This window comes from Camellia sinensis, chromosome 4 (assembly GCF_055761805.1).
Source record: "Camellia sinensis isolate YWXY chromosome 4, ASM5576180v1, whole genome shotgun sequence".
NCBI classification, from domain to species: domain Eukaryota; kingdom Viridiplantae; phylum Streptophyta; class Magnoliopsida; order Ericales; family Theaceae; genus Camellia; species Camellia sinensis.
This window is the reverse complement of record NC_138964.1, coordinates 2,202,208-2,346,386: the sequence shown is the minus strand read 5'-3', so window position 1 is coordinate 2,346,386 and position 144,179 is coordinate 2,202,208.

The following is a 144,179-nucleotide window of genomic DNA, read 5'->3' as shown; positions in this document are numbered from 1 at the left end:
GGGTTTACATACCATTTCTTGCGCATTACGGTTCGAACACTCTAACACCTATGCGGATTCTCCTGCACAGTGGCAGATATGTAAATACGGGGTTTCCGTACCATTTCTTGCGCATTACGGTTCGAACACTCGAACACCTATCCGGATTCTCCTGCACAGTGGCAGATATGTAAATACGGGGTTTCGGTACCATTTCTTGCGCATTACGGTTGGAACACTCGAACACCTATACGGATTCTCCGGCACAGTGGCAGATATGTAAATACGGGGTTTACATACCATTCCTTGCGCATTACGGTTCGAACACTCGAACACCTATACGGATTCTCCTGCACAGTGGCAGATATGTAAATACGGGGTTTACATACCATTTCTTGCGCATTACGGTTCGAACACTCGAACACCTATGCGGATTCTCCTGCACAGTGGCAGATATGTAAATACGGGGTTTCGGCACCATTTCTTGCGCATTACGGTTCGAACACTCGAACACCTATACGGATTATCCTGCACAGTGGCAGATATGTAAATACGGGGTTTTCGTACCATTTCTTGCGCATTACGGTTCGAACACTCGAACACCTATACGGATTCTCCTGCACAGTGGCAGATATGTAAATACGGGGTTTCCATACCATTTCTTGCGCATTACGGTTCGAACACTCGAACACCTATACGGATTCTCCTGCACAGTGGCAGATATGTAAACACGGGGTTTACATACCATTTCTTGCGCATTACGGTTCGAACACTCGAACACCTATGCGGATTCTCCTGCACAGTGGCAGATATGTAAATACGGGGTTTCGGCACCATTTCTTGCGCATTACGGTTCGAACACTCGAACACCTATACGGATTATCCTGCACAGTGGCAGATATGTAAATACGGGGTTTCCGAACCATTTCTTGCGCATTACGGTTCGAACACTCGAACACCTATACGGATTCTCCTGCACAGTGGCAGATATGTAAATACGGGGTTTCCATACCATTTCTTGCGCATTACGGTTCGAACACTCGAACACCTATACGGATTCTCCTGCACAGTGGCAGATATGTAAATACGGGGTTTACATACCATTTCTTGTGCAATACGGTTCGAACACTCGAACACCTATGCGGATTCTCCTGCACAGTGGCAGATATGTAAATACGGGGTTTCGGTACCATTTCTTGCGCATTACGGTTCGAACACTCAAACACCTATCCGGATTCTCCTGCACAGTGGCAGATATGTAAATACGGGGTTTCGGTACCATTTCTTGCGCATTACGGTTCGAACACTCGAACACCTATACGGATTCTCCTGCACAGTGGCAGATTTGTAAATACGGGGTTTCGGTACCATTTCTTGCTCATTACGGTTCGAACACTCGAACACCTATACGGATTCTCCTGCACAATGGCAGATATGTAAATACGGGGTTTACATACCATTTCTTGCGCATTACGGTTCGAACACTCAAACACCTATGCGGATTCTCCTGCACAGTGGCAGATATGTAAATACGGGGTTTACATACCATTTCTTGCGCATTATGGTTCGAACACTCGAACACCTATGCGGATTCTCCTGCACAGTGGCAGATATGTAAATACGGGGTTTCCGTACCATTTCTTGCGCATTACGGTTCGAACACTCGAACACCCACACGGATTCTCCTGCACAGTGGCAGATATGTAAATACGGGGTTTACATACCATTTCTTGCGCATTACGGTTCGAACACTCGAACACCTATGCGGATTCTCCTGCACAGTGGCAGATATGTAAATACGGGGTTTCGGTACCGTTTCTTGCGCATTACGGTTCGAACACTCGAACACCTATCCGGATTCTCCTGCACAGTGGCAGATATGTAAATACGGGGTTTCGGTAGCATTTCTTGCGCATTACGGTTCGAACACTCGAACACCTATACGGATTCTCCTGCACAGTGGCAGATATGTAAATACGGGGTTTCGGTATCATTTCTTGCGCATTACGGTTGGAACACTCGAACACCTATACGGATTCTCCTGCACAGTGGCAGATATGTAAATACGGGGTTTACATACCATTTCTTGCGCATTACGGTTCGAACACTCGAACACCTATGCGGATTCTCCTACACGGTGGCAGATATGTAAATACGGGGTTTACATACCATTTCTTGCGCATTACGGTTCGAACACTCGAACACTTATGCGGATTTTCCTGCACAGTGGCAGATATGTAAATACGGGGTTTCCGTACCATTTCTTGCGCATTACGGTTCGAACACTCGAACACCTATTCGGATTCTCCTGCACAGTGGCAGATATGTAAATACGGGGTTTCAGTACCATTTCTTGCTCATTACGGTTCGAACACTCGAACACCTATACGGATTCTCCTAAACAGTGGCAGATATGTAAATACGGGGTTTCGGTACCATTTCTTGCGCATTACGGTTCGAACACTCGAACACCTATGCGGATTCTCCTGCACAGTGGCAGATATGTAAATACGGGGTTTACATACCATTTCTTGCGCATTACGGTTCGAACACTCGAACACCTATGCGGATTCTCCTGCACAGTGGCAGATATGTAAATACGGGGTTTCGGTTCCATTTCTTGCGCATTACGGTTCGAACACTCGAACACCTATCCGGATTGTCCTGCACAGTGGCAGATATGTAAATATGGGGTTTCGGTACCATTTCTTGCGCATTACGGTTCGAACACTCGAACTCCTATACGGATTCTCCTGCACAGTGGCAGATATGTAAATACGGGGTTTTCGTACCATTTCTTGCGCATTACGGTTCGAACACTCGAACACTTGTACGGATTCTCCTGCACAGTGGCAGATATGTAAATACGGGGTTTCGGTACCATTTCTTGCGCATTACGGTTCGAACACTCGAACACCTATAAGGATTCCCCTGCACAGTGGCAGATATGTAAATACGGGGTTTCGGTACCATTTCTTGCTCATTACGGTTCGAACACTCGAACACCTATACGGATTCTCCTGTACAGTGGCAGATATGTAAATACGGGGTTTACATACCATTTCTTGCGCATTACGGTTCGAACACTCGAACACCTATGCGGATTCTCCTGCACAGTGGCAGATATGTAAATACGGGGTTTACATACCATTTCTTGCGCATTACGGTTCGAACACTCTAACACCTATGCGGATTCTCCTGCACAGTGGCAGATATGTAAATACGGGGTTTCCGTACCATTTCTTGCGCATTACGGTTCGAACACTCGAACACCTATCCGGATTCTCCTGCACAGTGGCAGATATGTAAATACGGGGTTTCGGTACCATTTCTTGCGCATTACGGTTGGAACACTCGAACACCTATACGGATTCTCCGGCACAGTGGCAGATATGTAAATACGGGGTTTACCTACCATTTCTTGCGCATTACGGTTCGAACACTCGAACACCTATACGGATTCTCCTGCACAGTGGCAGATATGTAAATACGGGGTTTACATACCATTTCTTGCGCATTACGGTTCGAACACTCGAACACCTATGCGGATTCTCCTGCACAGTGGCAGATATGTAAATACGGGGTTTCGGCACCATTTCTTGCGCATTACGGTTCGAACACTCGAACACCTATACGGATTATCCTGCACAGTGGCAGATATGTAAATACGGGGTTTTCGTACCATTTCTTGCGCATTACGGTTCGAACACTCGAACACCTATACGGATTCTCCTGCACAGTGGCAGATATGTAAATACGGGGTTTCCATACCGTTTCTTGCGCATTACGGTTCGAACACTCGAACACCTATACGGATTCTCCTGCACAGTGGCAGATATGTAAATACGGGGTTTACATACCATTTCTTGCGCATTACGGTTCGAACACTCGAACACCTATCCGGATTCTCCTGCACAGTGGCAGATATGTAAATACGGGGTTTCGGTACCATTTCTTGCGCATTACGGTTCGAACACTCGAACTCCTATACGGATTCTCCTGCACAGTGGCAGATATGTAAATACGGGGTTTTCGTACCATTTCTTGCGCATTACGGTTCGAACACTCGAACACCTGTACGGATTCTCCTGCACAGTGGCAGATATGTAAATACGGGGTTTCGGTACCATTTCTTGCGCATTACGGTTCGAACACTCGAACACCTATAAGGATTCCCCTGCACAGTGGCAGATATGTAAATACGGGGTTTCGGTACCATTTCTTGCTCATTACGGTTCGAACACTCGAACACCTATACGGATTCTCCTGTACAGTGGCAGATATGTAAATACGGGGTTTACATACCATTTCTTGCGCATTACGGTTCGAACACTCGAACACCTATGCGGATTCTCCTGCACAGTGGCAGATATGTAAATACGGGGTTTACATACCATTTCTTGCGCATTACGGTTCGAACACTCGAACACCTATGCGGATTCTCCTGCACAGTGGCAGATATGTAAATACGGGGTTTCGGTTCCATTTCTTGCGCATTACGGTTCGAACACTCGAACACCTATCCGGATTGTCCTGCACAGTGGCAGATATGTAAATACGGGGTTTCGGTACCATTTCTTGCGCATTACGGTTCGAACACTCGAACTCCTATACGGATTCTCCTGCACAGTGGCAGATATGTAAATACGGGGTTTTCGTACCATTTCTTGCGCATTACGGTTCGAACACTCGAACACCTGTACGGATTCTCCTGCACAGTGGCAGATATGTAAATACGGGGTTTCGGTACCATTTCTTGCGCATTACGGTTCGAACACTCGAACACCTATAAGGATTCCCCTGCACAGTGGCAGATATGTAAATACGGGGTTTCGGTACCATTTCTTGCTCATTACGGTTCGAACACTCGAACACCTATACGGATTCTCCTGTACAGTGGCAGATATGTAAATACGGGGTTTACATACCATTTCTTGCGCATTACGGTTCGAACACTCGAACACCTATGCGGATTCTCCTGCACAGTGGCAGATATGTAAATACGGGGTTTACATACCATTTCTTGCGCATTACGGTTCGAACACTCTAACACCTATGCGGATTCTCCTGCACAGTGGCAGATATGTAAATACGGGGTTTCCGTACCATTTCTTGCGCATTACGGTTCGAACACTCGAACACCTATCCGGATTCTCCTGCACAGTGGCAGATATGTAAATACGGGGTTTCGGTACCATTTCTTGCGCATTACGGTTGGAACACTCGAACACCTATACGGATTCTCCGGCACAGTGGCAGATATGTAAATACGGGGTTTACCTACCATTTCTTGCGCATTACGGTTCGAACACTCGAACACCTATACGGATTCTCCTGCACAGTGGCAGATATGTAAATACGGGGTTTACATACCATTTCTTGCGCATTACGGTTCGAACACTCGAACACCTATGCGGATTCTCCTGCACAGTGGCAGATATGTAAATACGGGGTTTCGGCACCATTTCTTGCGCATTACGGTTCGAACACTCGAACACCTATACGGATTATCCTGCACAGTGGCAGATATGTAAATACGGGGTTTTCGTACCATTTCTTGCGCATTACGGTTCGAACACTCGAACACCTATACGGATTCTCCTGCACAGTGGCAGATATGTAAATACGGGGTTTCCATACCGTTTCTTGCGCATTACGGTTCGAACACTCGAACACCTATACGGATTCTCCTGCACAGTGGCAGATATGTAAATACGGGGTTTACATACCATTTCTTGCGCATTACGGTTCGAACACTCGAACACCTATCCGGATTCTCCTGCACAGTGGCAGATATGTAAATACGGGGTTTCGGTACCATTTCTTGCGCATTACGGTTCGAACACTCGAACTCCTATACGGATTCTCCTGCACAGTGGCAGATATGTAAATACGGGGTTTTCGTACCATTTCTTGCGCATTACGGTTCGAACACTCGAACACCTGTACGGATTCTCCTGCACAGTGGCAGATATGTAAATACGGGGTTTCGGTACCATTTCTTGCGCATTACGGTTCGAACACTCGAACACCTATAAGGATTCCCCTGCACAGTGGCAGATATGTAAATACGGGGTTTCGGTACCATTTCTTGCTCATTACGGTTCGAACACTCGAACACCTATCCGGATTCTCCTGTACAGTGGCAGATATGTAAATACGGGGTTTACATACCATTTCTTGCGCATTACGGTTCGAACACTCGAACACCTATGCGGATTCTCCTGCACAGTGGCAGATATGTAAATACGGGGTTTACATACCATTTCTTGCGCATTACGGTTCGAACACTCTAACACCTATGCGGATTCTCCTGCACAGTGGCAGATATGTAAATACGGGGTTTCCGTACCATTTCTTGCGCATTACGGTTCGAACACTCGAACACCTATCCGGATTCTCCTGCACAGTGGCAGATATGTAAATACGGGGTTTCGGTACCATTTCTTGCGCATTACGGTTGGAACACTCGAACACCTATACGGATTCTCCGGCACAGTGGCAGATATGTAAATACGGGGTTTACATACCATTTCTTGCGCATTACGGTTCGAACACTCGAACACCTATACGGATTCTCCTGCACAGTGGCAGATATGTAAATACGGGGTTTACATACCATTTCTTGCGCATTACGGTTCGAACACTCGAGCACCTATGCGGATTCTCCTGCACAGTGGCAGATATGTAAATACGGGGTTTCGGCACCATTTCTTGCGCATTACGGTTCGAACACTCGAACACCTATACGGATTATCCTGCACAGTGGCAGATATGTAAATACGGGGTTTTCGTACCATTTCTTGCGCATTACGGTTCGAACACTAGAACACCTATACGGATTCTCCTGCACAGTGGCAGATATGTAAATACGGGGTTTCCATACCATTTCCTGCGCATTACGGTTCGAACACTCGAACACCTATACGGATTCTCCTGCACAGTGGCAGATATGTAAATACGGGGTTTACATACCATTTCTTGCGCATTACGGTTCGAACACTCGAACACCTATGCGGATTCTCCTGCACAGTGGCAGATATCTAAATACGGGGTTTCGGCACCATTTCTTGCCCATTACGGTTCGAACACTCGAACACCTATACGGATTATCCTGCACAGTGGCAGATATGTAAATACGGGGTTTCCGTACCATTTCTTGCGCATTACGGTTCGAACACTCGAACACCTATACGGATTCTCCTGCACAGTGGCAGATATGTAAATACGGGGTTTCCATACCATTTCTTGCGCATTACGGTTCGAACACTCGAACACCTATACGGATTCTCCTGCACAGTGGCAGATATGTAAATACGGGGTTTAAATACCATTTCTTGTGCAATACGGTTCGAACACTCGAACACCTATGCGGATTCTCCTGCACAGTGGCAGATATGTAAATACGGGGTTTCGGTACCATTTCTTGCGCACTACGGTTCGAACAATCAAACACCTATCCGGATTCTCCTGCACAGTGGCAGATATGTAAATACGGGGTTTCGGTACCATTTCTTGCGCATTACGGTTCGAACACTCGAACACCTATACGGATTCTCCTGCACAGTGGCAGATTTGTAAATACGGGGTTTCGGTACCATTTCTTGCTCATTACGGTTCGAACACTCGAACACCTATACGGATTCTCCTGCACAATGGCAGATATGTAAATACGGGGTTTACATACCATTTCTTGCGCATTACGGTTCGAACACTCGAACACCTATGCGGATTCTCCTGCACAGTGGCAGATATGTAAATACGGGGTTTACATACCATTTCTTGCGCATTACGGTTCGAACACTCGAACACCTATGCGGATTCTCCTGCACAGTGGCAGATATGTAAATACGGGGTTTCCGTACCATTTCTTGCGCATTACGGTTCGAACACTCGAACACCCATACGGATTCTCCTGCACAGTGGCAGATATGTAAATACGGGGTTTACATACCATTTCTTGCGCATTACGGTTCGAACACTCGAACACCTATGCGGATTCTCCTGCACAGTGGCAGATATGTAAATACGGGGTTTCGGTACCGTTTCTTGCGCATTACGGTTCGAACACTCGAACACCTATCCGGATTCTCCTGCACAGTGGCAGATATGTAAATACGGGGTTTCGGTACCATTTCTTGCGCATTACGGTTCGAACACTCGAACACCTATACGGATTCTCCTGCACAGTGGCAGATATGTAAATACGGGGTTTCGGTACCATTTCTTGCGTATTACGGTTGGAACACTCGAACACCTATACGGATTCTCCTGCACAGTGGCAGATATGTAAATACGGGGTTTACATACCATTTCTTGCGCATTACGGTTCGAACACTCGAACACCTATGCGGATTCTCCTACACGGTGGCAGATATGTAAATACGGGGTTTACATACCATTTCTTGCGCATTACGGTTCGAACACTCGAACACCTATGCGGATTCTCCTGCACAGTGGCAGATATGTAAATACGGGGTTTCCGTACCATTTCTTGCGCATTACGGTTCGAACACTCGAACACCTATCCGGATTCTCCTGCACAGTGGCAGATATGTAAATACGGGGTTTCGGTACCATTTCTTGCTCATTACGGTTCGAACACTCGAACACCTATACGGATTCTCCTAAACAGTGGCAGATATGTAAATACGGGGTTTCGGTACCATTTCTTGCGCATTACGGTTCGAACACTCGAACACCTATGCGGATTCTCCTGCACAGTGGCAGATATGTAAATACGGGGTTTACATACCATTTCTTGCGCATTACGGTTCGAACACTCGAACACCTATGCGGATTCTCCTGCACAGTGGCAGATATGTAAATACGGGGTTTCGGTTCCATTTCTTGCGCATTACGGTTCGAACACTCGAACACCTATCCGGATTCTCCTGCACAGCGGCAGATATGTAAATACGGGGTTTCGGTACCATTTCTTGCGCATTACGGTTCGAACACTCGAACACCTATACGGATTCTCCTGCACAGTGGCAGATATGTAAATACGGGGTTTTCGTACCATTTCTTGCGCATTACGGTTCGAACACTCGAACACCTATACGGATTCTCCTGCACAGTGGCAGATATGTAAATACGGGGTTTCGGTACCATTTCTTGCGCATTACGGTTGGAACACTCGAACACCTATACGGATTCTCCTGCACAGTGGCAGATATGTAAATACGGGGTTTACATACCATTTCTTGCGCATTACGGTTCGAACACTCGAACACCTATGCGGATTCTCCTACACGGTGGCAGATATGTAAATACGGGGTTTACATACCATTTCTTGCGCATTACGGTTCGAACACTCGAACACCTATGCGGATTCTCCTGCACAGTGGCAGATATGTAAATACGGGGTTTCCGTACCATTTCTTGCGCATTACGGTTCGAACACTCGAACACCTATCCGGATTCTCCTGCACAGTGGCAGATATGTAAATACGGGGTTTCGGTACCATTTCTTGCTCATTACGGTTCGAACACTCGAACACCTATACGGATTCTCCTAAACAGTGGCAGATATGTAAATACGGGGTTTCGGTACCATTTCTTGCGCATTGCGGTTCGAACACTCGAACACCTATGCGGATTCTCCTGCACAGTGGCAGATATGTAAATACGGGGTTTACATACCATTTCTTGCGCATTACGGTTCGAACACTCGAACACCTATGCGGATTCTCCTGCACAGTGGCAGATATGTAAATACGGGGTTTCGGTTCCATTTCTTGCGCATTACGGTTCGAACACTCGAACACCTATCCGGATTCTCCTGCACAGTGGCAGATATGTAAATACGGGATTTCGGTACCATTTCTTGCGCATTACGGTTCGAACACTCGAACACCTATACGGATTCTCCTGCACAGTGGCAAATATGTAAATACGGGGTTTTCGTACCATTTCTTGCGCATTACGGTTCGAACACTCGAACACCTATACGGATTCTCCTGCACAGTGGCAGATATGTAAATACGGGGTTTCGGTACCATTTCTTGCGCATTACGGTTCGAACACTCGAACACCTATACGGATTCCCCTGCACAGTGGCAGATATGTAAATACGGGGTTTCGGTACCATTTCTTGCTCATTACGGTTCGAACACTCGAACACCTATACGGATTCTCCTGTACAGTGGCAGATATGTAAATACGGGGTTTACATACCATTTCTTGCGGATTACGGTTCGAACACTCGAACACCTATGCGGATTCTCCTGCACAGTGGCAGATATGTAAATACGGGGTTTACATACCATTTCTTGCGCATTACGGTTCGAACACTCAAACACCTATGCGGATTCTCCTGCACAGTGGCAGATATGTAAATACGGGGTTTCCGTACCATTTCTTGCGCATTACGGTTCGAACACTCGAACACCTATCCGGATTCTCCTGCACAGTGGCAGATATGTAAATACGGGGTTTCGGTACCATTTCTTGCGCATTACGGTTGGAACACTCGAACACCTATACGGATTCTCCGGCACAGTGGCAGATATGTAAATACGGGGTTTACATACCATTTCTTGCGCATTACGGTTCGAACACTCGAACACCTATACGGATTCTCCTGCACAGTGGCAGATATGTAAATAAGGGGTTTACATACCATTTCTTGCGCATTACGGTTCGAACACTCGAACACCTATGCGGATTCTCCTGCACAGTGGCAGATATGTAAATACGGGGTTTCGGCACCATTTCTTGCGCATTACGGTTCGAACACTCGAACACCTATACGGATTATCCTGCACAGTGGCAGATATGTAAATACGGGGTTTTCGTACCATTTCTTGCGCATTACGGTTCGAACACTCGAACACCTATACGGATTCTCCTGCACAGTGGCAGATATGTAAATACGGGGTTTCCATACCATTTCTTGCGCATTACGGTTCGAACACTCGAACACCTATACGGATTCTCCTGCACAGTGGCAGATATGTAAATACGGGGTTTACATACCATTTCTTGCGCATTACGGTTCGAACACTCGAACACCTATGCGGATTCTCCTGCACAGTGGCAGATATGTAAATACGGGGTTTCGACACCATTTCTTGCGCATTACGGTTCGAACACTGGAACACCTATACGGATTATCCTGCACAGTGGCAGATATGTAAATACGGGGTTTCCGTACCATTTCTTGCGCATTACGGTTCGAACACTCGAACACCTATACGGATTCTCCTGCACAGTGGCAGATATGTAAATACGGGGTTTCCATACCATTTCTTGCGCATTACGGTTCGAACACTCGAACACCTATACGGATTCTCCTGCACAGTGGCAGATATGTAAATACGGGGTTTACATACCATTTCTTGTGCAATACGGTTCGAACACTCGAACACCTATGCGGATTCTCCTGCACAGTGGCAGATATTTAAATACGGGGTTTCGGTACCATTTCTTGCGCATTACGGTTCGAACACTCAAACACCTATCCGGATTCTCCTGCACAGTGGCAGATATGTAAATACGGGGTTTCGGTACCATTTCTTGCGCATTACGGTTCGAACACTCGAACACCTATACGGATTCTCCTGCACAGTGGCAGATTTGTAAATACGGGGTTTCGGTACCATTTCTTGCTCATTACGGTTCGAACACTCGAACACCTATACGGATTCTCCTGCACAATGGCAGATATGTAAATACGGGGTTTACATACCATTTCTTGCGCATTACGGTTCGAACACTCGAACACCTATGCGGATTCTCCTGCACAATGGCAGATATGTAAATACGGGGTTTACATACCATTTCTTGCGCATTACGGTTCGAACACTCGAACACCTATGCGGATTCTCCTGCACAGTGGCAGATATGTAAATACGGGGTTTCGGTTCCATTTCTTGCGCATTACGGTTCGAACACTCGAACACCTATCCGGATTCTCCTGCACAGTGGCAGATATGTAAATACGGGATTTCGGTACCATTTCTTGCGCATTACGGTTCGAACACTCGAACACCTATACGGATTCTCCTGCACAGTGGCAAATATGTAAATACGGGGTTTTCGTACCATTTCTTGCGCATTACGGTTCGAACACTCGAACACCTATACGGATTCTCCTGCACAGTGGCAGATATGTAAATACGGGGTTTCGGTACCATTTCTTGCGCATTACGGTTCGAACACTCGAACACCTATACGGATTCCCCTGCACAGTGGCAGATATGTAAATACGGGGTTTCGGTACCATTTCTTGCTCATTACGGTTCGAACACTCGAACACCTATACGGATTCTCCTGTACAGTGGCAGATATGTAAATACGGGGTTTACATACCATTTCTTGCGCATTACGGTTCGAACACTCGAACACCTATGCGGATTCTCCTGCACAGTGGCAGATATGTAAATACGGGGTTTACATACCATTTCTTGCGCATTACGGTTCGAACACTCAAACACCTATGCGGATTCTCCTGCACAGTGGCAGATATGTAAATACGGGGTTTCCGTACCATTTCTTGCGCATTACGGTTCGAACACTCGAACACCTATCCGGATTCTCCTGCACAGTGGCAGATATGTAAATACGGGGTTTCGGTACCATTTCTTGCGCATTACGGTTCGAACACTCAAACACCTATCCGGATTCTCCTGCACAGTGGCAGATATGTAAATACGGGGTTTCGGTACCATTTCTTGCGCATTACGGTTCGAACACTCGAACACCTATACGGATTCTCCTGCACAGTGGCAGATTTGTAAATACGGGGTTTCGGTACCATTTCTTGCTCATTACGGTTCGAACACTCGAACACCTATACGGATTCTCCTGCACAATGGCAGATATGTAAATACGGGGTTTACATACCATTTCTTGCGCATTACGGTTCGAACACTCGAACACCTATGCGGATTCTCCTGCACAATGGCAGATATGTAAATACGGGGTTTACATACCATTTCTTGCGCATTACGGTTCGAACACTCGAACACCTATGCGGATTCTCCTGCACAGTGGCAGATATGTAAATACGGGGTTTCGGTTCCATTTCTTGCGCATTACGGTTCGAACACTCGAACACCTATCCGGATTCTCCTGCACAGTGGCAGATATGTAAATACGGGGTTTACATACCATTTCTTGCGCATTACGGTTCGAACACTCGAACACCTATGCGGATTCTCCTGCACAGTGGCAGATATGTAAATACGGGGTTTCGACACCATTTCTTGCGCATTACGGTTCGAACACTCGAACACCTATACGGATTATCCTGCACAGTGGCAGATATGTAAATACGGGGTTTCCGTACCATTTCTTGCGCATTACGGTTCGAACACTCGAACACCTATACGGATTCTCCTGCACAGTGGCAGATATGTAAATACGGGGTTTCCATACCATTTCTTGCGCATTACGGTTCGAACACTCGAACACCTATACGGATTCTCCTGCACAGTGGCAGATATGTAAATACGGGGTTTACATACCATTTCTTGTGCAATACGGTTCGAACACTCGAACACCTATGCGGATTCTCCTGCACAGTGGCAGATATGTAAATACGGGGTTTCGGTACCATTTCTTGCGCATTACGGTTCGAACACTCAAACACCTATCCGGATTCTCCTGCACAGTGGCAGATATGTAAATACGGGGTTTCGGTACCATTTCTTGCGCATTACGGTTCGAACACTCGAACACCTATACGGATTCTCCTGCACAGTGGCAGATTTGTAAATACGGGGTTTCGGTACCATTTCTTGCTCATTACGGTTCGAACACTCGAACACCTATACGGATTCTCCTGCACAATGGCAGATATGTAAATACGGGGTTTACATACCATTTCTTGCGCATTACGGTTCGAACACTCGAACACCTATGCGGATTCTCCTGCACAGTGGCAGATATGTAAATACGGGGTTTACATACCATTTCTTGCGCATTACGGTTCGAACACTCGAACACCTATGCGGATTCTCCTGCACAGTGGCAGATATGTAAATACGGGGTTTCCGTACCATTTCTTGCGCATTACGGTTCGAACACTCGAACACCCATACGAATTCTCCTGCACAGTGGCAGATATGTAAATACGGGGTTTACATACCATTTCTTGCGCATTACGGTTCGAACACTCGAACACCTATGCGGATTCTCCTGCATAGTGGCAGATATGTAAATACGGGGTTTCGGTACCGTTTCTTGCGCATTACGGTTCGAACACTCGAACACCTATCCGGATTCTCCTGCACAGTGGCAGATATGTAAATACGGGGTTTCGGTACCATTTCATGCGCATTACGGTTCGAACACTCGAACACCTATACGGATTCTCCTGCACAGTGGCAGATATGTAAATACGGGGTTTCGGTACCATTTCTTGCGCATTACGGTTGGAACACTCGAACACCTATACGGATTCTCCTGCACAGTGGCAGATATGTAAATACGGGGTTTACATACCATTTCTTGCGCATTACGGTTCGAACACTCGAACACCTATGCGGATTCTCCTACACGGTGGCAGATATGTAAATACGGGGTTTACATACCATTTCTTGCGCATTACGGTTCGAACACTCGAACACCTATGCGGATTCTCCTGCACAGTGGCAGATATGTAAATACGGGGTTTCCGTACTATTTCTTGCGCATTACGGTTCGAACACTCGAACACCTATCCGGATTCTCCTGCACAGTGGCAGATATGTAAATACGGGGTTTCGGTACCATTTCTTGCTCATTACGGTTCGAACACTCGAACACCTATACGGATTCTCCTAAACAGTGGCAGATATGTAAATACGGGGTTTCGGTACCATTTCTTGCGCATTACGGTTCGAACACTCGAACACCTATGCGGATTCTCCTGCACAGTGGCAGATATGTAAATACGGGGTTTACATACCATTTCTTGCGCATTACGGTTCGAACACTCGAACACCTATGCGGATTCTCCTGCACAGTGGCAGATATGTAAATACGGGGTTTCGGTTCCATTTCTTGCGCATTACGGTTCGAACACTCGAACACCTATCCGGATTCTCCTGCACAGTGGCAGATATGTAAATACGGGGTTTCGGTACCATTTCTTGCGCATTACGGTTCGAACACTCGAACACCTATACGGATTCTCCTGCACAGTGGCAGATATGTAAATACGGGGTTTTCGTACCATTTCTTGCGCATTACGGTTCGAACACTCGAACACCTATACGGATTCTCCTGCACAGTGGCAGATATGTAAATACGGGGTTTCCATACCGTTTCTTGCGCATTACGGTTCGAACACTCGAACACCTATCCGGATTCTCCTGCACAGTGACAGATATGTAAATACGGGGTTTCGGTACCATTTCTTGCGCATTACGGTTCGAACACTCGAACACCTATACGGATTCTCCTGCACAGTGGCAGATATGTAAATACGGGGTTTCGGTACCATTTCTTGCGCATTACGGTTGGAACACTCGAACACCTATACGGATTCTCCGGCACAGTGGCAGATATGTAAATACGGGGTTTACATAGCATTTCTTGCGCATTACGGTTCGAACACTCGAACATCTATGCGGATTCTCCTACACAGTGGCAGATATGTAAATACGGGGTTTACATACCATTTCTTGCGCATTACGGTTCGAACACTCGAACACCTATGCGGATTCTCCTGCACAGTGGCAGATATGTAAATACGGGGTTTCCGTACCATTTCTTGCGCATTACGGTTCGAACACTCGAACACCTATACGGATTCTCCTGCACAGTGGCAGATATGTAAATACGGGGTTTACATACCATTTCTTGCGCATTACGGTTCGAACACTCGAACACCTATCCGGATTCTCCTGCACAGTGGCAGATATGTAAATACGGGGTTTCGGCACCATTTCTTGCGCATTACGGTTCGAACACTCGAACACCTATACGGATTATCCTGCACAGTGGCAGATATGTAAACACGGGGTTTCCGTACCATTTCTTGCGCATTACGGTTCGAACACTCAAACACCTATACGGATTCTCCTGCACAGTGGCAGATATGTAAATACGGGGTTTCCATACCATTTCTTGCGCATTACGGTTCGAACACTCGAACACCTATACGGATTCTCCTGCACAGTGGCAGATATGTAAATACGGGGTTTACATACCATTTCTTGCGCATTACGGTTCGAACACTCGAACACCTATGCGGATTCTCCTGCACAGTGGCAGATATGTAAACACGGGGTTTCGGCACCATTTCTTGCGCATTACGGTTCGAACACTCGAACACCTATACGGATTATCCTGCACAGTGGCAGATATGTAAATACGGGGTTTCCGTACCATTTCTTGCGCATTACGGTTCGAACACTCGAACACCTATACGGATTCTCCTGCACAGTGGCAGATTTGTAAATACGGGGTTTCCATACCATTTCTTGCGCATTACGGTTCGAACACTCGAACACCTATACGGATTCTCCTGCACAGTGGCAGATATGTAAATACGGAGTTTACATACCATTTCTTGTGCAATACGGTTCGAACACTCGAACACCTATGCGGATTCTCCTGCACAGTGGCAGATTTGTAAATACGGGGTTTCGGTACCATTTCTTGCGCATTACGGTTCGAACACTCAAACACCTATCCGGATTCTCCTGCACAGTGGCAGATATGTAAATACGGGGTTTCGGTACAATTTCTTGCGCATTACGGTTCGAACACTCGAACACCTATACGGATTCTCCTGCACAGTGGCAGATATGTAAATACGGGGTTTCGGTACCATTTCTTGCTCATTACGGTTCGAACACTCGAACACCTATACGGATTCTCCTGCACAATGGCAGATATGTAAATACGGGGTTTACATACCATTTCTTGCGCATTACGGTTCGAACACTCGAACACCTATGCGGATTCTCCTGCACAGTGCCAGATATGTAAATACGGGGTTTACATACCATTTCTTGCGCATTACGGTTCGAACACTCGAACACCTATGCGGATTCTCCTGCACAGTGGCAGATATGTAAATACGGGGTTTCCGTACCATTTCTTGCGCATTACGTTTCGAACACTCGAACACCTATACGGATTCTCCTGCACAGTGGCAGATATGTAAATACGGGGTTTACATACCATTTCTTGCGCATTACGGTTCGAACACTCGAACACCTATACGGATTCTCCTGCACAGTGGCAGATATGTAAATACGGGGTTTTCGTACCATTTCTTGCGCATTACGGTTCGAACACTCGAACACCTATACGGATTCTCCTGCACAGTGGCAGATATGTAAATACGGGGTTTCCATACCATTTCTTGCGCATTACGGTTCGAACACTCGAACACCTATACGGATTCTCCTGCACAGTGGCAGATATGTAAATACGGGGTTTACATACCATTTCTGGCGCAATACGGTTCGAACACTCGAACACCTATGCGGATTCTCCTGCACAGTGGCAGATATGTAAATACGGGGTTTCGGTACCATTTCTTGCGCATTATGGTTCGAACACTCAAACACCTATCCGGATTCTCCTGCACAGTGGCAGATATGTAAATACGGGGTTTCGGTACCATTTCTTGCGCATTACGGTTCGAACACTCGAACACCTATACGGATTCTCCTGCACAGTGGCAGATATGTAAATACGGGGTTTCGGTACCATTTCTTGCGCATTACGGTTCGAACACTCGAACTCCTATACGGATTCTCCTGCACAGTGGCAGATATGTAAATACGGGGTTTCGGTACCATTTCTTGCTCATTACGGTTCGAACACTCGAACACCTATACGGATTCTCCTGCACAGTGGCAGATATGTAAATACGGGGTTTACATACCATTTCTTGCGCATTACGGTTCGAACACTCGAACACCTATGCGGATTCTCCTGCGCAGTGGCAGATATGTAAATACGGGGTTTACATACCATTTCTTGCTCATTACGGTTCGAACACTCTAACACCTATGCGGATTCTCCTGCACAGTGGCAGATATGTAAATACGGGGTTTCCGTACCATTTCTTGCGCATTACGGTTCGAACACTCGAACACCTATACGGATTCTCCTGCACAGTGGCAGATATGTAAATACGGGGTTTACATACCATTTCTTGCGCATTACGGTTCGAACACTCGAACACCTATGCGGATTCTCCTGCACAGTGGCAGATATGTAAACACGGGGTTTCGGCACCATTTCTTGCGCATTACGGTTCGAACACTCGAACACCTATACGGATTATCCTGCACAGTGGCAGATATGTAAATACGGGGTTTCCGTACCATTTCTTGCGCATTACGGTTCGAACACTCGAACACCTATACGGATTCTCCTGCACAGTGGCAGATTTGTAAATACGGGGTTTCCATACCATTTCTTGCGCATTACGGTTCGAACACTCGAACACCTATACGGATTCTCCTGCACAGTGGCAGATATGTAAATACGGAGTTTACATACCATTTCTTGTGCAATACGGTTCGAACACTCGAACACCTATGCGGATTCTCCTGCACAGTGGCAGATTTGTAAATACGGGGTTTCGGTACCATTTCTTGCGCATTACGGTTCGAACACTCAAACACCTATCCGGATTCTCCTGCACAGTGGCAGATATGTAAATACGGGGTTTCGGTACCATTTCTTGCGCATTACGGTTCGAACACTCGAACACCTATACGGATTCTCCTGCACAGTGGCAGATATGTAAATACGGGGTTTCGGTACCATTTCTTGCTCATTACGGTTCGAACACTCGAACACCTATACGGATTCTCCTGCACAATGGCAGATATGTAAATACGGGGTTTACATACCATTTCTTGCGCATTACGGTTCGAACACTCGAACACCTATGCGGATTCTCCTGCACAGTGCCAGATATGTAAATACGGGGTTTACATACCATTTCTTGCGCATTACGGTTCGAACACTCGAACACCTATGCGGATTCTCCTGCACAGTGGCAGATATGTAAATACGGGGTTTCCGTACCATTTCTTGCGCATTACGTTTCGAACACTCGAACACCTATACGGATTCTCCTGCACAGTGGCAGATATGTAAATACGGGGTTTACATACCATTTCTTGCGCATTACGGTTCGAACACTCGAACACCTATACGGATTCTCCTGCACAGTGGCAGATATGTAAATACGGGGATTTCGTACCATTTCTTGCGCATTACGGTTCGAACACTCGAACACCTATACGGATTCTCCTGCACAGTGGCAGATATGTAAATACGGGGTTTCCATACCATTTCTTGCGCATTACGGTTCGAACACTCGAACACCTATACGGATTCTCCTGCACAGTGGCAGATATGTAAATACGGGGTTTACATACCATTTCTGGCGCAATACGGTTCGAACACTCGAACACCTATGCGGATTCTCCTGCACAGTGGCAGATATGTAAATACGGGGTTTCGGTACCATTTCTTGCGCATTATGGTTCGAACACTCAAACACCTATCCGGATTCTCCTGCACAGTGGCAGATATGTAAATACGGGGTTTCGGTACCATTTCTTGCGCATTACGGTTCGAACACTCGAACACCTATACGGATTCTCCTGCACAGTGGCAGATATGTAAATACGGGGTTTCGGTACCATTTCTTGCGCATTACGGTTCGAACACTCGAACTCCTATACGGATTCTCCTGCACAGTGGCAGATATGTAAATACGGGGTTTCGGTACCATTTCTTGCTCATTACGGTTCGAACACTCGAACACCTATACGGATTCTCCTGCACAGTGGCAGATATGTAAATACGGGGTTTACATACCATTTCTTGCGCATTACGGTTCGAACACTCGAACACCTATGCGGATTCTCCTGCACAGTGGCAGATATGTAAATACGGGGTTTACATACCATTTCTTGCGCATTACGGTTCGAACACTCTAACACCTATGCGGATTCTCCTGCACAGTGGCAGATATGTAAATACGGGGTTTCCGTACCATTTCTTGCGCATTACGGTTCGAACACTCGAACACCTATACGGATTCTCCTGCACAGTGGCAGATATGTAAATACGGGATTTCGGTACCATTTCTTGCGCATTACGGTTCGAACACTCGAACTCCTATACGGATTCTCCTGCACAGTGGCAGATATGTAAATACGGGGTTTCAGTACCATTTCTTGCTCATTACGGTTCGAACACTCGAACACCTATACGGATTCTCCTGCACAGTGGCAGATATGTAAATACGGGGTTTACATACCATTTCTTGCGCATTACGGTTCGAACACTCGAACACCTATACGGATTCTCCTGCACAGTGGCAGATATGTAAATACGGGGTTTTCGTACCATTTCTTGCGCATTACGGTTCGAACACTCGAACACCTATACGGATTCTCCTGCACAGTGGCAGATATGTAAATACGGGGTTTACATACCATTTCTTGCGCATTACGGTTCGAACACTCGAACACCTATGCGGATTCTCCTGCACAGTGGCAGATATGTAAATACGGGGTTTACATACCATTTCTTGCGCATTACGGTTCGAACACTCTAACACCTATGCGGATTCTCCTGCACAGTGGCAGATATGTAAATACGGGGTTTCCGTACCATTTCTTGCGCATTACGGTTCGAACACTCGAACACCTATACGGATTCTCCTGCACAGTGGCAGATATGTAAATACGGGATTTCGGTACCATTTCTTGCGCATTACGGTTCGAACACTCGAACTCCTATACGGATTCTCCTGCACAGTGGCAGATATGTAAATACGGGGTTTCAGTACCATTTCTTGCTCATTACGGTTCGAACACTCGAACACCTATACGGATTCTCCTGCACAGTGGCAGATATGTAAATACGGGGTTTACATACCATTTCTTGCGCATTACGGTTCGAACACTCGAACACCTATACGGATTCTCCTGCACTGTGGCAGATATGTAAATACGGGGTTTTCGTACCATTTCTTGCGCATTACGGTTCGAACACTCGAACACCTATACGGATTCTCCTACACAGTGGCAGATATGTAAATACGGGGTTTCCATACCATTTCTTGCGCATTACGGTTCGAACACTCGAACACCTATACGGATTCTCCTGCACAGTAGCAGATATGTAAAAACGGGGTTTACATACCATTTCTTGCGCAATACGGTTCGAACACTCGAACACCTATGCGGATTCTCCTGCACAGTGGCAGATATGTAAATACGGGGTTTCAGTACCATTACTTGCGCATTACGGTTCGAACACTCAAACACCTATCCGGATTCTCCTGCACAGTGGCAGATATGTAAATACGGGGTTTCGGTACCATTTCTTGCGCATTACGGTTCGAACACTCGAACACCTATACGGATTCTCCTGCACAGTGGCAGATATGTAAATACGGGGTTTCGGTACCATTTCTTGCGCATTACGGTTCGAACACTCGAACACCTATGCGGATTCTCCTGCACAGTGGTAGATATGTAAATACGGGGTTTCCGTACCATTTCTTGCGCATTACGGTTCGAACACTCGAACACCTATACGGATTCTCCTGCACAGTGGCAGATATGTAAATACGGGGTTTACATACCATTTCTTGCGCATTACGGTTCGAACACTCGAACACCTATACGGATTCTCCTGCACAGTGGCAGATATGTAAATACGGGGTTTTCGTACCATTTCTTGCGCATTACGGTTCGAACACTCGAACACCTATACGGATTCTCCTGCACAGTGGCAGATATGTAAATACGGGGTTTCCATACCATTTCTTGCGCATTACGGTTCGAACACTCGAACACCTATACGGATTCTCCTGCACAGTGGCAGATATGTAAATACGGGGTTTACATACCATTTATTGCGCAATACGGTTCGAACACTCGAACAGCTATGCGGATTCTCCTGCACAGTGGCAGATATGTAAATACGGGGTTTCGGTACCATTTCTTGCGCATTACGGTTCGAACACTCAAACACCTATCCGGATTCTCCTGCACAGTGGCAGATATGTAAATACGGGGTTTCGGTACCATTTCTTGCGCATTACGGTTCGAACACTCGAACACCTATACGGATTCTCCTGCACAGTGGCAGATATGTAAATACGGGGTTTCGGTACCATTTCTTGCGCATTACGGTTCGAACACTCGAACTCCTATACAGATTCTCCGGCACAGTGGCAGATATGTAAATACGGGGTTTCGGTACCATTTCTTGCTCATTACGGTTCGAACACTCGAACACCTATACGGATTCTCCTGCACAGTGGCAGATATGTAAATACGGGGTTTACATACCATTTCTTGCGCATTACGGTTCGAACACTCGAACACCTATGCGGATTCTCCTGCACAGTGGCAGATATGTAAATACGGGGTTTACATACCATTTCTTGCGCATTACGGTTCGAACACTCTAACACCTATGCGGATTCTTCTGCACAGTGGCAGATATGTAAATACGGGGTTTCAGTACCATTACTTGCGCATTACGGTTCGAACACTCAAACACCTATCCGGATTCTCCTGCACAGTGGCAGATATGTAAATACGGGGTTTCGGTACCATTTCTTGCGCATTACGGTTCGAACACTCGAACTCCTATACAGATTCTCCTGCACAGTGGCAGATATGTAAATACGGGGTTTCGGTACCATTTCTTGCTCATTACGGTTCGAACACTCGAACACCTATACGGATTCTCCTGCACAGTGGCAGATATGTAAATACGGGGTTTACATACCATTTCTTGCGCATTACGGTTCGAACACTCGAACACCTATGCGGATTCTCCTGCACAGTGGCAGATATGTAAATACGGGGTTTACATACCATTTCTTGTGCAATACGGTTCGAACACTCTAACACCTATGCGGATTCTCCTGCACAGTGGCAGATATGTAAATACGGGGTTTCAGTACCATTACTTGCGCATTACGGTTCGAACACTCAAACACCTATCCGGATTCTCCTGCACAGTGGCAGATATGTAAATACGGGGTTTCGGTACCATTTCTTGCGCATTACGGTTCGAACACTCGAACACCTATACGGATTCTCCTGCACAGTGGCAGATATGTAAATACGGGGTTTCGGTACCATTTCTTGCTCATTACGGTTCGAACACTCGAACACCTATACGGATTCTCCTGCACAATGGCAGATATGTAAATACGGGGTTTACATACCATTTCTTGCGCATTACGGTTCGAACACTCGAACACCTATGCGGATTCTCCTGCACAGTGCCAGATATGTAAATACGGGGTTTACATACCATTTCTTGCGCATTACGGTTCGAACACTCGAACACCTATGCGGATTCTCCTGCACAGTGGCAGATATGTAAATACGGGGTTTCCGTACCATTTCTTGCGCATTACGTTTCGAACACTCGAACACCTATACGGATTCTCCTGCACAGTGGCAGATATGTAAATACGGGGTTTACATACCATTTCTTGCGCATTACGGTTCGAACACTCGAACACCTATACGGATTCTCCTGCACAGTGGCAGATATGTAAATACGGGGATTTCGTACCATTTCTTGCGCATTACGGTTCGAACACTCGAACACCTATACGGATTCTCCTGCACAGTGGCAGATATGTAAATACGGGGTTTCCATACCATTTCTTGCGCATTACGGTTCGAACACTCGAACACCTATACGGATTCTCCTGCACAGTGGCAGATATGTAAATACGGGGTTTACATACCATTTCTGGCGCAATACGGTTCGAACACTCGAACACCTATGCGGATTCTCCTGCACAGTGGCAGATATGTAAATACGGGGTTTCGGTACCATTTCTTGCGCATTATGGTTCGAACACTCAAACACCTATCCGGATTCTCCTGCACAGTGGCAGATATGTAAATACGGGGTTTCGGTACCATTTCTTGCGCATTACGGTTCGAACACTCGAACACCTATACGGATTCTCCTGCACAGTGGCAGATATGTAAATACGGGGTTTCGGTACCATTTCTTGCGCATTACGGTTCGAACACTCGAACTCCTATACGGATTCTCCTGCACAGTGGCAGATATGTAAATACGGGGTTTCGGTACCATTTCTTGCTCATTACGGTTCGAACACTCGAACACCTATACGGATTCTCCTGCACAGTGGCAGATATGTAAATACGGGGTTTACATACCATTTCTTGCGCATTACGGTTCGAACACTCGAACACCTATGCGGATTCTCCTGCACAGTGGCAGATATGTAAATACGGGGTTTACATACCATTTCTTGCGCATTACGGTTCGAACACTCTAACACCTATGCGGATTCTCCTGCACAGTGGCAGATATGTAAATACGGGGTTTCCGTACCATTTCTTGCGCATTACGGTTCGAACACTCGAACACCTATACGGATTCTCCTGCACAGTGGCAGATATGTAAATACGGGATTTCGGTACCATTTCTTGCGCATTACGGTTCGAACACTCGAACTCCTATACGGATTCTCCTGCACAGTGGCAGATATGTAAATACGGGGTTTCAGTACCATTTCTTGCTCATTACGGTTCGAACACTCGAACACCTATACGGATTCTCCTGCACAGTGGCAGATATGTAAATACGGGGTTTACATACCATTTCTTGCGCATTACGGTTCGAACACTCGAACACCTATACGGATTCTCCTGCACAGTGGCAGATATGTAAATACGGGGTTTTCGTACCATTTCTTGCGCATTACGGTTCGAACACTCGAACACCTATACGGATTCTCCTGCACAGTGGCAGATATGTAAATACGGGGTTTACATACCATTTCTTGCGCATTACGGTTCGAACACTCGAACACCTATGCGGATTCTCCTGCACAGTGGCAGATATGTAAATACGGGGTTTACATACCATTTCTTGCGCATTACGGTTCGAACACTCTAACACCTATGCGGATTCTCCTGCACAGTGGCAGATATGTAAATACGGGGTTTCCGTACCATTTCTTGCGCATTACGGTTCGAACACTCGAACACCTATACGGATTCTCCTGCACAGTGGCAGATATGTAAATACGGGATTTCGGTACCATTTCTTGCGCATTACGGTTCGAACACTCGAACTCCTATACGGATTCTCCTGCACAGTGGCAGATATGTAAATACGGGGTTTCAGTACCATTTCTTGCTCATTACGGTTCGAACACTCGAACACCTATACGGATTCTCCTGCACAGTGGCAGATATGTAAATACGGGGTTTACATACCATTTCTTGCGCATTACGGTTCGAACACTCGAACACCTATACGGATTCTCCTGCACAGTGGCAGATATGTAAATACGGGGTTTTCGTACCATTTCTTGCGCATTACGGTTCGAACACTCGAACACCTATACGGATTCTCCTGCACAGTGGCAGATATGTAAATACGGGGTTTCCATACCATTTCTTGCGCATTACGGTTCGAACACTCGAACACCTATACGGATTCTCCTGCACAGTAGCAGATATGTAAAAACGGGGTTTACATACCATTTCTTGCGCAATACGGTTCGAACACTCGAACACCTATGCGGATTCTCCTGCACAGTGGCAGATATGTAAATACGGGGTTTCAGTACCATTACTTGCGCATTACGGTTCGAACACTCAAACACCTATCCGGATTCTCCTGCACAGTGGCAGATATGTAAATACGGGGTTTCGGTACCATTTCTTGCGCATTACGGTTCGAACACTCGAACACCTATACGGATTCTCCTGCACAGTGGCAGATATGTAAATACGGGGTTTCGGTACCATTTCTTGCGCATTACGGTTCGAACACTCGAACACCTATGCGGATTCTCCTGCACAGTGGCAGATATGTAAATACGGGGTTTCCGTACCATTTCTTGCGCATTACGGTTCGAACACTCGAACACCTATACGGATTCTCCTGCACAGTGGCAGATATGTAAATACGGGGCTTACATACCATTTCTTGCGCATTACGGTTCGAACACTCGAACACCTATACGGATTCTCCTGCACAGTGGCAGATATGTAAATACGGGGTTTTCGTACCATTTCTTGCGCATTACGGTTCGAACACTCGAACACCTATACGGATTCTCCTGCACAGTGGCAGATATGTAAATACGGGGTTTCCATACCATTTCTTGCGCATTACGGTTCGAACACTCGAACACCTATACGGATTCTCCTGCACAGTGGCAGATATGTAAATACGGGGTTTACATACCATTTATTGCGCAATACGGTTCGAACACTCGAACAGCTATGCGGATTCTCCTACACAGTGGCAGATATGTAAATACGGGGTTTCGGTACCATTTCTTGCGCATTACGGTTCGAACACTCAAACACCTATCCGGATTCTCCTGCACAGTGGCAGATATGTAAATACGGGGTTTCGGTACCATTTCTTGCGCATTACGGTTCGAACACTCGAACACCTATACGGATTCTCCTGCACAGTGGCAGATATGTAAATACGGGGTTTCGGTACCATTTCTTGCGCATTACGGTTCGAACACTCGAACTCCTATACAGATTCTCCTGCACAGTGGCAGATATGTAAATACGGGGTTTCGGTACCATTTCTTGCTCATTACGGTTCGAACACTCGAACACCTATACGGATTCTCCTGCACAGTGGCAGATATGTAAATACGGGGTTTACATACCATTTCTTGCGCATTACGGTTCGAACACTCGAACACCTATGCGGATTCTCCTGCACAGTGGCAGATATGTAAATACGGGGTTTACATACCATTTCTTGCGCATTACGGTTCGAACACTCTAACACCTATGCGGATTCTCCTGCACAGTGGCAGATATGTAAATACGGGGTTTCCGTACCATTTCTTGCGCATTACGGTTCGAACACTCGAACACCTATACGGATTCTCCTGCACAGTGGCAGATATGTAAATACGGGGTTTCGGTACCATTTCTTGCGCATTACGGTTCGAACACTCGAACTCCTATACGGATTCTCCTGCACAGTGGCAGATATGTAAATACGGGGTTTCGGTACCATTTCTTGCTCATTACGGTTCGAACACTCGAACACCTATACGGATTCTCCTGCACAGTGGCAGATATATAAATACGGGGTTTACATACCATTTCTTGCGCATTACGGTTCGAACACTCGAACACCTATGCGGATTCTCCTGCACAGTGGCAGATATGTAAATACGGGGTTTCCGTACCATTTCTTGCGCATTACGGTTCGAACACTCGAACACCTATACGGATTCTCCTGCACAGTGGCAGATATGTAAATACGGGGTTTCGGTACCATTTCTTGCGCATTACGGTTGGAACACTCGAACACCTATACGGATTCTCCTGCACAATGGCAGATATGTAAATACGGGGTTTACATACCATTTCTTGCGCATTACGGTTCGAACACTCGAACACCTATGCGGATTCTCTTACACGGTGGCAGATATGTAAATACGGGGTTTACATACCATTTCTTGCGCATTACGGTTCGAACACTCGAACACCTATGCGGATTCTCCTGCACAGTGGCAGATATGTAAATACGGGGTTTCCGTACCATTTCTTGCGCATTACGGTTCGAACACTCGAACACCTATCCGGATTCTCCTGCACAGTGGCAGATATGAAAATACGGGGTTTCGGTACCATTTCTTGCTCATTACGGTTCGAACACTCGAACACCTATACGGATTCTCCTAAACAGTGGCAGATATGTAAATACGGGGTTTCGGTACCATTTCTTGCGCATTACGGTTCGAACACTCGAACACCTATGCGGATTCTCCTGCACAGTGGCAGATATGTAAATACGGGGTTTCGGTTCCATTTCTTGCGCATTACGGTTCGAACACTCGAACACCTATCCGGATTCTCCTGCAGAGTGGCAGATATGTAAATACGGGGTTTCGGTACCATTTCTTGCGCATTACGGTTCGAACACTCGAACACCTATACGGATTCTCCTGCACAGTGGCAGATATGTAAATACGGGGTTTTCGTACCATTTCTTGCGCATTACGGTTCGAACACTCGAACACCTATACGGATTCTCCTGCACAGTGGCAGATATGTAAATACGGGGTTTCCATACCGTTTCTTGCGCATTACGGTTCGAACACTCGAACACCTATACGGATTCTCCTGCACAGTAGCAGATATGTAAATACGGGGTTTACATACCATTTCTTGCGCAATACGGATCGAACACTCGAACACCTATGCGGATTCTCCTGCACAGTGGCAGATATGTAAATACGGGGTTTCGGTACCATTTCTTGCGCATTACGGTTCGAACACTCAAACACCTATCCGGATTCTCCTGCACAGTGGCAGATATGTAAATACGGGGTTTCGGTACCATTTCTTGCGCATTACGGTTCGAACACTCGAACACCTATACGGATTCTCCTGCACAGTGGCAGATATGTAAATACGGGGTTTCGGTACCATTTCTTGCGCATTACGGTTCGAACACTCGAACACCTATGCGGATTCTCCTGCACAGTGGCAGATATGTAAATACGGGGTTTCGGTACCATTTCTTGCGCATTCCGGTTCGAACACTCGAACTCCTATACGGATTCTCCTGCACAGTGGCAGATATGTAAATACGGGGTTTCGGTACCATTTCTTGCTCATTACGGTTCGAACACTCGAACACCTATACGGATTCTCCTGCACAGTGGCAGATATGTAAATACGGGGTTTACATACCATTTCTTGCGCATTACGGTTCGAACACTCGAACACCTATGCGGATTCTCCTGCACAGTGGCAGATATGTAAATACGGGGTTTACATACCATTTCTTGCGCATTACGGTTCGAACACTCTAACACCTATGCGGATTCTACTGCACAGTGGCAGATATGTAAATACGGGGTTTCCGTACCATTTCTTGCGCATTACGGTTCGAACACTCGAACACCTATACGGATTCTCCTGCACAGTGGCAGATATGTAAATACGGGGTTTCGGTACCATTTCTTGCGCATTACGGTTCGAACACTCGAACTCCTATACGGATTCTCCTGCACAGTGGCAGATATGTAAATACGGGGTTTCGGTACCATTTCTTGCTCATTACGGTTCGAACACTCGAACACCTATACGGATTCTCCTGCACAGTGGCAGATATATAAATACGGGGTTTACATACCATTTCTTGCGCATTACGGTTCGAACACTCGAACACCTATGCGGATTCTCCTGCACAGTGGCAGATATGTAAATACGGGGTTTCCGTACCATTTCTTGCGCATTACGGTTCGAACACTCGAACACCTATACGGATTCTCCTGCACAGTGGCAGATATGTAAATACGGGGTTTCGGTACCATTTCTTGCGCATTACGGTTGGAACACTCGAACACCTATACGGATTCTCCTGCACAATGGCAGATATGTAAATACGGGGTTTACATACCATTTCTTGCGCATTACGGTTCGAACACTCGAACACCTATGCGGATTCTCCTACACGGTGGCAGATATGTAAATACGGGGTTTACATACCATTTCTTGCGCATTACGGTTCGAACACTCGAACACCTATGCGGATTCTCCTGCACAGTGGCAGATATGTAAATACGGGGTTTACATACCATTTCTTGCGCATTACGGTTCGAACACTCTAACACCTATGCGGATTCTCCTGCACAGTGGCAGATATGTAAATACGGGGTTTCCGTACCATTTCTTGCGCATTACGGTTCGAACACTCGAACACCTATACGGATTCTCCTGCACAGTGGCAGATATGTAAATACGGGGTTTTCGTACCATTTCTTGCGCATTACGGTTCGAACACTCGAACACCTATACGGATTCTCCTGCACAGTGGCAGATATGTAAATACGGGGTTTCCATACCGTTTCTTGCGCATTACGGTTCGAACACTCGAACACCTATACGGATTCTCCTGCACAGTAGCAGATATGTAAATACGGGGTTTACATACCATTTCTTGCGCAATACGGATCGAACACTCGAACACCTATGCGGATTCTCCTGCACAGTGGCAGATATGTAAATACGGGGTTTCGGTACCATTTCTTCGCATTACGGTTCGAACACTCAAACACCTATCCGGATTCTCCTGCACAGTGGCAGATATGTAAATACGGGGTTTCGGTACCATTTCTTGCGCATTACGGTTCGAACACTCGAACACCTATACGGATTCTCCTGCACAGTGGCAGATATGTAAATACGGGGTTTCGGTACCATTTCTTGCGCATTACGGTTCGAACACTCGAACACCTATGCGGATTCTCCTGCACAGTGGCAGATATGTAAATACGGGGTTTCGGTACCATTTCTTGCGCATTCCGGTTCGAACACTCGAACTCCTATACGGATTCTCCTGCACAGTGGCAGATATGTAAATACGGGGTTTCGGTACCATTTCTTGCTCATTACGGTTCGAACACTCGAACACCTATACGGATTCTCCTGCACAGTGGCAGATATGTAAATACGGGGTTTACATACCATTTCTTGCGCATTACGGTTCGAACACTCGAACACCTATGCGGATTCTCCTGCACAGTGGCAGATATGTAAATACGGGGTTTACATACCATTTCTTGCGCATTACGGTTCGAACACTCTAACACCTATGCGGATTCTCCTGCACAGTGGCAGATATGTAAATACGGGGTTTCCGTACCATTTCTTGCGCATTACGGTTCGAACACTCGAACACCTATACGGATTCTCCTGCACAGTGGCAGATATGTAAATACGGGGTTTCGGTACCATTTCTTGCGTATTACGGTTCGAACACTCGAACTCCTATACGGATTCTCCTGCACAGTGGCAGATATGTAAATACGGGGTTTCGGTACCATTTCTTGCTCATTACGGTTCGAACACTCGAACACCTATACGGATTCTCCTGCACAGTGGCAGATATATAAATACGGGGTTTACATACCATTTCTTGCGCATTACGGTTCGAACACTCGAACACCTATGCGGATTCTCCTGCACAGTGGCAGATATGTAAATACGGGGTTTCCGTACCATTTCTTGCGCATTACGGTTCGAACACTCGAACACCTATACGGATTCTCCTGCACAGTGGCAGATATGTAAATACGGGGTTTCGGTACCATTTCTTGCGCATTACGGTTGGAACACTCGAACACCTATACGGATTCTCCTGCACAATGGCAGATATGTAAATACGGGGTTTACATACCATTTCTTGCGCATTACGGTTCGAACACTCGAACACCTATGCGGATTCTCCTACACGGTGGCAGATATGTAAATACGGGGTTTACATACCATTTCTTGCGCATTACGGTTCGAACACTCGAACACCTATGCGGATTCTCCTGCACAGTGGCAGATATGTAAATACGGGGTTTCCGTACCATTTCTTGCGCATTACGGTTCGAACACTCGAACACCTATCCGGATTCTCCTGCACAGTGGCAGATATGAAAATACGGGGTTTCGGTACCATTTCTTACTCATTACGGTTCGAACACTCGAACACCTATACGGATTCTCCTAAACAGTGGCAGATATGTAAATACGGGGTTTCGGTACCATTTCTTGCGCATTACGGTTCGAACACTCGAACACCTATGCGGATTCTCCTGCACAGTGGCAGATATGTAAATACGGGGTTTCGGTTCCATTTCTTGCGCATTACGGTTCGAACACTCGAACACCTATCCGGATTCTCCTGCAGAGTGGCAGATATGTAAATACGGGGTTTCGGTACCATTTCTTGCGCATTACGGTTCGAACACTCGAACACCTATACGGATTCTCCTGCACAGTGGCAGATATGTAAATACGGGGTTTTCGTACCATTTCTTGCGCATTACGGTTCGAACACTCGAACACCTATACGGATTCTCCTGCATAGTGGCAGATATGTAAATACGGGGTTTCCATACCGTTTCTTGCGCATTACGGTTCGAACACTCGAACACCTATACGGATTCTCCTGCACAGTAGCAGATATGTAAATACGGGGTTTACATACCATTTCTTGCGCAATACGGTTCGAACACTCGAACACCTATGCGGATTCTCCTGCACAGTGGCAGATATGTAAATACGGGGTTTCGGTACCATTTCTTGCGCATTACGGTTCGAACACTCAAACACCTATCCGGATTCTCCTGCACAGTGGCAGATATGTAAATACGGGGTTTTGGTACCATTTCTTGCGCATTACGGTTCGAACACTCGAACACCTATACGGATTCTCCTGCACAGTGGCAGATATGTAAATACGGGGTTTCGGTACCATTTCTTGCGCATTACGGTTCGAACACTCGAACACCTACGCGGATTCTCCTGCACAGTGGCAGATATGTAAATACGGGGTTTCCGTACCATTTCTTGCGCATTACGGTTCGAACACTCGAACACCTATACGGATTCTCCTGCACAGTGGCAGATATGTAAATACGGGGTTTACATACCATTTCTTGCGCATTACGGTTCGAACACTCGAACACCTATACGGATTCTCCTGCACAGTGGCAGATATGTAAATACGGGGTTTTCGTACCATTTCTTGCGCATTACGGTTCGAACACTCGAACACCTATGCGGATTCTCCTGCACAGTGGCAGATATGTAAATACGGGGTTTCCATACCATTTCTTGCGCATTACGGTTCGAACACTCGAACACCTATACGGATTCTCCTGCACAGTGGCAGATATGTAAATACGGGGTTTACATACCATTTCTTGCGCAATACGGTTCGAACACTCGAACAGCTATGCGGATTCTCCTGCACAGTGGCAGATATGTAAATACGGGGTTTCGGTACCATTTCTTGCGCATTACGGTTCGAACACTCAAACACCTATCCGGATTCTCCTGCACAGTGGCAGATATGTAAATACGGGGTTTCGGTACCATTTCTTGCGCATTACGGTTCGAACACTCGAACACCTATACGGATTCTCCTGCACAGTGGCAGATATGTAAATACGGGGTTTCGGTACCATTTCTTGCGCATTACGGTTCGAACACTCGAACTCCTATACGGATTCTCCTGCACAGTGGCAGATATGTAAATACGGGGTTTCGGTACCATTTCTTGCTCATTACGGTTCGAACACTCGAACACCTATACGGATTCTCCTGCACAGTGGCAGATATGTAAATACGGGGTTTACATACCATTTCTTGCGCATTACGGTTCGAACACTCGAACACCTATGCGGATTCTCCTGCACAGTGGCAGATATGTAAATACGGGGTTTACATACCATTTCTTGCGCATTACGGTTCGAACACTCTAACACCTATGCGGATTCTCCTGCACAGTGGCAGATATGTAAATACGGGGTTTCCGTACCATTTCTTGCGCATTACGGTTCGAACACTCGAACACCTATACGGATTCTCCTGCACAGTGGCAGATATGTAAATACGGGGTTTCGGTACCATTTCTTGCGCATTACGGTTCGAACACTCGAACTCCTATACGGATTCTCCTGCACAGTGGCAGATATGTAAATACGGGGTTTCGGTACCATTTCTTGCTCATTACGGTTCGAACACTCGAACACCTATACGGATTCTCCTGCACAGTGGCAGATATATAAATACGGGGTTTACATACCATTTCTTGCGCATTACGGTTCGAACACTCGAACACCTATGCGGATTCTCCTGCACAGTGGCAGATATGTAAATACGGGGTTTCCGTACCATTTCTTGCGCATTACGGTTCGAACACTCGAACACCTATACGGATTATCCTGCACAGTGACAGATATGTAAATACGGGGTTTCGGTACCATTTCTTGCGCATTACGGTTGGAACACTCGAACACCTATACGGATTCTCCTGCACAATGGCAGATATGTAAATACGGGGTTTACATACCATTTCTTGCGCATTACGGTTCGAACACTCGAACACCTATGCGGATTCTCCTACACGGTGGCAGATATGTAAATACGGGGTTTACATACCATTTCTTGCGCATTACGGTTCGAACACTCGAACACCTATGCGGATTCTCCTGCACAGTGGCAGATATGTAAATACGGGGTTTCCGTACCATTTCTTGCGCATTACGGTTCGAACACTCGAACACCTATCCGGATTCTCCTGCACAGTGGCAGATATGAAAATACGGGGTTTCGGTACCATTTCTTGCTCATTACGGTTCGAACACTCGAACACCTATACGGATTCTCCTAAACAGTGGCAGATATGTAAATACGGGGTTTCGGTACCATTTCTTGCGCATTACGGTTCGAACACTCGAACACCTATGCGGATTCTCCTGCACAGTGGCAGATATGTAAATACGGGGTTTCGGTTCCATTTCTTGCGCATTACGGTTCGAACACTCGAACACCTATCCGGATTCTCCTGCAGAGTGGCAGATATGTAAATACGGGGTTTCGGTACCATTTCTTGCGCATTACGGTTCGAACACTCGAACACCTATACGGATTCTCCTGCACAGTGGCAGATATGTAAATACGGGGTTTTCGTACCATTTCTTGCGCATTACGGTTCGAACACTCGAACACCTATACGGATTCTCCTGCACAGTGGCAGATATGTAAATACGGGGTTTCCATACCGTTTCTTGCGCATTACGGTTCGAACACTCGAACACCTATCCGGATTCTCCTGCACAGTGACAGATATGTAAATACGGGGTTTCGGTACCATTTCTTGCGCATTACGGTTCGAACACTCGAACACCTATACGGATTCTCCTGCACAGTGGCAGATATGTAAATACGGGGTTTCGGTACCATTTCTTGCGCATTACGGTTGGAACACTCGAACACCTATACGGATTCTCCTGCACAGTGGCAGATATGTAAATACGGGGTTTCGGTACCATTTCTTGCGCATTACGGTTGGAACACTCGAACACCTATACGGATTCTCCTGCACAGTGGCAGATATGTAAATACGGGGTTTACATACCATTTCTTGCGCATTACGGTTCGAACACTCGAACACCTATGCGGATTCTCCTACACGGTGGCAGATATGTAAATACGGGGTTTACATACCATTTCTTGCGCATTACGGTTCGAACACTCGAACACCTATGCGGATTCTCCTGCACAGTGGCAGATATGTAAATACGGGGTTTCCGTACCATTTCTTGCGCATTACGGTTCGAACACTCGAACACCTATCCGGATTCTCCTGCACAGTGGCAGATATGTAAATACGGGGTTTCGGTACCATTTCTTGCTCATTACGGTTCGAACACTCGAACACCTATACGGATTCTCCTAAACAGTGGCAGATATGTAAATACGGGGTTTCGGTACCATTTCTTGCGCATTACGGTTCGAACACTCGAACACCTATGCGGATTCTCCAGCACAGTGGCAGATATGTAAATACGGGGTTTACATACCATTTCTTGCGCATTACGGTTCGAACACTCGAACACCTATGCGGATTCTCCTGCACAGTGGCAGATATGTAAATACGGGGTTTCGGTTCCATTTCTTGCGCATTACGGTTCGAACACTCGAACACCTATCCGGATTCTCCTGCACAGTGGCAGATATGTAAATACGGGGTTTCGGTACCATTTCTTGCGCATTACGGTTCGAACACTCGAACACCTATACGGATTCTCCTGCACAGTGGCAGATATGTAAATACGGGGTTTTCGTACCATTTCTTGCGCATTACGGTTCGAACACTCGAACACCTATACGGATTCTCCTGCACAGTGGCAGATATGTAAATACGGGGTTTCCATACCGTTTCTTGCGCATTACGGTTCGAACACTCGAACACCTATCCGGATTCTCCTGCACAGTGACAGATATGTAAATACGGGGTTTCGGTACCATTTCTTGCGCATTACGGTTCGAACACTCGAACACCTATACGGATTCTCCTGCACAGTGGCAGATATGTAAATACGGGGTTTCGGTACCATTTCTTGCGCATTACGGATGGAACACTCGAACACCTATACGGATTCTCTGGCACAGTGGCAGATATGTAAATACGGGGTTTACATAGCATTTCTTGCGCATTACGGTTCGAACACTCGAACATCTATGCGGATTCTCCTACACAGTGGCAGATATGTAAATACGGGGTTTACATACCATTTCTTGCGCATTACGGTTCGAACACTCGAACACCTATGCGGATTCTCCTGCACAGTGGCAGATATGTAAATACGGGGTTTCCGTACCATTTCTTGCGCATTACGGTTCGAACACTCGAACACCTATACGGATTCTCTTGCACAGTGGCAGATATGTAAATACGGGGTTTACATACCATTTCTTGCGCATTACGGTTCGAACACTCGAACAGCTATCCGGATTCTCCTGCAGAGTGGCAGATATGTAAATACGGGGTTTCGGCACCATTTCTTGCGCATTACGGTTCGAACACTCGAACACCTATACGGATTATCCTGCACAGTGGCAGATATGTAAATACGGGGTTTCCGTACCATTTCTTGCGCATTACGGTTCGAACACTCGAACACCTATACGGATTCTCCTGCACAGTGGCAGATATGTAAATACGGGGTTTGCATACCATTTCTTGCGCATTACGGTTCGAACACTCGAACACCTATACGGATTCTCCTGCACAGTGGCAGATATGTAAATACGGGGTTTACATACCATTTCTTGCGCATTACGGTTCGAACACTCGAACACCTATGCGGATTCTCCTGCACAGTGGCAGATATGTAAATACGGGGTTTCGGCACCATTTCTTGCGCATTACGGTTCGAACACTCGAACACCTATACGGATTATCCTGCACAGTGGCAGATATGTAAATACGGGGTTTCCGTACCATTTCTTGCGCATTACGGTTCGAACACTCGAACACCTATCCGGATTCTCCTGCACAGTGGCAGATATGTAAATACGGGGTTTCGGTACCATTTCTTGCTCATTACGGTTCGAACACTCGAACACCTATACGGATTCTCCTAAACAGTGGCAGATATGTAAATACGGGGTTTCGGTACCATTTCTTGCGCATTACGGTTCGAACACTCGAACACCTATGCGGATTCTCCTGCACAGTGGCAGATATGTAAATACGGGGTTTACATACCATTTCTTGCGCATTACGGTTCGAACACTCGAACACCTATGCGGATTCTCCTGCACAGTGGCAGATATGTAAATACGGGGTTTCGGTTCCATTTCTTGCGCATTACGGTTCGAACACTCGAACACCTATCCGGATTCTCCTGCACAGTGGCAGATATGTAAATACGGGGTTTCGGTACCATTTCTTGCGCATTACGGTTCGAACACTCGAAGACCTATACGGATTCTCCTGCACAGTGGCAGATATGTAAATACGGGGTTTTCGTACCATTTCTTGCGCATTACGGTTCGAACACTCGAACACCTATACGGATTCTCCTGCACAGTGGCAGATATGTAAATACGGGGTTTCCATACCGTTTCTTGCGCATTACGGTTCGAACACTCGAACACCTATCCGGATTCTCCTGCACAGTGACAGATATGTAAATACGGGGTTTCGGTACCATTTCTTGCGCATTACGGTTCGAACACTCGAACACCTATACGGATTCTCCTGCACAGTGGCAGATATGTAAATACGGGGTTTCGGTACCATTTCTTGCGCATTACGGATGGAACACTCGAACACCTATACGGATTCTCCGGCACAGTGGCAGATATGTAAATACGGGGTTTACATAGCATTTCTTGCGCATTACGGTTCGAACACTCGAACATCTATGCGGATTCTTCTACACAGTGGCAGATATGTAAATACGGGGTTTACATACCATTTCTTGCGCATTACGGTTCGAACACTCGAACACCTATGCGGATTCTCCTGCACAGTGGCAGATATGTAAATACGGGGTTTCCGTACCATTTCTTGCGCATTACGGTTCGAACACTCGAACACCTATACGGATTCTCTTGCACAGTGGCAGATATGTAAATACGGGGTTTACATACCATTTCTTGCGCATTACGGTTCGAACACTCGAACAGCTATCCGGATTCTCCTGCAGAGTGGCAGATATGTAAATACGGGGTTTCGGCACCATTTCTTGCGCATTACGGTTCGAACACTCGAACACCTATACGGATTATCCTGCACAGTGGCAGATATGTAAATACGGGGTTTCCGTACCATTTCTTGCGCATTACGGTTCGAACACTCGAACACCTATACGGATTCTCCTGCACAGTGGCAGATATGTAAATACGGGGTTTGCATACCATTTCTTGCGCATTACGGTTCGAACACTCGAACACCTATACGGATTCTCCTGCACAGTGGCAGATATGTAAATACGGGGTTTACATACCATTTCTTGCGCATTACGGTTCGAACACTCGAACACCTATGCGGATTCTCCTGCACAGTGGCAGATATGTAAATACGGGGTTTCGGCACCATTTCTTGCGCATTACGGTTCGAACACTCGAACACCTATACGGATTATCCTGCACAGTGGCAGATATGTAAATACGGGGTTTCCGTACCATTTCTTGCGCATTACGGTTCGAACACTCGAACACCTATCCGGATTCTCCTGCACAGTGGCAGATATGTAAATACGGGGTTTCGGTACCATTTCTTGCTCATTACGGTTCGAACACTCGAACACCTATACGGATTCTCCTAAACAGTGGCAGATATGTAAATACGGGGTTTCGGTACCATTTCTTGCGCATTACGGTTCGAACACTCGAACACCTATGCGGATTCTCCTGCACAGTGGCAGATATGTAAATACGGGGTTTACATACCATTTCTTGCGCATTACGGTTCGAACACTCGAACACCTATGCGGATTCTCCTGCACAGTGGCAGATATGTAAATACGGGGTTTCGGTTCCATTTCTTGCGCATTACGGTTCGAACACTCGAACACCTATCCGGATTCTCCTGCACAGTGGCAGATATGTAAATACGGGGTTTCGGTACCATTTCTTGCGCATTACGGTTCGAACACTCGAACACCTATACGGATTCTCCTGCACAGTGGCAGATATGTAAATACGGGGTTTTCGTACCATTTCTTGCGCATTACGGTTCGAACACTCGAACACCTATACGGATTCTCCTGTACAGTGGCAGATATGTAAATACGGGGTTTCCATACCGTTTCTTGCGCATTACGGTTCGAACACTCGAACACCTATCCGGATTCTCCTGCACAGTGACAGATATGTAAATACGGGGTTTCGGTACCATTTCTTGCGCATTACGGTTCGAACACTCGAACACCTATACGGATTCTCCTGCACAGTGGCAGATATGTAAATACGGGGTTTCGGTACCATTTCTTGCGCATTACGGATGGAACACTCGAACACCTATACGGATTCTCCGGCACAGTGGCAGATATGTAAATACGGGGTTTACATAGCATTTCTTGCGCATTACGGTTCGAACACTCGAACATCTATGCGGATTCTCCTACACAGTGGCAGATATGTAAATACGGGGTTTACATACCATTTCTTGCGCATTACGGTTCGAACACTCGAACACCTATGCGGATTCTCCTGCACAGTGGCAGATATGTAAATACGGGGTTTCCGTACCATTTCTTGCGCATTACGGTTCGAACACTCGAACACCTATACGGATTCTCTTGCACAGTGGCAGATATGTAAATACGGGGTTTACATACCATTTCTTGCGCATTACGGTTCGAACACTCGAACAGCTATCCGGATTCTCCTGCAGAGTGGCAGATATGTAAATACGGGGTTTCGGCACCATTTCTTGCGCATTACGGTTCGAACACTCGAACACCTATACGGATTATCCTGCACAGTGGCAGATATGTAAATACGGGGTTTCCGTACCATTTCTTGCGCATTACGGTTCGAACACTCGAACACCTATACGGATTCTCCTGCACAGTGGCAGATATGTAAATACGGGGTTTGCATACCATTTCTTGCGCATTACGGTTCGAACACTCGAACACCTATACGGATTCTCCTGCACAGTGGCAGATATGTAAATACGGGGTTTACATACCATTTCTTGCGCATTACGGTTCGAACACTCGAACACCTATGCGGATTCTCCTGCACAGTGGCAGATATGTAAATACGGGGTTTCGGCACCATTTCTTGCGCATTACGGTTCGAACACTCGAACACCTATACGGATTATCCTGCACAGTGGCAGATATGTAAATACGGGGTTTCCGTACCATTTCTTGCGCATTACGGTTCGAACACTCGAACACCTATCCGGATTCTCCTGCACAGTGGCAGATATGTAAATACGGGGTTTCGGTACCATTTCTTGCTCATTACGGTTCGAACACTCGAACACCTATACGGATTCTCCTAAACAGTGGCAGATATGTAAATACGGGGTTTCGGTACCATTTCTTGCGCATTACGGTTCGAACACTCGAACACCTATGCGGATTCTCCTGCACAGTGGCAGATATGTAAATACGGGGTTTACATACCATTTCTTGCGCATTACGGTTCGAACACTCGAACACCTATGCGGATTCTCCTGCACAGTGGCAGATATGTAAATACGGGGTTTCGGTTCCATTTCTTGCGCATTACGGTTCGAACACTCGAACACCTATCCGGATTCTCCTGCACAGTGGCAGATATGTAAATACGGGGTTTCGGTACCATTTCTTACGCATTACGGTTCGAACACTCGAACACCTATACGGATTCTCCTGCACAGTGGCAGATATGTAAATACGGGGTTTTCGTACCATTTCTTGCGCATTACGGTTCGAACACTCGAACACCTATACGGATTCTCCTTCACAGTGGCAGATATGTAAATACGGGGTTTTCGTACCATTTCTTGCGCATTACGGTTCGAACACTCGAACACCTATCCGGATTCTCCTGCACAGTGACAGATATGTAAATACGGGGTTTCGGTACCATTTCTTGCGCATTACGGTTCGAACACTCGAACACCTATACGGATTCTCCTGCACAGTGGCAGATATGTAAATACGGGGTTTCGGTACCATTTCTTGCGCATTACGGATGGAACACTCGAACACCTATACGGATTCTCCGGCACAGTGGCAGATATGTAAATACGGGGTTTACATAGCATTTCTTGCGCATTACGGTTCGAACACTCGAACATCTATGCGGATTCTCCTACACAGTGGCAGATATGTAAATACGGGGTTTACATACCATTTCTTGCGCATTACGGTTCGAACACTCGAACACCTATGCGGATTCTCCTGCACAGTGGCAGATATGTAAATACGGGGTTTCCGTACCATTTCTTGCGCATTACGGTTCGAACACTCGAACACCTATACGGATTCTCTTGCACAGTGGCAGATATGTAAATACGGGGTTTACATACCATTTCTTGCGCATTACGGTTCGAACACTCGAACACCTATCCGGATTCTCCTGCACAGTGGCAGATATGTAAATACGGGGTTTCGGCACCATTTCTTGCGCATTACGGTTCGAACACTCGAACACCTATGCGGATTCTCCTGCACAGTGGCAGATATGTAAATACGGGGTTTCGGCACCATTTCTTGCGGATTACGGTTCGAACACTCGAACACCTATACGGATTATCCTGCACAGTGGCAGATATGTAAATACGGGGTTTCCGTACCATTTCTTGCGCATTACGGTTCGAACACTCGAACACCTATACGGATTCTCCTGCACAGTGGCAGATTTGTAAATACGGGGTTTCCATACCATTTCTTGCGCATTACGGTTCGAACACTCGAACACCTATACGGATTCTCCTGCACAGTGGCAGATATGTAAATACGGAGTTTACATACCATTTCTTGTCCAATACGGTTCGAACACTCGAACACCTATGCGGATTCTCCTGCACAGTGGCAGATTTGTAAATACGGGGTTTCGGTACCATTTCTTGCGCATTACGGTTCGAACACTCAAACACCTATCCGGATTCTCCTGCACAGTGGCAGATATGTAAATACGGGGTTTCGGTACCATTTCTTGCGCATTACGGTTCGAACACTCGAACACCTATACGGATTCTCCTGCACAGTGGCAGATATGTAAATACGGGGTTTCGGTACCATTTCTTGCTCATTACGGTTCGAACACTCGAACACCTATACGGATTCTCCTGCACAATGGCAGATATGTAAATACGGGGTTTACATACCATTTCTTGCGCATTACGGTTCGAACACTCGAACACCTATGCGGATTCTCCTGCACAGTGCCAGATATGTAAATACGGGGTTTACATACCATTTCTTGCGCATTACGGTTCGAACACTCGAACACCTATGCGGATTCTCCTGCACAGTGGCAGATATGTAAATACGGGGTTTCCGTACCATTTCTTGCGCATTACGTTTCGAACACTCGAACACCTATACGGATTCTCCTGCACAGTGGCAGATATGTAAATACGGGGTTTACATACCATTTCTTGCGCATTACGGTTCGAACACTCGAACACCTATACGGATTCTCCTGCACAGTGGCAGATATGTAAATACGGGGTTTTCGTACCATTTCTTGCGCATTACGGTTCGAACACTCGAACACCTATACGGATTCTCCTGCACAGTGGCAGATATGTAAATACGGGGTTTCCATACCATTTCTTGCGCATTACGGTTCGAACACTCGAACACCTATACAGATTCTCCTACACAGTGGCAGATATGTAAATACGGGGTTTACATACCATTTCTGGCGCAATACGGTTCGAACACTCGAACACCTATGCGGATTCTCCTGCATAGTGGCAGATATGTAAATACGGGGTTTCGGTACCATTTCTTGCGCATTATGGTTCGAACACTCAAACACCTATCCGGATTCTCCTGCACAGTGGCAGATATGTAAATACGGGGTTTCGGTACCATTTCTTGCGCATTACGGTTCGAACACTCGAACACCTATACGGATTCTCCTGCACAGTGGCAGATATGTAAATACGGGGTTTCGGTACCATTTCTTGCGCATTACGGTTCGAACACTCGAACTCCTATACGGATTCTCCTGCACAGTGGCAGATATGTAAATACGGGGTTTCGGTACCATTTCTTGCTCATTACGGTTCGAACACTCGAACACCTATACGGATTCTCCTGCACAGTGGCAGATATGTAAATACGGGGTTTACATACCATTTCTTGCGCATTACGGTTCGAACACTCGAACACCTATGCGGATTCTCCTGCACAGTGGCAGATATGTAAATACGGGGTTTACATACCATTTCTTGCGCATTACGGTTCGAACACTCTAACACCTATGCGGATTCTCCTGCACAGTGGCAGATATGTAAATACGGGGTTTCCGTATCATTTCTTGCGCATTACGGTTCGAACACTCGAACACCTATACGGATTCTCCTGCACAGTGGCAGATATGTAAATACGGGGTTTCGGTACCATTTCTTGCGCATTACGGTTCGAACACTCGAACTCCTATACGGATTCTCCTGCACAGTGGCAGATATGTAAATACGGGGTTTCAGTACCATTTCTTGCTCATTACGGTTCGAACACTCGAACACCTATACGGATTCTCCTGCACAGTGGCAGATATGTAAATACGGGGTTTACATACCATTTCTTGCGCATTACGGTTCGAACACTCGAACACCTATACGGATTCTCCTGCACAGTGGCAGATATGTAAATACGGGGTTTTCGTACCATTTCTTGCGCATTACGGTTCGAACACTCGAACACCTATACGGATTCTCCTGCACAGTGGCAGATATGTAAATACGGGGTTTCCATACCATTTCTTGCGCATTACGGTTCGAACACTCGAACACCTATACGGATTCTCCTGCACAGTAGCAGATATGTAAATACGGGGTTTACATACCATTTCTTGCGCAATACGGTTCGAACACTCGAACACCTATGCGGATTCTCCTGCACAGTGGCAGATATGTAAATACGGGGTTTCGGTACCATTTCTTGCGCATTACGGTTCGAACACTCAAACACCTATCCGGATTCTCCTGCACAGTGGCAGATATGTAAATACGGGGTTTCGGTACCATTTCTTGCGCATTACGGTTCGAACACTCGAACACCTATACGGATTCTCCTGCACAGTGGCAGATATGTAAATACGGGGTTTCCATACCATTTCTTGCGCATTACGGTTCGAACACTCGAACACCTATGCGGATTCTCCTGCACAGTGGCAGATATGTAAATACGGGGTTTCCGTACCATTTCTTGCGCATTACGGTTCGAACACTCGAACACCTATACGGATTCTCCTGCACAGTGGCAGATATATAAATACGGGGTTTACATACCATTTCTTGCGCATTACGGTTCGAACACTCGAACACCTATACGGATTCTCCTGCACAGTGGCAGATATGTAAATACGTGGTTTTCGTACCATTTCTTGCGCATTACGGTTCGAACACTCGAACACCTATACGGATTCTCCTGCACAGTGGCAGATATGTAAATACGGGGTTTCCATACCATTTCTTGCGCATTACGGTTCGAAGACTCGAACACCTATACGGATTCTCCTGCACAGTGGCAGATATGTAAATACGGGGTTTACATACCATTTCTTGCGCAATACGGTTCGAACACTCGAACAGCTATGCAGATTCTCCTGCACAGTGGCAGATATGTAAATACGGGGTTTCGGTACCATTTCTTGCGCATTACGGTTCGAACACTCAAACACCTATCCGGATTCTCCTGCACAGTGGCAGATATGTAAATACGGGGTTTCGGTACCATTTCTTGCGCATTACGGTTCGAACACTCGAACACCTATACGGATTCTCCTGCACAGTGGCAGATATGTAAATACGGGGTTTCGGTACCATTTCTTCCGCATTACGGTTCGAACACTCGAACTCCTATACGGATTCTCCTGCACAGTGGCAGATATGTAAATACGGGGTTTCGGTACCATTTCTTGCTCATTACGGTTCGAACACTCGAACACCTATACGGATTCTCCTGCACAGTGGCAGATATGTAAATACGGGGTTTACATACCATTTCTTGCGCATTACGGTTCGAACACTCGAACACCTATGCGGATTCTCCTGCACAGTGGCAGATATGTAAATACGGGGTTTACATACCATTTCTTGCGCATTACGGTTCGAACACTCTAACACCTATGCGGATTCTCCTGCACAGTGGCAGATATGTAAATACGGGGTTTCCGTATCATTTCTTGCGCATTACGGTTCGAACACTCGAACACCTATACGGATTCTCCTGCACAGTGGCAGATATGTAAATACGGGGTTTCGGTACCATTTCTTGCGCATTACGGTTCGAACACTCGAACTCCTATACGGATTCTCCTGCACAGTGGCAGATATGTAAATACGGGGTTTCAGTACCATTTCTTGCTCATTACGGTTCGAACACTCGAACACCTATACGGATTCTCCTGCACAGTGGCAGATATGTAAATACGGGGTTTACATACCATTTCTTGCGCATTACGGTTCGAACACTCGAACACCTATACGGATTCTCCTGCACAGTGGCAGATATGTAAATACGGGGTTTTCGTACCATTTCTTACGCATTACGGTTCGAACACTCGAACACCTATACGGATTCTCCTGCACAGTGGCAGATATGTAAATACGGGGTTTCCATACCATTTCTTGCGCATTACGGTTCGAACACTCGAACACCTATACGGATTCTCCTGCACAGTAGCAGATATGTAAATACGGGGTTTACATACCATTTCTTGCGCAATACGGTTCGAACACTCGAACACCTATGCGGATTCTCCTGCACAGTGGCAGATATGTAAATACGGGGTTTCGGTACCATTTCTTGCGCATTACGGTTCGAACACTCAAACACCTATCCGGATTCTCCTGCACAGTGGCAGATATGTAAATACGGGGTTTCGGTACCATTTCTTGCGCATTACGGTTCGAACACTCGAACACCTATACGGATTCTCCTGCACAGTGGCAGATATGTAAATACGGGGTTTCCATACCATTTCTTGCGCATTACGGTTCGAACACTCGAACACCTATGCGGATTCTCCTGCACAGTGGCAGATATGTAAATACGGGGTTTCCGTACCATTTCTTGCGCATTACGGTTCGAACACTCGAACACCTATACGGATTCTCCTGCACAGTGGCAGATATGTAAATACGGGGTTTACATACCATTTCTTGCGCATTACGGTTCGAACACTCGAACACCTATACGGATTCTCCTGCACAGTGGCAGATATGTAAATACGGGGTTTTCGTACCATTTCTTGCGCATTACGGTTCGAACACTCGAACACCTATACGGATTCTCCTGCACAGTGGCAGATATGTAAATACGGGGTTTCCATACCATTTCTTGCGCATTACGGTTCGAACACTCGAACACCTATGCGGATTCTCCTGCACAGTGGCAGATATGTAAATACGGGGTTTCCGTACCATTTCTTGCGCATTACGGTTCGAACACTCGAACACCTATACGGATTCTCCTGCACAGTGGCAGATATATAAATACGGGGTTTACATACCATTTCTTGCGCATTACGGTTCGAACACTCGAACACCTATACGGATTCTCCTGCACAGTGGCAGATATGTAAATACGGGGTTTACATACCATTTCTGGCGCAATACGGTTCGAACACTCGAACACCTATGCGGATTCTCCTGCACAGTGGCAGATATGTAAATACGGGGTTTCGGTACCATTTCTTGCGCATTATGGTTCGAACACTCAAACACCTATCCGGATTCTCCTGCACAGTGGCAGATATGTAAATACGGGGTTTCGGTACCATTTCTTGCGCATTACGGTTCGAACACTCGAACACCTATACGGATTCTCCTGCACAGTGGCAGATATGTAAATACGGGGTTTCGGTACCATTTCTTGCGCATTACGGTTCGAACACTCGAACTCCTATACGGATTCTCCTGCACAGTGGCAGATATGTAAATACGGGGTTTCGGTACCATTTCTTGCTCATTACGGTTCGAACACTCGAACACCTATACGGATTCTCCTGCACAGTGGCAGATATGTAAATACGGGGTTTACATACCATTTCTTGCGCATTACGGTTCGAACACTCGAACACCTATGCGGATTCTCCTGCACAGTGGCAGATATGTAAATACGGGGTTTACATACCATTTCTTGCGCATTACGGTTCGAACACTCTAAAACCTATGCGGATTCTCCTGCACAGTGGCAGATATGTAAATACGGGGTTTCCGTATCATTTCTTGCGCATTACGGTTCGAACACTCGAACACCTATACGGATTCTCCTGCACAGTGGCAGATATGTAAATACGGGGTTTCGGTACCATTTCTTGCGCATTACGGTTCGAACACTCGAACTCCTATACGGATTCTCCTGCACAGTGGCAGATATGTAAATACGGGGTTTCAGTACCATTTCTTGCTCAATACGGTTCGAACACTCGAACACCTATACGGATTCTCCTGCACAGTGGCAGATATGTAAATACGGGGTTTACATACCATTTCTTGCGCATTACGGTTCGAACACTCGAACACCTATACGGATTCTCCTGCACAGTGGCAGATATGTAAATACGGGGTTTTCGTACCATTTCTTGCGAATTACGGTTCGAACACTCGAACACCTATACGGATTCTCCTGCACAGTGGCAGATATGTAAATACGGGGTTTCCATACCATTTCTTGCGCATTACGGTTCGAACACTCGAACACCTATACGGATTCTCCTGCACAGTAGCAGATATGTAAATACGGGGTTTACATACCATTTCTTGCGCAATACGGTTCGAACACTCGAACACCTATGCGGATTCTCCTGCACAGTGGCAGATATGTAAATACGGGGTTTCGGTACCATTTCTTGCGCATTACGGTTCGAACACTCAAACACCTATCCGGATTCTCCTGCACAGTGGCAGATATGTAAATACGGGGTTTCGGTACCATTTCTTGCGCATTACGGTTCGAACACTCGAACACCTATACGGATTCTCCTGCACAGTGGCAGATATGTAAATACGGGGTTTCCATACCATTTCTTGCGCATTACGGTTCGAACACTCGAACACCTATGCGGATTCTCCTGCACAGTGGCAGATATGTAAATACGGGGTTTCCGTACCATTTCTTGCGCATTACGGTTCGAACAATCGAACACCTATACGGATTCTCCTGCACAGTGGCAGATATATAAATACGGGGTTTACATACCATTTCTTGCGCATTACGGTTCGAACACTCGAACACCTATACGGATTCTCCTGCACAGTGGCAGATATGTAAATACGTGGTTTTCGTACCATTTCTTGCGCATTACGGTTCGAACACTCGAACACCTATACGGATTCTCCTGCACAGTGGCAGATATGTAAATACGGGGTTTCCATACCATTTCTTGCGCATTACGGTTCGAACACTCGAACACCTATACGGATTCTCCTGCACAGTGGCAGATATGTAAATACGGGGTTTACATACCATTTCTTGCGCAATACGGTTCGAGCACTCGAACAGCTATGCGGATTCTCCTGCACAGAGGCAGATATGTAAATACGGGGTTTCGGTACCATTTCTTGCGCATTACGGTTCGAACACTCAAACACCTATCCGGATTCTCCTGCACAGTGGCAGATATGTAAATACGGGGTTTCGGTACCATTTCTTGCGCATTACGGTTCGAACACTCGAACACCTATACGGATTCTCCTTCACAGTGGCAGATATGTAAATACGGGGTTTCGGTACCATTTCTTGCGCATTACGGTTCGAACACTCGAACTCCTATACGGATTCTCCTGCACAGTGGCAGATATGTAAATACGGGGTTTCGGTACCATTTCTTGCTCATTACGGTTCGAACACTCGAACACCTATACGGATTCTCCTGCACAGTGGCAGATAAGTAAATACGGGGTTTACATACCATTTCTTGCGCATTACGGTTCGAACACTCGAACACCTATGCGGATTCTCCTGCACAGTGGCAGATATGTAAATACGGGGTTTACATACCATTTCTTGCGCATTACGGTTCGAACACTCTAACACCTATGCGGATTCTCCTGCACAGTGGCAGATATGTAAATACGGGGTTTCCGTATCATTTCTTGCGCATTACGGTTCGAACACTCGAACACCTATACGGATTCTCCTGCACAGTGGCAGATATGTAAATACGGGGTTTCGGTACCATTTCTTGCGCATTACGGTTCGAACACTCGAACTCCTATACGGATTCTCCTGCACAGTGGCAGATATGTAAATACGGGGTTTCAGTACCATTTCTTGCTCATTACGGTTCGAACACTCGAACACCTATACGGATTCTCCTGCACAGTGGCAGATATGTAAATACGGGGTTTACATACCATTTCTTGCGCATTACGGTTCGAACACTCGAACACCTATACGGATTCTCCTGCACAGTGGCAGATATGTAAATACGGGGTTTTCGTACCATTTCTTGCGCATTACGGTTCGAACACTCGAACACCTATACGGATTCTCCTGCACAGTGGCAGATATGTAAATACGGGGTTTCCATACCATTTCTTGCGCATTACGGTTCGAACACTCGAACACCTATACGGATTCTCCTGCACAGTAGCAGATATGTAAATACGGGGTTTACATACCATTTCTTGCGCAATACGGTTCGAACACTCGAACACCTATGCGGATTCTCCTGCACAGTGGCAGATATGTAAATACGGGGTTTCGGTACCATTTCTTGCGCATTACGGTTCGAACACTCAAACACCTATCCGGATTCTCCTGCACAGTGGCAGATATGTAAATACGGGGTTTCGGTACCATTTCTTGCGCATTACGGTTCGAACACTCGAACACCTATACGGATTCTCCTGCACAGTGGCAGATATGTAAATACGGGGTTTCCATACCATTTCTTGCGCATTACGGTTCGAACACTCGAACACCTATGCGGATTCTCCTGCACAGTGGCAGATATGTAAATACGGGGTTTCCGTACCATTTCTTGCGCATCACGGTTCGAACACTCGAACACCTATACGGATTCTCCTGCACAGTGGCAGATATGTAAATGCGGGGTTTACATACCATTTCTTGCGCATTACGGTTCGAACACTCGAACACCTATACGGATTCTCCTGCACAGTGGCAGATATGTAAATACGGGGTTTTCGTACCATTTCTTGCGCATTACGGTTCGAACACTCGAACACCTATACGGATTCTCCTGCACAGTGGCAGATATGTAAATACGGGGTTTCCATACCATTTCTTGCGCATTACGGTTCGAACACTCGAACACCTATGCGGATTCTCCTGCACAGTGGCAGATATGTAAATACGGGGTTTCCGTACCATTTCTTGCGCATTACGGTTCGAACACTCGAACACCTATACGGATTCTCCTGCACAGTGGCAGATATATAAATACGGGGTTTACATACCATTTCTTGCGCATTACGGTTCGAACACTCGAACACCTATACGGATTCTCCTGCACAGTGGCAGATATGTAAATACGTGGTTTTCGTACCATTTCTTGCGCATTACGGTTCGAACACTCGAACACCTATACGGATTCTCCTGCACAGTGGCAGATATGTAAATACGGGGTTTCCATACCATTTCTTGCGCATTACGGTTCGAACACTCGAACACCTATACGGATTCTCCTGCACAGTGGCAGATATGTAAATACGGGGTTTACATACCATTTCTTGCGCAATACGGTTCGAACACTCGAACAGCTATGCGGATTCTCCTGCACAGTGGCAGATATGTAAATACGGGGTTTCGGTACCATTTCTTGCGCATTACGGTTCGAACACTCAAACACCTATCCGGATTCTCCTGCACAGTGGCAGATATGTAAATACGGGGTTTCGGTACCATTTCTTGCGCATTACGGTTCGAACACTCGAACACCTATACGGATTCTCCTGCACAGTGGCAGATATGTAAATACGGGGTTTCGGTACCATTTCTTGCGCATTACGGTTCGAACACTCGAACTCCTATACGGATTCTCCTGCACAGTGGCAGATATGTAAATACGGGGTTTCGGTACCATTTCTTGCTCATTACGGTTCGAACACTCGAACACCTATACGGATTCTCCTGCACAGTGGCAGATATGTAAATACGGGGTTTACATACCATTTCTTGCGCATTACGGTTCGAACACTCGAACACCTATGCGGATTCTCCTGCACAGTGGCAGATATGTAAATACGGGGTTTACATACCATTTCTTGCGCATTACGGTTCGAACACTCTAACACCTATGCGGATTCTCCTGCACAGTGGCAGATATGTAAATACGGGGTTTCCGTATCATTTCTTGCGCATTACGGTTCGAACACTCGAACACCTATACGGATTCTCCTGCACAGTGGCAGATATGTAAATACGGGGTTTCGGTACCATTTCTTGCGCATTACGGTTCGAACACTCGAACTCCTATACGGATTCTCCTGCACAGTGGCAGATATGTAAATACGGGGTTTCAGTACCATTTCTTGCTCATTACGGTTCGAACACTCGAACACCTATACGGATTCTCCTGCACAGTGGCAGATATGTAAATACGGGGTTTACATACCATTTCTTGCGCATTACGGTTCGAACACTCGAACACCTATACGGATTCTCCTGCACAGTGGCAGATATGTAAATACGGGGTTTTCGTACCATTTCTTGCGCATTATGGTTCGAACACTCGAACACCTATACGGATTCTCCTGCACAGTGGCAGATATGTAAATACGAGGTTTCCATACCATTTCTTGCGCATTACGGTTCGAACACTCGAACACCTATACGGATTCTCCTGCACAGTAGCAGATATGTAAATACGGGGTTTACATACCATTTCTTGCGCAATACGGTTCGAACACTCGAACACCTATGCGGATTCTCCTGCACAGTGGCAGATATGTAAATACGGGGTTTCGGTACCATTTCTTGCGCATTACGGTTCGAACACTCAAACACCTATCCGGATTCTCCTGCACAGTGGCAGATATGTAAATACGGGGTTTCGGTACCATTTCTTGCGCATTACGGTTCGAACACTCGAACACCTATACGGATTCTCCTGCACAGTGGGAGATATGTAAATACGGGGTTTCCATACCATTTCTTGCGCATTACGGTTCGAACACTCGAACACCTATGCGGATTCTCCTGCACAGTGGCAGATATGTAAATACGGGGTTTCCGTACCATTTCTTGCGCATTACGGTTCGAACACTCGAACACCTATACGGATTCTCCTGCACAGTGGCAGATATGTAAATACGGGGTTTACATACCATTTCTTGCGCATTACGGTTCGAACACTCGAACACCTATACGGATTCTCCTGCACAGTGGCAGATATGTAAATACGGGGTTTTCGTACCATTTCTTGCGCATTACGGTTCGAACACTCGAACACCTATACGGATTCTCCTGCACAGTGGCAGATATGTAAATACGGGGTTTCCATACCATTTCTTGCGCATTACGGTTCGAACACTCGAACACCTATACGGATTCTCCTGCACAGTGGCAGATATGTAAATACGGGGTTTACATACCATTTCTTGCGCAATACGGTTCGAACACTCGAACAGCTATGCGGATTCTCCTGCACAGTGGCAGATATGTAAATACGGGGTTTCGGTACCATTTCTTGCGCATTACGGTTCGAACACTCAAACACCTATCCGGATTCTCCTGCACAGTGGCAGATATGTAAATACGGGGTTTCGGTACCATTTCTTGCGCATTACGGTTCGAACACTCGAACACCTATACGGATTCTCCTGCACAGTGGCAGATATGTAAATACGGGGTTTCGGTACCATTTCTTGCGCATTACGGTTCGAACACTCGAACTCCTATACGGATTCTCCTGCACAGTGGCAGATATGTAAATACGGGGTTTCGGTACCATTTCTTGCTCATTACGGTTCGAACACTCGAACACCTATACGGATTCTCCTGCAGAGTGGCAGATATGTAAATACGGGGTTTACATACCATTTCTTGCGCATTACGGTTCGAACACTCGAACACCTATGCGGATTCTCCTGCACAGTGACAGATATGTAAATACGGGGTTTACATACCATTTCTTGCGCATTACGGTTCGAACACTCTAACACCTATGCGGATTCTCCTGCACAGTGGCAGATATGTAAATACGGGGTTTCCGTACCATTTCTTGCGCATTACGGTTCGAACACTCGAACACCTATACGGATTCTCCTGCACAGTGGCAGATATGTAAATACGGGGTTTCGGTACCATTTCTTGCGCATTACGGTTCGAACACTCGAACTCCTATACGGATTCTCCTGCACAGTGGCAGATATGTAAATACGGGGTTTCGGTACCATTTCTTGCTCATTACGGTTCGAACACTCGAACACCTATACGGATTCTCCTGCACAGTGGCAGATATGTAAATACGGGGTTTACATACCATTTCTTGCGCATTACGGTTCGAACACTCGAACACCTATGCGGATTCTCCTGCACAGTGACAGATATGTAAATACGGGGTTTACATACCATTTCTTGCGCATTACGGTTCGAACACTCTAACACCTATGCGGATTCTCCTGCACAGTGGCAGATATGTAAATACGGGGTTTCCGTACCATTTCTTGCGCATTACGGTTCGAACACTCGAACACCTATACGGATTCTCCTGCACAGTGGCAGATATGTAAATACGGGGTTTCGGTACCATTTCTTGCACATTACGGTTCGAACACTCGAACTCCTATACGGATTCTCCTGCACAGTGGCAGATATGTAAATACGGGGTTTCTGTACCATTTCTTGCTCATTACGGTTCGAACACTCGAACACCTATACGGATTCTCCTGTACAGTGGCAGATATATAAATACGGGGTTTACATACCATTTCTTGCGCATTACGGTTCGAACACTCGAACACCTATGCGGATTCTCCTGCACAGTGGCAGATATGTAAATACGGGGTTTCCGTACCATTTCTTGCGCATTACGGTTCGAACACTCGAACACCTATACGGATTCTCCTGCACAGTGGCAGATATGTAAATACGGGGTTTACATACCATTTCTTGCGCATTACGGTTCGAACACTCGAACACCTATACGGATTCTCCTGCACAGTGGCAGATATGTAAATACGGGGTTTTCGTACCATTTCTTGCGCATTACGGTTCGAACACTCGAACACCTATACGGATTCTCCTGCACAGTGGCAGATATGTAAATACGGGGTTTCCATACCATTTCTTGCGCATTACGGTTCGAACACTCGAACACCTATACGGATTCTCCTGCACAGTGGCAGATATGTAAATACGGGGTTTACATACCATTTCTTGCGCAATACGGTTCGAACACTCGAACAGCTATGCGGATTCTCCTGCACAGTGGCAGATATGTAAATACGGGGTTTCGGTACCATTTCTTGCGCATTACGGTTCGAACACTCAAACACCTATCCGGATTCTCCTGCACAGTGGCAGATATGTAAATACGGGGTTTCGGTACCATTTCTTGCGCATTACGGTTCGAACACTCGAACACCTATACGGATTCTCCTGCACAGTGGCAGATATGTAAATACGGGGTTTCGGTACCATTTCTTGCGCATTACGGTTCGAACACTCGAACACCTATACGGATTCTCCTGCACAGTGGCAGATATGTAAATACGGGGTTTCCATACCATTTCTTGCGCATTACGGTTCGAACACTCGAACACCTATGCGGATTCTCCTGCACAGTGGCAGATATGTAAATACGGGGTTTCCGTCCCATTTCTTGCGCATTACGGTTCGAACACTCGAACACCTATACGGATTCTCCTGCACAGTGGCAGATATGTAAATACGGGGTTTACATACCATTTCTTGCGCATTACGGTTCGAACACTCGAACACCTATACGGATTCTCCTGCACAGTGGCAGATATGTAAATACGGGGTTTTCGTACCATTTCTTGCGCATTACGGTTCGAACACTCGAACACCTATACGGATTCTCCTGCACAGTGGCAGATATGTAAATACGGGGTTTCCATACCATTTCTTGCGCATTACGGTTCGAACACTCGAACACCTATACGGATTCTCCTGCACAGTGGCAGATATGTAAATACGGGGTTTACATACCATTTCTTGCGCAATACGGTTCGAACACTCGAACAGCTATGCGGATTCTCCTGCACAGTGGCAGATATGTAAATACGGGGTTTCGGTACCATTTCTTGCGCATTACGGTTCGAACACTCAAACACCTATCCGGATTCTCCTGCACAGTGGCAGATATGTAAATACGGGGTTTCGGTACGATTTCTTGCGCATTACGGTTCGAACACTCGAACACCTATACGGATTCTCCTGCACAGTGGCAGATATGTAAATACGGGGTTTCGGTACCATTTCTTGCGCATTACGGTTCGAACACTCGAACTCCTATACGGATTCTCCTGCACAGTGGCAGATATGTAAATACGGGGTTTCGGTACCATTTCTTGCTCATTACGGTTCGAACACTCGAACACCTATACGGATTCTCCTGCACAGTGGCAGATATGTAAATACGGGGTTTACATACCATTTCTTGCGCATTACGGTTCGAACACTCGAACACCTATACGGATTCTCCTGCACAGTGGCAGATATGTAAATACGGGGTTTTCGTACCATTTCTTGCGCATTACGGTTCGAACACTCGAACACCTATACGGATTCTCCTGCACAGTGGCAGATATGTAAATACGGGGTTTCCATACCATTTCTTGCGCATTACGGTTCGAACACTCGAACACCTATACGGATTCTCCTGCACAGTGGCAGATATGTAAATACGGGGTTTACATACCATTTCTTGCGCAATACGGTTCGAACACTCGAACAGCTATGCGGATTCTCCTGCACAGTGGCAGATATGTAAATACGGGGTTTCGGTACCATTTCTTGCGCATTACGGTTCGAACACTCAAACACCTATCCGGATTCTCCTGCACAGTGGCAGATATGTAAATACGGGGTTTCGGTACCATTTCTTGCGCATTACGGTTCGAACACTCGAACACCTATACGGATTCTCCTGCACAGTGGCAGATATGTAAATACGGGGTTTCGGTACCATTTCTTGCGCATTACGGTTCGAACACTCGAACTCCTATACGGATTCTCCTGCACAGTGGCAGATATGTAAATACGGGGTTTCGGTACCATTTCTTGCTCATTACGGTTCGAACACTCGAACACCTATACGGATTCTCCTGCACAGTGGCAGATATGTAAATACGGGGTTTACATACCATTTCTTGCGCATTACGGTTCGAACACTCGAACACCTATGCGGATTCTCCTGCACAGTGGCAGATATGTAAATACGGGGTTTACATACCATTTCTTGCGCATTACGGTTCGAACACTCTAACACCTATGCGGATTCTCCTGCACAGTGGCAGATATGTAAATACGGGGTTTCCGTATCATTTCTTGCGCATTACGGTTCGAACACTCGAACACCTATACGGATTCTCCTGCACAGTGGCAGATATGTAAATACGGGGTTTCGGTACCATTTCTTGCGCATTACGGTTCGAACACTCGAACTCCTATACGGATTCTCCTGCACAGTGGCAGATATGTAAATACGGGGTTTCAGTACCATTTCTTGCTCATTACGGTTCGAACACTCGAACACCTATACGGATTCTCCTGCACAGTGGCAGATATGTAAATACGGGGTTTACATACCATTTCTTGCGCATTACGGTTCGAACACTCGAACACCTATACGGATTCTCCTGCACAGTGGCAGATATGTAAATACGGGGTTTTCGTACCATTTCTTGCGCATTATGGTTCGAACACTCGAACACCTATACGGATTCTCCTGCACAGTGGCAGATATGTAAATACGAGGTTTCCATACCATTTCTTGCGCATTACGGTTCGAACACTCGAACACCTATACGGATTCTCCTGCACAGTAGCAGATATGTAAATACGGGGTTTACATACCATTTCTTGCGCAATACGGTTCGAACACTCGAACACCTATGCGGATTCTCCTGCACAGTGGCAGATATGTAAATACGGGGTTTCGGTACCATTTCTTGCGCATTACGGTTCGAACACTCAAACACCTATCCGGATTCTCCTGCACAGTGGCAGATATGTAAATACGGGGTTTCGGTACCATTTCTTGCGCATTACGGTTCGAACACTCGAACACCTATACGGATTCTCCTGCACAGTGGGAGATATGTAAATACGGGGTTTCCATACCATTTCTTGCGCATTACGGTTCGAACACTCGAACACCTATGCGGATTCTCCTGCACAGTGGCAGATATGTAAATACGGGGTTTCCGTACCATTTCTTGCGCATTACGGTTCGAACACTCGAACACCTATACGGATTCTCCTGCACAGTGGCAGATATGTAAATACGGGGTTTACATACCATTTCTTGCGCATTACGGTTCGAACACTCGAACACCTATACGGATTCTCCTGCACAGTGGCAGATATGTAAATACGGGGTTTTCGTACCATTTCTTGCGCATTACGGTTCGAACACTCGAACACCTATACGGATTCTCCTGCACAGTGGCAGATATGTAAATACGGGGTTTCCATACCATTTCTTGCGCATTACGGTTCGAACACTCGAACACCTATACGGATTCTCCTGCACAGTGGCAGATATGTAAATACGGGGTTTACATACCATTTCTTGCGCAATACGGTTCGAACACTCGAACAGCTATGCGGATTCTCCTGCACAGTGGCAGATATGTAAATACGGGGTTTCGGTACCATTTCTTGCGCATTACGGTTCGAACACTCAAACACCTATCCGGATTCTCCTGCACAGTGGCAGATATGTAAATACGGGGTTTCGGTACCATTTCTTGCGCATTACGGTTCGAACACTCGAACACCTATACGGATTCTCCTGCACAGTGGCAGATATGTAAATACGGGGTTTCGGTACCATTTCTTGCGCATTACGGTTCGAACACTCGAACTCCTATACGGATTCTCCTGCACAGTGGCAGATATGTAAATACGGGGTTTCGGTACCATTTCTTGCTCATTACGGTTCGAACACTCGAACACCTATACGGATTCTCCTGCAGAGTGGCAGATATGTAAATACGGGGTTTACATACCATTTCTTGCGCATTACGGTTCGAACACTCGAACACCTATGCGGATTCTCCTGCACAGTGACAGATATGTAAATACGGGGTTTACATACCATTTCTTGCGCATTACGGTTCGAACACTCTAACACCTATGCGGATTCTCCTGCACAGTGGCAGATATGTAAATACGGGGTTTCCGTACCATTTCTTGCGCATTACGGTTCGAACACTCGAACACCTATACGGATTCTCCTGCACAGTGGCAGATATGTAAATACGGGGTTTCGGTACCATTTCTTGCGCATTACGGTTCGAACACTCGAACTCCTATACGGATTCTCCTGCACAGTGGCAGATATGTAAATACGGGGTTTCGGTACCATTTCTTGCTCATTACGGTTCGAACACTCGAACACCTATACGGATTCTCCTGCACAGTGGCAGATATGTAAATACGGGGTTTACATACCATTTCTTGCGCATTACGGTTCGAACACTCGAACACCTATGCGGATTCTCCTGCACAGTGACAGATATGTAAATACGGGGTTTACATACCATTTCTTGCGCATTACGGTTCGAACACTCTAACACCTATGCGGATTCTCCTGCACAGTGGCAGATATGTAAATACGGGGTTTCCGTACCATTTCTTGCGCATTACGGTTCGAACACTCGAACACCTATACGGATTCTCCTGCACAGTGGCAGATATGTAAATACGGGGTTTCGGTACCATTTCTTGCACATTACGGTTCGAACACTCGAACTCCTATACGGATTCTCCTGCACAGTGGCAGATATGTAAATACGGGGTTTCTGTACCATTTCTTGCTCATTACGGTTCGAACACTCGAACACCTATACGGATTCTCCTGTACAGTGGCAGATATATAAATACGGGGTTTACATACCATTTCTTGCGCATTACGGTTCGAACACTCGAACACCTATGCGGATTCTCCTGCACAGTGGCAGATATGTAAATACGGGGTTTCCGTACCATTTCTTGCGCATTACGGTTCGAACACTCGAACACCTATACGGATTCTCCTGCACAGTGGCAGATATGTAAATACGGGGTTTACATACCATTTCTTGCGCATTACGGTTCGAACACTCGAACACCTATACGGATTCTCCTGCACAGTGGCAGATATGTAAATACGGGGTTTTCGTACCATTTCTTGCGCATTACGGTTCGAACACTCGAACACCTATACGGATTCTCCTGCACAGTGGCAGATATGTAAATACGGGGTTTCCATACCATTTCTTGCGCATTACGGTTCGAACACTCGAACACCTATACGGATTCTCCTGCACAGTGGCAGATATGTAAATACGGGGTTTACATACCATTTCTTGCGCAATACGGTTCGAACACTCGAACAGCTATGCGGATTCTCCTGCACAGTGGCAGATATGTAAATACGGGGTTTCGGTACCATTTCTTGCGCATTACGGTTCGAACACTCAAACACCTATCCGGATTCTCCTGCACAGTGGCAGATATGTAAATACGGGGTTTCGGTACCATTTCTTGCGCATTACGGTTCGAACACTCGAACACCTATACGGATTCTCCTGCACAGTGGCAGATATGTAAATACGGGGTTTCGGTACCATTTCTTGCGCATTACGGTTCGAACACTCGAACACCTATACGGATTCTCCTGCACAGTGGCAGATATGTAAATACGGGGTTTCCATACCATTTCTTGCGCATTACGGTTCGAACACTCGAACACCTATGCGGATTCTCCTGCACAGTGGCAGATATGTAAATACGGGGTTTCCGTCCCATTTCTTGCGCATTACGGTTCGAACACTCGAACACCTATACGGATTCTCCTGCACAGTGGCAGATATGTAAATACGGGGTTTACATACCATTTCTTGCGCATTACGGTTCGAACACTCGAACACCTATACGGATTCTCCTGCACAGTGGCAGATATGTAAATACGGGGTTTTCGTACCATTTCTTGCGCATTACGGTTCGAACACTCGAACACCTATACGGATTCTCCTGCACAGTGGCAGATATGTAAATACGGGGTTTCCATACCATTTCTTGCGCATTACGGTTCGAACACTCGAACACCTATACGGATTCTCCTGCACAGTGGCAGATATGTAAATACGGGGTTTACATACCATTTCTTGCGCAATACGGTTCGAACACTCGAACAGCTATGCGGATTCTCCTGCACAGTGGCAGATATGTAAATACGGGGTTTCGGTACCATTTCTTGCGCATTACGGTTCGAACACTCAAACACCTATCCGGATTCTCCTGCACAGTGGCAGATATGTAAATACGGGGTTTCGGTACGATTTCTTGCGCATTACGGTTCGAACACTCGAACACCTATACGGATTCTCCTGCACAGTGGCAGATATGTAAATACGGGGTTTCGGTACCATTTCTTGCGCATTACGGTTCGAACACTCGAACTCCTATACGGATTCTCCTGCACAGTGGCAGATATGTAAATACGGGGTTTCGGTACCATTTCTTGCTCATTACGGTTCGAACACTCGAACACCTATACGGATTCTCCTGCACAGTGGCAGATATGTAAATACGGGGTTTACATACCATTTCTTGCGCATTACGGTTCGAACACTCGAACACCTATACGGATTCTCCTGCACAGTGGCAGATATGTAAATACGGGGTTTTCGTACCATTTCTTGCGCATTACGGTTCGAACACTCGAACACCTATACGGATTCTCCTGCACAGTGGCAGATATGTAAATACGGGGTTTCCATACCATTTCTTGCGCATTACGGTTCGAACACTCGAACACCTATACGGATTCTCCTGCACAGTGGCAGATATGTAAATACGGGGTTTACATACCATTTCTTGCGCAATACGGTTCGAACACTCGAACAGCTATGCGGATTCTCCTGCACAGTGGCAGATATGTAAATACGGGGTTTCGGTACCATTTCTTGCGCATTACGGTTCGAACACTCAAACACCTATCCGGATTCTCCTGCACAGTGGCAGATATGTAAATACGGGGTTTCGGTACCATTTCTTGCGCATTACGGTTCGAACACTCGAACACCTATACGGATTCTCCTGCACAGTGGCAGATATGTAAATACGGGGTTTCGGTACCATTTCTTGCGCATTACGGTTCGAACACTCGAACTCCTATACGGATTCTCCTGCACAGTGGCAGATATGTAAATACGGGGTTTCGGTACCATTTCTTGCTCATTACGGTTCGAACACTCGAACACCTATACGGATTCTCCTGCACAGTGGCAGATATGTAAATACGGGGTTTACATACCATTTCTTGCGCATTACGGTTCGAACACTCGAACACCTATGCGGATTCTCCTACACAGTGACAGATATGTAAATACGGGGTTTACATACCATTTCTTGCGCATTACGGTTCGAACACTCTAACACCTATGCGGATTCTCCTGCACAGTGGCAGATATGTAAATACGGGGTTTCCGTACCATTTCTTGCGCATTACGGTTCGAACACTCGAACACCTATACGGATTCTCCTGCACAGTGGCAGATATGTAAATACGGGGTTTCGGTACCATTTCTTGCGCATTACGGTTCGAACACTCGAACTCCTATACGGATTCTCCTGCACAGTGGCAGATATGTAAATACGGGGTTTCGGTACCATTTCTTGCTCATTACGGTTCGAACACTCGAACACCTATACGGATTCTCCTGCACAGTGGCAGATATGTAAATACGGGGTTTACATACCATTTCTTGCGCATTACGGTTCGAACACTCGAACACCTATGCGGATTCTCCTGCACAGTGACAGATATGTAAATACGGGGTTTACATACCATTTCTTGCGCATTACGGTTCGAACACTCTAACACCTATGCGGATTCTCCTGCACAGTGGCAGATATGTAAATACGGGGTTTCCGTACCATTTCTTGCGCATTACGGTTCGAACACTCGAACACCTATACGGATTCTCCTGCACAGTGGCAGATATGTAAATACGGGGTTTCGGTACCATTTCTTGCACATTACGGTTCGAACACTCGAACTCCTATACGGATTCTCCTGCACAGTGGCAGATATGTAAATACGGGGTTTCGGTACCATTTCTTGCTCATTACGGTTCGAACACTCGAACACCTATACGGATTCTCCTGCACAGTGGCAGATATATAAATACGGGGTTTACATACCATTTCTTGCGCATTACGGTTCGAACACTCGAACACCTATGCGGATTCTCCTGCACAGTGGCAGATATGTAAATACGGGGTTTCCGTACCATTTCTTGCGCATTACGGTTCGAACACTCGAACACCTATACGGATTCTCCTGCACAGTGGCAGATATGTAAATACGGGGTTTACATACCATTTCTTGCGCATTACGGTTCGAACACTCGAACACCTATACGGATTCTCCTGCACAGTGGCAGATATGTAAATACGGGGTTTCGGTACCATTTCTTGCTCATTACGGTTCGAACACTCGAACACCTATACGGATTCTCCTGCACAGTGGCAGATATGTAAATACGGGGTTTACATACCATTTCTTGCGCATTACGGTTCGAACACTCGAACACCTATGCGGATTCTCCTGCACAGTGACAGATATGTAAATACGGGGTTTACATACCATTTCTTGCGCATTACGGTTCGAACACTCTAACACCTATGCGGATTCTCCTGCACAGTGGCAGATATGTAAATACGGGGTTTCCGTACCATTTCTTGCGCATTACGGTTCGAACACTCGAACACCTATACGGATTCTCCTGCACAGTGGCAGATATGTAAATACGGGGTTTCGGTACCATTTCTTGCACATTACGGTTCGAACACTCGAACTCCTATACGGATTCTCCTGCACAGTGGCAGATATGTAAATACGGGGTTTCGGTACCATTTCTTGCTCATTACGGTTCGAACACTCGAACACCTATACGGATTCTCCTGCACAGTGGCAGATATATAAATACGGGGTTTACATACCATTTCTTGCGCATTACGGTTCGAACACTCGAACACCTATGCGGATTCTCCTGCACAGTGGCAGATATGTAAATACGGGGTTTCCGTACCATTTCTTGCGCATTACGGTTCGAACACTCGAACACCTATACGGATTCTCCTGCACAGTGGCAGATATGTAAATACGGGGTTTACATACCATTTCTTGCGCATTACGGTTCGAACACTCGAACACCTATACGGATTCTCCTGCACAGTGGCAGATATGTAAATACGGGGTTTTCGTACCATTTCTTGCGCATTACGGTTCGAACACTCGAACACCTATACGGATTCTCCTGCACAGTGGCAGATATGTAAATACGGGGTTTCCATACCATTTCTTGCGCATTACGGTTCGAACACTCGAACACCTATACGGATTCTCCTGCACAGTGGCAGATATGTAAATACGGGGTTTACATACCATTTCTTGCGCAATACGGTTCGAACACTCGAACAGCTATGCGGATTCTCCTGCACAGTGGCAGATATGTAAATACGGGGTTTCGGTACCATTTCTTGCGCATTACGGTTCGAACACTCAAACACCTATCCGGATTCTCCTGCACAGTGGCAGATATGTAAATACGGGGTTTCGGTACCATTTCTTGCGCATTACGGTTCGAACACTCGAACACCTATACGGATTCTCCTGCACAGTGGCAGATATGTAAATACGGGGTTTCGGTACCATTTCTTGCGCATTACGGTTCGAACACTCGAACTCCTATACGGATTCTCCTGCACAGTGGCAGATATGTAAATACGGGGTTTCGGTACCATTTCTTGCTCATTACGGTTCGAACACTCGAACACCTATACGGATTCTCCTGCACAGTGGCAGATATGTAAATACGGGGTTTACATACCATTTCTTGCGCATTACGGTTCGAACACTCGAACACCTATGCGGATTCTCCTGCACAGTGACAGATATGTAAATACGGGGTTTACATACCATTTCTTGCGCATTACGGTTCGAACACTCTAACACCTATGCGGATTCTCCTGCACAGTGGCAGATATGTAAATACGGGGTTTCGGTACCATTTCTTGCGCATTACGGTTCGAACACTCGAACACCTATACGGATTCTCCTGCACAGTGGCAGATATGTAAATACGGGGTTTCCATACCATTTCTTGCGCATTACGGTTCGAACACTCGAACACCTATGCGGATTCTCCTGCACAGTGGCAGATATGTAAATACGGGGTTTCCGTCCCATTTCTTGCGCATTACGGTTCGAACACTCGAACACCTATACGGATTCTCCTGCACAGTGGCAGATATGTAAATACGGGGTTTACATACCATTTCTTGCGCATTACGGTTCGAACACTCGAACACCTATACGGATTCTCCTGCACAGTGGCAGATATGTAAATACGGGGTTTTCGTACCATTTCTTGCGCATTACGGTTCGAACACTCGAACACCTATACGGATTCTCCTGCACAGTGGCAGATATGTAAATACGGGGTTTCCTTACCATTTCTTGCGCATTACGGTTCGAACACTCGAACACCTATACGGATTCTCCTGCACAGTGGCAGATATGTAAATACGGGGTTTACATACCATTTCTTGCGCAATACGGTTCGAACACTCGAACAGCTATGCGGATTCTCCTGCACAGTGGCAGATATGTAAATACGGGGTTTCGGTACCATTTCTTGCGCATTACGGTTCGAACACTCAAACACCTATCCGGATTCTCCTGCACAGTGGCAGATATGTAAATACGGGGTTTCGGTACCATTTCTTGCGCATTACGGTTCGAACACTCGAACACCTATACGGATTCTCCTGCACAGTGGCAGATATGTAAATACGGGGTTTCGGTACCATTTCTTGCGCATTACGGTTCGAACACTCGAACTCCTATACGGATTCTCCTGCACAGTGGCAGATATGTAAATACGGGGTTTCGGTACCATTTCTTGCTCATTACGGTTCGAACACTCGAACACCTATACGGATTCTCCTGCACAGTGGCAGATATGTAAATACGGGGTTTACATACCATTTCTTGCGCATTACGGTTCGAACACTCGAACACCTATGCGGATTCTCCTGCACAGTGACAGATATGTAAATACGGGGTTTACATACCATTTCTTGCGCATTACGGTTCGAACACTCTAACACCTATGCGGATTCTCCTGCACAGTGGCAGATATGTAAATACGGGGTTTCCGTACCATTTCTTGCGCATTACGGTTCGAACACTCGAACACCTATACGGATTCTCCTGCACAGTGGCAGATATGTAAATACGGGGTTTCGGTACCATTTCTTGCGCATTACGGTTCGAACAATCGAACTCCTATACGGATTCTCCTGCACAGTGGCAGATATGTAAATACGGGGTTTCGGTACCATTTCTTGCTCATTACGGTTCGAACACTCGAACACCTATACGGATTCTCCTGCACAGTGGCAGATATGTAAATACGGGGTTTACATACCATTTCTTGCGCATTACGGTTCGAACACTCGAACACCTATGCGGATTCTCCTGCACAGTGACAGATATGTAAATACGGGGTTTACATACCATTTCTTGCGCATTACGGTTCGAACACTCTAACACCTATGCGGATTCTCCTGCACAGTGGCAGATATGTAAATACGGGGTTTCCGTACCATTTCTTGCGCATTACGGTTCGAACACTCGAACACCTATACGGATTCTCCTGCACAGTGGCAGATATGTAAATACGGGGTTTCGGTACCATTTCTTGCACATTACGGTTCGAACACTCGAACTCCTATACGGATTCTCCTGCACAGTGGCAGATATGTAAATACGGGGTTTCGGTACCATTTCTTGCTCATTACGGTTCGAACACTCGAACACCTATACGGATTCTCCTGCACAGTGGCAGATATATAAATACGGGGTTTACATACCATTTCTTGCGCATTACGGTTCGAACACTCGAACACCTATGCGGATTCTCCTGCACAGTGGCAGATATGTAAATACGGGGTTTCGGTACCATTTCTTGCGCATTACGGTTCGAACACTCGAACACCTATACGGATTCTCCTGCACAGTGGCAGATATGTAAATACGGGGTTTCGGTACCATTTCTTGTGCATTACGGTTCGAACACTCGAACTCCTATACGGATTCTCCTGCACAGTGGCAGATATGTAAATACGGGGTTTCGGTACCATTTCTTGCTCATTACGGTTCGAACACTCGAACACCTATACGGATTCTCCTGCACAGTGGCAGATATGTAAATACGGGGTTTACATACCATTTCTTGCGCATTACGGTTCGAACACTCGAACACCTATGCGGATTCTCCTGCACAGTGACAGATATGTAAATACGGGGTTTACATACCATTTCTTGCGCATTACGGTTCGAACACTCTAACACCTATGCGGATTCTCCTGCACAGTGGCAGATATGTAAATACGGGGTTTCCGTACCATTTCTTGCGCATTACGGTTCGAACACTCGAACACCTATACGGATTCTCCTGCACAGTGGCAGATATGTAAATACGGGGTTTCGGTACCATTTCTTGCGCATTACGGTTCGAACACTCGAACTCCTATACGGATTCTCCTGCACAGTGGCAGATATGTAAATACGGGGTTTCGGTACCATTTCTTGCTCATTACGGTTCGAACACTCGAACACCTATACGGATTCTCCTGCACAGTGGCAGATATGTAAATACGGGGTTTACATACCATTTCTTGCGCATTACGGTTCGAACACTCGAACACCTATGCGGATTCTCCTGCACAGTGACAGATATGTAAATACGGGGTTTACATACCATTTCTTGCGCATTACGGTTCGAACACTCTAACACCTATGCGGATTCTCCTGCACAGTGGCAGATATGTAAATACGGGGTTTCCGTACCATTTCTTGCGCATTACGGTTCGAACACTCGAACACCTATACGGATTCTCCTGCACAGTGGCAGATATGTAAATACGGGGTTTCGGTACCATTTCTTGCACATTACGGTTCGAACACTCGAACTCCTATACGGATTCTCCTGCACAGTGGCAGATATGTAAATACGGGGTTTCGGTACCATTTCTTGCTCATTACGGTTCGAACACTCGAACACCTATACGGATTCTCCTGCACAGTGGCAGATATATAAATACGGGGTTTACATACCATTTCTTGCGCATTACGGTTCGAACACTCGAACACCTATGCGGATTCTCCTGCACAGTGGCAGATATGTAAATACGGGGTTTCCGTACCATTTCTTGCGCATTACGGTTCGAACACTCGAACACCTATACGGATTCTCCTGCACAGTGGCAGATATGTAAATACGGAGTTTACATACCATTTCTTGTGCAATACGGTTCGAACACTCGAACACCTATGCGGATTCTCCTGCACAGTGGCAGATTTGTAAATACGGGGTTTCGGTACCATTTCTTGCGCATTACGGTTCGAACACTCAAACACCTATCCGGATTCTCCTGCACAGTGGCAGATATGTAAATACGGGGTTTCGGTACCATTTCTTGCGCATTACGGTTCGAACACTCGAACACCTATACGGATTCTCCTGCACAGTGGCAGATATTTAAATACGGGGTTTCGGTACCATTTCTTGCTCATTACGGTTCGAACACTCGAACACCTATACGGATTCTCCTGCACAATGGCAGATATGTAAATACGGGGTTTACATACCATTTCTTGCGCATTACGGTTCGAACACTCGAACACCTATGCGGATTCTCCTGCACAGTGCCAGATATGTAAATACGGGGTTTACATACCATTTCTTGCGCATTACGGTTCGAACACTCGAACACCTATGCGGATTCTCCTGCACAGTGGCAGATATGTAAATACGGGGTTTCCGTACCATTTCTTGCGCATTACGTTTCGACCACTCGAACACCTATACGGATTCTCCTGCACAGTGGCAGATATGTAAATACGGGGTTTACATACCATTTCTTGCGCATTACGGTTCGAACACTCGAACACCTATACGGATTCTCCTGCACAGTGGCAGATATGTAAATACGGGGTTTTCGTACCATTTCTTGCGCATTACGGTTCGAACACTCGAACACCTATACGGATTCTCCTGCACAGTGGCAGATATGTAAATACGGGGTTTCCATACCATTTCTTGCGCATTACGGTTCGAACACTCGAACACCTATACGGATTCTCCTGCACAGTGGCAGATATGTAAATACGGGGTTTTCGTACCATTTCTTGCGCATTACGGTTCGAACACTCGAACACCTATACGGATTCTCCTGCACAGTGGCAGATATGTAAATACGGGGTTTCCATACCATTTCTTGCGCATTACGGTTCGAACACTCGAACACCTATACGGATTCTCCTGCACAGTGGCAGATATGTAAATACGGGGTTTACATACCATTTCTGGCGCAATACGGTTCGAACACTCGAACACCTATGCGGATTCTCCTGCACAGTGGCAGATATGTAAATACGGGGTTTCGGTACCATTTCTTGCGCATTACGGTTCGAACACTCGAACACCTCTACGGATTCTCCTGCACAGTGGCAGATATGTAAATACGGGGTTTCGGTACCCTTTCTTGCGCATTACGGTTCGAACACTCGAACTCCTATACGGATTCTCCTGCACAGTGGCAGATATGTAAATACGGGGTTTCGGTACCATTTCTTGCTCATTACGGTTCGAACACTCGAACACCTATACGGATTCTCCTGCACAGTGGCAGATATGTAAATACGGGGTTTACATACCATTTCTTGCGCATTACGGTTCGAACACTCGAACACCTATGCGGATTCTCCTGCACAGTGGCAGATATGTAAATACGGGGTTTACATACCATTTCTTGCGCATTACGGTTCGAACACTCTAACACCTATGCGGATTCTCCTGCACAGTGGCAGATATGTAAATACGGGGTTTCCGTACCATTTCTTGCGCATTACGGTTCGAACACTCGAACACCTATACGGATTCTCCTGCACAGTGGCAGATATGTAAATACGGGGTTTCGGTACCATTTCTTGCGCATTACGGTTCGAACACTCGAACTCCTATACGGATTCTCCTGCACAGTGGCAGATATGTAAATGCGGGGTTTCAGTACCATTTCTTGCTCATTACGGTTCGAACACTCGAACACCTATACGGATTCTCCTGCACAGTGGCAGATATGTAAATACGGGGTTTACATACCATTTCTTGCGCATTACGGTTCGAACACTCGAACACCTATACGGATTCTCCTGCACAGTGGCAGATATGTAAATACGGGGTTTTCGTACCATTTCTTGCGCATTACGGTTCGAACACTCGAACACCTATACGGATTCTCCTGCACAGTGGCAGATATGTAAATACGGGGTTTCCATACCATTTCTTGCGCATTACGGTTCGAACACTCGAACACCTATACGGATTCTCCTGCACAGTAGCAGATATGTAAATACGGGGTTTACATACCATTTCTTGCGCAATACGGTTCGAACACTCGAACACCTATGCGGATTCTCCTGCACAGTGGCAGATATGTAAATACGGGGTTTCGGTACCATTTCTTGCGCATTACGGTTCGAACACTCAAACACCTATCCGGATTCTCCTGCACAGTGGCAGATATGTAAATACGGGGTTTCGGTACCATTTCTTGCGCATTACGGTTCGAACACTCGAACACCTATACGGATTCTCCTGCACAGTGGCAGATATGTAAATACGGGGTTTCGGTACCATTTCTTGCGCATTACGGTTCGAACACTCGAACACCTATGCGGATTCTCCTGCACAGTGGCAGATATGTAAATACGGGGTTTCCGTACCATTTCTTGCGCATTACGGTTCGAACACTCGAACACCTATACGGATTCTCCTGCACAGTGGCAGATATGTAAATACGGGGTTTACATACCATTTCTTGCGCATTACGGTTCGAACACTCGAACACCTATACGGATTCTCCTGCACAGTGGCAGATATGTAAATACGGGGTTTTCGTACCATTTCTTGCGCATTACGGTTCGAACACTAGAACACCTATACGGATTCTCCTGCACAGTGGCAGATATGTAAATACGGGGTTTCCATACCATTTCTTGCGCATTACGGTTCGAACACTCGAACACCTATACGGATTCTCCTGCACAGTGGCAGATATGTAAATACGGGGTTTACATCCCATTTCTTGCGCAATACGGTTCGAACACTCGAACAGCTATGCGGATTCTCCTGCACAGTGGCAGATATGTAAATACGGGGTTTCGGTACCATTTCTTGCGCATTACGGATCGAACACTCAAACACCGATCCGGATTCTCCTGCACAGTGGCAGATATGTAAATACGGGGTTTCGGTACCATTTCTTGCGCATTACGGTTCGAACACTCGAACACCTATACGGATTCTCCTGCACAGTGGCAGATATGTAAATACGGGGTTTCGGTACCATTTCTTGCGCATTACGGTTCGAACACTCGAACTCCTATACGGATTCTCCTGCACAGTGGCAGATATGTAAATACGGGGTTTCGGTACCATTTCTCGCTCATTACGGTTCGAACACTCGAACACCTATACGGATTCTCCTGCACAGTGGCAGATATGTAAATACGGGGTTTACATACCATTTCTTGCGCATTACGGTTCGAACACTCGAACACCTATGCGGATTCTCCTGCACAGTGGCAGATATGTAAATACGGGGTTTACATACCATTTCTTGCGCATTACGGTTCGAACACTCTAACACCTATACGGATTCTCCTAAACAGTGGCAGATATGTAAATACGGGGTTTCGGTACCATTTCTTGCGCATTACGGTTCGAACACTCGAACACCTATGCGGATTCTCCTGCACAGTGGCAGATATGTAAATACGGGGTTTCGGTTCCATTTCTTGCGCATTACGGTTCGAACACTCGAACACCTTTCCGGATTCTCCTGCAGAGTGGTAGATATGTAAATACGGGGTTTCGGTACCATTTCTTGCGCATTACGGTTCGAACACTCGAACACCTATACGGATTCTCCTGCACAGTGGCAGATATGTAAATACGGGGTTTTCGTACCATTTCTTGCGCATTACGGTTCGAACACTCGAACACCTATACGGATTCTCCTGCACAGTGGCAGATATGTAAATACGGGGTTTCCGTACCGTTTCTTGCGCATTACGGTTCGAACACTCGAACACCTATCCGGATTCTCCTGCACAGTGACAGATATGTAAATACGGGGTTTCGGTACCATTTCTTGCGCATTACGGTTCGAACACTCGAACACCTATACGGATTCTCCTGCACAGTGGCAGATATGTAAATACGGGGTTTCGGAACCATTTCTTGCGCATTACGGTTGGAACACTCGAACACCTATACGGATTCTCCTGCACAGTGGCAGATATATAAATACGGGGTTTACATACCATTTCTTGCGCATTACGGTTCGAACACTCGAACACCTATGCGGATTCTCCTGCACAGTGGCAGATATGTAAATACGGGGTTTCCGTACCATTTCTTGCGCATTACGGTTCGAACACTCGAACACCTATCCGGATTCTCCTGCACAGTGGCAGATATGAAAATACGGGGTTTCGGTAACATTTCTTGCTCATTACGGTTCGAACACTCGAACACCTATGCGGATTCTCCTGCACAGTGGCAGATATGTAAATACGGGGTTTCCGTACCATTTCTTGCGCATTACGGTTCGAACACTCGAACACCTATACGGATTCTCCTGCACAGTGGCAGATATGTAAATACGGGGTTTCGGTACCATTTCTTGCGCATTACGGTTCGAACACTCGAACTCCTATACGGATTCTCCTGCACAGTGGCAGATATGTAAATACGGGGTTTCGGTACCATTTCTTGCTCATTACGGTTCGAACACTCGAACTCCTATACGGATTCTCCTACACAGTGGCAGATATGTAAATACGGAGTTTCGGTACCATTTCTTGCTCATTACGGTTCGAACACTCGAACACCTATACGGATTCTCCTGCACAGTGGCAGATATATAAATACGGGGTTTACATACCATTTCTTGCGCATTACGGTTCGAACACTCGAACACCTATGCGGATTCTCCTGCACAGTGGCAGATATGTAAATACGGGGTTTCCGTACCATTTCTTGCGCATTACGGTTCGAACACTCGAACACCTATACGGATTCTCCTGCACAGTGGCAGATATGTAAATACGGGGTTTCGGTACCATTTCTTGCGCATTACGGTTGGAACACTCGAACACCTATACGGATTCTCCTGCACAATGGCAGATATGTAAATACGGGGTTTACATACCATTTCTTGCGCATTACGGTTCGAACACTCGAACAATTATGCGGATTCTCCTACACGGTGGCAGATATGTAAATACGGGGTTTACATACCATTTCTTGCGCATTACGGTTCGAACACTCGAACACCTATGCGGATTCTCCTGCACAGTGGCAGATATGTAAATACGGGGTTTCCGTACCATTTCTTGCGCATTACGGTTCGAACACTCGAACACCTATTCGTATTCTCCTGCACAGTGGCAGATATGTAAATACGGGGTTTCGGTACCATTTCTTGCTCATTACGGTTCGAACACTCGAACACCTATACGGATTCTCCTAAACAGTGGCAGATATGTAAATACGGGGTTTCGGTACCATTTCTTGCGCATTACGGTTCGAACACTCGAACACCTATGCGGATTCTCCTGCACAGTGGCAGATATGTAAATACGGGGTTTACATACCATTTCTTGCGCATTACGGTTCGAACACTCGAACACCTATGCGGATTCTCCTACACGGTGGCAGATATGTAAATACGGGGTTTACATACCATTTCTTGCGCATTACGGTTCGAACACTCGAACACCTATACGGAATCTCCTGCACAGTGGCAGATATGTAAATACGGGGTTTACATACCATTTCTTGCGCATTACGGTTCGAACACTCGAACACCTATGCGGATTCTCCTGCACAGTGGCAGATATGTAAATACGGGGTTTCGGCACCATTTCTTGCGCATTACGGTTCGAACACTCGAACACCTATACGGATTGTCCTGCACAGTGGCAGATATGTAAATACGGGGTTTCCGTACCATTTCTTGCGCATTACGGTTCGAACACTCGAACACCTATACGGATTCTCCTGCACAGTGGCAGATATGTAAATACGGGGTTTACATACCATTTCTTGCGCATTACGGTTCGAACACTCGAACACCTATACGGATTCTCCTGCACAGTGGCAGATATGTAAATACGGGGTTTCCGTACCGTTTCTTGCGCATTACGGTTCGAACACTCGAACACCTATCCGGATTCTCCTGCACAGTGACAGATATGTAAATACGGGGTTTCGGTACCATTTCTTGCGCATTACGGTTCGAACACTCGAACACCTATACGGATTCTCCTGCACAGTGGCAGATATGTAAATACGGGGTTTCGGAACCATTTCTTGCGCATTACGGTTGGAACACTCGAACACCTATACGGATTCTCCTGCACAGTGGCAGATATATAAATACGGGGTTTACATACCATTTCTTGCGCATTACGGTTCGAACACTCGAACACCTATGCGGATTCTCCTGCACAGTGGCAGATATGTAAATACGGGGTTTCCGTACCATTTCTTGCGCATTACGGTTCGAACACTCGAACACCTATCCGGATTCTCCTGCACAGTGGCAGATATGAAAATACGGGGTTTCGGTACCATTTCTTGCTCATTACGGTTCGAACACTCGAACACCTATGCGGATTCTCCTGCACAGTGGCAGATATGTAAATACGGGGTTTCCGTACCATTTCTTGCGCATTACGGTTCGAACACTCGAACACCTATACGGATTCTCCTGCACAGTGGCAGATATGTAAATACGGGGTTTCGGTACCATTTCTTGCGCATTACGGTTCGAACACTCGAACTCCTATACGGATTCTCCTGCACAGTGGCAGATATGTAAATACGGGGTTTCGGTACCATTTCTTGCTCATTACGGTTCGAACACTCGAACTCCTATACGGATTCTCCTACACAGTGGCAGATATGTAAATACGGAGTTTCGGTACCATTTCTTGCTCATTACGGTTCGAACACTCGAACACCTATACGGATTCTCCTGCACAGTGGCAGATATATAAATACGGGGTTTACATACCATTTCTTGCGCATTACGGTTCGAACACTCGAACACCTATGCGGATTCTCCTGCACAGTGGCAGATATGTAAATACGGGGTTTCCGTACCATTTCTTGCGCATTACGGTTCGAACACTCGAACACCTATACGGATTCTCCTGCACAGTGGCAGATATGTAAATACGGGGTTTCGGTACCATTTCTTGCGCATTACGGTTCGAACACTCGAACACCTATACGGATTCTCCTGCACAATGGCAGATATGTAAATACGGGGTTTACATACCATTTCTTGCGCATTACGGTTCGAACACTCGAACACCTATACGGATTCTCCTGCACAGTGGCAGATATGTAAATACGGGGTTTACATACCATTTCTTGCGCATTACGGTTCGAACACTCGAACACCTATGCGGATTCTCCTGCACAGTGGCAGATATGTAAATACGGGGTTTCGGCACCATTTCTTGCGCATTACGGTTCGAACACTCGAACACCTATACGGATTATCCTGCACAGTGGCAGATATGTAAATACGGGGTTTCCGTACCATTTCTTGCGCATTACGGTTCGAACACTCGAACACCTATACGGATTCTCCTGCACAGTGGCAGATATATAAATACGGGGTTTACATACCATTTCTTGCGCATTACGGTTCGAACACTCGAACACCTATGCGGATTCTCCTGCACAGTGGCAGATATGTAAATACGGGGTTTCCGTACCATTTCTTGCGCATTACGGTTCGAACACTCGAACACCTATACGGATTCTCCTGCACAGTGGCAGATATGTAAATACGGGGTTTCGGTACCATTTCTTGCGCATTACGGTTCGAACACTCGAACACCTATACGGATTCTCCTGCACAGTGGCAGATATGTAAATACGGGGTTTACATACCATTTCTTGCGCATTACGGTTCGAACACTCGAACACCTATGCGGATTCTCCTGCATAGTAGCAGATATGTAAATACGGGGTTTCGGCACCATTTCTTGCGCATTACGGTTCGAACACTCGAACACCTATGCGGATTCTCCTGCACAGTGGCAGATATGTAAATACGGGGTTTCCGTACCATTTCTTGCGCATTACGGTTCGAACACTCGAACACCTATCCGGATTCTCCTGCACAGTGGCAGATATGAAAATACGGGGTTTCGGTACCATTTCTTGCTCATTACGGTTCGAACACTCGAACACCTATACGGATTCTCCTAAACAGTGGCAGATGTGTAAATACGGGGTTTCGGTACCATTTCTTGCGCATTACGGTTCGAACACTCGAACACCTATGCGGATTCTCCTGCACAGTGGCAGATATGTAAATACGGGGTTTACATACCATTTCTTGCGCATTACGGTTCGAACACTCGAACACCTATGCGGATTCTCCTACACGGTGGCAGATATGTAAATACGGGGTTTACATACCATTTCTTGCGCATTACGGTTCGAACACTCGAACACCTATACGGATTCTCCTGCACAGTGGCAGATATGTAAATACGGGGTTTACATACCATTTCTTGCGCATTACGGTTCGAACACTCGAACACCTATGCGGATTCTCCTGCACAGTAGCAGATATGTAAATACGGGGTTTCGGCACCATTTCTTGCGCATTACGGTTCGAACACTCGAACACCTATACGGATTATCCTGCACAGTGGCAGATATGTAAATACGGGGTTTCCGTACCATTTCTTGCGCATTACGGTTCGAACACTCGAACACCTATACGGATTCTCCTGCACAGTGGCAGATATGTAAATACGGGGTTTCCATACCATTTCTTGCGCATTACGGTTCGAACACTCGAACACCTATACGGATTCTCCTGCACAGTGGCAGATATGTAAATACGGGGTTTACATACCATTTCTTGCGCATTACGGTTCGAACACTCGAACACCTATGCGGATTCTCCGGCACAGTGGCAGATATGTAAATACGGGGTTTCGGTACCATTTCTTGCGCATTACGGTTCGAACACTCGAACACCTATACGGATTATCCTGCACAGTGACAGATATGTAAATACGGGGTTTCCGTACCATTTCTTGCGCATTACGGTTCGAACACTCGAACACCTATACGGATTCTCCTGCACAGTGGCAGAAATGTAAATACGGGGTTTCCATACCATTTCTTGCGCATTACGGTTCGAACACTCGAACACCTATACGGATTCTCCTGCACAGTGGCAGATATGTAAATACGGGGTTTACATACCATTTCTTGCGCATTACGGTTCGAACACTCGAACACCTATGCGGATTCTCCTGCACAGTGGCAGATATGTAAATACGGGGTTTCGGTACCATTTCTTGCGCATTACGGTTCGAACACTCAAACACCTATCCGGATTCTCCTGCACAGTGGCAGATATGTAAATACGGGGTTTCGGTACCATTTCTTGCGCATTACGGTTCGAACACTCAAACACCTATCCGGATTCTCCTGCACAGTGGCAGATATGTAAATACGGGGTTTCGGTACCATTTCTTGCGCATTACGGTTCGAACACTCGAACACCTATACGGATTCTCCTGCACAGTGGCAGATATGTAAATACGGGGTTTCGGTACCATTTCTTGCTCATTACGGTTCGAACACTCGAACACCTATACGGATTCTCCTGCACAGTGGCAGATATGTAAATACGGGGTTTACATACCATTTCTTGCGCATTACGGTTCGAACACTCGAACACCTATGCGGATTCTCCTGCACAGTGGCAGATATGTAAATACGGGGTTTACATACCATTTCTTGCGCATTACGGTTCGAACACTCGAACACCTATACGGATTCTCCTGCACAGTGGCAGATATGTAAATACGGGGTTTTCGTACCATTTCTTGCGCATTACGGTTCGAACACTCGAACACCTATACGGATTCTCCTGCACAGTGGCAGATATGTAAATACGGGGTTTCCATACCATTTCTTGCGCATTACGGTTCGAACACTCGAACACCTATACGGATTCTCCTGCACAGTGGCAGATATGTAAATACGGGGTTTACATACCATTTCTTGCGCAATACGGTTCGAACACTCGAACACCTATGCGGATTCTCCTGCACAGTGGCAGATATGTAAATACGGGGTTTCGGTACCATTTCTTGCGCATTACGGTTCGAACACTCAAACACCTATCCAGATTCTCCTGCACAGTGGCAGATATGTAAATACGGGGTTTCGGTACCATTTCTTGCGCATTACGGTTCGAACACTCGAACACCTATACGGATTCTCCTGCACAGTGGCAGATATGTAAATACGGGGTTTCGGTACCATTTCTTGCGCATTACGGTTCCAACACTCGAACACCTATACGGATTCTCCTGCACAGTGGCAGATATGTAAATACGGGGTTTCCATACCGTTTCTTGCGCATTACGGTTCGAACACTCGAACACCTATCCGGATTCTCCTGCACAGTGACAGATATGTAAATACGGGGTTTCGGTACCATTTCTTGCGCATTACGGTTCGAACACTCGAACACCTATACGGATTCTCCTGCACAGTGGCAGATATGTAAATACGGGGTTTCGGTACCATTTCTTGCGCATTACGGTTGGAACACTCGAACACCTATACGGATTCTCCTGCACAGTGGCAGATATATAAATACGGGGTTTACATACCATTTCTTGCGCATTACGGTTCGAACACTCGAACACCTATGCGGATTCTCCTGCACAGTGGCAGATATGTAAATACGGGGTTTCCGTACCATTTCTTGCGCATTACGGTTCGAACACTCGAACACCTATCCGGATTCTCCTGCACAGTGGCAGATATGTAAATACGGGGTTTCGGTACCATTTCTTGCTCATTACGGTTCGAACACTCGAACACCTATACGGATTCTCCTAAACAGTGGCAGATATGTAAATACGGGGTTTCGGTACCATTTCTTGCGCATTACGGTTCGAACACTCGAACACCTATGCGGATTCTCCTGCACAGTGGCAGATATGTAAATACGGGGTTTACATACCATTTCTTGCGCATTACGGTTCGAACACTCGAACACCTATGCGGATTCTCCTACACGGTGGCAGATATGTAAATACGGGGTTTACATACCATTTCTTGCGCATTACGGTTCGAACACTCGAACACCTATACGGATTCTCCTGCACAGTGGCAGATATGTAAATACGGGGTTTACATACCATTTCTTGCGCATTACGGTTCGAACACTCGAACACCTATGCGGATTCTCCTGCACAGTAGCAGATATGTAAATACGGGGTTTCGGCACCATTTCTTGCGCATTACGGTTCGAACACTCGAACACCTATACGGATTGTCCTGCACAGTGGCAGATATGTAAATACGGGGTTTCCGTACCATTTCTTGCGCATTACGGTTCGAACACTCGAACACCTATACGGATTCTCCTGCACAGTGGCAGATATGTAAATACGGGGTTTCCCTACCATTTCTTGCGCATTACGGTTCGAACACTCGAACACCTATACGGATTCTCCTGCACAGTGGCAGATATGTAAATACGGGGTTTACATACCATTTCATGCGCATTACGGTTCGAACACTCGAACACCTATGCGGATTCTCCTACACAGTGGCAGATATGTAAATACGGGGTTTCGGTACCATTTCTTGCGCATTACGGTTCGAACACTCGAACACCTATACGTATTATCCTGCACAGTGGCAGATATGTAAATACGGGGTTTCCGTACCATTTCTTGCGCATTACGGTTCGAACACTCGAACACCTATACGGATTCTCCTGCACAGTGGCAGAAATGTAAATACGGGGTTTCCATACCATTTCTTGCGCATTACGGTTCGAACACTCGAACACCTATACGGATTCTCCTGCACAGTGGCAGATATGTAAATACGGGGTTTACATACCATTTCTTGCGCATTACGGTTCGAACACTCGAACACCTATGCGGATTCTCCTGCACAGTGGCAGATATGTAAATACGGGGTTTCGGTACCATTTCTTGCGCATTACGGTTCGAACACTCAAACACCTATCCGGATTCTCCTGCACAGTGGCAGATATGTAAATACGGGGTTTCGGTACCATTTCTTGCGCATTACGGTTCGAACACTCAAACACCTATCCGGATTCTCCTGCACAGTGGCAGATATGTAAATACGGGGTTTCGGTACCATTTCTTGCGCATTACGGTTCGAACACTCGAACACCTATACGGATTCTCCTGCACAGTGGCAGATATGTAAATACGGGGTTTCGGTACCATTTCTTGCTCATTACGGTTCGAACACTCGAACACCTATACGGATTCTCCTGCACAGTGGCAGATATGTAAATACGGGGTTTACATACCATTTCTTGCGCATTACGGTTCGAACACTCGAACACCTATGCGGATTCTCCTGCACAGTGGCAGATATGTAAATACGGGGTTTACATACCATTTCTTGCGCATTACGGTTCGAACACTCGAACACCTATACGGATTCTCCTGCACAGTGGCAGATATGTAAATACGGGGTTTTCGTACCATTTCTTGCGCATTACGGTTCGAACACTCGAACACCTATACGGATTCTCCTGCACAGTGGCAGATATGTAAATACGGGGTTTCCATACCATTTCTTGCGCATTACGGGTCGAACACTCGAACACCTATACGGATTCTCCTGCACAGTGGCAGATATGTAAATACGGGGTTTACATACCATTTCTTGCGCAATACGGTTCGAACACTCGAACACCTATGCGGATTCTCCTGCACAGTGGCAGATATGTAAATACGGGGTTTCGGTACCATTTCTTGCGCATTACGGTTCGAACACTCAAACACCTATCCAGATTCTCCTGCACAGTGGCAGATATGTAAATACGGGGTTTCGGTACCATTTCTTGCGCATTACGGTTCGAACACTCGAACACCTATACGGATTCTCCTGCACAGTGGCAGATATGTAAATACGGGGTTTCGGTACCATTTCTTGCGCATTACGGTTCGAACACTCGAACACCTATACGGATTCTCCTGCACAGTGGCAGATATGTAAATACGGGGTTTCGGTACCATTTCTTGCTCATTACGGTTCGAACACTCGAACACCTATACGGATTCTCCTGCACAGTGGCAGATATGTAAATACGGGGTTTACATACCATTTCTTGCGCATTACGGTTCGAACACTCGAACACCTATGCGGATTCTCCTGCACAGTGGCAGATATGTAAATACGGGGTTTACATACCATTTCTTGCGCATTACGGTTCGAACACTCGAACACCTATACGGATTCTCTTGCACAGTGGCAGATATGTAAATACGGGGTTTTCGTACCATTTCTTGCGCATTACGGTTCGAACACTCGAACACCTATACGGATTCTCCTGCACAGTGGCAGATATGTAAATACGGGGTTTCCATACCATTTCTTGCGCATTACGGTTCGAACACTCGAACACCTATACGGATTCTCCTGCACAGTGGCAGATATGTAAATACGGGGTTTACATACCATTTCTTGCGCAATACGGTTCGAACACTCGAACACCTATGCGGATTCTCCTGCACAGTGGCAGATATGTAAATACGGGGTTTCGGTACCATTTCTTGCGCATTACGGTTCGAACACTCAAACACCTATCCGGATTCTCCTGCACAGTGGCAGATATGTAAATACGGGGTTTCGGTACCATTTCTTGCGCATTACGGTTCGAACACTCGAACACCTATACGGATTCTCCTGCACAGTGGCAGATATGTAAATACGGGGTTTCGGTACCATTTCTTGCGCATTACGGTTCGAACACTCGAACACCTATACGGATTCTCCTGCACAGTGGCAGATATGTAAATACGGGGTTTCGGTACCATTTCTTGCTCATTACGGTTCGAACACTCGAACACCTATACGGATTCTCCTGCACAGTGGCAGATATGTAAATACGGGGTTTACATACCATTTCTTGCGCATTACGGTTCGAACACTCGAACACCTATGCGGATTCTCCTGCACAGTGGCAGATATGTAAATACGGGGTTTACATACCATTTCTTGCGCATTACGGTTCGAACACTCGAACACCTATACGGATTCTCCTGCACAGTGGCAGATATGTAAATACGGGGTTTTCGTACCATTTCTTGCGCATTACGGTTCGAACACTCGAACACCTATACGGATTCTCCTGCACAGTGGCAGATATGTAAATACGGGGTTTCCATACCATTTCTTGCGCATTACGGTTCGAACACTCGAACACCTATACGGATTCTCCTGCACAGTGGCAGATATGTAAATACGGGGTTTACATACCATTTCTTGCGCAATACGGTTCGAACACTCGAACACCTATGCGGATTCTCCTGCACAGTGGCAGATATGTAAATACGGGGTTTCGGTACCATTTCTTGCGCATTACGGTTCGAACACTCAAACACCTATCCGGATTCTCCTGCACAGTGGCAGATATGTAAATACGGGGTTTCGGTACCATTTCTTGCGCATTACGGTTCGAACACTAGAACACCTATACGGATTCTCCTGCACAGTGGCAGATATGTAAATACGGGGTTTCGGTACCATTTCTTGCGCATTACGGTTCGAACACTCGAACACCTATACGGATTGTCCTGCACAGTGGCAGATATGTAAATACGGGGTTTCGGTACCATTTCTTGCTCATTACGGTTCGAACACTCGAACACCTATACGGATTCTCTTGCACAGTGGCAGATATGTAAATACGGGATTTACATACCATTTCTTGCGCATTACGGTTCGAACACTCGAACACCTATGCGGATTCTCCTGCACAGTGGCAGATATGTAAATACGGGGTTTTACATACCATTTCTTGCGCATTACGGTTCGAACACTCAAACACCTATGCGGATTCTCCTGCACAGTGGCAGATATGTAAATACGGGGTTTCCGTACCATTTCTTGCGCATTATGGTTCGAACACTCGAACACCTATACGGATTCTCCTGCACAGTGGCAGATATGTAAATACGGGGTTTACATACCATTTCTTGCGCATTACGGTTCGAACACTCGAACACCTATACGGATTCTCCTGCACAGTGCCAGATATGTAAATACGGGGTTTTCGTACCATTTCTTGCGCATTACGGTTCGAACACTCGAACACCTATACGGATTCTCCTGCACAGTGGCGGATATGTAAATACGGGGTTTCCATACCATTCCTTGCGCATTACGGTTCGAACACTCGAACACCTATACGGATTCTCCTGCACAGTGGCAGATATGTAAATACGGGGTTTACATACCATTTCTTGCGCAATACGGTTCGAACACTCGAACACCTATGCGGATTCTCCTGCACAGTGGCAGATATGTAAATACGGGGTTTCGGCACCATTTCTTGCGCATTACGGTTCGAACACTCGAACACCTATACGGATTATCCGGCACAGTGGCAGATATGTAAATACGGGGTTTTCGTACCATTTCTTGCGCATTACGGTTCGAACACTCGGACACCTATACGGATTCTCCTGCACAGTGGCACATATGTAAATACGGGGTTTCCATACCATTTCTTGCGCATTACGGTTCGAACACTCGAACACCTATACGGATTCTCCTGCACAGTTGCAGATATGTAAATACGGGGTTTACATACCATTTCTTGCGCATTACGGTTCGAACACTCGAACACCTATGCGGATTCTCCTGCACAGTGGCAGATATGTAAATACGGGGTTTCGGTACCATTTCTTGTGCATTACGGTTCGAACACTCGAACACCTATACGGATTATCCTGCACAGTGGCAGATATGTAAATACGGGGTTTCCGTACCATTTCTTGCGCATTACGGTTCGAACACTCGAACACCTATACGGATTCTCCTGCACAGTGGCAGAAATGTAAATACGGGGTTTCCATACCATTTCTTGCGCATTACGGTTCGAACACTCGAACACCTATACGGATTCTCCTGCACAGTGGCAGATATGTAAATACGGGGTTTACATACCATTTCTTGCGCATTACGGTTCGAACACTCGAACACCTATACGGATTCTCCTGCACAGTGGCAGATATGTAAATACGGGGTTTACATACCATTTCTTGCGCATTACGGTTCGAACACTCGAACACCTATGCGGATTCTCCTGCACAGTGGCAGATATGTAAATACGGGGTTTCGGCACCATTTCTTGCGCATTACGGTTCGAACACTCGAACACCTATACGGATTATCCTGCACAGTGGCAGATATGTAAATACGGGGTTTCCGTACCATTTCTTGCGCATTACGGTTCGAACACTCGAACACCTATACGGATTCTCCTGCACAGTGGCAGATATGTAAATACGGGGTTTCCATACCATTTCTTGCGCATTACGGTTCGAACACTCGAACACCTATACGGATTCTCCTGCACAGTGGCAGATATGTAAATACGGGGTTTACATACCATTTCTTGCGCATTACGGTTCGAACACTCGAACACCTATGCGGATTCTCCTGCACAGTGGCAGATATGTAAATACGGGGTTTACATACCATTTCTTGCGCATTACGGTTCGAACACTCGAACACCTATACGGATTGTCCTGCACAGTGGCAGATATGTAAATACGGGGTTTTCGTACCATTTCTTGCGCATTACGGTTCGAACACTCGAACACCTATACGGATTCTCCTGCACAGTGGCAGATATGTAAATACGGGGTTTCCATACCATTTCTTGCGCATTACGGTTCGAACACTCGAACACCTATACGGATTCTCCTGCACAGTGGCAGATATGTAAATACGGGGTTTACATACCATTTCTTGCGCAATACGGTTCGAACACTCGAACACCTATGCGGATTCTCCTGCACAGTGGCAGATATGTAAATACGGGGTTTCGGTACCATTTCTTGCGCATTACGGTTCGAACACTCAAACACCTATCCGGATTCTCCTGCACAGTGGCAGATATGTAAATACGGGGTTTCGGTACCATTTCTTGCGCATTACGGTTCGAACACTCGAACACCTATACGGATTCTCCTGCACAGTGGCAGATATGTAAATACGGGGTTTCGGTACCATTTCTTGCGCATTACGGTTCGAACACTCGAACACCTATACGGATTGTCCTGCACAGTGGCAGATATGTAAATACGGGGTTTCGGTACCATTTCTTGCTCATTACGGTTCGAACACTCGAACACCTATACGGATTCTCCTGCACAGTGGCAGATATGTAAATACGGGATTTACATACCATTTCTTGCGCATTACGGTTCGAACACTCGAACACCTATGCGGATTCTCCTGCACAGTGGCAGATATGTAAATACGGGGTTTACATACCATTTCTTGCGCATTACGGTTCGAACACTCAAACACCTATGCGGATTCTCCTGCACAGTGGCAGATATGTAAATACGGGGTTTCCGTACCATTTCTTGCGCATTATGGTTCGAACACTCGAACACCTATACGGATTCTCCTGCACAGTGGCAGATATGTAAATACGGGGTTTACATACCATTTCTTGCGCATTACGGTTCGAACACTCGAACACCTATACGGATTCTCCTGCACAGTGCCAGATATGTAAATACGGGGTTTTCGTACCATTTCTTGCGCATTACGGTTCGAACACTCGAACACCTATACGGATTCTCCTGCACAGTGGCAGATATGTAAATACGGGGTTTCCATACCATTCCTTGCGCATTACGGTTCGAACACTCGAACACCTATACGGATTCTCCTGCACAGTGGCAGATATGTAAATACGGGGTTTACATACCATTTCTTGCGCAATACGGTTCGAACACTCGAACACCTATGCGGATTCTCCTGCACAGTGGCAGATATGTAAATACGGGGTTTCGGCACCATTTCTTGCGCATTACGGTTCGAACACTCGAACACCTATACGGATTATCCTGCACAGTGGCAGATATGTAAATACGGGGTTTCCGTACCATTTCTTGCGCATTACGGTTCGAACACTCGGACACCTATACGGATTCTCCTGCACAGTGGCACATATGTAAATACGGGGTTTCCATACCATTTCTTGCGCATTACGGTTCGAACACTCGAACACCTATACGGATTCTCCTGCACAGTTGCAGATATGTAAATACGGGGTTTACATACCATTTCTTGCGCATTACGGTTCGAACACTCGAACACCTATGCGGATTCTCCTGCACAGTGGCAGATATGTAAAAACGGGGTTTCGGTACCATTTCTTGCGCATTACGGTTCGAACACTCGAACACCTATACGGATTATCCTGCACAGTGGCAGATATGTAAATACGGGGTTTCCGTACCATTTCTTGCGCATTACGGTTCGAACACTCGAACACCTATACGGATTCTCCTGCACAGTGGCAGAAATGTAAATACGGGGTTTCCATACCATTTCTTGCGCATTACGGTTCGAACACTCGAACACCTATACGGATTCTCCTGCACAGTGGCAGATATGTAAATACGGGGTTTCCGTACCATTTCTTGCGCATTACGGTTCGAACACTCGGACACCTATACGGATTCTCCTGCACAGTGGCACATATGTAAATACGGGGTTTCCATACCATTTCTTGCGCATTACGGTTCGAACACTCGAACACCTATACGGATTCTCCTGCACAGTTGCAGATATGTAAATACGGGGTTTCCGTACCATTTCTTGCGCATTACGGTTCGAACACTCGGACACCTATACGGATTCTCCTGCACAGTGGCACATATGTAAATACGGGGTTTCCATACCATTTCTTGCGCATTACGGTTCGAACACTCGAACACCTATACGGATTATCCTGCACAGTGGCAGATATGTAAATACGGGGTTTCCGTACCATTTCTTGCGCATTACGGTTCGAACACTCGGACACCTATACGGATTCTCCTGCACAGTGGCACATATGTAAATACGGGGTTTCCATACCATTTCTTGCGCATTACGGTTCGAACACTCGAACACCTATACGGATTCTCCTGCACAGTTGCAGATATGTAAATACGGGGTTTACATACCATTTCTTGCGCATTACGGTTCGAACACTCGAACACCTATGCGGATTCTCCTGCACAGTGGCAGATATGTAAATACGGGGTTTCGGTACCATTTCTTGCGCATTACGGTTCGAACACTCGAACACCTATACGGATTATCCTGCACAGTGGCAGATATGTAAATACGGGGTTTCCGTACCATTTCTTGCGCATTACGGTTCGAACACTCGAACACCTATACGGATTCTCCTGCACAGTGGCAGAAATGTAAATACGGGGTTTCCATACCATTTCTTGCGCATTACGGTTCGAACACTCGAACACCTATACGGATTCTCCTGCACAGTGGCAGATATGTAAATACGGGGTTTACATACCATTTCTTGCGCATTACGGTTCGAACACTCGAACACCTATACGGATTCTCCTGCACAGTGGCAGATATGTAAATACGGGGTTTACATACCATTTCTTGCGCATTACGGTTCGAACACTCGAACACCTATGCGGATTCTCCTGCACAGTGGCAGATATGTAAATACGGGGTTTCGGCACCATTTCTTGCGCATTACGGTTCGAACACTCGAACACCTATACGGATTATCCTGCACAGTGGCAGATATGTAAATACGGGGTTTCCGTACCATTTCTTGCGCATTACGGTTCGAACACTCGAACACCTATACGGATTCTCCTGCACAGTGGCAGATATGTAAATACGGGGTTTCCATACCATTTCTTGCGCATTACGGTTCGAACACTCGAACACCTATACGGATTCTCCTGCACAGTGGCAGATATGTAAATACGGGGTTTACATACCATTTCTTGTGCAATACGGTTCGAACACTCGAACACCTATGCGGATTCTCCTGCACAGTGGCAGATATGTAAATACGGGGTTTCGGTACCATTTCTTGCGCATTACGGTTCGAACACTCAAACACCTATCCGGATTCTCCTGCACAGTGGCAGATATGTAAATACGGGGTTTCGGTACCATTTCTTGCGCATTACGGTTCGAACACTCGAACACCTATACGGATTCTCCTGCACAGTGGCAGATATGTAAATACGGGGTTTCGGTACCATTTCTTGCTCATTACGGTTCGAACACACGAACACCTATACGGATTCTCCTGCATAGTGGCAGATATGTAAATACGGGGTTTACATACCATTTCTTGCGCATTACGGTTCGAACACTCGAACACCTATGCGGATTCTCCTGCACAGTGGCAGATATGTAAATACGGGGTTTCGGCACCATTTCTTGCGCATTACGGTTCGAACACTCGAACACCTATACGGATTATCCTGCACAGTGGCAGATATGTAAATACGGGGTTTCCGTACCATTTCTTGCGCATTACGGTTCGAACACTCGAACACCTATACGGATTCTCCTGCACAGTGGCAGATATGTAAATACGGGGTTTCCATACCATTTCTTGCGCATTACGGTTCGAACACTCGAACACCTATACGGATTCTCCTGCACAGTGGCAGATATGTAAATACGGGGTTTACATACCATTTCTTGTGCAATACGGTTCGAACAATCGAACACCTATGCGGATTCTCCTGCACAGTGGCAGATATGTAAATACGGGGTTTCGGTACCATTTCTTGCGCATTACGGTTCGAACACTCAAACACCTATCCGGATTCTCCTGCACAGTGGCAGATATGTAAATACGGGGTTTCGGTACCATTTCTTGCGCATTATGGTTCGAACACTCGAACACCTATACGGATTCTCCTGCACAGTGGCAGATATGTAAATACGGGGTTTACATACCATTTCTTGCGCATTACGGTTCGAACACTCGAACACCTATACGGATTCTCCTGCACAGTGGCAGATATGTAAATACGGTGTTTTCGTACCATTTCTTGCGCATTACGGTTCGAACACTCGAACACCTATACGGATTCTCCTGCACAGTGGCAGATATGTAAATACGGGGTTTCCATACCATTTCTTGCGCATTACGGTTCGAACACTCGAACACCTATACGGATTCTCCTGCACAGTGGCAGATATGTAAATACGGGGTTTACATACCATTTCTTGCGCAATACGGTTCGAACACTCGAACACCTATGCGGATTCTCCTGCACAGTGGCAGATATGTAAATACGGGGTTTCGGCACCATTTCTTGCGCATTACGGTTCGAACACTCGAACACCTACACGGATTATCCTGCACAGTGGCAGATATGTAAATACGGGGTTTCCGTACCATTTCTTGCGCATTACGGTTCGAACACTCGAACACCTATACGGATTCTCCTGCACAGTGGCAGATATGTAAATACGGGGTTTCCATACCATTTCTTGCGCATTACGGTTCGAACACTCGAACACCTATACGGATTCTCCTGCACAGTGGCAGATATGTAAATACGGGGTTTACATACCATTTCTTGTGCAATACGGTTCGAACAATCGAACACCTATGCGGATTCTCCTGCACAGTGGCAGATATGTAAATACGGGGTTTCGGTACCATTTCTTGCGCATTACGGTTCGAACACTCAAACACCTATCCGGATTCTCCTGCACAGTGGCAGATATGTAAATACGGGGTTTCGGTACCATTTCTTGCGCATTATGGTTCGAACACTCGAACACCTATACGGATTCTCCTGCACAGTGGCAGATATGTAAATACGGGGTTTACATACCATTTCTTGCGCATTACGGTTCGAACACTCGAACACCTATACGGATTCTCCTGCACAGTGGCAGATATGTAAATACGGTGTTTTCGTACCATTTCTTGCGCATTACGGTTCGAACACTCGAACACCTATACGGATTCTCCTGCACAGTGGCAGATATGTAAATACGGGGTTTCCATACCATTTCTTGCGCATTACGGTTCGAACACTCGAACACCTATACGGATTCTCCTGCACAGTGGCAGATATGTAAATACGGGGTTTACATACCATTTCTTGCGCAATACGGTTCGAACACTCGAACACCTATGCGGATTCTCCTGCACAGTGGCAGATATGTAAATACGGGGTTTCGGCACCATTTCTTGCGCATTACGGTTCGAACACTCGAACACCTACACGGATTATCCTGCACAGTGGCAGATATGTAAATACGGGGTTTCCGTACCATTTCTTGCGCATTACGGTTCGAACACTCGAACACCTATACGGATTCTCCTGCACAGTGGCAGATATGTAAATACGGGGTTTCCATACCATTTCTTGCGCATTACGGTTCGAACACTCGAACACCTATACGGATTCTCCTGCACAGTGGCAGATATGTAAATACGGGGTTTCGGTACCATTTCTTGCGCATTACGGTTCGAACACTCGAACACCTATGCGGATTCTCCTGCACAGTGGCAGATATGTAAATACGGGGTTTCGGTACCATTTCTTGCGCATTACGGTTCGAACACTCGAACACCTATACGGATTATCCTGCACAGTGGCAGATATGTAAATACGGGGTTTACATACCATTTCTTGCGCATTACGGTTCGAACACTCGAACACCTATACGGATTCTCCTGCACAGTGGCAGATATGTAAATACGGGGTTTACATACCATTTCTTGCGCATTACGGTTCGAACACTCGAACACCTATGCGGATTCTCCTGCACAGTGGCAGATATGTAAATACGGGGTTTCGGCACCATTTCTTGCGCATTACGGTTCGAACACTCGAACACCTATACGGATTATCCTGCACAGTGGCAGATATGTAAATACGGGGTTTCCGTACCATTTCTTGCGCTTTACGGTTCGAACACTCGAACACCTATACGGATTCTCCTGCACAGTGGCAGATATGTAAATACGGGGTTTCCATACCATTTCTTGCGCATTACGGTTCGAACACTCGAACACCTATACGGATTCTCCTGCACAGTGGCAGATATGTAAATACGGGGTTTACATACCATTTCTTGTGCAATACGGTTCGAACACTCCAACACCTATGCGGATTCTCCTGCACAGTGGCAGATATGTAAATACGGGGTTTCGGTACCATTTCTTGCGCATTACGGTTCGAACACTCAAACACCTATCCGGATTCTCCTGCACAGTGGCAGATATGTAAATACGGGGTTTCGGTACCATTTCTTGCGCATTACGGTTCGAACACTCGAACACCTATACGGATTCTCCTGCACAGTGGCAGATATGTAAATACGGGGTTTCGGTACCATTTCTTGCTCATTACGGTTCGAACACACGAACACCTATACGGATTCTCCTGCACAGTGGCAGATATGTAAATACGGGGTTTACATACCATTTCTTGCGCATTACGGTTCGAACACTCGAACACCTATGCGGATTCTCCTGCACAGTGGCAGATATGTAAATACGGGGTTTCGGCACCATTTCTTGCGCATTACGGTTCGAACACTCGAACACCTATACGGATTATCCTGCACAGTGGCAGATATGTAAATACGGGGTTTCCGTACCATTTCTTGCGCATTACGGTTCGAACACTCGAACACCTATACGGATTCTCCTGCACAGTGGCAGATATGTAAATACGGGGTTTCCATACCATTTCTTGCGCATTACGGTTCGAACACTCGAACACCTATACGGATTCTCCTGCACAGTGGCAGATATGTAAATACGGGGTTTACATACCATTTCTTGTGCAATACGGTTCGAACATTCGAACACCTATGCGGATTCTCCTGCACAGTGGCAGATATGTAAATACGGGGTTTCGGTACCATTTCTTGCGCATTACGGTTCGAACACTCAAACACCTATCCGGATTCTCCTGCACAGTGGCAGATATGTAAATACGGGGTTTCGGTACCATTTCTTGCGCATTACGGTTCGAACACTCGAACACCTATACGGATTATCCTGCACAGTGGCAGATATGTAAATACGGGGTTTCGGTACCATTTCTTGCGCATTACGGTTGGAACACTCGAACACCTATACGGATTCTAATGCACAGTGGCAGATATGTAAATACGGGGTTTCGGTACCATTTCTTGCTCATTACGGTTCGAACACTCGAACACCTATACGGATTCTCCTGCACAGTGGCAGATATGTAAATACGGGGTTTACATACCATTTCTTGCGCATTACGGTTCGAACACTCGAACACCTATGCGGATTCTCCTGCACAGTGGCAGATATGTAAATACGGGGTTTCCGTACCATTTCTTGCGCATTATGGTTCGAACACTCGAACACCTATACGGATTCCCCTGCACAGTGGCAGATATGTAAATACGGGGTTTACATACCATTTCTTGCGCATTACGGTTCGAACACTCGAACACCTATACGGATTCTCCTACACAGTGGCAGATATGTAAATACGGGGTTTTCGTACCATTTCTTGCGCATTACGGTTCGAACACTCGAACACCTATACGGATTCTCCTGCACAGTGGCAGATATGTAAATACGGGGTTTCCATACCATTTCTTGCGCATTACGGTTCGAACACTCGAACACCTATACGGATTCTCCTGCACAGTGGCAGATATGTAAATACGGGGTTTACATACCATTTCTTGCGCAATACGGTTCGAACACTCGAACACCTATGCGGATTCTCCTGCACAGTGGCAGATATGTAAATACGGGGTTTCGGCACCATTTCTTGCGCATTACGGTTCGAACACTCGAACACCTATACGGATTATCCTGCACAGTGGCAGATATGTAAATACGGGGTTTCCGTACCATTTCTTGCGCATTACGGTTCGAACACTCGAACACCTATACGGATTCTCCTGCATAGTGGCAGATATGTAAATACGGGGTTTCCATACCATTTCTTGCGCATTACGGTTCGAACACTCGAACACCTATACGGATTCTCCTGCACAGTGGCAGATATGTAAATACGGGGTTTACATACCATTTCTTGCGCATTACGGTTCGAACACTCGAACACCTATGCGGATTCTCCTGCACAGTGGCAGATATGTAAATACGGGGTTTCGGTACCATTTCTTGCGCATTACGGTTCGAACACTCAAACACCTATCCGGATTCTCCTGCAAAGTGGCAGATATGTAAATATGGGGTTTCGGTACCATTTCTTGCGCATTACGGTTCGGACACTCGAACACCTATACGGATTCTCCTGCACAGTGGCAGATATGTAAATACGGGGTTTCGGTACCATTTCTTGCTCATTACGGTTCGAACACTCGAACACCTATACGGATTCTCCTGCACAGTGGCAGATATGTAAATACGGGGTTTACATACCATTTCTTGCGCATTACGGTTCGAACACTCGAACACCTATACGGATTCTCCTGCACAGTGGCAGATATGTAAATACGGGGTTTACATACCATTTCTTGTGCAATACGGTTCGAACACTCCAACACCTATGCGGATTCTCCTGCACAGTGGCAGATATGTAAATACGGGGTTTCGGTACCATTTCTTGCGCATTACGGTTCGAACACTCAAACACCTATTCGGATTCTCCTGCACAGTGGCAGATATGTAAATACGGGGTTTCGGTACCATTTCTTGCGCATTACGGTTCGAACACTCGAACACCTATACGGATTCTCCTGCACAGTGGCAGATATGTAAATACGGGGTTTCGGTACCATTTCTTGCTCATTACGGTTCGAACACACGAACACCTATACGGATTCTCCTGCACAGTGGCAGATATGTAAATACGGGGTTTACATACCATTTCTTGCGCATTACGGTTCGAACACTCGAACACCTATGCGGATTCTCCTGCACAGTGGCAGATATGTAAATACGGGGTTTCGGCACCATTTCTTGCGCATTACGGTTCGAACACTCGAACACCTATACGGATTATCCTGCACAGTGGCAGATATGTAAATACGGGGTTTCCGTACCATTTCTTGCGCATTACGGTTCGAACACTCGAACACCTATACGGATTCTCCTGCACAGTGGCAGATATGTAAATACGGGGTTTCCATACCATTTCTTGCGCATTACGGTTCGAACACTCGAACACCTATACGGATTCTCCTGCACAGTGGCAGATATGTAAATACGGGGTTTACATACCATTTCTTGTGCAATACGGTTCGAACATTCGAACACCTATGCGGATTCTCCTGCACAGTGGCAGATATGTAAATACGGGGTTTCGGTACCATTTCTTGCGCATTACGGTTCGAACACTCAAACACCTATCCGGATTCTCCTGCACAGTGGCAGATATGTAAATACGGGGTTTCGGTACCATTTCTTGCGCATTACGGTTCGAACACTCGAACACCTATACGGATTCTCCTGCACAGTGGCAGATATGTAAATACGGGGTTTCGGTACCATTTCTTGCGCATTACGGTTGGAACACTCGAACACCTATACGGATTCTAATGCACAGTGGCAGATATGTAAATACGGGGTTTCGGTACCATTTCTTGCTCATTACGGTTCGAACACTCGAACACCTATACGGATTCTCCTGCACAGTGGCAGATATGTAAATACGGGGTTTACATACCATTTCTTGCGCATTACGGTTCGAACACTCGAACACCTATGCGGATTCTCCTGCACAGTGGCAGATATGTAAATACGGGGTTTCCGTACCATTTCTTGCGCATTATGGTTCGAACACTCGAACACCTATACGGATTCCCCTGCACAGTGGCAGATATGTAAATACGGGGTTTACATACCATTTCTTGCGCATTACGGTTCGAACACTCGAACACCTATACGGATTCTCCTACACAGTGGCAGATATGTAAATACGGGGTTTTCGTACCATTTCTTGCGCATTACGGTTCGAACACTCGAACACCTATACGGATTCTCCTGCACAGTGGCAGATATGTAAATACGGGGTTTCCATACCATTTCTTGCGCATTACGGTTCGAACACTCGAACACCTATACGGATTCTCCTGCACAGTGGCAGATATGTAAATACGGGGTTTACATACCATTTCTTGCGCAATACGGTTCGAACACTCGAACACCTATGCGGATTCTCCTGCACAGTGGCAGATATGTAAATACGGGGTTTCGGCACCATTTCTTGCGCATTACGGTTCGAACACTCGAACACCTATACGGATTATCCTGCACAGTGGCAGATATGTAAATACGGGGTTTCCGTACCATTTCTTGCGCATTACGGTTCGAACACTCGAACACCTATACGGATTCTCTTGCATAGTGGCAGATATGTAAATACGGGGTTTCCATACCATTTCTTGCGCATTACGGTTCGAACACTCGAACACCTATACGGATTCTCCTGCACAGTGGCAGATATGTAAATACGGGGTTTACATACCATTTCTTGCGCATTACGGTTCGAACACTCGAACACCTATGCGGATTCTCCTGCACAGTGGCAGATATGTAAATACGGGGTTTCGGTACCATTTCTTGCGCATTACGGTTCGAACACTCAAACACCTATCCGGATTCTCCTGCAAAGTGGCAGCTATGTAAATACGGGGTTTCGGTACCATTTCTTGCGCATTACGGTTCGGACACTCGAACACCTATACGGATTCTCCTGCACAGTGGCAGATATGTAAATACGGGGTTTCGGTACCATTTCTTGCTCATTACGGTTCGAACACTCGAACACCTATACGGATTCTCCTGCACAGTGGCAGATATGTAAATACGGGGTTTACATACCATTTCTTGCGCATTACGGTTCGAACACTCGAACACCTATGCGGATTCTCCTGCACAGTGGCAGATATGTAAATACGGGGTTTCGGTTCCATTTCTTGCGCATTACGGTTCGAACACTCGAACACCTATCCGGATTCTCCTGCAGAGTGGCAGATATGTAAATACGGGGTTTCGGTACCATTTCTTGCGCATTACGGTTCGAACACTCGAACACCTATACGGATTCTCCTGCACAGTGGCAGATATGTAAATACGGGGTTTCGGTACCATTTCTTGCGCATTACGGTTCGAACACTCGAACACCTATACGGATTCTCCTGCACAGTGGCAGATATGTAAATACGGGGTTTCGGTACCATTTCTTGCTCATTACGGTTCGAACACTCGAACACCTATCCGGATTCTCCTGCACAGTGGCAGATATGTAAATACGGGGTTTCGGTACCATTTCTTGCGCATTACGGTTCGAACACTCGAACACCTATACGGATTCTCCTGCACAGTGGCAGATATGTAAATACGGGGTTTCGGTACCATTTCTTGCTCATTACGGTTCGAACACTCGAACACCTATACGGATTCTCCTGCACAGTGGCAGATATGTAAATACGGGGTTTACATACCATTTCTTGCGCATTACGGTTCGAACACTCGAACACCTATGCGGATTGTCCTGCACAGTGGCAGATATGTAAATACGGGGTTTCGGCACCATTTCTTGCGCATTACGGTTCGAACACTCGAACACCTATACGGATTATCCTGCACAGTGGCAGATATGTAAATACGGGGTTTCCGTACCATTTCTTGCGCATTACGGTTCGAACACTCGAACACCTATACGGATTCTCCTGCACAGTGGCAGATATGTAAATACGGGGTTTCCATACCATTTCTTGCGCATTACGGTTCGAACACTCGAACACCTATACAGATTCTCCTGCACAGTGGCAGATATGTAAATACGGGGTTTACATACCATTTCTTGTGCAATACGGTTCGAACACTCGAACACCTATGCGGATTCTCCTGCACAGTGGCAGATATGTAAATACGGGGTTTCGGTACCATTTCTTGCGCATTACGGTTCGAACACTCAAACACCTATCCGGATTCTCCTGCACAGTGGCAGATATGTAAATACGGGGTTTCGGTACCATTTCTTGCGCATTACGGTTCGAACACTCGAACACCTATACGGATTCTCCTGCACAGTGGCAGATATGTAAATACGGGGTTTCGGTACCATTTCTTGCTCATTACGGTTCGAACACTCGAACACCTATACGGATTCTCCTGCACAGTGGCAGATATGTAAATACGGGGTTTACATACCATTTCTTGCGCATTACGGTTCGAACACTCGAACACCTATGCGGATTCTCCTGCACAGTGGCAGATATGTAAATACGGGGTTTCGGCACCATTTCTTGCGCATTACGGTTCGAACACTCGAACACCTATACGGATTATCCTGCACAGTGGCAGATATGTAAATACGGGGTTTCCGTACCATTTCTTGCGCATTACGGTTCGAACACTCGAACACCTATACGGATTCTCCTGCACAGTGGCAGATATGTAAATACGGGGTTTCCATACCATTTCTTGCGCATTACGGTTTGAACACTCGAACACCTATACGGATTCTCCTGCACAGTGGCAGATATGTAAATACGGGGTTTACATACCATTTCTTGTGCAATACGGTTCGAACACTCGAACACCTATGCGGATTCTCCTGCACAGTGGCAGATATGTAAATACGGGGTTTCGGTACCATTTCTTGCGCATTACGGTTTGAACACTCAAACACCTATCCGGATTCTCCTGCACAGTGGCAGATATGTAAATACGGGGTTTCGGTACCATTTCTTGCGCATTACGGTTCGAACACTCGAACACCTATACGGATTCTCCTGCACAGTGGCAGATATGTAAATACGGGGTTTCGGTACCATTTCTTGCTCATTACGGTTCGAACACTCGAACACCTATACGGATTCTCCTGCACAGTGGCAGATATGTAAATACGGGGTTTACATACCATTTCTTGTGCAATACGGTTCGAACACTCGAACACCTATGCGGATTCTCCTGCACAGTGGCAGATATGTAAATACGGGGTTTCGGTACCATTTCTTGCGCATTACGGTTCGAACACTCAAACACCTATCCGGATTCTCCTGCACAGTGGCAGATATGTAAATACGGGGTTTCGGTACCATTTCTTGCGCATTACGGTTCGAACACTCGAACACCTATACGGATTCTCCTGCACAGTGGCAGATATGTAAATACGGGGTTTCGGTACCATTTCTTGCTCATTACGGTTCGAACACTCGAACACCTATACGGATTCTCCTGCACAGTGGCAGATATGTAAATACGGGGTTTACATACCATTTCTTGCGCATTACGGTTCGAACACTCGAACACCTATGCGGATTCTCCTGCACAGTGGCAGATATGTAAATACGGGGTTTCGGCACCATTTCTTGCGCATTACGGTTCGAACACTCGAACACCTATACGGATTATCCTGCACAGTGGCAGATATGTAAATACGGGGTTTCCGTACCATTTCTTGCGCATTACGGTTCGAACACTCGAACACCTATACGGATTCTCCTGCACAGTGGCAGATATGTAAATACGGGGTTTCCATACCATTTCTTGCGCATTACGGTTCGAACACTCGAACACCTATACAGATTCTCCTGCACAGTGGCAGATATGTAAATACGGGGTTTACATACCATTTCTTGTGCAATACGGTTCGAACACTCGAACACCTATGCGGATTCTCCTGCACAGTGGCAGATATGTAAATACGGGGTTTCGGTACCATTTCTTGCGCATTACGGTTCGAACACTCAAACACCTATCCGGATTCTCCTGCACAGTGGCAGATATGTAAATACGGGGTTTCGGTACCATTTCTTGCGCATTACGGTTCGAACACTCGAACACCTATACGGATTCTCCTGCACAGTGGCAGATATGTAAATACGGGGTTTCGGTACCATTTCTTGCTCATTACGGTTCGAACACTCGAACACCTATACGGATTCTCCTGCACAGTGGCAGATATGTAAATACGGGGTTTACATACCATTTCTTGCGCATTACGGTTCGAACACTCGAACACCTATGCGGATTCTCCTGCACAGTGGCAGATATGTAAATACAGGGTTTCGGCACCATTTCTTGCGCATTACGGTTCGAACACTCGAACACCTATACGGATTATCCTGCACAGTGGCAGATATGTAAATACGGGGTTTCCGTACCATTTCTTGCGCATTACGGTTCGAACACTCGAACACCTATACGGATTCTCCTGCACAGTGGCAGATATGTAAATACGGGGTTTTCATACCATTTCTTGCGCATTACGGTTCGAACACTCGAACACCTATACGGATTCTCCTGCACAGTGGCAGATATGTAAATACGGGGTTTACATACCATTTCTTGTGCAATACGGTTCGAACACTCGAACACCTATGCGGATTCTCCTGCACAGTGGCAGATATGTAAATACGGGGTTTCGGTACCATTTCTTGCGCATTACGGTTCGAACACTCAAACACCTATCCGGATTCTCCTGCACAGTGGCAGATATGTAAATACGGGGTTTCGGTACCATTTCTTGCGCATTACGGTTCGAACACTCGAACACCTATACGGATTCTCCTGCACAGTGGCAGATATGTAAATACGGGGTTTCGGTACCATTTCTTGCTCATTACGGTTCGAACACTCGAACACCTATACGGATTCTCCTGCACAGTGGCAGATATGTAAATGCGGGGTTTACATACCATTTCTTACGCATTACGGTTCGAACACTCGAACACCTATGCGGATTCTCCTGCACAGTGGCAGATATGTAAATACGGGGTTTACATACCATTTCTTGCGCATTACGGTTCGAACACTCGAACACCTATACGGATTCTCCTGCACAGTGGCAGATATGTAAATACGGGGTTTTCGTACCATTTCTTGCGCATTACGGTTCGAACACTCGAACACCTATACGGATTCTCCTGCACAGTGGCAGATATGTAAATACGGGGTTTCCATACCATTTCTTGCGCATTACGGTTCGAACACTCGAACACCTATACGGATTCTCCTGCACAGTGGCAGATATGTAAATACGGGGTTTACATACCATTTCTTGTGCAATACGGTTCGAACACTCGAACACCTATGCGGATTCTCCTGCACAGTGGCAGATATGTAAATACGGGGTTTACATACCATTTCTTGTGCAATACGGTTCGAACACTCGAACACCTATCCGGATTCTCCTGCACAGTGGCAGATATGTAAATACGGGGTTTCGGTACCATTTCTTGCGCATTACGGTTCGAACACTCGAACACCTATACGGATTCTCCTGCACAGTGGCAGATATGTAAATACGGGGTTTCGGTACCATTTCTTGCTCATTACGGTTCGAACACTCGAACACCTATACGGATTCTCCTGCACAGTGGCAGATATGTAAATACGGGGTTTACATACTATTTCTTGCGCATTACGGTTCGAACACTCGAACACCTATGCGGATTCTCCTGCACAGTGGCAGATATGTAAATACGGGGTTTCGGCACCATTTCTTGCGCATTACGGTTCGAACACTCGAACACCTATACGGATTATCCTGCACAGTGGCAGATATGTAAATACGGGGTTTCCGTACCATTTCTTGCGCATTACAGTTCGAACACTCGAACACCTATACGGATTCTCCTGCACAGTGGCAGATATGTAAATACGGGGTTTCCATACCATTTCTTGCGCATTACGGTTCGAACACTCGAACACCTATACGGATTCTCCTGCTCAGTGGCAGATATGTAAATACGGGGTTTACATACCATTTCTTGTGCAATACGGTTCGAACACTCGAACACCTATGCGGATTCTCCTGCACAGTGGCAGATATGTAAATACGGGGTTTCGGTACCATTTCTTGCGCATTACGGTTCGAACACTCAAACACCTATCCGGATTCTCCTGCACAGTGGCAGATATGTAAATACGGGGTTTCGGCACCATTTCTTGCGCATTACGGTTCGAACACTCGAACACCTATACGGATTCTCCTGCACAGTGGCAGATATGTAAATACGGGGTTTCGGTACCATTTCTTGCTCATTACGGTTCGAACACTCGAACACCTATACGGATTCTCCTGCACAGTGGCAGATATGTAAATACGGGGTTTACATACCATTTCTTGCGCATTACGGTTCGAACACTCGAACACCTATGCGGATTCTCCTGCACAGTGGCAGATATGTAAATACGGGGTTTACATACCATTTCTTGCGCATTACGGTTCGAACACTCGAACACCTATACGGATTCTCCTGCACAGTGGCAGATATGTAAATACGGGGTTTTCGTACCATTTCTTGCGCATTACGGTTCGAACACTCGAACACCTATACGGATTCTCCTGCACAGTGGCAGATATGTAAATACGGGGTTTCCATACCATTTCTTGCGCATTACGGTTCGAACACTCGAACACCTATACGGATTCTCCTGCACAGTGGCAGATATGTAAATACGGGGTTTACATACCATTTCTTGTGCAATACGGTTCGAACACTCGAACACCTATGCGGATTCTCCTGCACAGTGGCAGATATGTAAATACGGGGTTTACATACCATTTCTTGTGCAATACGGTTCGAACACTCGAACACCTATCCGGATTCTCCTGCACAGTGGCAGATATGTAAATACGGGGTTTCGGTACCATTTCTTGCGCATTACGGTTCGAACACTCGAACACCTATACGGATTCTCCTGCACAGTGGCAGATATGTAAATACGGGGTTTCGGTACCATTTCTTGCTCATTACGGTTCGAACACTCGAACACCTATACGGATTCTCCTGCACAGTGGCAGATATGTAAATACGGGGTTTACATACCATTTCTTGCGCATTACGGTTCGAACACTCGAACACCTATGCGGATTCTCCTGCACAGTGGCAGATATGTAAATACGGGGTTTCGGCACCATTTCTTGCGCATTACGGTTCGAACACTCGAACACCTATACGGATTATCCTGCACAGTGGCAGATATGTAAATACGGGGTTTCCGTACCATTTCTTGCGCATTACAGTTCGAACACTCGAACACCTATACGGATTCTCCTGCACAGTGGCAGATATGTAAATACGGGGTTTCCATACCATTTCTTGCGCATTACGGTTCGAACACTCGAACACCTATACGGATTCTCCTGCTCAGTGGCAGATATGTAAATACGGGGTTTACATACCATTTCTTGTGCAATACGGTTCGAACACTCGAACACCTATGCGGATTCTCCTGCACAGTGGCAGATATGTAAATACGGGGTTTCGGTACCATTTCTTGCGCATTACGGTTCGAACACTCAAACACCTATCCGGATTCTCCTGCACAGTGGCAGATATGTAAATACGGGGTTTCGGCACCATTTCTTGCGCATTACGGTTCGAACACTCGAACACCTATACGGATTCTCCTGCACAGTGGCAGATATGTAAATACGGGGTTTCGGTACCATTTCTTGCTCATTACGGTTCGAACACTCGAACACCTATACGGATTCTCCTGCACAGTGGCAGATATGTAAATACGGGGTTTACATACCATTTCTTGCGCATTACGGTTCGAACACTCGAACACCTATGCGGATTCTCCTGCACAGTGGCAGATATGTAAATACGGGGTTTACATACCATTTCTTGCGCATTACGGTTCGAACACTCGAACACCTATACGGATTCTCCTGCACAGTGGCAGATATGTAAATACGGGGTTTTCGTACCATTTCTTGCGCATTACGGTTCGAACACTCGAACACCTATACGGATTCTCCTGCACAGTGGCAGATATGTAAATACGGGGTTTCCATACCATTTCTTGCGCATTACGGTTCGAACACTCGAACACCTATACGGATTCTCCTGCACAGTGGCAGATATGTAAATACGGGGTTTACATACCATTTCTTGTGCAATACGGTTCGAACACTCGAACACCTTTGCGGATTCTCCTGCACAGTGGCAGATATGTAAATACGGGGTTTACATACCATTTCTTGTGCAATACGGTTCGAACACTCGAACACCTATGCGGATTCTCCTGCACAGTGGCAGATATGTAAATACGGGGTTTCGGTAACATTTCTTGCGCATTACGGTTCGAACACTCGAACACCTATCCGGATTCTCCTGCACAGTGGCAGATATGTAAATACGGGGTTTCGGTACCATTTCTTGCGCATTACGGTTCGAACACTCGAACACCTATACGGATTCTCCTGCACAGTGGCAGATATGTAAATACGGGGTTTCAGTACCATTTCTTGCGCATTACGGTTCGAACACTCGAACACCTATACGGATTCTCCTGCACAGTGGCAGATATGTAAATACGGGGTTTCGGTACCATTTCTTGCTCATTACGGTTCGAACACTCGAACACCTATACGGATTCTCCTGCACAGTGGCAGATATGTAAATACGGGGTTTACATACCATTTCTTACGCATTACGGTTCGAACACTCGAACACCTATGCGGATTCTCCTGCACAGTGGCAGATATGTAAATACGGGGTTTACATACCATTTCTTGCGCATTACGGTTCGAACACTCGAACACCTATACGGATTCTCCTGCACAGTGGCAGATATGTAAATACGGGGTTTTCGTACCATTTCTTGCGCATTACGGTTCGAACACTCGAACACCTATACGGATTCTCCTGCACAGTGGCAGATATGTAAATACGGGGTTTCCATACCATTTCTTGCGCATTACGGTTCGAACACTCGAACACCTATACGGATTCTCCTGCACAGTGGCAGATATGTAAATACGGGGTTTACATACCATTTCTTGTGCAATACGGTTCGAACACTCGAACACCTATGCGGATTCTCCTGCACAGTGGCAGATATGTAAATACGGGGTTTACATACCATTTCTTGTGCAATACGGTTCGAACACTCGAACACCTATCCGGATTCTCCTGCACAGTGGCAGATATGTAAATACGGGGTTTCGGTACCATTTCTTGCGCATTACGGTTCGAACACTCGAACACCTATACGGATTCTCCTGCACAGTTGCAGATATGTAAATACGGGGTTTCGGTACCATTTCTTGCTCATTACGGTTCGAACACTCGAACACCTATACGGATTCTCCTGCACAGTGGCAGATATGTAAATACGGGGTTTACATACCATTTCTTGCGCATTACGGTTCGAACACTCGAACACCTATGCGGATTCTCCTGCACAGTGGCAGATATGTAAATACGGGGTTTCGGCACCATTTCTTGCGCATTACGGTTCGAACACTCGAACACCTATACGGATTATCCTGCACAGTGGCAGATATGTAAATACGGGGTTTCCGTACCATTTCTTGCGCATTACAGTTCGAACACTCGAACACCTATACGGATTCTCCTGCACAGTGGCAGATATGTAAATACGGGGTTTCCATACCATTTCTTGCGCATTACGGTTCGAACACTCGAACACCTATACGGATTCTCCTGCTCAGTGGCAGATATGTAAATACGGGGTTTACATACCATTTCTTGTGCAATACGGTTCGAACACTCGAACACCTATGCGGATTCTCCTGCACAGTGGCAGATATGTAAATACGGGGTTTCGGTACCATTTCTTGCGCATTACGGTTCGAACACTCAAACACCTATCCGGATTCTCCTGCACAGTGGCAGATATGTAAATACGGGGTTTCGGCACCATTTCTTGCGCATTACGGTTCGAACACTCGAACACCTATACGGATTCTCCTGCACAGTGGCAGATATGTAAATACGGGGTTTCGGTACCATTTCTTGCTCATTACGGTTCGAACACTCGAACACCTATACGGATTCTCCTGCACAGTGGCAGATATGTAAATACGGGGTTTACATACCATTTCTTGCGCATTACGGTTCGAACACTCGAACACCTATGCGGATTCTCCTGCACAGTGGCAGATATGTAAATACGGGGTTTACATACCATTTCTTGCGCATTACGGTTCGAACACTCGAACACCTATACGGATTCTCCTGCACAGTGGCAGATATGTAAATACGGGGTTTTCGTACCATTTCTTGCGCATTACGGTTCGAACACTCGAACACCTATACGGATTCTCCTGCACAGTGGCAGATATGTAAATACGGGGTTTCCATACCATTTCTTGCGCATTACGGTTCGAACACTCGAACACCTATACGGATTCTCCTGCACAGTGGCAGATATGTAAATACGGGGTTTACATACCATTTCTTGTGCAATACGGTTCGAACACTCGAACACCTTTGCGGATTCTCCTGCACAGTGGCAGATATGTAAATACGGGGTTTACATACCATTTCTTGTGCAATACGGTTCGAACACTCGAACACCTATGCGGATTCTCCTGCACAGTGGCAGATATGTAAATACGGGGTTTCGGTAACATTTCTTGCGCATTACGGTTCGAACACTCGAACACCTATCCGGATTCTCCTGCACAGTGGCAGATATGTAAATACGGGGTTTCGGTACCATTTCTTGCGCATTACGGTTCGAACACTCGAACACCTATACGGATTCTCCTGCACAGTGGCAGATATGTAAATACGGGGTTTCGGTACCATTTCTTGCTCATTACGGTTCGAACACTCGAACACCTATACGGATTCTCCTACACAGTGGCAGATATGTAAATACGGGGTTTACATACCATTTCTTGCGCATTACGGTTCGAACACTCGAACACCTATGCGGATTCTCCTGCACAGTGGCAGATATGTAAATACGGGGTTTACATACCATTTCTTGCGCATTACGGTTCGAACACTCGAACACCTATGCGGATTCTCCTGCACAGTGGCAGATATGTAAATACGGGGTTTCCGTACCATTTCTTGCGCATTACGGTTCGAACACTCGAACACCTATACGGATTCTCCTGCACAGTGGCAGATATGTAAATACGGGGTTTACATACCATTTCTTGCGCATTACGGTTCGAACACTCGAACACCTATACGGATTCTCCTGCACAGTGGCAGATATGTAAATACGGGGTTTTCGTACCATTTCTTGCGCATTACGGTTCGAACACTCGAACACCTATACGGATTCTCCTGCACAGTGGCAGATATGTAAATACGGGGTTTCCATACCATTTCTTGCGCATTACGGTTCGAACACTCGAACACCTATACGGATTCTCCGGCACAGTGGCAGATATGTAAATACGGGGTTTACATACCATTTCTTGCGCAATACGGTTCGAACACTCGAACACCTATGCGGATTCTCCTGCACAGTGGCAGATATGTAAATACGGGGTTTCGGTACCATTTCTTGCGCATTACGGTTCGAACACTCAAACACATATCCGGATTCTCCTGCACAGTGGCAGATATGTAAATACGGGGTTTCGGTACCATTTCTTGCGCATTACGGTTCGAACACTCGAACACCTATACGGATTCTCCTGCACAGTGGCAGATATGTAAATACGGGGTTTCGGTACCATTTCTTGCTCATTACGGTTCGAACACTCGAACACCTATACGGATTCTCCTGCACAGTGGCAGATATGTAAATACGGGGTTTACATACCATTTCTTGCGCATTACGGTTCGAACACTCGAACACCTATGCGGATTCTCCTGCACAGTGGCAGATATGTAAATACGGGGTTTACATACCATTTCTTGCGCATTACGGTTCGAACACTCGAACACCTATGCGGATTCTCCTGCACAGTGGCAGATATGTAAATACGGGGTTTCCGTACCATTTCTTGCGCATTACGGTTCGAACACTCGAACACCTATAAGGATTCTCCTGCACAGTGGCAGATATGTAAATACGGGGTTTACATACCATTTCTTGCGCATTACGGTTCGAACACTCGAACACCTATGCGGATTCTCCTGCACAGTGGCAGATATGTAAATACGGGGTTTCCGTACCATTTCTTGCGCATTACGGTTCGAACACTCGAACACCTATACGGATTCTCCTGCACAGTGGCAGATATGTAAATACGGGGTTTCCGTACCATTTCTTGCGCATTACGGTTCGAACACTCGAACACCTATACGGATTCTCCTGCACAGTGGCAGATATGTAAATACGGGGTTTCGGTACCATTTCTTGCTCATTACGGTTCGAACACTCGAACACCTATACGGATTCTCCTGCACAGTGGCAGATATGTAAATACGGGGTTTACATACCATTTCTTGCGCATTACGGTTCGAACACTCGAACACCTATGCGGATTCTCCTGCACAGTGGCAGATATGTAAATACGGGGTTTACATACCATTTCTTGCGCATTACGGTTCGAACACTCGAACACCTATGCGGATTCTCCTGCACAGTGGCAGATATGTAAATACGGGGTTTCCGTACCATTTCTTGCGCATTACGGTTCGAACACTCGAACACCTATAAGGATTCTCCTGCACAGTGGCAGATATGTAAATACGGGGTTTACATACCATTTCTTGCGCATTACGGTTCGAACACTCGAACACCTATGCGGATTCTCCTGCACAGTGGCAGATATGTAAATACGGGGTTTCCGTACCATTTCTTGCGCATTACGGTTCGAACACTCGAACACCTATACGGATTCTCCTGCACAGTGGCAGATATGTAAATACGGGGTTTCCGTACCATTTCTTGCGCATTACGGTTCGAACACTCGAACACCTATACGGATTCTCCTGCACAGTGGCAGATATGTAAATACGGGGTTTACATACCATTTCTTGCGCATTACGGTTCGAACACTCGAACACCTATACGGATCCTCCTGCACAGTGGCAGATATGTAAATACGGGGTTTACATACCATTTCTTGCGCATTACGGTTCGAACACTCGAACACCTATGCGGATTCTCCTGCACAGTGGCAGATATGTAAATACGGGGTTTCCGCACCATTTCTTGCGCATTACGGTTCGACCACTCGAACACCTATACGGATTCTCCTGCACAGTGGCAGATATGTAAATACGGGGTTTACATACCATTTCTTGGGCAATACGGTTCGAACACTCGAACACCTATGCGGATTCTCCTGCACAGTGGTAGATATGTAAATACGGGGTTTCGGTACCATTTCTTGCGCATTACGGTTCGAACACTCGAACACCTATGCGGATTCTCCTGCACAGTGGCAGATATGTAAATACGGGGTTTCGGTACCATTTCTTGCGCATTACGGTTCGAACACTCGAACACCTATGCGGATTCTCCTGCACAGTGGCAGATATGTAAATACGGTGTTTACATACCATTTCTTGCGCATTACGGTTCGAACACTCGAACACCTATGCGGATTCTCCTGCACAGTGGCAGATATGTAAATACGGGGTTTCGGTACCATTTCTTGCGCATTACGGTTCGAACACTCGAACACCTATCCGGATTCTCCTGCACAGTGGCAGATATGTAAATACGGGGTTTCGGTACCATTTCTTGCGCATTACGGTTCGAACACTCGAACACCTATACGGATTATCCTGCACAGTGGCAGATATGTAAATACGGGGTTTCCGTACCATTTCTTGCGCATTACGGTTCGAACACTCGAACACCTATACGGATTCTCCTGCACAGTGGCAGATATGTAAATACGGGGTTTCCATACCATTTCTTGCGCATTACGGTTCGAACACTCGAACACCTATGCGGATTCTCGTGCACAGTGGCAGATATGTAAATACGGGGTTTACATACCATTTCTTGCGCATTACGGTTCGAACACTCGAACACTTATGCGGATTCTCCTGCACAGTGGCAGATATGTAAATACTGGGTTTCGGCACCATTTCTTGCGCATTACGGTTCGAACACTCGAACACCTATACGGATTATCCTGCACAGTGGCAGATATGTAAATACGGGGTTTCCGTACCATTTCTTGCGCATTACGGTTCGAACACTCGAACACCTATACGGATTCTCCTGCACAGTGGCAGATATGTAAATACGGGGTTTCCATACCATTTCTTGCGCATTACGGTTCGAACACTCGAACACCTATACGGATTCTCCTGCACAGTGGCAGATATGTAAATACGGGGTTTACAAACCATTTCTTGTGCAATACGGTTCGAACACTCGAACACCTATGCGGATTCTCCTGCACAGTGGCAGATATGTAAATACGGGGTTTCGGTACCATTTCTTGCGCATTACGGTTCGAACACTCAAACACCTATCCGGATTCTCCTGCACAGTGGCAGATATGTAAATACGGGGTTTCGGTACCATTTCTTGCGCATTACGGTTCGAACACTCGAACACCTATACGGATTCTCCTGCACAGTGGCAGATATGTAAATACGGGGTTTCGGTCCCATTTCTTGCTCATTACGGTTCGAACACTCGAACACCTATACGGATTCTCCTGCACAGTGGCAGATATGTAAATACGGGGTTTACATACCATTTCTTGCGCATTACGGTTCGAACACTCGAACACCTATGCGGATTCTGCTGCACAGTGGCAGATATGTAAATACGGGGTTTACATACCATTTCTTGCGCATTACGGTTCGAACACTCGAACACCTATACGGATTCTCCTGCACAGTGGCAGATATGTAAATACGGGGTTTTCGTACCATTTCTTGCGCATTACGGTTCGAACACTCGAACACCTATACGGATTCTCCTGCACAGTGGCAGATATGTAAATACGGGGTTTCCATACCATTTCTTGCGCATTACGGTTCGAACACTCGAACACCTATACGGATTCTCCTGCACAGTGGCAGATATGTAAATACGGGGTTTACATACCATTTCTTGTGCAATACGGTTCGAACACTCGAACACCTATGCGGATTCTCCTGCACAGTGGCAGATATGTAAATACGGGGTTTACATACCATTTCTTGTGCAATACGGTTCGAACACTCGAACACCTATCCGGATTCTCCTGCACAGTGGCAGATATGTAAATACGGGGTTTCGGTACCATTTCTTGCGCATTACGGTTCGAACACTCGAACACCTATACGGATTCTCCTGCACAGTGGCAGATATGTAAATATGGGGTTTCGGTACCATTTCTTGCTCATTACGGTTCGAACACTCGAACACCTATACGGATTCTCCTGCACAGTGGCAGATATGTAAATACGGGGTTTACATACCATTTCTTGCGCATTACGTTTCGAACACTCGAACACCTATGCGGATTCTCCTGCACAGTGGCAGATATGTAAATACGGGGTTTCGGCACCATTTCTTGCGCATTACGGTTCGAACACCCGAACACCTATACGGATTATCCTGCACAGTGGCAGATATGTAAATACGGGGTTTCCGTACCATTTCTTGCGCATTACGGTTCGAACACTCGAACACCTATACGGATTCTCCTGCACAGTGGCAGATATGTAAATACGGGGTTTCCATACCATTTCTTGCGCATTACGGTTCGAACACTCGAACACCTATACGGATTCTCCTGCTCAGTGGCAGATATGTAAATACGGGGTTTACATACCATTTCTTGTGCAATACGGTTCGAACACTCGAACACCTATGCGGATTCTCCTGCACAGTGGCAGATATGTAAATACGGGGTTTCGGTACCATTTCTTGCGCATTACGGTTCGAACACTCAAACACCTATCCGGATTCTCCTGCACAGTGGCAGATATGTAAATACGGGGTTTCGGTACCATTTCTTGCGCATTACGGTTCGAACACTCGAACACCTATACGGATTCTCCTGCACAGTGGCAGATATGTAAATACGGGGTTTCGGTACCATTTCTTGCTCATTACGGTTCGAACACTCGAACACCTATACGGATTCTCCTGCACAGTGGCAGATATGTAAATACGGGGTTTACATACCATTTCTTGCGCGTTACGGTTCGAACACTCGAACACCTATGCGGATTCTCCTACACAGTGGCAGATATGTAAATACGGGGTTTACATACCATTTCTTGCGCATTACGGTTCGAACACTCGAACACCTATACGGATTCTCCTGCACAGTGGCAGATATGTAAATACGGGGTTTTCGTACCATTTCTTGCGCATTACGGTTCGAACACTCGAACACCTATACGGATTCTCCTGCACAGTGGCAGATATGTAAATACGGGGTTTCCATACCATTTCTTGCGCATTACGGTTCGAACACTCGAACACCTATACGGATTCTCCTGCACAGTGGCAGATATGTAAATACGGGGTTTACATACCATTTCTTGTGCAATACGGTTCGAACACTCGAACACCTATGCGGATTCTCCTGCACAGTGGCAGATATGTAAATACGGGGTTTACATACCATTTCTTGTGCAATACGGTTCGAACACTCGAACACCTATGCGGATTCTCCTGCACAGTGGCAGATATGTAAATACGGGGTTTCGGTACCATTTCTTGCGCATTACGGTTCGAACACTCGAACACCTATCCGGATTCTCCTGCACAGTGGCAGATATGTAAATACGGGGTTTCGGTACCATTTCTTGCGCATTACGGTTCGAACACTCGAACACCTATACGGATTCTCCTGCACAGTGGCAGATATGTAAATACGGGGTTTCGGTACCATTTCTTGCGCATTACGGTTCGAACACTCGAACACCTATACGGATTCTCCTGCACAGTGGCAGATATGTAAATACGGGGTTTCGGTACCATTTCTTGCTCATTACGGTTCGAACAATCGAACACCTATACGGATTCTCCTGCACAGTGGCAGATATGTAAATACGGGGTTTACATACCATTTCTTGCGCATTACGGTTCGAACACTCGAACACCTATGCGGATTCTCCTGCACAGTGGCAGATATGTAAATACGGGGTTTACATACCATTTCTTGCGCATTACGGTTCGAACACTCGAACACCTATGCGGATTCTCCTGCACAGTGGCAGATATGTAAATACGGGGTTTCCGTACCATTTCTTGCGCATTACGGTTCGAACACTCGAACACCTATACGGATTCTCCTGCACAGTGGCAGATATGTAAATACGGGGTTTACATACCATTTCTTGCGCATTACGGTTCGAACACTCGAACACCTATACGGATTCTCCTGCACAGTGGCAGATATGTAAATACGGGGTTTTCGTACCATTTCTTGCGCATTACGGTTCGAACACTCGAACACCTATACGGATTCTCCTGCACAGTGGCAGATATGTAAATACGGGGTTTCCATACCATTTCTTGCGCATTACGGTTCGAACACTCGAACACCTATACGGATTCTCCTGCACAGTGGCAGATATGTAAATACGGGGTTTACATACCATTTCTTGCGCAATACGGTTCGAACACTCGAACACCTATGCGGATTCTCCTGCACAGTGGCAGATATGTAAATACGGGGTTTACATACCATTTCTTGTGCAATACGGTTCGAACACTCGAACACCTATGCGGATTCTCCTGCACAGTGGCAGATATGTAAATACGGGGTTTCGGTACCATTTCTTGCGCATTACGGTTCGAACACTCGAACACCTATCCGGATTCTCCTGCACAGTGGCAGATATGTAAATACGGGGTTTCGGTACCATTTCTTGCGCATTACGGTTCGAACACTCGAACACCTATGCGGATTCTCCTGCACAGTGGCAGATATGTAAATACAGGTTTTCGGCACCATTTCTTGCGCATTACGGTTCGAACACTCGAACACCTATACGGATTATCCTGCACAGTGGCAGATATGTAAATACGGGGTTTCCGTACCATTTCTTGCGCATTACGGTTCGAACACTCGAACACCTATACGGATTCTCCTGCACAGTGGCAGATATGTAAATACGGGGTTTCCATACCATTTCTTGCGCATTACGGTTCGAACACTCGAACACCTATACGGATTCTCCTGCACAGTGGCAGATATGTAAATACGGGGTTTACATACCATTTCTTGTGCAATACGGTTCGAACACTCGAACACCTATGCGGATTCTCCTGCACAGTGGCAGATATGTAAATACGGGGTTTCGGTACCATTTCTTGCGCATTACGGTTCGAACACTCAAACACCTATCCGGATTCTCCTGCACAGTGGCAGATATTTAAATACGGGGTTTCGGTACCATTTCTTGCGCATTACGGTTCGAACACTCGAACACCTATACGGATTCTCCTGCACAGTGGCAGATATGTAAATACGGGGTTTCGGTCCCATTTCTTGCTCATTACGGTTCGAACACTCGAACACCTATACGGATTCTCCTGCACAGTGGCAGATATGTAAATACGGGGTTTACATACCATTTCTTGCGCATTACGGTTCGAACACTCGAACACCTATGCGGATTCTCCTGCACAGTGGCAGATATGTAAATACGGGGTTTACATACCATTTCTTGCGCATTACGGTTCGAACACTCGAACACCTATACGGATTCTCCTGCACAGTGGCAGATATGTAAATACGGGGTTTTCGTACCATTTCTTGCGCATTACGGTTCGAACACTCGAACACCTATACGGATTCTCCTGCACAGTGGCAGATATGTAAATACGGGGTTTCCATACCATTTCTTGCGCATTACGGTTCGAACACTCGAACACCTATACGGATTCTCCTGCACAGTGGCAGATATGTAAATACGGGGTTTACATACCATTTCTTGTGCAATACGGTTCGAACACTCGAACACCTATGCGGATTCTCCTGCACAGTGGCAGATATGTAAATACGGGGTTTACATACCATTTCTTGTGCAATACGGTTCGAACACTCGAACACCTATCCGGATTCTCCTGCACAGTGGCAGATATGTAAATACGGGGTTTCGGTACCATTTCTTGCGCATTACGGTTCGAACACTCGAACACCTATACGGATTCTCCTGCACAGTGGCAGATATGTAAATACGGGGTTTCGGTACCATTTCTTGCTCATTACGGTTCGAACACTCGAACACCTATACGGATTCTCCTGCACAGTGGCAGATATGTAAATACGGGGTTTACATACCATTTCTTGCGCATTACGGTTCGAACACTCGAACACCTATGCGGATTCTCCTGCACAGTGGCAGATATGTAAATACGGGGTTTCGGCACCATTTCTTGCGCATTACGGTTCGAACACTCGAACACCTATACGGATTATCCTGCACAGTGGCAGATATGTAAATACGGGGTTTCCGTACCATTTCTTGCGCATTACGGTTCGAACACTCGAACACCTATGCGGATTCTCCTACACAGTGGCAGATATGTAAATACGGGGTTTCGGTACCATTTCTTGCTCATTACGGTTCGAACACTCGAACACCTATACGGATTCTCCTGCACAGTGGCAGATATGTAAATACGGGGTTTACATACCATTTCTTGCGCGTTACGGTTCGAACACTCGAACACCTATGCGGATTCTCCTACACAGTGGCAGATATGTAAATACGGGGTTTACATACCATTTCTTGCGCATTACGGTTCGAACACTCGAACACCTATACGGATTCTCCTGCACAGTGGCAGATATGTAAATACGGGGTTTTCGTACCATTTCTTGCGCATTACGGTTCGAACACTCGAACACCTATACGGATTCTCCTGCACAGTGGCAGATATGTAAATACGGGGTTTCCATACCATTTCTTGCGCATTACGGTTCGAACACTCGAACACCTATACGGATTCTCCTGCACAGTGGCAGATATGTAAATACGGGGTTTACATACCATTTCTTGTGCAATACGGTTCGAACACTCGAACACCTATGCGGATTCTCCTGCACAGTGGCAGATATGTAAATACGGGGTTTACATACCATTTCTTGTGCAATACGGTTCGAACACTCGAACACCTATGCGGATTCTCCTGCACAGTGGCAGATATGTAAATACGGGGTTTCGGTACCATTTCTTGCGCATTACGGTTCGAACACTCGAACACCTATCCGGATTCTCCTGCACAGTGGCAGATATGTAAATACGGGGTTTCGGTACCATTTCTTGCGCATTACGGTTCGAACACTCGAACACCTATACGGATTCTCCTGCATAGTGGCAGATATGTAAATACGGGGTTTCGGTACCATTTCTTGCGCATTACGGTTCGAACACTCGAACACCTATACGGATTCTCCTGCACAGTGGCAGATATGTAAATACGGGGTTTCGGTACCATTTCTTGCTCATTACGGTTCGAACAATCGAACACCTATACGGATTCTCCTGCACAGTGGCAGATATGTAAATACGGGGTTTACATACCATTTCTTGCGCATTACGGTTCGAACACTCGAACACCTATGCGGATTCTCCTGCACAGTGGCAGATATGTAAATACGGGGTTTACATACCATTTCTTGCGCATTACGGTTCGAACACTCGAACACCTATGCGGATTCTCCTGCACAGTGGCAGATATGTAAATACGGGGTTTCCGTACCATTTCTTGCGCATTACGGTTCGAACACTCGAACACCTATACGGATTCTCCTGCACAGTGGCAGATATGTAAATACGGGGTTTACATACCATTTCTTGCGCATTACGGTTCGAACACTCGAACACCTATACGGATTCTCCTGCACAGTGGCAGATATGTAAATACGGGGTTTTCGTACCATTTCTTGCGCATTACGGTTCGAACACTCGAACACCTATACGGATTCTCCTGCACAGTGGCAGATATGTAAATACGGGGTTTCCATACCATTTCTTGCGCATTACGGTTCGAACACTCGAACACCTATACGGATTCTCCTGCACAGTGGCAGATATGTAAATACGGGGTTTACATACCATTTCTTGCGCAATACGGTTCGAACACTCGAACACCTATGCGGATTCTCCTGCACAGTGGCAGATATGTAAATACGGGGTTTACATACCATTTCTTGTGCAATACGGTTCGAACACTCGAACACCTATGCGGATTCTCCTGCACAGTGGCAGATATGTAAATACGGGGTTTCGGTACCATTTCTTGCGCATTACGGTTCGAACACTCGAACACCTATCCGGATTCTCCTGCACAGTGGCAGATATGTAAATACGGGGTTTCGGTACCATTTCTTGCGCATTACGGTTCGAACACTCGAACACCTATGCGGATTCTCCTGCACAGTGGCAGATATGTAAATACAGGGTTTCGGCACCATTTCTTGCGCATTACGGTTCGAACACTCGAACACCTATACGGATTATCCTGCACAGTGGCAGATATGTAAATACGGGGTTTCCGTACCATTTCTTGCGCATTACGGTTCGAACACTCGAACACCTATACGGATTCTCCTGCACAGTGGCAGATATGTAAATACGGGGTTTCCATACCATTTCTTGCGCATTACGGTTCGAACACTCGAACACCTATACGGATTCTCCTGCACAGTGGCAGATATGTAAATACGGGGTTTACATACCATTCCTTGTGCAATACGGTTCGAACACTCGAACACCTATGCGGATTCTCCTGCACAGTGGCAGATATGTAAATACGGGGTTTCGGTACCATTTCTTGCGCATTACGGTTCGAACACTCAAACACCTATCCGGATTCTCCTGCACAGTGGCAGATATGTAAATACGGGGTTTCGGTACCATTTCTTGCGCATTACGGTTCGAACACTCGAACACCTATACGGATTCTCCTGCACAGTGGCAGATATGTAAATACGGGGTTTCGGTCCCATTTCTTGCTCATTACGGTTCGAACACTCGAACACCTATACGGATTCTCCTGCACAGTGGCAGATATGTAAATACGGGGTTTACATACCATTTCTTGCGCATTACGGTTCGAACACTCGAACACCTATGCGGATTCTCCTGCACAGTGGCAGATATGTAAATACGGGGTTTACATACCATTTCTTGCGCATTACGGTTCGAACACTCGAACACCTATACGGATTCTCCTGCACAGTGGCAGATATGTAAATACGGGGTTTTCGTACCATTTCTTGCGCATTACGGTTCGAACACTCGAACACCTATACGGATTCTCCTGCACAGTGGCAGATATGTAAATACGGGGTTTCCATACCATTTCTTGCGCATTACGGTTCGAACACTCGAACACCTATACGGATTCTCCTGCACAGTGGCAGATATGTAAATACGGGGTTTACATACCATTTCTTGTGCAATACGGTTCGAACACTCGAACACCTATGCGGATTCTCCTGCACAGTGGCAGATATGTAAATACGGGGTTTACATACCATTTCTTGTGCAATACGGTTCGAACACTCGAACACCTATCCGGATTCTCCTGCACAGTGGCAGATATGTAAATACGGGGTTTCGGTACCATTTCTTGCGCATTACGGTTCGAACACTCGAACACCTATACGGATTCTCCTGCACAGTGGCAGATATGTAAATACGGGGTTTCGGTACCATTTCTTGCTCATTACGGTTCGAACACTCGAACACCTATACGGATTCTCCTGCACAGTGGCAGATATGTAAATACGGGGTTTACATACCATTTCTTGCGCATTACGGTTCGAACACTCGAACACCTATGCGGATTCTCCTGCACAGTGGCAGATATGTAAATACGGGGTTTCGGCACCATTTCTTGCGCATTACGGTTCGAACACTCGAACACCTATACGGATTATCCTGCACAGTGGCAGATATGTAAATACGGGGTTTCCGTACCATTTCTTGCGCATTACGGTTCGAACACTCGAACACCTATGCGGATTCTCCTACACAGTGGCAGATATGTAAATACGGGGTTTCGGTACCATTTCTTGCTCATTACGGTTCGAACACTCGAACACCTATACGGATTCTCCTGCACAGTGGCAGATATGTAAATACGGGGTTTACATACCATTTCTTGCGCGTTACGGTTCGAACACTCGAACACCTATGCGGATTCTCCTACACAGTGGCAGATATGTAAATACGGGGTTTACATACCATTTCTTGCGCATTACGGTTCGAACACTCGAACACCTATACGGATTCTCCTGCACAGTGGCAGATATGTAAATACGGGGTTTTCGTACCATTTCTTGCGCATTACGGTTCGAACACTCGAACACCTATACGGATTCTCCTGCACAGTGGCAGATATGTAAATACGGGGTTTCCATACCATTTCTTGCGCATTACGGTTCGAACACTCGAACACCTATACGGATTCTCCTGCACAGTGGCAGATATGTAAATACGGGGTTTACATACCATTTCTTGTGCAATACGGTTCGAACACTCGAACACCTATGCGGATTCTCCTGCACAGTGGCAGATATGTAAATACGGGGTTTACATACCATTTCTTGTGCAATACGGTTCGAACACTCGAACACCTATGCGGATTCTCCTGCACAGTGGCAGATATGTAAATACGGGGTTTCGGTACCATTTCTTGCGCATTACGGTTCGAACACTCGAACACCTATCCGGATTCTCCTGCACAGTGGCAGATATGTAAATACGGGGTTTCGGTACCATTTCTTGCGCATTACGGTTCGAACACTCGAACACCTATGCGGATTCTCCTGCACAGTGGCAGATATGTAAATACAGGGTTTCGGCACCATTTCTTGCGCATTACGGTTCGAACACTCGAACACCTATACGGATTATCCTGCACAGTGGCAGATATGTAAATACGGGGTTTCCGTACCATTTCTTGCGCATTACGGTTCGAACACTCGAACACCTATACGGATTCTCCTGCACAGTGGCAGATATGTAAATACGGGGTTTCCATACCATTTCTTGCGCATTACGGTTCGAACACTCGAACACCTATACGGATTCTCCTGCACAGTGGCAGATATGTAAATACGGGGTTTCGGTCCCATTTCTTGCTCATTACGGTTCGAACACTCGAACACCTATACGGATTCTCCTGCACAGTGGCAGATATGTAAATACGGGGTTTACATACCATTTCTTGCGCATTACGGTTCGAACACTCGAACACCTATGCGGATTCTCCTGCACAGTGGCAGATATGTAAATACGGGGTTTACATACCATTCCTTGTGCAATACGGTTCGAACACTCGAACACCTATGCGGATTCTCCTGCACAGTGGCAGATATGTAAATACGGGGTTTCGGTACCATTTCTTGCGCATTACGGTTCGAACACTCAAACACCTATCCGGATTCTCCTGCACAGTGGCAGATATGTAAATACGGGGTTTCGGTACCATTTCTTGCGCATTACGGTTCGAACACTCGAACACCTATACGGATTCTCCTGCACAGTGGCAGATATGTAAATACGGGGTTTCGGTCCCATTTCTTGCTCATTACGGTTCGAACACTCGAACACCTATACGGATTCTCCTGCACAGTGGCAGATATGTAAATACGGGGTTTACATACCATTTCTTGCGCATTACGGTTCGAACACTCGAACACCTATGCGGATTCTCCTGCACAGTGGCAGATATGTAAATACGGGGTTTACATACCATTTCTTGCGCATTACGGTTCGAACACTCGAACACCTATACGGATTCTCCTGCACAGTGGCAGATATGTAAATACGGGGTTTTCGTACCATTTCTTGCGCATTACGGTTCGAACACTCGAACACCTATACGGATTCTCCTGCACAGTGGCAGATATGTAAATACGGGGTTTCCATACCATTTCTTGCGCATTACGGTTCGAACACTCGAACACCTATACGGATTCTCCTGCACAGTGGCAGATATGTAAATACGGGGTTTACATACCATTTCTTGTGCAATACGGTTCGAACACTCGAACACCTATGCGGATTCTCCTGCACAGTGGCAGATATGTAAATACGGGGTTTACATACCATTTCTTGTGCAATACGGTTCGAACACTCGAACACCTATCCGGATTCTCCTGCACAGTGGCAGATATGTAAATACGGGGTTTCGGTACCATTTCTTGCGCATTACGGTTCGAACACTCGAACACCTATACGGATTCTCCTGCACAGTGGCAGATATGTAAATACGGGGTTTCGGTCCCATTTCTTGCTCATTACGGTTCGAACACTCGAACACCTATACGGATTCTCCTGCACAGTGGCAGATATGTAAATACGGGGTTTACATACCATTTCTTGCGCATTACGGTTCGAACACTCGAACACCTATGCGGATTCTCCTGCACAGTGGCAGATATGTAAATACGGGGTTTACATACCATTCCTTGTGCAATACGGTTCGAACACTCGAACACCTATGCGGATTCTCCTGCACAGTGGCAGATATGTAAATACGGGGTTTCGGTACCATTTCTTGCGCATTACGGTTCGAACACTCAAACACCTATCCGGATTCTCCTGCACAGTGGCAGATATGTAAATACGGGGTTTCGGTACCATTTCTTGCGCATTACGGTTCGAACACTCGAACACCTATACGGATTCTCCTGCACAGTGGCAGATATGTAAATACGGGGTTTCGGTCCCATTTCTTGCTCATTACGGTTCGAACACTCGAACACCTATACGGATTCTCCTGCACAGTGGCAGATATGTAAATACGGGGTTTACATACCATTTCTTGCGCATTACGGTTCGAACACTCGAACACCTATGCGGATTCTCCTGCACAGTGGCAGATATGTAAATACGGGGTTTACATACCATTTCTTGCGCATTACGGTTCGAACACTCGAACACCTATACGGATTCTCCTGCACAGTGGCAGATATGTAAATACGGGGTTTTCGTACCATTTCTTGCGCATTACGGTTCGAACACTCGAACACCTATACGGATTCTCCTGCACAGTGGCAGATATGTAAATACGGGGTTTTCGTACCATTTCTTGCGCATTACGGTTCGAACACTCGAACACCTATACGGATTCTCCTGCACAGTGGCAGATATGTAAATACGGGGTTTCCATACCATTTCTTGCGCATTACGGTTCGAACACTCGAACACCTATACGGATTCTCCTGCACAGTGGCAGATATGTAAATACGGGGTTTACATACCATTTCTTGCGCAATACGGTTCGAACACTCGAACACCTATGCGGATTCTCCTGCACAGTGGCAGATATGTAAATACGGGGTTTACATACCATTTCTTGTGCAATACGGTTCGAACACTCGAACACCTATGCGGATTCTCCTGCACAGTGGCAGATATGTAAATACGGGGTTTCGGTACCATTTCTTGCGCATTACGGTTCGAACACTCGAACACCTATCCGGATTCTCCTGCACAGTGGCAGATATGTAAATACGGGGTTTCGGTACCATTTCTTGCGCATTACGGTTCGAACACTCGAACACCTATGCGGATTCTCCTGCACAGTGGCAGATATGTAAATACAGGGTTTCGGCACCATTTCTTGCGCATTACGGTTCGAACACTCGAACACCTATACGGATTATCCTGCACAGTGGCAGATATGTAAATACGGGGTTTCCGTACCATTTCTTGCGCATTACGGTTCGAACACTCGAACACCTATACGGATTCTCCTGCACAGTGGCAGATATGTAAATACGGGGTTTCCATACCATTTCTTGCGCATTACGGTTCGAACACTCGAACACCTATACGGATTCTCCTGCACAGTGGCAGATATGTAAATACGGGGTTTCGGTCCCATTTCTTGCTCATTACGGTTCGAACACTCGAACACCTATACGGATTCTCCTGCACAGTGGCAGATATGTAAATACGGGGTTTACATACCATTTCTTGCGCATTACGGTTCGAACACTCGAACACCTATGCGGATTCTCCTGCACAGTGGCAGATATGTAAATACGGGGTTTACATACCATTCCTTGTGCAATACGGTTCGAACACTCGAACACCTATGCGGATTCTCCTGCACAGTGGCAGATATGTAAATACGGGGTTTCGGTACCATTTCTTGCGCATTACGGTTCGAACACTCAAACACCTATCCGGATTCTCCTGCACAGTGGCAGATATGTAAATACGGGGTTTCGGTACCATTTCTTGCGCATTACGGTTCGAACACTCGAACACCTATACGGATTCTCCTGCACAGTGGCAGATATGTAAATACGGGGTTTCGGTCCCATTTCTTGCTCATTACGGTTCGAACACTCGAACACCTATACGGATTCTCCTGCACAGTGGCAGATATGTAAATACGGGGTTTACATACCATTTCTTGCGCATTACGGTTCGAACACTCGAACACCTATGCGGATTCTCCTGCACAGTGGCAGATATGTAAATACGGGGTTTACATACCATTTCTTGCGCATTACGGTTCGAACACTCGAACACCTATACGGATTCTCCTGCACAGTGGCAGATATGTAAATACGGGGTTTTCGTACCATTTCTTGCGCATTACGGTTCGAACACTCGAACACCTATACGGATTCTCCTGCACAGTGGCAGATATGTAAATACGGGGTTTCCATACCATTTCTTGCGCATTACGGTTCGAACACTCGAACACCTATACGGATTCTCCTGCACAGTGGCAGATATGTAAATACGGGGTTTACATACCATTTCTTGTGCAATACGGTTCGAACACTCGAACACCTATGCGGATTCTCCTGCACAGTGGCAGATATGTAAATACGGGGTTTACATACCATTTCTTGTGCAATACGGTTCGAACACTCGAACACCTATCCGGATTCTCCTGCACAGTGGCAGATATGTAAATACGGGGTTTCGGTACCATTTCTTGCGCATTACGGTTCGAACACTCGAACACCTATACGGATTCTCCTGCACAGTGGCAGATATGTAAATACGGGGTTTCGGTACCATTTCTTGCTCATTACGGTTCGAACACTCGAACACCTATACGGATTCTCCTGCACAGTGGCAGATATGTAAATACGGGGTTTACATACCATTTCTTGCGCATTACGGTTCGAACACTCGAACACCTATGCGGATTCTCCTGCACAGTGGCAGATATGTAAATACGGGGTTTCGGCACCATTTCTTGCGCATTACGGTTCGAACACTCGAACACCTATACGGATTATCCTGCACAGTGGCAGATATGTAAATACGGGGTTTCCGTACCATTTCTTGCGCATTACGGTTCGAACACTCGAACACCTATACGGATTCTCCTGCACAGTGGCAGATATGTAAATACGGGGTTTCCATACCATTTCTTGCGCATTACGGTTCGAACACTCGAACACCTATACGGATTCTCCTGCTCAGTGGCAGATATGTAAATACGGGGTTTACATACCATTTCTTGTGCAATACGGTTCGAACACTCGAACACCTATGCGGATTCTCCTGCACAGTGGCAGATATGTAAATACGGGGTTTCGGTACCATTTCTTGCGCATTACGGTTCGAACACTCAAACACCTATCCGGATTCTCCTGCACAGTGGCAGATATGTAAATACGGGGTTTCGGTACCATTTCTTGCGCATTACGGTTTGAACACTCGAACACCTATACGGATTCTCCTGCACAGTGGCAGATATGTAAATACGGGGTTTCGGTACCATTTCTTGCTCATTACGGTTCGAACACTCGAACACCTATACGGATTCTCCTGCACAGTGGCAGATATGTAAATACGGGGTTTACATACCATTTCTTGCGCGTTACGGTTCGAACACTCGAACACCTATGCGGATTCTCCTGCACAGTGGCAGATATGTAAATACGGGGTTTACATACCATTTCTTGCGCATTACGGTTCGAACACTCGAACACCTATACGGATTCTCCTGCACAGTGGCAGATATGTAAATACGGGGTTTTCGTACCATTTCTTGCGCATTACGGTTCGAACACTCGAACACCTATACGGATTCTCCTGCACAGTGGCAGATATGTAAATACGGGGTTTCCATACCATTTCTTGCGCATTACGGTTCGAACACTCGAACACCTATACGGATTCTCCTGCACAGTGGCAGATATGTAAATACGGGGTTTACATACCATTTCTTGTGCAATACGGTTCGAACACTCGAACACCTATGCGGATTCTCCTGCACAGTGGCAGATATGTAAATACGGGGTTCACATACCATTTCTTGTGCAATACGGTTCGAACACTCGAACACCTATGCGGATTCTCCTGCACAGTGGCAGATATGTAAATACGGGGTTTCGGTACCATTTCTTGCGCATTACGGTTCGAACACTCGAACACCTATCCGGATTCTCCTGCACAGTGGCAGATATGTAAATACGGGGTTTCGGTACCATTTCTTGCGCATTACGGTTCGAACACTCGAACACCTATACGGATTCTCCTGCACAGTGGCAGATATGTAAATACGGGGTTTCGGTACCATTTCTTGCGCATTACGGTTCGAACACTCGAACACCTATACGGATTCTCCTGCACAGTGGCAGATATGTAAATACGGGGTTTCGGTACCATTTCTTGCTCATTACGGTTCGAACACTCGAACACCTATACGGATTCTCCTGCACAGTGGCAGATATGTAAATACGGGGTTTACATACCATTTCTTGCGCATTACGGTTCGAACACTCGAACACCTATGCGGATTCTCCTGCACAGTGGCAGATATGTAAATACGGGGTTTACATACCATTTCTTGCGCATTACGGTTCGAACACTCGAACACCTATGCGGATTCTCCTGCACAGTGGCAGATATGTAAATACGGGGTTTCCGTACCATTTCTTGCGCATTACGGTTCGAACACTCGAACACCTATACGGATTCTCCTGCACAGTGGCAGATATGTAAATACGGGGTTTACATACCATTTCTTGCGCATTACGGTTCGAACACTCGAACACCTATACGGATTCTCCTGCACAGTGGCAGATATGTAAATACGGGGTTTTCGTACCATTTCTTGCGCATTACGGCTCGAACACTCGAACACCTATACGGATTCTCCTGCACAGTGGCAGATATGTAAATACGGGGTTTCCATACCATTTCTTGCGCATTACGGTTCGAACACTCGAACACCTATACGGATTCTCCTGCACAGTGGCAGATATGTAAATACGGGGTTTACATACCATTTCCTGCGCAATACGGTTCGAACACTCGAACACCTATGCGGATTCTCCTGCACAGTGGCAGATATGTAAATACGGGGTTTACATACCATTTCTTGTGCAATACGGTTCGAACACTCGAACACCTATGCGGATTCTCCTGCACAGTGGCAGATATGTAAATACGGGGTTTCGGTACCATTTCTTGCGCATTACGGTTCGAACACTCGAACACCTATCCGGATTCTCCTGCACAGTGGCAGATATGTAAATACGGGGTTTCGGTACCATTTCTTGCGCATTACGGTTCGAACACTCGAACACCTATACGGATTCTCCTGCACAGTGGCAGATATGTAAATACGGGGTTTCGGTACCATTTCTTGCGCATTACGGTTCGAACACTCGAACACCTATACGGATTCTCCTGCACAGTGGCAGATATGTAAATACGGGGTTTCGGTACCATTTCTTGCTCATTACGGTTCGAACAGTCGAACACCTATACGGATTCTCCTGCACAGTGGCAGATATGTAAATACGGGGTTTACATACCATTTCTTGCGCATTACGGTTCGAACACTCGAACACCTATGCGGATTCTCCTGCACAGTGGCAGATATGTAAATACGGGGTTTACATACCATTTCTTGCGCATTACGGTTCGAACACTCGAACACCTATGCGGATTCTCCTGCACAGTGGCAGATATGTAAATACGGGGTTTCCGTACCATTTCTTGCGCATTACGGTTCGAACACTCGAACACCTATACGGATTCTCCTGCACAGTGGCAGATATGTAAATACGGGGTTTCGGTACCATTTCTTGCTCATTACGGTTCGAACACTCGAACACCTATACGGATTCTCCTGCACAGTGGCAGATATGTAAATACGGGGTTTACATACCATTTCTTGCGCATTACGGTTCGAACACTCGAACACCTATGCGGATTCTCCTGCACAGTGGCAGATATGTAAATACGGGGTTTACATACCATTTCTTGCGCATTACGGTTCGAACACTCGAACACCTATGCGGATTCTCCTGCACAGTGGCAGATATGTAAATACGAGGTTTCCGTACCATTTCTTGCTCATTACGGTTCGAACACTCGAACACCTATACGGATTCTCCTGCACAGTGGCAGATATGTAAATAAGGGGTTTACATACCATTTCTTGCGCAATACGGTTCGAACACTCGAACACCTATGCGGATTCTCCTGCACAGTGGCAGATATGTAAATACGGGGTTTCGGTACCATTTCTTGCGCAATACGGTTCGAACACTCGAACACCTATGCGGATTCTCCTGCACAGTGGCAGATATGTAAATACGGGGTTTCGGTACCATTTCTTGCGCATTACGGTTCGAACACTCAAACACCTATCCGGATTCTCCTGCACAGTGGCAGATATGTAAATACGGGGTTTCGGTACCATTTCTTGCACATTACGGTTCGAACACTCGAACACCTATACGGATTCTCCTGCACAGTGGCAGATATGTAAATACGGGGTTTCGGTACCATTTCTTGCTCATTACGGTTCGAACACTCGAACACCTATACGGATTCTCCTGCACAGTGGCAGATATGTAAATACGGGGTTTGCATACCATTTCTTGCGCATTACGGTTCGAACACTCGAACACCTATACGGATTCTCCTGCACAGTGGCAGATATGTAAATACGGGGTTTTCGTACCATTTCTTGCGCATTACGGTTCGAACACTCGAACACCTGTACGGATTCTCCTGCACAGTGGCAGATATGTAAATACGGGGTTTCCATACCATTTCTTGCGCATTACGGTTCGAACACTCGAACACCTATACGGATTCTCCTGCACAGTGGCAGATATGTAAATACGGGGTTTCGGTACCATTTCTTGCGCATTACGGTTCGAACACTCGAACACCTATACGGATTCTCCTGCACAGTGGCAGATATGTAAATACGGGGTTTCGGTACCATTTCTTGCTCATTACGGTTCGAACACTCGAACACCTATACGGATTCTCCTGCACAGTGGCAGATATGTAAATACGGGGTTTACATACCATTTCTTGCGCATTACGGTTCGAACACTCGAACACCTATGCGGATTCTCCTGCACAGTGGCAGATATGTAAATACGGGGTTTACATACCATTTCTTGCGCATTACGGTTCGAACACTCGAACACCTATGCGGATTCTCCTGCACAGTGGCAGATATGTAAATACGGGGTTTCCGTACCATTTCTTGCGCATTACGGTTCGAACACTCGAACACCTATACGGATTCTCCTGCACAGTGGCAGATATGTAAATACGGGGTTTACATACCATTTCTTGCGCATTACGGTTCGAACACTCGAACACCTATACGGATTCTCCTGCACAGTGGCAGATATGTAAATACGGGGTTTTCGTACCATTTCTTGCGCATTACGGTTCGAACACTCGAACACCTATACGGATTCTCCTGCACAGTGGCAGATATGTAAATACGGGGTTTCCATACCATTTCTTGCGCATTACGGTTCGAACACTCGAACACCTATACGGATTCTCCTGCACAGTGGCAGATATGTAAATACGGGGTTTACATACCATTTCTTGCGCAATACGGTTCGAACACTCAAACACCTATGCGGATTCTCCTGCACAGTGGCAGATATGTAAATACGGGGTTTCGGTACCATTTCTTGCGCATTACGGTTCGAACACTCAAACACCTATCCAGATTCTCCTGCACAGTGGCAGATATGTAAATACGGGGTTTCGGTACCATTTCTTGCGCATTACGGTTCGAACACTCCAACACCTATACGGATTCTCCTGCACAGTGGCAGATATGTAAATACGTGGTTTCGGTACCATTTCTTGCGCATTACGGTTCGAACACTCGAACACCTATACGGATCCTCCTACACAGTGGCAGATATGTAAATACGGGGTTTACATACCATTTCTTGCGCATTACGGTTCGAACACTCGAACACCTATGCGGATTCTCCTGCACAGTGGCAGATATGTAAATACGGGGTTTACATACCATTTCTTGCGCATTACGGTTCGAACACTCGAACACCTATGCGGATTCTCCTGCACAGTGGCAGATATGTAAATACGGGGTTTCCGTACCATTTCTTGCGCATTACGGTTCGAACACTCGAACACCTATAAGGATTCTCCTGCACAGTGGCAGATATGTAAATACGGGGTTTACATACCATTTCTTGCGCATTACGGTTCGAACACTTGAACACCTATGCGGATTCTCCTGCACAGTGGCAGATATGTAAATATGGGGTTTCCGTACCATTTCTTGCGCATTACGGTTCGAACACTCGAACACCTATACGGATTCTCCTGCACAGTGGCAGATATGTAAATACGGGGTTTTCGTACCATTTCTTGCGCATTACGGTTCGAACACTCGAACACCTATACGGATTCTCCTGCACAGTGGCAGATATGTAAATACGGGGTTTACATACCATTTCTTGCGCATTACGGTTCGAACACTCGAACACCTATACGGATCCTCCTGCACAGTGGCAGATATGTAAATACGGGGTTTACATACCATTTCTTGCGCATTACGGTTCGAACACTCGAACACCTATGCGGATTCTCCTGCACAGAGGCAGATATGTAAATACGGGGTTTCCGCACCATTTCTTGCGCATTACGGTTCGACCACTCGAACACCTATACGGATTCTCCTGCACAGTGGCAGATATGTAAATACGGGGTTTACATACCATTTCTTGGGCAATACGGTTCGAACACTCGAACACCTATGCGGATTCTCCTGCACAGTGGTAGATATGTAAATACGGGGTTTCGGTACCATTTCTTGCGCATTACGGTTCGAACACTCGAACACCTATGCGGATTCTCCTGCACAGTGGCAGATATGTAAATACGGGGTTTCGGTACCATTTCTTGCGCATTACGGTTCGAACACTCGAACACCTATGCGGATTCTCCTGCACAGTGGCAGATATGTAAATACGGGGTTTACATACCATTTCTTGCGCATTACGGTTCGAACACTCGAACACCTATGCGGATTCTCCTGCACAGTGGCAGATATGTAAATACGGGGTTTCGGTACCATTTCTTGCGCATTACGGTTCGAACACTCGAACACCTATCCGGATTCTCCTGCACAGTGGCAGATATGTAAATACGGGGTTTCGGTACCATTTCTTGCGCATTACGGTTCGAACACTCGAACACCTATACGGATTATCCTGCACAGTGGCAGATATGTAAATACGGGGTTTCCGTACCATTTCTTGCGCATTACGGTTCGAACACTCGAACACCTATACGGATTCTCCTGCACAGTGGCAGATATGTAAATACGGGGTTTCCATACCATTTCTTGCGCATTACGGTTCGAACACTCGAACACCTATACGGATTCTCCTGCACAGTGGCAGATATGTAAATACAGGGTTTACATACCATTTCTTGCGCATTACGGTTCGAACACTCGAACACCTATACGGATTCTCCTGCACAGTGGCAGATATGTAAATACGGGGTTTCGGTACCATTTCTTGCGCATTACGGTTGGAACACTCGAACACCTATACGGATTCTCCTGCACAGTGGCAGATATGTAAATACGGGGTTTACATACCATTTCTTGCGCATTACGGTTCGAACACTCGAACACCTATGCGGATTCTCCTACACAGTGGCAGATATGTAAATACGGGGTTTACATACCATTTCTTGCGCATTACGGTTCGAACACTCGAACACCTATGCGGATTCTCCTGCACAGTGGCAGATATGTAAATACGGGGTTTCCGTACCATTTCTTGCGCATTACGGTTCGAACACTCGAACACCTATACGGATTCTCCTGCACAGTGGCAGATATGTAAATACGGGGTTTACATACCATTTCTTGCGCATTACGGTTCGAACACTCGAACACCTATGCGGATTCTCCTGCACAGTGGCAGATATGTAAATACGGGGTTTCGGCACCATTTCTTGCGCATTACGGTTCGAACACTCGAACACCTATACGGATTATCCTGCACAATGGCAGATATGTAAATACGGGGTTTCCGTACCATTTCTTGCGCATTACGGTTCGAACACTCGAACACCTATACGGATTCTCCTGCACAGTGGCAGATATGTAAATACGGGGTTTCCATACCATTTCTTGCGCATTACGGTTCGAACACTCGAACACCTATACGGATTCTCCTGCACAGTGGCAGATATGTAAATACGGGGTTTACATACCATTTCTTGCGCAATACGGTTCGAACACTCGAACACCTATGCGGATTCTCCTGCACAGTGGCAGATATGTAAATACGGGGTTTCGGTACCATTTCTTGCGCATTACGGTTCGAACACTCAAACACCTATCCGGATTCTCCTGCACAGTGGCAGATATGTAAATACGGGGTTTCGGTACCATTTCTTGCGCATTACGGTTCGAACACTCGAACACCTATACGGATTCTCCTGCACAGTGGCAGATATGTAAATACGGGGTTTCGGTACCATTTCTTGCGCATTACGGTTCGAACACTCGAACACCTATACGGATCCTCCTGCACAGTGGCAGATATGTAAATACGGGGTTTACATACCATTTCTTGCGCATTACGGTTCGAACACTCGAACACCTATGCGGATTCTCCTGCACAGTGGCAGATATGTAAATACGGGGTTTCCGCACCATTTCTTGCGCATTACGGTTCGAACACTCGAACACCTATACGGATTCTCCTGCACAGTGGCAGATATGTAAATACGGGGTTTACATACCATTTCTTGGGCAATACGGTTCGAACACTCGAACACCTATGCGGATTCTCCTGCACAATGGTAGATATGTAAATACGGGGTTTCGGTACCATTTCTTGCGCATTACGGTTCGAACACTCGAACACCTATACGGATTCGCCTAAACAGTGGCAGATATGTAAATACGGGGTTTCGGTACCATTTCTTGCGCATTACGGTTCGAACACTCGAACACCTATGCGGATTCTCCTGCACAGTGGCAGATATGTAAATACGGGGTTTACATACCATTTCTTGCGCATTGCGGTTCGAACACTCGAACACCTATGCGGATTCTCCTGCACAGTGGCAGATATGTAAATACGGGGTTTCGGTACCATTTCTTGCGCATTACGGTTCGAACACTCGAACACCTATCCGGATTCTCCTGCACAGTGGCAGATATGTAAATACGGGGTTTCGGTACCATTTCTTGCGCATTACGGTTCGAACACTCGAACACCTATACGGATTATCCTGCACAGTGGCAGATATGTAAATACGGGGTTTCCGTACCATTTCTTGCGCATTACGGTTCGAACGCTCGAACACCTATACGGATTCTCCTGCACAGTGGCAGATATGTAAATACGGGGTTTCCATACCATTTCTTGCGCATTACGGTTCGAACACTCGAACACCTATACGGATTCTCCTGCACAGTGGCAGATATGTAGATACGGGGTTTACATACCATTTCTTGTGCAATACGGTTCGAACACTCGAACACCTATGCGGATTCTCCTGCACAGTGGCAGATATGTAAATACGGGGTTTCCATACCATTTCTTGCGCATTACGGTTCGAACACTCGAACACCTATGCGGATTCTCCTGCATAGTGGCAGATATGTAAATACGGGGTTTACATACCATTTCTTGTGCAATACGATTCGAACACTCGAACACCTATGCGGATTCTCCTGCACAGTGGCAGATATGAAAATACGGGGTTTCGGTACCATTTCTTGCGCATTACGGTTCGAACACTCAAACACCTATCCGGATTCTCCTGCACAGTGGCAGATATGTAAATACGGGGATTCGGTACCATTTCTTGCGCATTACGGTTCGAACACTCAAACACCTATCCGGATTCTCCTGCACAGTGGCAGATATGTAAATACGGGGTTTCGGTACCATTTCTTGCGCATTACGGTTCGAACACTCGAACACCTATACGGATTCTCCTGCACAGTGGCAGATATGTAAATACGGGGTTTCGGTACCATTTCTTGCGCATTACGGTTCGAACACTCGAACACCTATACGGATTCTCCTGCACAGTGGCAGATATGTAAATACGGGGTTTACATACCATTTCTTGCGCATTACGGTTCGAACACTCGAACACCTATGCGGATTCTCCTGCACAGTGGCAGATATGTAAATACGGGGTTTACATACCATTTCTTGCGCATTACGGTTCGAACACTCGAACACCTATGCGGATTCTCCTACACAGTGGCAGATATGTAAATACGGGGTTTCCATACCTTTTCTTGCGCATTACGGTTCGAACACTCGAACACCTATACGGATTCTCCTGCACAGTGGCAGATATGTAAATACGGGGTTTCCATACCTTTTCTTTGCGCATTACGGTTCGAACACTCGAACACCTATACGGATTATCCTGCACAGTGGCAGATATGTAAATACGGGGTTTACATACCATTTCTTGCGCAATACGGTTCGAACACTCGAACACCTATGCGGATTCTCCTGCACAGTGGCAGATATGTAAATACGGGGTTTCGGTACCATTTCTTGCGAATTACGGTTCGAACACTCAAACACCTATCCGGATTATACTGCACAGTGGCAGATATGTAAATACGGGGTTTCCATACCATTTCTTGCGCATTACGGTTCGAACACTCGAACACCTATCCGGATTCTCCTGCACAGTGGCAGATATGTAAATACGGGGTTTCGGTACCATTTCTTGCGCATTACGGTTCGAACACTCGAACACCTATACGGATTCTCCTGCACAGTGGCAGATATGTAAATACGGGGTTTCGCTACCATTTCTTGCGCATTACGGTTGGAACACTCGAACACCTATACGGATTCTCCAGCACAGTGGCAGATATGTAAATACGGGGTTTACATACCATTTCTTGCGCATTACGGTCCGAACACTCGAGCACCTATGCGGATTCTCCTACACAGTGGCAGATATGTAAATACGGGGTTTCCGTACCATTTCTTGCGCATTACGGTTCGAACACTCGAACACCTATACGGATTCTCCTGCACAGTGGCAGATATGTAAATACGGGGTTTGCATACCATTTCTTGCGCATTACGGTTCGAACACTCGAACACCTATACGGATTCTCCTGCACAGTGGCAGATATGTAAATACGGGGTTTTCGTACCATTTCTTGCGCATTACGGTTCGAACACTCGAACACCTATACGGATTCTCCTGCACAGTGGCAGATATGTAAATACGGGGTTTCCATACCATTTCTTGCGCATTACGGTTCGAACACTCGAACACCTATCCGGATTCTCCTGCACAGTGGCAGATATGTAAATACGGGGTTTCGGTACCATTTCTTGCGCATTACGGTTCGAACACTCGAACACCTATACGGATTCTCCTGCACAGTGGCAGATATGTAAATACGGGGTTTCCATACCTTTTCTTGCGCATTCCGGTTCGAACACTCGAACACCTATACGGATTATCCTGCACAGTGGCAGATATGTAAATACGGGGTTTACATACCATTTCTTGCGCAATACGGTTCGAACACTCGAACACCTATGCGGATTCTCCTGCACAGTGGCAGATATGTAAATACGGGGTTTCGGTACCATTTCTTACGAATTACGGTTCGAACACTCAAACACCTATCCGGATTCTCCTGCACAGTGGCAGATATGTGAATACGGGGTTTCCATACCATTTCTTGCGCATTACGGTTCGAACACTCGAACACCTATCCGGATTCTCCTGCACAGTGGCAGATATGTAAATACGGGGTTTCGGTACCATTTCTTGCGCATTACGGTTCGAACACTCGAACACCTATACGGATTCTCCTGCACAGTGGCAGATATGTAAATACGGGGTTTCGCTACCATTTCTTGCGCATTACGGTTGGAACACTCGAACACCTATACGGATTCTCCTGCACAGTGGCAGATATGTAAATACGGGGTTTACATACCATTTCTTGCGCATTACGGTTCGAACACTCGAGCACCTATGCGGATTCTCCTACACAGTGGCAGATATGTAAATACGGGGTTTCCGTACCATTTCTTGCGCATTACGGTTCGAACACTCGAACACCTATACGGATTCTCCTGCACAGTGGCAGATGTGTAAATACGGGGTTTGCATACCATTTCTTGCGCATTACGGTTCGAACACTCGAACACCTATACGGATTCTCCTGCACAGTGGCAGATATGTAAATACGGGGTTTTCGTACCATTTCTTGCGCATTACGGTTCGAACACTCGAACACCTATACGGATTCTCCTGCACAGTGGCAGATATGTAAATACGGGGTTTCCATACCATTTCTTGCGCATTACGGTTCGAACACTCGAACACCTATACGGATTCTCCTGCACAGTGGCAGATATGTAAATACGGGGTTTACATACCATTTCTTACGCAATACGGTTCGAACACTCGAACACCTATGCGGATTCTCCTGCACAGTGGCAGATATGTAAATACGGGGTTTCGGTACCATTTCTTGCGGAATACGGTTCGAACACTCGAACACCTATGCGGATTCTCCTGCACAGTGGCAGATATGTAAATACGGGGTTTCGGTACCATTTCTTGCGCATTACGGTTCGAACACTCAAACACCTATCCGGATTCTCCTGCACAGTGGCAGATATGTAAATACGGGGTTTCGGTACCATTTCTTGCGCATTACGGTTCGAACACTCGAACACCTATACGGATTCTCCTGCACAGTGGCAGATATGTAAATACGGGGTTTCGTTACCATTTCTTGCGCATTACGGTTCGAACACTCGAACACCTATACGGATTCTCCTGCACAGTGGCAGATATGTAAATACGGGGTTTCGGTACCATTTCTTGCTCATTACGGTTCGAACACTTGAACACCTATACGGATTCTCCTGCACAGTGGCAGATATGTAAATACGGGGTTTACATACCATTTCTTGCGCATTACGGTTCGAACACTCGAACACCTATGCGGATTCTCCTGCACAGTGGCAGATATGTAAATACGGGGTTTACATACCATTTCTTGCGCATTACGGTTCGAACACTCGAACACCTATGCGGATTCTCCTGCACAGTGGCAGATATGTAAATACGAGGTTTCCGTACCATTTCTTGCGCATTACGGTTCGAACACTCGAACACCTATACGGATTCTCCTGCACAGTGGCAGATATGTAAATACGGGGTTTACACACCATTTCTTGCGCATTACGGTTCGAACACTCGAACACCTATACGGATTCTCCTGCACAGTGGCAGATATGTAAATACGGGGTTTCCATACCTTTTCTTGCGCATTACGGTTCGAACACTGGAACACCTATACGGATTATCCTGCACAGTGGCAGATATGTAAATACGGGGTTTACATACCATTTCTTGCGCAATACGGTTCGAACACTCGAACACCTATGCGGATTCTCCTGCACAGTGGCAGATATGTAAATACGGGGTTTCGGTACCATTTCTTGCGAATTACGGTTCGAACACTCAAACACCTATCCGGATTCTCCTGCACAGTGGCAGATATGTAAATATGGGGTTTCCATACCATTTCTTGCGCATTACGGTTCGAACACTCGAACACCTATACGGATTCTCCTGCACAGTGGCAGATATGTAGATACGGGGTTTACATACCATTTCTTGTGCAATACGGTTCGAACACTCGAACACCTATGCGGATTCTCCTGCACAGTGGCAGATATGTAAATACGGGGTTTCCATACCATTTCTTGCGCATTACGGTTCGAACACTCGAACACCTATGCGGATTCTCCTGCACAGTGGCAGATATGTAAATACGGGGTTTACATACCATTTCTTGTGCAATACGGTTCGAACACTCGAACACCTATGCGGATTCTCCTGCACAGTGGCAGATATGAAAATACGGGGTTTCGGTACCATTTCTTGCGCATTACGGTTCGAACACTCAAACACCAATCCGGATTCTCCTGCACAGTGGCAGATATGTAAATACGGGGTTTCGGTACCATTTCTTGCGCATTACGGTTCGAACACTCAAACACCTATCCGGATTCTCCTGCACAGTGGCAGATATGTAAATACGGGGTTTCGGTACCATTTCTTGCGCATTACGGTTCGAACACTCGAACACCTATACGGATTCTCCTGCACAGTGGCAGATATGTAAATACGGGGTTTCGGTACCATTTCTTGCTCATTACGGTTCGAACACTCGAACACCTATACGGATTCTCCTGCACAGTGGCAGATATGTAAATACGGGGTTTACATACCATTTCTTGCGCATTACGGTTCGAACACTCGAACACCTATGCGGATTCTCCTGCACAGTGGCAGATATGTAAATACGGGGTTTACATACCATTTCTTGCGCATTACGGTTCGAACACTCGAACACCTATGCGGATTCTCCTGCACAGTGGCAGATATGTAAATACGGGGTTTCCGTACCATTTCTTGCGCATTACGGTCCGAACACTCGAACACCTATACGGATTCTCCTGCACAGTGGCAGATATGTAAATACGGGGTTTACATACCATTTCTTGCGCATTACGGTTCGAACACTCGAACACCTATACGGATTCTCCTGCACAGTGGCAGATATGTAAATACGGGGTTTCCATACCTTTTTCTTGCGCATTACGGTTCGAACACTCGAACACCTATACGGATTATCCTGCACAGTGGCAGATATGTAAATACGGGGTTTACATACCATTTCTTGCGCAATACGGTTCGAACACTCGAACACCTATGCAGATTCTCCTGCACAGTGGCAGATATGTAAATACGGGGTTTCGGTACCATTTCTTGCGAATTACGGTTCGAACACTCAAACACCTATCCGGATTCTCCTGCACAGTGGCAGATATGTAAATACGGGGTTTCCATACCATTTCTTGCGCATTACGGTTCGAACACTCGAACACCTATCCGGATTCTCCTGCACAGTGGCAGATATGTAAATACGGGGTTTCGGTACCATTTCTTGCGCATTACGGTTCGAACACTCGAACACCTATACGGATTCTCCTGCACAGTGGCAGATATGTAAATACGGGGTTTCGCTACCATTTCTTGCGCATTACGGTTGGAACACTCGAACACCTATACGGATTCTCCAGCACAGTGGCAGATATGTAAATACGGGGTTTACATACCATTTCTTGCGCATTACGGTTCGAACACTCGAGCACCTATGCGGATTCTCCTACACAGTGGCAGATATGTAAATACGGGGTTTCCGTACCATTTCTTGCGCATTACGGTTCGAACACTCGAACACCTATACGGATTCTCCTGCACAGTGGCAGATATGTAAATACGGGGTTTGCATACCATTTCTTGCGCATTACGGTTCGAACACTCGAACACCTATACGGATTCTCCTACACAGTGGCAGATATGTAAATACGGGGTTTTCGTACCATTTCTTGCGCATTACAGTTCGAACACTCGAACACCTATACGGATTCTCCTGCACAGTGGCAGATATGTAAATACGGGGTTTCCATACCATTTCTTGCGCATTACGGTTCGAACACTCGAACACCTATCCGGATTCTCCTGCACAGTGGCAGATATGTAAATACGGGGTTTCGGTACCATTTCTTGCGCATTACGGTTCGAACACTCGAACACCTATACGGATTCTCCTGCACAGTGGCAGATATGTAAATACGGGGTTTCCATACCTTTTCTTGCGCATTACGGTTCGAACACTCGAACACCTATACGGATTATCCTGCACAGTGGCAGATATGTAAATACGGGGTTTACATACCATTTCTTGCGCAATACGGTTCGAACACTCGAACACCTATGCGGATTCTCCTGCACAGTGGCAGATATGTAAATACGGGGTTTCGGTTCCATTTCTTGCGAATTACGGTTCGAACACTCAAACACCTATCCGGATTCTCCTGCACAGTGGCAGATATGTAAATACGGGGTTTCCATACCATTTCTTGCGCATTACGGTTCGAACACTCGAACACCTATCCGGATTCTCCTGCACAGTGGCAGATATGTAAATACGGGGTTTCGGTACCATTTCTTGCGCATTACGGTTCGAACACTCGAACACCTATACGGATTCTCCTGCACAGTGGCAGATATGTAAATACGGGGTTTCGCTACCATTTCTTGCGCATTACGGTTGGAACACTCGAACACCTATACGGATTCTCCTGCACAGTGGCAGATATGTAAATACGGGGTTTACATACCATTTCTTGCGCATTACGGTTCGAACACTCGAGCACCTATGCGGATTCTCCTACACAGTGGCAGATATGTAAATACGGGGTTTCCGAACCATTTCTTCCGCATTACGGTTCGAACACTCGAACACCGATACGGATTCTCCTGCACAGTGGCAGATATGTAAATACGGGGTTTGCATACCATTTCTTGCGCATTACGGTTCGAACACTCGAACACCTATACGGATTCTCCTGCACAGTGGCAGATATGTAAATACGGGGTTTGCATACCATTTCTTGCGCATTACGGTTCGAACACTCGAACACCTATACGGATTCTCCTGCACAGTGGCAGATATGTAAATACGGGGTTTTCGTACCATTTCTTGCGCATTACGGTTCGAACACTCGAACACCTATACGGATTCTCCTGCACAGTGGCAGATATGTAAATACGGGGTTTCCTTACCATTTCTTGCGCATTACGGTTCGAACACTCGAACACCTATACGGATTCTCCTGCACAGTGGCAGATATGTAAATACGGGGTTTACGTACCATTTCTTGCGCAATACGGTTCGAACACTCGAACACCTATGCGGATTCTCCTGCACAGTGGCAGATATGTAAATACGGGGTTTCGGTACCATTTCTTGCGCAATACGGTTCGAACACTCGAACACCTATGCGGATTCTCCTGCACAGTGGCAGATATGTAAATACGGGGTTTCGGTACCATTTCTTGCGCATTACGGTTCGAACACTCAAACACCTATCCGGATTCTCCTGCACAGTGGCAGATATGTAAATACGGGGTTTCGGTACCATTTCTTGCACATTACGGTTCGAACACTCGAACACCTATACGGATTCTCCTGCACAGTGGCAGATATGTAAATACGGGGTTTCGGTACCATTTCTTGCTCATTACGGTTCGAACACTCGAACACCTATACGGATTCTCCTGCACAGTGGCAGATATGTAAATACGGGGTTTGCATACCATTTCTTGCGCATTACGGTTCGAACACTCGAACACCTATGCGGATTCTCCTGCACAGTGGCAGATATGTAAATACGGGGTTTACATACCATTTCTTGCGCATTACGGTTCGAACACTCGAACACCTATCCGGATTCTCCTGCACAGTGGCAGATATGTAAATACGGGGTTTGCATACCATTTCTTGCGCATTACGGTTCGAACACTCGAACACCTATACGGATTCTCCTGCACAGTGGCAGATATGTAAATACGGGGTTTTCGTACCATTTCTTGCGCATTACGGTTCGAACACTCGAACACCTATACGGATTCTCCTGCACAGTGGCAGATATGTAAATACGGGGTTTCCATACCATTTCTTGCGCATTACGGTTCGAACACTCGAACACCTATACGGATTCTCCTGCACAGTGGCAGATATGTAAATACGGGGTTTACATACAATTTCTTGCGCAATACGGTTCGAACACTCGAACACCTATGCGGATTCTCCTGCACAGTGGCAGATATGTAAATACGGGGTTTCGGTACCATTTCTTGCGGAATACGGTTCGAACACTCGAACACCTATGCGGATTCTCCTGCACAGTGGCAGATATGTAAATACGGGGTTTCGGTACCATTTCTTGCGCATTACGGTTCGAACACTCAAACACCTATCCGGATTCTCCTGCACAGTGGCAGATATGTAAATACGGGGTTTCGGTACCATTTCTTGCGCATTACGGTTCGAACACTCGAACACCTATACGGATTCTCCTGCACAGTGGCAGATATGTAAATACGGGGTTTCGTTACCATTTCTTGCGCATTACGGTTCGAACACTCGAACACCTATACGGATTCTCCTGCACAGTGGCAGATATGTAAATACGGGGTTTCGGTACCATTTCTTGCTCATTACGGTTCGAACACTCGAACACCTATACGGATTCTCCTGCACAGTGGCAGATATGTAAATACGGGGTTTACATACCATTTCTTGCGCATTACGGTTCGAACACTCGAACACCTATGCGGATTCTCCTGCACAGTGGCAGATATGTAAATACGGGGTTTACATACCATTTCTTGCGCATTACGGTTCGAACACTCGAACACCTATGCGGATTCTCCTGCACAGTGGCAGATATGTAAATACGAGGTTTCCGTACCATTTCTTGCTCATTACGGTTCGAACACTCGAACACCTATACGGATTCTCCTGCACAGTGGCAGATATGTAAATAAGGGGTTTACATACCATTTCTTGCGCAATACGGTTCGAACACTCGAACACCTATGCGGATTCTCCTGCACAGTGGCAGATATGTAAATACGGGGTTTCGGTACCATTTCTTGCGCAATACGGTTCGAACACTCGAACACCTATGCGGATTCTCCTGCACAGTGGCAGATATGTAAATACGGGGTTTCGGTACCATTTCTTGCGCATTACGGTTCGAACACTCAAACACCTATCCGGATTCTCCTGCACAGTGGCAGATATGTAAATACGGGGTTTCGGTACCATTTCTTGCACATTACGGTTCGAACACTCGAACACCTATACGGATTCTCCTGCACAGTGGCAGATATGTAAATACGGGGTTTCGGTACCATTTCTTGCTCATTACGGTTCGAACACTCGAACACCTATACGGATTCTCCTGCACAGTGGCAGATATGTAAATACGGGGTTTGCATACCATTTCTTGCGCATTACGGTTCGAACACTCGAACACCTATACGGATTCTCCTGCACAGTGGCAGATATGTAAATACGGGGTTTTCGTACCATTTCTTGCGCATTACGGTTCGAACACTCGAACACCTGTACGGATTCTCCTGCACAGTGGCAGATATGTAAATACGGGGTTTCCATACCATTTCTTGCGCATTACGGTTCGAACACTCGAACACCTATCCGGATTCTCCTGCACAGTGGCAGATATGTAAATACGGGGTTTCGGTACCATTTCTTGCGCATTACGTTTCGAACACTCGAACACCTATACGGATTCTCCTGCACAGTGGCAGATATGTAAATACGGGGTTTCCATACCTTTTCATGCGCATTACGGTTCGAACACTCGAACACCTATACGGATTATCCTGCACAGTGGCAGATATGTAAATACGGGGTTTACATACCATTTCTTGCGCAATACGGTTCGAACACTCGAACACCTATGCGGATTCTCCTGCACAGTGGCAGATATGTAAATACGGGGTTTCGGTACCATTTCTTGCGAATTACGGTTCGAACACTCAAACACCTATCCGGATTCTCCTGCACAGTGGCAGATATGTAAATACGGGGTTTCCATACCATTTCTTGCGCATTACGGTTCGAACACTCGAACACCTATCCGGATTCTCCTGCACAGTGGCAGATATGTAAATACGGGGTTTCGGTACCATTTCTTGCGCATTACGGTTCGAACACTCGAACACCTATACGGATTCTCCTGCACAGTGGCAGATATGTAAATACGGGGTTTCGCTACCATTTCTTGCGCATTACGGTTGGAACACTCGAACACCTATACGGATTCTCCTGCACAGTGGCAGATATGTAAATACGGGGTTTACATACCATTTCTTGCGCATTACGGTTCGAACACTCGAGCACCTATGCGGATTCTCCTACACAGTGGCAGATATGTAAATACGGGGTTTCCGTACCATTTCTTCCGCATTACGGTTCGAACACTCGAACACCGATACGGATTCTCCTGCACAGTGGCAGATATGTAAATACGGGGTTTGCATACCATTTCTTGCGCATTACGGTTCGAACACTCGAACACCTATACGGATTCTCCTGCACAGTGGCAGATATGTAAATACGGGGTTTGCATACCATTTCTTGCGCATTACGGTTCGAACACTCGAACACCTATACGGATTCTCCTGCACAGTGGCAGATATGTAAATACGGGGTTTTCGTACCATTTCTTGCGCATTACGGTTCGAACACTCGAACACCTATACGGATTCTCCTGCACAGTGGCAGATATGTAAATACGGGGTTTCCTTACCATTTCTTGCGCATTACGGTTCGAACACTCGAACACCTATACGGATTCTCCTGCACAGTGGCAGATATGTAAATACGGGGTTTACATACCATTTCTTGCGCAATACGGTTCGAACACTCGAACACCTATGCGGATTCTCCTGCACAGTGGCAGATATGTAAATACGGGGTTTCGGTACCATTTCTTGCGCAATACGGTTCGAACACTCGAACACCTATGCGGATTCTCCTGCACAGTGGCAGATATGTAAATACGGGGTTTCGGTACCATTTCTTGCGCATTACGGTTCGAACACTCAAACACCTATCCGGATTCTCCTGCACAGTGGCAGATATGTAAATACGGGGTTTCGGTACCATTTCTTGCACATTACGGTTCGAACACTCGAACACCTATACGGATTCTCCTGCACAGTGGAAGATATGTAAATACGGGGTTTCGGTACCATTTCTTGCTCATTACGGTTCGAACACTCGAACACCTATACGGATTCTCCTGCACAGTGGCAGATATGTAAATACGGGGTTTGCATACCATTTCTTGCGCATTACGGTTCGAACACTCGAACACCTATGCGGATTCTCCTGCACAGTGGCAGATATGTAAATACGGGGTTTACATACCATTTCTTGCGCATTACGGTTCGAACACTCGAACACCTATCCGGATTCTCCTGCACAGTGGCAGATATGTAAATACGGGGTTTGCATACCATTTCTTGCGCATTACGGTTCGAACACTCGAACACCTATACGGATTCTCCTGCACAGTGGCAGATATGTAAATACGGGGTTTTCGTACCATTTCTTGCGCATTACGGTTCGAACACTCGAACACCTATACGGATTCTCCTGCACAGTGGCAGATATGTAAATACGGGGTTTCCATACCATTTCTTGCGCATTACGGTTCCAACACTCGAACACCTATACGGATTCTCCTGCACAGTGGCAGATATGTAAATACGGGGTTTACATACCATTTCTTGCGCAATACGGTTCGAACACTCGAACACCTATGCGGATTCTCCTGCACAGTGGCAGATATGTAAATACGGGGTTTCGGTACCATTTCTTGCGGAATACGGTTCGAACACTCGAACACCTATGCGGATTCTCCTGCACAGTGGCAGATATGTAAATACGGGGTTTCGGTACCATTTCTTGCGCATTACGGTTCGAACACTCAAACACCTATCCGGATTCTCCTGGACAGTGGCAGATATGTAAATACGGGGTTTCGGTACCATTTCTTGTGCATTACGGTTCGAACACTCGAACACCTATACGGATTCTCCTGCACAGTGGCAGATATGTAAATACGGGGTTTCGGTACCATTTCTTGCTCATTACGGTTCGAACACTCGAACACCTATACGGATTCTCCTGCACAGTGGCAGATATGTAAATACGGGGTTTACATACCATTTCTTGCGCATTACGGTTCGAACACTCGAACACCTATGCGGATTCTCCTGCACAGTGGCAGATATGTAAATACGGGGTTTACATACCATTTCTTGCGCATTACGGTTCGAACACTCGAACACCTATGCGGATTCTCCTGCACAGTGGCAGATATGTAAATACGAGGTTTCCGTACCATTTTTTGCGCATTACGGTTCGAACACTCGAACACCTATACGTATTCTCCTGCACAGTGGCAGATATGTAAATACGGGGTTTACATACCATTTCTTGCGCATTACGGTTCGAACACTCGAACACCTATAAGGATTCTCCTCCACAGTGGCAGATATGTAAATACGGGGTTTCCATACCTTTTCTTGCGCATTACGGTTCGAACACTCGAACACCTATACGGATTATCCTGCACAGTGGCAGATATGTAAATACGGGGTTTACATACCATTTCTTGCGCAATACGGTTCGAACACTCGAACACCTATGCGGATTCTCCTGCACAGTGGCAGATATGTAAATACGGGGTTTCGGTACCATTTCTTGCGGAATACGGTTCGAACACTCGAACACCTATGCGGATTCTCCTGCACAGTGGCAGATATGTAAATACGGGGTTTCGGTACCATTTCTTGCGCATTACGGTTCGAACACTCAAACACCTATCCGGATTCTCCTGGACAGTGGCAGATATGTAAATACGGGGTTTCGGTACCATTTCTTGTGCATTACGGTTCGAACACTCGAACACCTATACGGATTCTCCTGCACAGTGGCAGATATGTAAATACGGGGTTTCGGTACCATTTCTTGCTCATTACGGTTCGAACACTCGAACACCTATACGGATTCTCCTGCACAGTGGCAGATATGTAAATACGGGGTTCACATACCATTTCTTGCGCATTACGGTTCGAACACTCGAACACCTATGCGGATTCTCCTGCACAGTGGCAGATATGTAAATACGGGGTTTACATACCATTTCTTGCGCATTACGGTTCGAACACTCGAACACCTATGCGGATTCTCCTGCACAGTGGCAGATATGTAAATACGAGGTTTCCGTACCATTTCTTGCGCATTACGGTTCGAACACTCGAACACCTATACGTATTCTCCTGCACAGTGGCAGATATGTAAATACGGGGTTTACATACCATTTCTTGCGCATTACGGTTCGAACACTCGAACACCTATAAGGATTCTCCTCCACAGTGGCAGATATGTAAATACGGGGTTTCCATACCTTTTCTTGCGCATTACGGTTCGAACACTCGAACACCTATACGGATTATCCTGCACAGTGGCAGATATGTAAATACGGGGTTTACATACCATTTCTTGCGCAATACGGTTCGAACACTCGAACACCTATGCGGATTCTCCTGCACAGTGGCAGATATGTAAATACGGGGTTTCGGTACCATTTCTTGCGAATTACGGTTCGAACACTCAAACACCTATCCGAATTCTCCTGCACAGTGGCAGATATGTAAAT